At 40.1% G+C, this 125,854-nt stretch overlaps 5 protein-coding genes across 9 annotated transcripts; 3 read left to right on the top strand and 2 right to left on the bottom strand.

The window, feature by feature from the left end:
- The first annotated feature begins 19,266 nt into the window (after window positions 1-19,266).
- LOC117484945 (NXPE family member 3-like) lies at window positions 19,267-27,239 on the top strand. 3 transcript variants are annotated; one of them, XM_034133447.1, is made up of 8 exons: window positions 19,267-19,373; window positions 20,281-20,405; window positions 21,008-21,028; window positions 23,283-23,735; window positions 23,851-24,146; window positions 25,536-25,606; window positions 25,931-26,137; window positions 26,221-27,239. In XM_034133447.1, exons 2-8 carry the CDS (start codon window positions 20,319-20,321, stop codon window positions 26,772-26,774), a joined length of 1,689 nt encoding a protein of 562 aa, XP_033989338.1. In that variant the 5' UTR covers window positions 19,267-19,373; window positions 20,281-20,318; the 3' UTR covers window positions 26,775-27,239. The 3 variants fall into 3 exon arrangements, with proteins under 3 accessions (XP_033989338.1, XP_033989337.1, XP_033989336.1); XM_034133446.1 differs by lacking the exon at window positions 19,267-19,373 and adding an exon at window positions 19,679-19,900; XM_034133445.1 differs by lacking the exon at window positions 19,267-19,373 and adding an exon at window positions 19,854-19,994.
- A 12,380-nt stretch (window positions 27,240-39,619) lies between these two features.
- LOC117484941 (zinc finger protein 431-like) lies at window positions 39,620-47,276 on the top strand. Of its 2 annotated transcripts, XM_034133441.1 has the most exons (9): window positions 39,620-39,892; window positions 40,672-40,874; window positions 41,028-41,120; window positions 41,768-41,863; window positions 41,981-42,091; window positions 43,209-43,332; window positions 43,425-44,520; window positions 44,655-44,707; window positions 45,541-47,276. In XM_034133441.1, exons 1-9 carry the CDS (start codon window positions 39,859-39,861, stop codon window positions 46,806-46,808), a joined length of 3,078 nt encoding a protein of 1,025 aa, XP_033989332.1. In that variant the 5' UTR covers window positions 39,620-39,858; the 3' UTR covers window positions 46,809-47,276. The 2 variants fall into 2 exon arrangements, with proteins under 2 accessions (XP_033989332.1, XP_033989333.1); XM_034133442.1 differs by lacking the exons at window positions 39,620-39,892; window positions 40,672-40,874; window positions 41,028-41,120; window positions 41,768-41,863; window positions 41,981-42,091 and adding an exon at window positions 42,873-43,030.
- Window positions 47,256-50,499, bottom strand: apex1 (APEX nuclease (multifunctional DNA repair enzyme) 1). The gene is made up of 5 exons (XM_034133443.1): window positions 50,402-50,499; window positions 49,211-49,342; window positions 48,955-49,118; window positions 48,668-48,860; window positions 47,256-48,408 (listed from the first exon to the last, which is right to left on the bottom strand). The coding sequence occupies exons 2-5, from the start codon at window positions 49,269-49,271 to the stop codon at window positions 47,894-47,896; spliced, it is 933 nt and encodes a 310-aa protein (XP_033989334.1). The 5' UTR covers window positions 49,272-49,342; window positions 50,402-50,499; the 3' UTR covers window positions 47,256-47,893.
- A 184-nt stretch (window positions 50,500-50,683) lies between these two features.
- On the top strand, window positions 50,684-58,385 carry osgep (O-sialoglycoprotein endopeptidase). 2 transcript variants are annotated; one of them, XM_034133381.1, is made up of 13 exons: window positions 50,684-50,819; window positions 51,486-51,605; window positions 51,694-51,813; window positions 52,555-52,730; window positions 52,814-52,909; window positions 53,522-53,571; window positions 53,669-53,747; window positions 54,843-54,908; window positions 56,285-56,375; window positions 56,997-57,072; window positions 57,586-57,684; window positions 57,940-58,014; window positions 58,198-58,385. In XM_034133381.1, exons 2-12 carry the CDS (start codon window positions 51,491-51,493, stop codon window positions 57,977-57,979), a joined length of 1,008 nt encoding a protein of 335 aa, XP_033989272.1. In that variant the 5' UTR covers window positions 50,684-50,819; window positions 51,486-51,490; the 3' UTR covers window positions 57,980-58,014; window positions 58,198-58,385. The 2 variants fall into 2 exon arrangements, with proteins under 2 accessions (XP_033989272.1, XP_033989274.1); XM_034133383.1 differs by lacking the exon at window positions 58,198-58,385 and having other exon boundaries at window positions 57,940-58,061.
- A 1,224-nt stretch (window positions 58,386-59,609) lies between these two features.
- Window positions 59,610-103,702, bottom strand: usp6nl (USP6 N-terminal like). Its single transcript, XM_034133380.1, is given in 15 exon segments — window positions 59,610-61,247; window positions 61,249-62,087; window positions 66,404-66,556; window positions 66,639-66,738; window positions 67,733-67,798; window positions 68,455-68,549; window positions 69,143-69,263; window positions 70,230-70,278; window positions 71,406-71,515; window positions 72,470-72,577; window positions 78,427-78,507; window positions 78,864-78,903; window positions 80,215-80,294; window positions 84,254-84,321; window positions 103,266-103,702. Coding segments are annotated over 15 exon segments (2,670 nt in total). The 5' UTR covers window positions 103,336-103,702; the 3' UTR covers window positions 59,610-60,557.
- Window positions 103,703-125,854: the final 22,152 nt, after the last annotated feature.

Genomic DNA, 125,854 nt, shown 5'->3' with positions numbered 1-125,854 from the left:
ACTTTGCCGCTTGCTTTTAACCCAATTCAGTGCTGATCACATGGGCGTAGGAAGCGTCCTGAATGTGGGGGGGTCATTTTTAACGGGGGGTGTGGGGGCGAAAAAATATATAGATTTCCTGTATTCTGGTGCATTTTAACAGGTGGTTTGATGCTTTTATGTGGCTATACTAGCATGAGGATGATGGGTACATTTTGTAATTTCATCCAGTAGTAAAGAAAGGAAACATATTTGATTATTAATTCAGAGCTGTCTTTGAATTAATAAAAAGCAGTTTAAATGCCCATTTTTTGTACATTTATATACAACAATAAATATTTGTGAGTGCATTGAGAGATATTGTTGTGGAGAGTCATTTATATATAAATCGCAAAATACATTTGTGAATCCTTCTGTGAGCATTTATTAATATTGAGACTGATCTGACTCCATACGGATGTTAAGTTCACCTAGGAATGGTATCATTGACTTAAATGTTCAAATAAATGTTGCTCTTCTGTCTATATTGGTCATATGATGCCCCTTGACTGAAATGTTTCCTGTTCAATATCCCCACCGATTTCCTTAAAATCCTGGGATGAGAGTCCACATCACAATTTACTCTCAACTGTCATTTCCCTTTCATCACTCACCTCAGCAATGGACCTCTCTCCACTGTCCCTGTATTCTGCCTCTGACTCACTCTCAAGTGCCTAGATGTCAAGAGAGGTGGTGAAGTGATAATTATTTATTGAGCAGTATACTCTTTCACATTGAATCATAACAAGTCATACTGAATGTAAATACAACTGACTCTAAAGTAAGTCCCAGTCTGTGACATTGGACATTTTGAAGACTCAAAGTCCCAAGCAGTAGGTAGAATATTAGCTAGTCTATGTAATGTGCACAGAAAATAAATAGTTAACTGAATACTGGGATGGAAATAGCCTATAAGCACTCAGTAAAACATAAACACACACAAAAAGCTTCTGAATGATAAGAAGTATAAAACATAATGCACATTACCATTTTGAGAGAGAGTACCTAAGTTAAAGAACTCAGAAAAGAATCTCTTATCGAACTGAGGCTCCAGTAAAACACACTGACTGCGTCTCTACATGGACATCAGTAAGCCGTTTATGAGTATTATCCCGGTTATGATCATATTGGGGATATGGTGTTTACATGAGCACAGAGAGATCGGGTTATTCATGTTCCCTGTTTACATGATAAATACTAGTAACCTGGCATTTCGATGCCTTTTCTCATCTAAACTATTCAGTATTTGTATCTCTCTATCATGACATAAAGGTCGAAACTCCTCTCCAGAAGTGAGACGCCGCCATCACTGTTAACTGATTAACTGCTACCAGCTGATGACTTACTTTCCTCTTCTTTGAAAAAAATGTTCTTATGTCCATGTTGTCTGGGGGAGAAAACATATCAAACCAAGAGATCGTCAGCTTTGATTTTCGCTGTATTAACCATTTCCTGAACATTTGGTGTGTGTGCCTTACCTCCGCTACCGGCATCGCTTCATACAACAGATCTGGGGCCTCATTTATAACGCCTTGCGTAGGATTGACGTGGGAAGGTTGCTTACGTAGTACAAAGCAAAAAAATAGGTACAGAAACTTTCCGACATTTTCCGATTCACAAAACATTGCGTACCGGCGAGGGAAGTGCGTACCGGCACTTCCTACGCCTGTTTCCCTTTATAAATCACAATCGACTCGAAATGCGGCGCAGCTTTTGCAGGCTTCACGTAACGCCCATATTTGCCTATAAATAGTCAAAGAAACGCCCATTCATTCATTCATTCATTTTGACTGACTGCATGAAGAAGATCGCAGGAAATGACGATAGAACAGCTAAAAAAGATATCTCACACCGTGTCAGATTTTGGTTATTTTGGGGAGGTCGAGATAAATCATATTGTTTGGTGGATGCAGTTTGAACCAGAGTAGCAGCATGAAGGTCGGATCGTCACCAAAATAAATAAATAAGTGGTCCGAAAAAAGTTAATGACAAAAAAAATACACATAACCTTCCTCAGGCAGTGTGTTTGTCCCGGGGACAGGAGACACCCCCTTGATGAGAAACTAAGAAATGATCGGGGAATCCCTCCGGAGTGGAGTCATGACGACTGGATCAGAATTATTTTGTTGTATTTGGTGGTTTGTGTTCCAGCTTTCGATCAGCAACTATATATCCATAATCCACCAGTTAAAGGAAATACAACTAATGTGTTGTGTTATATTAGCTGTACAATTTACCACATATGGTGTTCTTAGTTTCCATACCTCCTGTGTTTTACAAACGGCATAAAACACGATTAAACGTGATAGTATATAAAACCATGCTCGTATCTACAACCTATAGAAATGCAAAACGGCGTCAGTTTAGACGTAATTCTGTCCTCCTGCTTACCGCATCATTTAAGAGAAAACATTTCATAACATTAACACAACATATTCGAGGTGGTTTTAAATAACATATCCGTATTTATTTATTTCTCCAAGTTATGTTTTTGTGTGCACTCAGGAGTCTCAAACAGGCGTTTGTTTAATCATTTTAAGATTGGCTTTAATCAATGTTTGAAAATGAATTCTTGATAAATGAGAGGTAACATTTTATTTATTTCCACATATTTATCTCCATTCTTCCTTCTGCCAGCGGTGTCGCAGTTTCTCGTCTCTCCCGTTGTTGTGCTTAGTGCGTACGCATGGGTTAGAGTTTGCGTGGAGGACCGCACATTTTCCCGTCAAGTTAGTATTTTATAAATCGCAAACATTGCGTAGAAACTGGCGTACGCCATTTTTTGAGCGTATATCCCTTTATAAATGAGGCCCCTGAGCTGTCCAACTATGACAACACTCCTTGAACATGCGCGCGCTATGTGAGAATCTGCCTTGGTACAAGTACATAGCAGTGAAAACATGGTACGGAGTTTCATTGATTTGGGCATTCTCTCAATAAGCAAGTGGAATGGATTTCATTTGATAGTGAAGCACTGACACAGCGCTCTACAAAGTGCGGCGAGTGGATAGACCGATTCACGGACTTTCCGCATAGTAAAAGTGGGGGGGTCTAAACTAATCATTTGAAAAAGTGGGGGGGACTTGTCCCACCCTCATATAATGGCTGCGACACCCATCATAATTATCAAATGTTCATTCATTTTTATTTTTGTCGCTTGGGATCTGAAAGTCACTATTTTGATTACACATACACTTATTAAGAAAATGTTTCCAAAAAACTCACATCTTTACCAAATGTCGTGCCATATTCTTAACACAATCAGAATGCTCACAAAATTAAACAGTGACATGGACAATACATTTCCTTAGGGAGGCATAAGGGTTAATGTACTTATTTAATTAAATACTACAGCCATCACAGTAGGATGTTAACATCATTTACTGTAATTGACCCAAGGATGGCAGATTGCTTAAAGTTGCATTGTAGTCTTAAGATAAGAGATACAGTAATTAAATGAGATTTTTTACTTTTGTAATGTTTGTATTTAGGAAAATATGTCAGTGAAAGAGGGAGAGATGGACAGCACAGTATCAAGAAACAGTCTTACAGCGCACCTACAGGTGAGGAAGACGAGGACAGAAGTCAGGATGACAGGGAAATAACTAAGTAACGCACAGTCTGAGATAGACACAGAAGAGTCAGACCAACAAAGTACAGAGACAGCCACCGAAATGACAACAAAAATGAATGGAAAGGGACAAACAGGCAAGGACAAGAAAGGGCCAGAAAAGGATAAAAAACGGGAAAAAAAAAAGAAGAAAAACAGGGACAGAGCCTGTGGGGAAAGATGAAGATAAGAATGATGAAGAAAAACAGTCTTACAGCGCACCTACAGGTGAGGAAGACAAGGACACAAGTCAGGATGACAGGGAAATAAGTAACGCACAGCCACAGTCTGAGATAGACACAGAAGAGTCAGACCAACAAAGTACAGAGACAGCCACCGAAATGACAACAAAAATAAACAGAAAGTGCAAAGCAGGGCCAAAAAAGTTCAAAATTGCCATGACAAGAAAACAATGGAACAAAATTAAACCTAAACATGGCAAAAAAAAACTCCGTCCCCCCTGGACTGATACATTTTATCAGGAATTTTTGAAAAATAATCCATGCTGCACACTTACTTTCAAACACCAGCATGTTAAGACAAATGATAGCCGTAAAAGAATTCGCCATTTTTCTGTGCCTCTACAAAATGCACATTTAATGGATGCACCGCTGTCTACAGTTTCTCAAAAAATAACAGGCCAAAATCAACGGATAAAAAAATATTTTTAAAAGTCATGCACATTGGTGAAGTTATACACCATAAAAATCAAAGGCGATTTAGATCAGCAAAATAGACAAGAAGAGGAACAATTTCCAAAGCCTTAACCAGTGGTGTCAGCAATTATTATTACACTATGTTAAGACAGACACCAGTAGAGGAAATAATGGCTGGTAACATAAGCAGAAGCCTCACCAAAGATGTGTTAAAGAAAATATCCTCTGAAGTGAAGAAAAGTGCAAGGCTCCACGATGACATGATGCTTGAACTCATGTTGACTCAAAAAATAATCAAAGAGAGCAGCAGTCATGCATCATCAAAAGGCTATCTTCAGCACCTACAAATAGATCCGTTTGCTGTACATTTATACACAGATGCTGGAATAAAGATTTTGACTAAGCACTTAAAAAAGCCAACACCTACGACTCTCTACCTTGATGCCACAGGCAGCGTGATACAGAAAATTCCTGATCAAAATAAGTGGGTCTTGTATTATGCTTTGGTTTTGCCCGGAATGGGTAAGGATAAGCCTCCCTTGCCTGTCACAGAACTGATCACCAACAGCCATTCCATTCCATCTATTTCCCATTGGCTCATGGAATTTAAAAGAAAGTTGTCTTACACAACAAAAAGAAAGATAGCACAGGTTGAGACAGATTATAGTTGGGCTCTGATAAACAGTGTGCTTCTGTCTTTTAACAGGGAAAATATGTCAGTGTACCTTGACAGAGCATTTGAGATAGTGTCTGGACAAACTGAACTGATTCCTAACTTCACTGTGCTGCATCTGTGCTCTGCTCATATCATGAAGGCTGTGTCACAAGCATTTGGGAGAAAAACTGTAGACAGAGGCACACAGGAATATGCAACATTCTGTTTTGCGTACATCCTGAACTGCACAAGTATGCAGGAAGCCCTTGATGTTTTTTTATCATATGTGTGTGCTTTTTGATGCAGAGGAATACACTCATTTGGTGAAACAGAGCAAAATGTACCTCGACAAGTGCATTTTGCAAACTCGGGACGTGAAACTGGAGGAAGGTGGACATGTAATGGGAGAGGAGGAAAGCAAAATGGAAAAAAATGCTCATAGTATTATTGGAAAGTCCCCTTTTACACAAGCTTTTCAAGTCAGGCGGGACCAAGCAGAGTGTGACATTCTCTCTGACGATGCTGTTCATGTAAAAAACCACTACCTCTGTCCTGGTGTCATTGATGCACTGTTAAAAAACTACATTGGGATCTTCCCATTGTGGAGTGGTTTGTTGCTTGGGGATCTGTCGCGACATAGAAAAGGTACCTCTAAAAAAGATGGAAGTCATAAAACCAGGGATACCAACTGCCATGTTGAGCTCTGGTTTGGGTTGGTCAAACACTCCATCCTTTTAAAAAAAAAAGTACCTGAGACCAGCAGAGTTCATCTCCAAAATGTATGCCTCAATACAAGGAAGATATGTAAAGCACATTGAGCAACACAATCTGCCAATGCATATTCTGGACAAAAACTTTGGACATCCTAGCAGGCCAGATGATGACCACGAGGAACAGTGGAACAAGCGGGAAAGTTCTGCTGGTCACACCAAGTCCAAGTCCAAGTACTTCAATCCACCAAAAACACTACCCAACCCCAAGAGCCCATCTGCCACAAAGGTGAAGAAAAGAAAAGTGGACCAACAGGAAAAAGATGCACAGGGAAATGTGAGTTTCTCTAAGACTTACTATGTTCAAAGTGTGTAAATTGTTCTCCAGCATTTTAATTGTAACAATGGAATAAGTAAATATTGTCAGAAAGTTAAGCATGGACTAAATTGGTCAAGAGTGAGGTGAAGGACAAAGGACATGAAGTATTATAACCCAAGATGATTAGGTGCATGTTGTAGGGGGAGAATATGAAGATGAAAAATGTAAATGTAAATACAGCATACAAACTTATAACAGAAACTAGATTTCTAAATCAGACTTGAAACTGTAATTACAGTTTCTGTTCCTGAGCAGCCTGTTTAATGTCATTTAATGAAAACTCTAAAAGGGAAAAAGGTTAAATGCATAAACATGGACAGTTTAATTATATTCTGTGTATGTAGCTTTGATGGTGCATATACAAAAACAAGGCCTTCACCCAAGAATTCAAGATTGTTAACCCTCTGGTATCATTCAAATGCACTACCCTAATTAGTCATTCGGGACAAAAATGTCCAGAGTGATACCGGAGGGTTAAAAGATTCCTCAAGTGTCCATATTAAACAGAATGCATCTATTTCCCCTCAATCCTGACATGCAGTTGACCTGGCTGTGGAAAAAAAAAAAGGACACAGAGGTGGTCGTGGCAGTGCTCCCCTCACAAATGAAAGGACGCATCTTACTTATCCTCTACTGTGAGCTATGCTCACTTCGACCCCACCAGTGGTTGACAGGGGAGGTACGTGACTACATGTTTCAAGTGTCTGAAGTTTCACTCTACACTGTGTCATTTTCTTTATCTAGCATTTAACGATTTCTGCCCAAAAAATATCTGAAAAAAATTTCTAGATACTTTTGTCAGTCACAAGATTCTCAAAGTTGCAGGAAATGAAAGTTCAGTAAAACTGGGAATATGCATTAATTGGCTAATTGTTATGATCTTTTTTGCCAGGTAATTGAAGGCGTGTTTCATTTCATTTCATTTTCATTTAATCGTTTATTTGAAGAGGGACAATGCATATTGATGAACATTTAAAACAAATAATGCTTTAAAAACGTAAACATGCCGGATTTTAGCTTTGAGCTAGTTTCCATCCGTAGTCCCTCACATACAACATTTAAGAACATGACACATTTTATATACATAGCAAAATAAATACATGATATGCAGAAAGAGCATGAGCAGCATACAAGCATTTACCACATGGCAGTACAATGTAGCAGCTACGAAATATAAAGTGCAGGAGAAGATAAAAGGGCTAGATCAAGTGCAAGAGGAGATGCCCCTGTATTGAAGTGCATCTAGCGGTGATTGCACGTTTGTTTGTTTCTCAACCATTCTTTTAGTTGACCTTTAAAACTGTTCAAAGTGGGACAATCCCGTAACTCAGTTGGGAGGCTATTCCACAAAGAGCTGCCCTTAATTGATAGAACATTTTGACAGAAAGTGGTCCGTCTACAGCAGGGGTGGGCAAACTTTTTGGCTCGGGGGCCACTATGAGTTTTAAATTTGACAGACGGGCCGGGCCAGTAGCAGATCGATAAAAAAATATTTAGCTGTCCACTCCTCATTATACACTCGGCACTCAATGTTGACTTTTCTTTTCTTTGGTCCACTCATTGTTACAGATGCGGGTTCAAAGGTGAATTATTGCGTCATTGCGTCATCGTTTGCGTCATGACGTAAACATTTACGTGCCTTCTTATGACCCACACAGCGTTTTACGTCGCTGATTTTCTCCGCAACACCGCTCACAACAACATCAATAGAGGACTGCGTCGGGTAGTTTTTAATCATACGAAGCCAGATTAAATTAAAGAACTACTTCTCCAACCTTGTACCATTCTCCAGAGTGCCGTGGAGCATTGTTTATTAATGTGGTTCAGCTGCATTACTGCCTGCTGCAGTGCTGCTCGTCTACCGGAGTTTATTCTCCCGTTAACTCGCGGCAGCGGCCGCTGTAAAGTTTTCATTGTCTGACTGTCACACAAGCAGCTGATAAATATCCCCCATCCCCATAAGTGAATGTGTTTCAGTCTGAATGCTGTTTGTCATCACAACGCTGTTATGAAAGTTTCTCTGGCATTCTACAGGTGATGTTAGCATAGCAACCAAAGCTAATCAGACTATCTTGACTACTTGTTGCTATCATATTGTGGCACAAGCCGTTTTCTACACGCATATTTTACCGGCTTAGTTTTCGTTATGATTTTACTTGTGATGGCCACATGTAGCCCATGTATTGATTCCATCCGATAGCTGCAATAATATAAAACAAAAGGAAAACGTCTGCCTCTTCACAATGGTCAATAACAGTGAACGGTCATTAAAGTAAGGTAAAATACAGAATCACACTAAGCCTGGTTAGTGTTGCCTGACTTTATATAAGTGTTTTTTATAAGTGTGTGGTCGCGTTCTAGTCACTTTGCTCACGCTACTGCTTGTTACAATTTGTATTCGCTGTACTCGCCATGAACTGTTGTTGCTCAGGTTAATCTCGACCCCCTCCAATGTAAGCGTGACGTATTTGGTTCTTGGATCTTGCGGGTTGCCGAGTGGGGCCAGCTGATTGAATAGACCAGACTCCAGCAAAGTCTAAAGGCTAAATGAATGCGGTCTTTACTATAATTTGGACAATTTTGTACCAATATTCGGCGGGCCGGATTCAAAAGCCCAACGGGCCGTATATGGCCCGCGGGCCTTAGTTTGCCCATGCCTGGTCTACAGCGTCCAGTGTGTTTTTTGTGGATGAATTCCCCTAAGGGAGGGGGGGCCAGTCCATGTAAACATTTATAAATAAAACACATACTTTTATGGTGTTTCATGTTGCTGCCGACAAATTCGGCGTTGTGAACAAAATGCACTTGCTAAATCACTACACAGCAGGTGTCATTTTGTTCGGGGACAGAACTCAGCTAACATCTCACAGTTTACCTAAGGTAATGTGTGTGGTCTGTGTATGTTTATGTGTGTGGTGTGTTGTGTTTGTGCATGGTGATGCTGTAGGGGGAAGTAGGTGTGGATTTGATTTGTGGGCTCACACTCACACATTAGGTACATTAGGAGTGAAGCATTGGCTGAGAATCCACAGGTCTTAAATAGGAAATTAGCTGAGATTATTTTACTTTATCCTCTCTGAAACTATACTCATTAGTTAAATCACCTGATAAATCTACTTACTATTGAATTTCCATACCAACACTTGTTTTAAGCACAACAAATGAATGGCACAAGAACATAATTGTCAGACTAATGTTGTTGTTATTTTTACCTTAGCCTTCAAGTTTGTTTTAATCCTTTATTTGATGCCATTATAGGTACACTTTGACAACTATGAAGCTGTCCTGTCCTTTGTACTTGTCAACAACAACCACTGGAAGTTGCTGGTTTGTAATTATTTTGTTATTGTATTATTTCTGTTAAAGCACAAGACTTACATAGTGAAACCAAAAATCTTTTTTGATGAAAAGTGCTTTTACTTTTTTTGTTCTCTCACCGTACATTCATGCCAAAACCAGCACCGTATTCCTGGTGGATCCAGCTCAAAGCATCAAAGAGCTTGATGACTCCGAACATGCTGCCAAAAGAATACAGTAAGTCAAAATTCAATAGATATTTGAAAATTCAAGTAAAAACTATATTTAAACGTAAAAAATGTGTCACATTTAGTTACATTCATACTCACAAACAGCATTGAAAGCATTACCCTCCTGTTATATTCGTTTTTTGTAACAGCAATAATATTCGTGGGTCAATTTGACCCACTGCATGTTTAATTATCCAAAAATTGTCAGAAGCCCCAAAATCCATATTTTCTTTTGTACATAGTTTGTACTTTTTATTACTATCAATGAAATCAATATTTAGTGCAATTGTGTTATTCACCTCTCACAGATCATGGTTCCATTAGAATAAGTCACTCGTTTTTCACAAAACATATACATTCAAACACATTTTTCTATTTTCTTTTTTACATTGGAAAAACCTTGATATAAAATACATTAGTTTTGCATAACATAACATTTTTTAAATTACTTTTAAAATGTTCCAACTTTTTTCCAATTGGTTGATGTTGATAAATAGAGACGAGACACCTCTTCTGTCGGGCCGAACCACGCCCCTTAGCTGTGATATAATGAGCATATACCACGGCCTGTCGTGAGCTATTGCTTAAATATATGTATATGTATTAGGGCTGTCAGTCGATTCAAATATTTAATCGCCATTAATCGCATGATTGTCCATAGTTAATCGCGATTAATCGCAAATTAATCGCACATTTTTTATCTGTTCTAAATGTACCTTAGAGGGATATTTTTCAAGTTTTTAATACTCTTAACATATGAGTGGACAAATATGCTTTATATGTTTGTTTATTATCATTTGAACAATGACAAATATTCTCATGAATATTAAACACAACAACCGCTGAACATTACAAATATTCGCCTCAATTCAACCTGGAACCTCTCCCATACATTAATACAATACAAAGTGTGTGTGTGTGTGTGTGTGTGTGTGTGTGTGTGTGTGTGTGTGTGTGTGTGTGTGTGTGTGTGTGTGTGTGTGTGTGTGTGTGTGTGTGTGTGTGTGTGTGTGTGTGTGTGTGTGTGTGAGAATGTGGAGACACTGTGATGGATCGTTGGAGCTACAGTATGTGCAGCTCAAGGCATATATGCTCGAACGGGAGCTGCCTGGACGCTGCAATCATGTTGCGCGCACTATCCGTGCGGAGTGTGCTGACTTTTCGTACAATGTCCCACTGTCTGGCTACCTGCATAAAGTAAAGTGCTCTGCGCAGTTGTCGGCGAAATGTCGCTCCTCTGTTTTCATTGAAACAGCTCCTTATATCCGTTAGCGCAGCTAGCTAGCACCAGATGCTAACAACAACAACACGTAAGGTGTGCCTCGCTCGCTCCACACATACACACACCCTCCCGGTCCTCCCGATGGCCAGTCCGGGCCTGCCGGTGAGCGTGGAAGTGTGGTCTGCCACAAGCGGGCGGCAGGAGCGGGGCTGTCAGCATCAGCTTGTAGATGGTATTTTAAACTCGATGCGCTCTGAAACTACGGGGCGGGGCGGCCGAGGACAAAAAATACACATGCGTTAATCGCGTTAAAATAATTAGTGGCGTTAATCTTTTTTTGCGTTAACGCGTTATTAACGCGTTATTAACGCGTTAACTTGACAGCCCTAATATGTATATATGTGTGTCTGTATCGTAGACTATATAAATGGACGTAGGGTCCGTGACGTCACCCATAGGATTCTGCAGAGTTGCCGAGAAGCCCTTAGTAGGCGGAGTCGGCCACTAAGGGCTCGACAGTGGCGTCAGAGTTCCACTCCCTCACCTGCTGCCACCGGGCTGGAAGTTCCAGAGCTAGCTGAAGCTACCAAGCTAAGCTAACATGCTCCCCATCTGCACACTGCCGTCGCATTTTACGTTTCTAAGGTAAGCGGACATGAGACTATTCAGCAAAACTATAAATAATAATCTAAGTTGAGTTTTTAGCATAATACTTCAGAATCTTAAAATCCCTTAACGTTTGTATGCAATTGTGCTAAATTAAACACTGGAATCAAGCAAATATTAATATGTTTGCATGACATTAGTTATTTATATTTTGCCATCACTTAATTATACGTTTAATACATTTAAGTTAAGCTAAGGTACATGTGATGATAGCTAGTTAGTGCTCTTACCTGTGAGGCCTCCTCCAAACAGCATTATAACCAGACTATCATTAAAACTACAAGTACCAGTTCTAGATCCTTGACTTTAGACAAACAATTCAAAAGACAAAATGTATTTAAAGACCAATCTTTATTTGAAGGTGCCTCTTAACCTGAGATATTAGTTATACAGTAATAGTATTGACAATCTAAAAAAACTGAGCAACTCAACAGTCAACTTTATATTTCTTATTGTCTAAAGCATTTCTTATTTTCATTTTTCCCCTCTCATATTCAGTGTGGATGGATTGAGACAGCGTGGTGTCCAGAGAGCTGCAGAGACTTCAGGGAGAAACCTCCGTGTGATGGACGTCCTGTCTGTTGGTTTGGAGAGGACTGAGGGCCTTTCCTCTGTGAGGAGGACCAGACCTGATGGAGGAGCCCATGGATAGCTGATACCACCTGATCAGGCCTAGTCTGTCACTTTATTTGACTAAATGTGTTTACTTATACATTTAATAGGTTTACACCTTCTGTCCATATGTGCTTTTTATTTAAAACATGTTTGATTAACTTTTGGTTCACATTTCAATAAATTGAATTTGTATTTGCACTCCTTTTGTCCATTATTCGTACTGAAAATGTTAGATTACACATTCACATCCGACTGAAGATTGGCCCCATTTATTTGCGTTGCAAACTCTGCGGTACAAGGTACATGTTGTGAAGCTCATGAAGTGAGGCAAATAGAAATAATCAGCTGATGGAGTGTAGATGTGGAAATAGGTGCATTCGATCAGCTGACTGTGTTTTCACAATAAAAATAGTTTCTTAGTGAATGTCCTGTACTGGTCTTAACATCTCATAACATCAGCTTTTAATTTTCCTATTGGATGTTTTTCTTGACCCTCGGAGAAAGAGGAGATGCTGAGTCGTGTCTTTCAGGCATGTCCTTTCCTAACAAAAATTACAGGAAACATAAAACATATTATTGCAGAACAAGTGTGTTACTTATGAAAGAGGTGTGTTTGTGTTTAGGGGCTGTAGATATAATTATTTTGTAATTGTAATGTTTTTTTTTATTTCAACAGTGAGCTACAAAGACAATCAGATTATGAATGAACCGTATGAAATTCATCAACATTGAAATGTATTTTATTATCAAAATAATATTTAACTGTTATTAAAACAAGCTTGCTCTGTTGTCTCACTGAAAGAATAACTTTTACCACGTTTTTACAGACAATATTGAGAGATAAATAGCAGTTGTCACTATGCGTTAAATATCTTTGCCTTCAATACATTAAATTAGAAAGCTGACATATGACATTAATAATTGTAATATACACACATCTTATTGTGAGGTTGATTTCACATACACTACTTTGACGTTAGCTTGTCTACATACTTGAGCATAGCCAATTTAAATTAAGCTTAGCGATGCATACAGTTCCTACCTACATAATAAAATATCTCTCTAAGTTACAAGGATGACCTTATTTTATCAACCTCAAACAGAAGCCTTTTGTTCTACAGTATTATCCCACTTAACGCTTATCTATTTCGTTTTAACCTTTATATATACAGTCTATGGTTTTAAGTTAACTTGGAGGCTAAGATTAGCATCGTTAGCACCGATGTAGCTACCACTCGCTTACACGCTAATCCAAGCCTTAACATTCATTACGTAGCTGATTGAAATCATAAACACATAAATAAAGTACTCGAATTTCACTTACCGCAAAACGGCATTCATGCACCGTCTGTTTTAACCGCAGAGCGAGTCACAATAGTCCGATATATAAGCATGAAGAACAAACAAACACGGCCGGGGTCAAATTGTGTTCCCTGGATGAACTGAGCAGGCAGAGTCCCTGTAGCTTCACGGAGACGGAGCAGCTAGCAGAGGGACAAGAAGCTAACAGCAGCAGTCACTTGACAGAGCTGTCACTCAATGTGACCACGCCCTAATTTATGCAAAAACTTTAAGACCTAATATAAATAAAAGGGTCATGTTAGAAAACAATTCACTCACAGATTCATAATCATGAAGGTGGAATCTAACTATATACATAATAATATTTATTGCAGCCAGGGCTAGAAACGTTTTTTTTTCTGCTGTGAAATTGGGCATTTTAACATGGGGGTCTATGGAAATTGCTCCTTTCTGCAGTCATCGCCTATCGGCCAATATATGAACTGCAGTTTGTGGCACTTCCGTATTGGCGTCCCGGCTCTTCCCCAGAGTTTGCCGCTTGGTCTGTATGTATATATATATATGTATGTATATGTATGTATATAGAAGCTGACATACATGTATTGTTATCTTGTTTCAGTCCTTGATGAGCACACTTATTGTGCTATGTGTGCTGCCTTAACCTGTTTCACGCCTTCCCCCCGGTACCGGGCGGATAAACGCGTCATTTGCAGGAAACAACGTCTAAGGAATCTTAATATTGAATAAAACTATGAATGTGTTATATCCATGTAACGGGAAGAAACTCAGCTAACTGATCTTTTTAATTTTTTTTTTCAAAAAAAACCCACAATGCTAGCACTCAGCCTCTGAATTAGCCTCGATCGAAAAAACGGGACCGACAAAGGCACATAAACTCACTCAGAACTCCCTTATTACTTATCCTAGATGCACAACCAAACACTATTCTTTGGTGTCCTGGAGACACTGAATCTAACGGTGCCCACCTCAACACTCAGTGATAAACATTCGCGACGCTATCAACGAAAGCGTACATCATCACATGTGGAGCCAAGAAGCTAAACATGTAAATATGGCTCACCTTGGTCAAAAGTGGTCTTCAATGGCATTAAAACGATAAAAAAACGATGCTGCAGTTAATCCATAGGTTCATCCTATGTGTCTGTGCCTTCTTTGAAATTATTTCTGATAATCCATAAGCAATACAACTGCGTTTTAGTTTCCAAACTCCAGAAGGAGACATTCCTCCAGTTTAGTTTCGCTTTCCACACGCGAAGCGGCAACATTTTTTCTTTATAATGTGTGTCTATGTGAGTCTCCTCCTTCGATTCTATTGGCTCTAACGGTCACAAGGGTATGTCAACCAACCAGATCGAGCAAGGGGGGCCAGAGATAGGTCAAATCCACCCAAATGACCCCAGATGGCCCAGTTTTTGGCTAAATCTCTCTAAAAAGGTCAAATTTCACTTGTTTTGCATCAATCTTGATACAGGGTACTTATTATATGTTGTACTTTGGATTCCTAAAGCTTTTAGTCTACTAACCCATCATCCAAGGGTAGTTTTCACTATCTGTAAAAAATAATTTTTGGACGGACACTATAATTTACAGTTTTTTACTATGTAAAATCTGAATTTTCTTTAAAATAAAAAACATTTATATTGATTCTGACACTTCTACATCCAACTCACAGGTTTATCATTACTTTGAGAAAAGATTATTAATTTAACCCTTTTAGAAGGGAAGATATGGTCATTTGTTCTGGGAATGTCATTTTCGAGCCTGAGACCTGAAAAACAGGCTCAGAGTGGAACAGGTTAAGGCCTCCAGGATCTGGATCTCCCATCACAGACTGGGTGAGCTGTTGTGAAGAAAATGTGGAATTGTGATGTCTACATTTATTTTTTTATTTATTCATTTATTTAACAGGGACAGTGCACATTAATTAATATCTCTGTAAATGTGCCAGAGTTAACCAAGAGGCTATTTTTCATCTGTAGTCCCTGGACAGATTTTAAAAGTCAACCTAAAACACATTTAATTTTAAACAAGTAAATACAATACATTTAAAACATGCAACACACATTACTGGAATACTTAAATAAAACAATTTAAAAGACAGAACAATAAAACAAAAAAAATAAAACAAAACAAAAGAGCATGTTAAAACACAGGCAGTGGGTTTTAAGGAGCAGATGATTGTGTCAGCTGATTCCTCACTAACACTTGAGTATTAAGGCAACTGAATGGTAATCTAAGGTACAAATATATAAATACATTATTTCTTTCACTTCAACAGGTTCAGTGTGATGACTGTGAACGATGGTACCATGCCCAGTGTCTGGCAATGGACAGCAGAGACTTTAAAAAGGCAGAGACAGGATATTGGAAATGTCCTTTGTGCAAGTAATACTTGAAATGTGCTCAATGATGACGATTAGTAAAACATGTGTCCTGTGTAGCCTTGTTTGTATTACTTTCTGATAATTAATCACTGGGTCACATGACAGGGAAGCTATAGAAAAAACCCTGAATTTTCCATAGAAATATTAATATTAAATAGAGGATGTAATATTATCCGATATAAAGAGCTGTTTCTATTGTGTACAGACTAGTATTCAATTCAGAAAGTGATTTTGAGTCATTAGTTATTGAAGAAATAAGCTAATTTTCACATACAAATATTAATATAAAATATTTAGAGTATTAAAATGCAATAAAAAGAGGTGTGTCCTATGCAGCCAGTGTAGTTATTTGACCCAGCATTGATTTTGAGTGATTAGGTCACATGACCTGGAAGGTATTGAAGCAATATGCTCATTTTCGCATACAAATATTAATATAAAAATATTTAGAGTATTAAAATTGAATAAAATGAGTTGTGTCCTATGCAGCAAGAGTAGTTCTTTGATCCAGCATTGATTTTGAGTGATTAGGTCACATGACCTGGAAGGTATTGAAGCAATATGCTAATTTTCCAATACAAATATTAATATAAACATATTTAGAGTATTAAAATGCAATAAAAAGAGGTGTGTCCTATGCAGCAAGTGTAGTTCTTTGACCGAGCACTGCTTTTGAGTGATTAGGTCACATGACCTGGAAGGTATTGAAGCAATATGCTCATTTTCGCATTCAAATATTAATATAAAAATATTTAGAGTATTAAAATGCAATAAAAAGAGGTGTGTCCTATGCAGCAAGTGTAGTTATTTGACCCAGCACTGATTTTGAGTGAATCGGTCACATGACCTGGAAGTTATTGAAGAAATAAGCTAATTTTTCCATACAAATATTAATATAAATATATTTAGAGTATTAAAATGCAATAAAAAGAGGTGTGTCCTATGAAGCCAGTGTAGTTCTTTGACCCAGCATTGATTTCGAGTGATTAGGTCACATGACCTGGAAGGTATTGAAGCAATATGCTAATTTTCCAATACAAATATTAATATAAAAATATTTAGAGTATTACAATTGAATAAAAAGAGGTGTGTCCTATGCAGCAAGTGTAGTTATTTGATCCAGCACTGATTTTGAGTCATTATGTCACACGACCTAGCAGTTATTGAAGAAATACGCAAATGTTTCCATCAAAATATTAATAAAACGTATTTAAAGTATTAAAATGCAATAAAAAGAGGTGTGTTCAATAAATGTATGCTGAAGAGTGAATTTGCTTCACATTCACACGATCGAGAAGCTGTCGATTTATTAAAAAGAACATTTTTCTCGTGTAATTGTAAAAGTCATTTGTTGATGGTCCCCAAGTGAAAGCCTCGTTTCGCGGAGAAGATCTCCCCGTTAAACTGACGCTGCTGGCGGGTCCGGGAAACTGACGCTGCTGGCGGGTCCGCGAATGTCTGTCGTTGTCGAATATCCAACCTAAAACTAAATTCACCGCGGTCCTTTACCGCCCTGGACGTCAGCTGCGCTAAGACGAGAAATAAGTGTCAGCATTGTGTAGCTTGTGCTCATGAATGAATGACAGACTGCTCAGTGCTTTACCTGTCCGGTAGAGCAGTGGTTCCCAAACTTTTTGGGCCCAAGGCACACCAAAGGACAAAAAAAAATCTCAAGGCACACCTATTTTGCAAAATAGCCCATATAACACGTGTTATCACTCATATCATGTAAAATATCTGTAAATGTGCATAATTATTTACTAATGCCAAATAAAATGTGACAAAGACAACTATATTACTCATGAAATATTTATTAACGAAATATTTCAATTAATTTGAAACTTTATGAAATTAGGCTTCATCAAAGCAGCAACACACTCATTTAAACCAGACAGGTCACACAATAAAAAATGAGGCGAAGGAAACTCAGCAGAAATTCAGCACAGAGAACTGTCAATGCAAGGAAGCTGCACTGTCCATGGTCCTGCACTACAAATTATAAATGTAACATTTCAGCAATCAGCATAGAAACATGTGCTATTGTAAATATTTTTGCCGATTTACAAATTAGTGAGATACATGTGCCTGTCGGGGCGCGCAGATTTTTTTAATCCTTGGTGGCACTGAGGAGAGGGCCACTCGCAAGTCCTGTTCAACAGAGAGCTGTGACCTCCTGTTGTTCTTCATGCCGCTCGCCTGCAGTTTCTCTGTCAATTGTTGCTCAATGTCTTCTGACATGTCGTCGATTCTTCTTTTGATGGTATTATCAGACGACGGCACTTTGGATAGCTCATTTGCGGCATCTGGACCCAGCATGATACCTACAATTTTTTTGCAAGCGGGGGGATGAGTGTCTCCGCTATTGTGTGAGGTTTCTTCTGCTTTGCAATGAGCTCCGCTAGCATGTAACTAGCCTCCATTGCCTTTTCAGACACTTTCACACAATCCAACAAACGGTCTTGCTGCCTCTGGTTCAGATCCCACGCTCTTATGAAGTAGGCCAAGTTTCTCTGAACATGGAAGGGATGTTTGGTTTCCAAGTGCCTCTTCAGCTTGCTTGGAACCATGTTCGCATTAGCTAACTTCTCCCAACAGACGACGCACTCGGGTTGAGGATTGTTGCCATCCCCGGTCCAACTGAAGCCATATGACAGGTAACTGTCATGATACTGTCTGCTGACAGTTTTTTTCCTCTTTTCTTTCGGTGGTGGGTTTTCTCCGCACAAGAAAGCGCTCCATTTTCCCTCTTGCGTGTTTCTTTGTTTAATGTTGTCCTTCAGCCTTCGGTGTGTCACGGTCATATAATTCCCACCTGCAACTGCGTTACCTGCGAAATATGGGGTTCCGTGAGGATTTTTATTAAAAGAATTGTTTTTAGGTATAGAGTTTGCCTCTGTATTATGAAATGAGTGCATACAAAGTACTGATATAGTAAATTAAAAAATAATTATTTTTCTGTAGTTGTATATTGCAATAATCATGTATGGTTGTCACAAAATCCCACGGCACACCCGGACTTGCCTCACGGCACACCAGTGTGCCGCGGCACACAGTTTGGGAACCACTGCGGTAGAGAGTAGGACATGAATGCTGCCACGCCAAACAATTTGCGTCACCACGCCAGGCTGCAGCCACCACAGGAGAAGCGGAAATGGGAGGAACCCAGTTTGGCAGCTCAGCTTAAATAGCCGGTGCCTAGCAGGGACCTCCGGTCACATCCAGCATGAACTTTTTTGTTATTTTCATGTCAATGGACACTGAATATTATGTTTGAATAGAGGATTCCTAATATTGTTTGCAGAGACCAACATTAATGACCCATCAGCATTTTTAAAGTCTAAATATCCCTCCACATGCAGCAATGACATTATTTGCAAAACGAGTTAACAGTCACATCTTATCTGGATGAGTGCTCCAGAATACTGTTTTTATAAGGGATAAATGTGTGTGTAGTCTTTCATATTAAACATGATCGCTGGTAGATAGCCACAGAAGTCGTAACACAGTTTAACCTGGGTGGATCCCATTTTTCCCTGAGCGGATCGCAGTTTACCTGAGCGGATCACAGTTTACCACAGCTGAAGACTTCTCCACGCTGCTTTCAAACTGTGAGTAAACAACGTACGCTTCACTTGGAGGCTGTCTGAAGGTGTACACAGGTCTCAGATGGACTTTGTATCACATTAAGAACGATATTCAGTAATAAGTCTGGCAACAATAGCTGGTTTAAATTATTTATTCCAGCTCGTAATGTTTTGAACAGACATCCCCAGTCAACTCGTTTTTCTTTTTGTAGTCCTCGCTGTTCGCGATATCGCCATCGTAACCACAACCTCACACACTGGTATACCAGTGTGTGTAGGGTGTAGGGTAGGAAGACTTTGATGAATGTGCATCAAAGTCTTCCTACCGAGCCAAATATACCAAAAGATGTATGTAAACGACAGAAGAAGCGATCGAAATGTGTATTTCAGTCGAAGGCCACGCCCCCCACCTCTGTAAACCAGTTGATCGGAAAACCAGTTAATCCGGAACACCGGCTCGCCTTCCCCTCCGTCTTGCTCTCCAGCCAGGTTCTGGACTGGGGCAGCAACAGGTTGTTGACCAGATTACCTCTGGTACTTGGGGACGCAGGGTAAGGTGATAACTGCACTTTGCCGATCGATCCGATAGTGATCGTGTCACCGAAACACTGCCTTTAACCTAATGTCAACGTGTATTCTTTTTAGGTACTTGCATTTACTTTGACTATTTCAATTGTTATGCTACTTTAAATTTCTAGAGAAGATACATAATCAATTTTTTATAATAAAATATACATTAAGTACCAAAAGTATTTATTATGTAGAAATGTGAGTTTATATCCAAATTATTCTTGTAAAAACAAAAGACATGTTTCTAATGCCGCAGGTAAGAGTGGCTCTAATAAAATGACTTTTTCTAATTATAATTTATTCTATGATTACATTTTGTATTCCTGGCATAATTTTTTTATTATTTAATCCTGTACCAAAGGAAGTGGTCACAGTGTCAGGCTGGAGCTGGACAATATCATGAAGATCTTCTCTTTTAAAGGAATCTTCTTTCTCCTTCTGCTCGTGGCTTTCTTACTTTATGCACTTCATAGAACGGACCTCCAGGTGAGAACTGTTATCTAGGATCACTAATAAGGTTGACTTCATGTGAAATGTTTAACATTAGTCCGGTTTCAGGAGATTGTTTTAAATGTGTCTCAGGATAACGCTTATGTTCTTCATTGCAGTAAAAAACTAGTAAGATATTAAAAGGTTTGCTTCTGGCAGCCACTCCTCTAGTTTAAGGCGAAGAGTGGTATTTCCTTTAAGTGCGAGCTATCAGATAGTTTTACTTGCAGTCAGACTGGTTTTTCTCTTTCTCTTCTTTTAAGATGTTAATAAGTTACAGTATGTATGAGACACATGAGGGCACACAGTTAGTGTAAAAGAAACGGAACACATATAACAAATTATGTCTAAATTATGCTACACCTACTTTAACAACAACAGCGCATACATATGAGAGGATTACTTTTTCCAAAATATAGGTCCAAATTCTTTGCAAAATATATTTCAGGTATTTATTCTTTACATATGTTTTTATTCGATTGGGGAAAAAAGCATATCGTTTAATAAATAGAAACAAGGGTATCCATCAAATTCAATTTCTGAACTGCAGGAATGAATTTAATTCCAGAAATGTTTAAAACAAATGTTTTCTTTTTCAGCTTCACATATGGGACACATTGGTGAGTTATTTTTGGATTTGTGTTGTGCATGAGCCATCCACAGTGTATGTTCTATGTTTGAGTGTAATGTGTTAGCACAGGTGTTGCTGATTAGAAAAAAGTATCAGATTGTGTGCTCAAACCAACATTAAAGTGCAGACATACGGAGAACATCAGATCATTTATCTATAATCACACTCAAGTTGATGGCAATTACAGGGGATAGAAGAGATGCAAATCCAAAGGATTATTCTTTGTTCAGATTTAAGTTCAGCAATAATGCCACTTCATTACATCCCATCGTAGGCAGGATATTGTGAATGATATTTATGAAACACCATAAAGATTAAGGAGCAGAAGTATCGAGATAACATTTATGTGGATAACATCATACAGAGGAATGAAGGGAAATGAAAATGTGACACATTAGCCAAGCAGTCTCTTAAACATGAGTAAATAATCGACACTGCACTCAGTAAATCTAAGGCAAATAACATAGTGAAATAGAACATCATTAAGGAGTGGCAACACAATTGGGACAAAAGAAACACAAGAAGACACCTATATGCACTGCAGCCAAAAATCGGTCAGGACAGTTAAAATAACCATCAATTTGGATAATGTGTTAACAAGGCTTAGATTAGGACCGGGGTAGCCAACACGGTGCCCGCACTTAGTCGCCCGCAGGGGCAACGTGAGTCGCCCGCCGGGCATGTTCTACAAATAGCTAGCCAAGCAAATCCAAAATGTATAAAATACACAAAACAAAAAAGGAAATGTAATTAAAATAATCTACCCTATGCATAAACGAAACCTAAATCATAGCGAACTCTATCTACTTACTATAACTCTATATCTATCTAACACCCCTCCTCCCCCCACCCCCACAATGAATATCGACCAATCACGTTCTTGTTTGATTTGCGGGACCAGCGTTGCAGTCAGGAAGAAAAGCAATGTGGAGAGGCACCTCACCGCTTCATAAGGAGTTTGACCGTGATTTTCCTTCTGGCAGAATCTACACAACACATCAGCCCCATTGAACACAGCCTAGTCGTGCCAGCCTATACAACACATGAGGGGCAGAGTTTTACTCTGTGTGTGTTGCAACTTGCATATATATTTATTGCACTTGACGCACACACACACACGGCGTAATTTCCACTGGGGACAGGGGGGACATGTCCCCCCCACTTTTCGAAATCCTGTTTGTGTCCCCCCACTTTACAAATATGTTTATTATTATTTTTTAACACAAGCCGTCATCGCCATGGAGGAGCACACAGCCTCTGATAGATAGATAGAGAGAGAGAGAGAGAGAGAGAGAGAGAGAGAGAGAGAGAGAGAGAGAGAGAGAGAGAGAGAGAGAGAGAGAGAGAGAGAGAGAGAGAGAGAGAGAGTAGAGATAGAGATAGAATAGAGACGCGAGATCTCTCTCAATAACTCTGAGCTCCTCGCCTCGCTCTCTCTCCTGATCTCGCGCTCTCGCTGTCCTCCCTCTATCGCTCTCTCGCCTCTCTCTTCTCTCTCTCTCTCGCTCTCTCTCTCCTCTCTCTCTCTCTCTCTCTCTCTCTCCTCTCTCTCTCTCTCTCTCTCTCTCTCTCTCTCTTCTCTCTTCTCTCCTCTTCTGCTCTCTCTCTCCTCTTCCTCTCTCTCTCTCTCTCTCTCTCTCTCGCTCTTTCCGCTCTCTTCTACTCGCCCCCTGGATTAGACTGAACAAAACATTGCATTATTCATAAGGAAACATCTATCTGATTATATGAACACTGCCAGGTGGAGGAATCAGTAGAACATGTAATTCTGTAGTTTGCCAAATACAGTCAAGAAAGAGAAACTTTAAAGACAGAAATCAGGAAGCCTGGAATGGAACAACCGAACCTCAAAGAAATATTAGACGTTCAATGTTAGGAGCTGAGTTATGGACATAGTGAAAGGCAAACATTACACAACAACAGTTGTTATCGACCCCCTTAACAAATATTCATTCATTTGCTTCCAGTGCATTTGTTTGACGTATCTACGTAAGCTTCTCTGTCTCTCTCTATCGATTTACAAAAGCAGGAAAAACAAAGCAAACAGTACAGCTGGTCAGCAACTCACAAACATGTTTATTTTTTTAAAGCAAGAGTGAGTAGATTTTAGATTTCACTGTCTGATGAAAAATATGGAAGAGTTTTTAAATCGGTGGTGTTTCACTACAGCTGTGTGCTCTGTGGTGGGGGGAGAGCTCGGTTTTAAAAGAAATGTCTCTCTCTCTCTCTCTCTCTCTCTCAAGCCCTTCAAGTTTCAGCCTAAACTGAGCTCCACCATCATCTACCTGAAAGATACAACTGAACTTCCCAAAGTCCGCAGCATCTGCAACTTCCCACCATTGTCCCCTAAGGATGCTCTGGAGGAACGCCTGCTACTAGAATATGTTGCTTGGCCTGAAACTTCTGAATTACCATCTCCTCTTTCCCTGGAGCTGACCAGTCATCCAGCTCACAGCTCTTTCACCATTCTCCCAGCGAGGAGAGGAGGACAGTGGCACGTAGGGGATCAGCTGAAAGTCAGCATCGTCATCTCTGACTTCAAGGGACAACCCAAGAAGTTTGGGGGGGACCTTTTATTAGCCCGGCTGCACAACCTAACACTTGGTGCAGGTGTAGCTGGGCAAGTGGTGGACCATCTCAATGGGAGCTACTCTGCTGTCTTTCCTTTACTCTGGGAAGGAGCAGCTCAGGTTGAGGTGATGCTTAACTATCTTTTTCTATGTGATTTTGCTGTAGGTGTGTCCTTTGTCTACCATTTCTAGCCACCAATTGTACATTTTCAACAAAAACTCTTGTTTTCTACCCAATCAGGTGACGCTAGTTCATCCCAGTGAAGCTATCACAGTGCTGAACAGGTTAAATCGTGAACAACCTGATAGGATATTCTTCAGTAGCCTCTTTCGCTCAGGCTCACGCTCTCAAACCACCATCTGTAACATCTGCCTGCGTCAAACCAACCAGCCAATCTGCGACTTCACCGACCCTCGAACCGGCGATCCTTGGTTCTGCTACAAGCCAAAGAACATGAGCTGTGATGCAAGGATCACCCACAGCAGGGGAGGATACAAACAAAACCTCAAGGCCAAGGAGGATAAGCTCTTTCAAGGGTAAGGAAGCAAAGAGACTGGTCATTTGTGTGACTTCTTATAAATACATACATCATGTGTTACCTATTTATCTCCTTGGCTGGAAGTTTCAGAAGTATGTCAGGTCATGCAGTTTAGATTAAAAGATAATATAAATGTAACCACTCAGTATGAATCATAGTTGACCATGTGGATTTTTTGTTTTAATTTTATTATCTTGTTTATCACATAACATCTACGAATGTCTTTATCTCCTTGGAGAAGTAACCTTTCTCTCATTCTCCCTGAGGTTCTTCTATTTATTCCCTTAATTGTGGGGTTTCTTTTAGGGAATTTGTCATTGTGTGCTGCGAGTGTGTGAGGACAGAGAGCGTTGTGTGCTCCAGAATACACTCTGTAAAGCAAATGAGACAAATGTGTGATATTTCGCTTTAAAAATGTAATTTGATTATTTTATCCAGCTTTGGTCAAATACACTTTTATTGTCTTTTGCAAAATGTTACGCCGTAAGGCTTAGTTCTAAGGTGTGAACCTTCCAAGTACACACAAGGAAAGTTTAGGGTGGCAAAAGCTGCAGCAAAAGACCCCTAATAGGGAACAGAACAGAGAAGGCATCAATGACAACATAAATGATATGTGATTCGTCAGATACAGCATGAAAAGTAGACCTTCTAAACTGTTTACCCCAGGTAAACCTCCATGCCATTCAAGGTTCAAGGCTTTTATTAGACATACATACATAGCTGTTAGGGAATAATTTGCTTAGGTATTCAACCTTCGACACAGTTAATCTTTTTCTCTTCTCACTGTCTCTTTTCCCATGGCATAGTTCTACGGCCTTGGGTATTGTTGTTGCCAGTCTATGACAGAGCACAAGCTGCCATGAGGTAGTTTACTGTAAAGGGACGAAGGTTCCCTGGTGCACATTCTTTCCTATGGACGAGAGCTCTAGTTAGATTCAGGGTCTATATTTGTTTAGTCTCGCTGATGAAGAATGTTGATTATTACACTCCGAACTAGTTAAAACCTCGAGCTGCAGAAGAGTCCTTCAGAATTGGTTTGGCAACCGCTGTGTCAACTCGTGACACACCACCTGTCTTGTCAATTCTCCGGCCGTAACTCCAAATAAACCATCAGTGTTTACCATCAAAGCTCCAGCTCTCCTCGTGTCTCTCTGAGTCCTGTTTCCAATTACTTCAGAAGTTTCCCCCACAATAGCTACAGTGTAGTTATGACGATGAAAATCTTAGGTCACAGGCTCCTCCAACAGTGCAACACAATAAAACTGAAAAATATAAAAAATAAATACAAGTAAATACAAAAAGAAAAATAGTGAAATAGTGCAAGAGTAGTAAAAGCTGCATTTGGGATATTAATGTTTATTGTAGTATTGTGTGTGTTTTTCTTCAGTCGTGTCAACTTGAAAGTCTGCATTCCGGCTTCAGGACCTGCCGGTGTCACTGTTTTACCAAAAAAGGAAGGTAATGAATGCATTTATCACTGAATTCAAGATCTAATGTGCGACAAGTACAGATGACGAAAGTATAGTGGCAGAACAAAACAACAACTCTTTCTTCTGGGTATCATTCTCCTGTTGAGAGATGTATTTAGCAGGCCAATTTGACAGGAGCAAAGGGAGCATGGAGCTCTCAGCTCAAACTTTGTCAACACGGCCCAGTTGTTGCAGTGTCTTTCAGGAGTGAGGCCATAACATGTTCATACATTCACTTTATACTTTGATTTGGTTAAGGCGGAGAGTAACAAACGTAAAACAACCCCCCTATTATCCTTTAACTTTCTCTCAGGTCAACCAGAGGTGAAGAGCAGCATTGTGAACTTTCAAGCCTCTGGCTATTACTACCAGGGTTTATGGCGAGCACTAGATGGCACCAAAGTTCACCAATTCACCGGCGCATCTGCCATCACTCAGTGTCTAAAAGGCAAAGTGGTCCACCTGTATGGAGACTCTACCATCAGGCAGTGGTTTGAGTTCCTCAACGCATCACTACCAGGTAACTAATCCACAGGGATTTCCGGCAACAGTTTCATTATGTTCACACTGCATCTTAATCTGTTTCCTCTCTAATACTTTTAGATCTTAAGGAGTTTAACCTGGGCAGCTCGAGGCAAAATGGACCTTTCATGGCCTTAGACTATGAAAACAAAATCATGGTGACTTTCCGCTGCCATGGTCCTCCTCTCCGTTTTGGCGACGTGCCAATTGGGGAATTTCGTTACATTGCCAATGAACTAGATGACTTAATCGGGGGTCCAAACACTGTTGTCGTTTTTGGCATCTGGTCTCACTTGAGCACTTTCCCCCTCGAGGTCTACATCCGGCGGCTACAAAGGATCCGCAGTGCGGTGGTGCGGCTGTTGGACAGGGCTCCACAAACGGTGATCATCATCAGGACTGCAAACCCCAAAGCTTTGTGGCTTTATGAGACGATAACCAACAGCGACTGGTTCTCGGTGCGGCGTGATAAGGTGCTAAGAGCCATATTTAAAGGACTGAATGTTCATCTGATTGATGCCTGGGAGATGGTCCTTGCTCACCACCTGCCAAACAGCCTCCACCCACAACCTCCTATTATTAAGAATATGATGGATGTTCTCTTCTCCTACACATGTCCTCAAAAGGGCGGCTAGATAATAATAATAATACATTTTATTTATCAAGCGCTTTATCAAGTGCTCAAAGACACAGAGGTAAGAAAAAAGATAATATATAAAGTATATTTAAAATCGAGCAATAAAACCACATTTGTCACAAGGACTTGTCATCAATCACACATTAAAAGCTGGTCTAAAAAGATGTGTGTTCATTGTGGGGGAGGAGTGGAGATTTAAGTCCATGCTGAGATTAAATGTTTCCATGTGTTTCTATCAAGTGCAGCATCTTTCGAACAGTCTATAATAGATTGATGTTTTCAAATGTTTTTTTAATAACTCAAGTTGAGAGATATAACAAATTATAATACCCGCCTTAATATTAAATGACATCCAACATAACTTCAAAAGTGATACTGTATATTCATAAAAATATACCTCAGAAGATTTGAACGTTTTTTTTTAAGGAACAGAAACCGGTTATTTTGAAAATCTGCCACTTCCTTATAGAGCCCCTCCTCCAACACACACGAACGCGCACATGACCAATGAGGGCACGAGATAAGTTTGTGCACAGATGGAAGGCTGACAGGCAGGTAGGCCATCCAGTTATTTTAGCCGGGCCGGCTAAAATGATTGGTCGTGCTTTTTACAGTATTACACAGATTCCACAGATGACATTTTTTGTCAAAGCACTTAAGATATTCATTGCTATCGGGATGTTAAGAGCATTCCATGGAATATAACAAAAAGTGTATCTCGAGCCGGTTTCTCGAATGTACCTACCCCACCTTTAAGAAGAAAAACTCATCAAAATTGAACAAATAAAATAAGGAACTGCCTCATAATAAACTTAATTTAGTAAATATGATGGGATCTGGGAGTTCTGAATGAATTGTATTGCCGAGCGACCTACATCTAAGAAATAAAAAATACTTGTGGGCCAAACTGCTTTTTTACATGATAAACTGTGTTATTATTTCAAAGATTACCCATTTGAATAGAGGTGCCACATCATTTGTGATCCACCGCAACCAGCCTTACTGGAATTTACATTACACCGCATTAACATCTTTGAAATAATTGAAGCTGAATAACTTTGAAATATTTTGACATCCTCAGTCCATGATTCAGTTCACATATAGAAAGAGTTTCAAACATTTCATGCAGCAAGTGCTGTTAGGTCTGTGTATATTCTGGGTTCGATAGCCTGGTATTTCAGTTTTCTGTTTTTGGTTTAACCCTGGTGTGGTGTTCATATTTTTGTTAGTCAGCCAGTGTTCGTGGGTCTGGTGGACCCGCTGCCTTTTTGGGCTTCAATTCATGTTAAAATACTCAACAGATGTTTACTTCCCAATTACAAGCAATATAAACAGCATATATGGTTAATATTTGCCCTTTTACATTTGTTAGATCACATTAATTAATTAAAGTGCTACTTGTTTTATCGCCCGCTGACCGGCTGGTCCTGTGGCTCGTCTTTTTTTAGTAACTAGCTGATGCTCAATCTCATCCTCTTCTTCAAAGTCACTATCGGACTCAGAATTCTCAGAAATGTGATCCTCACATTCTGAAACCTCTTCCTCTTCCTCTACATCATCATCAAATGGTTCTCTCTCTTCCAAAATCATTTGCAAGGCCCTCTGAGCAGAGAATCTTTTGGCCATCTTGATCAGTTGTGATAAGGACCCAAACTGGCGAAGCTTTATTTAGTGGGAATGCTGACACAGCATTACATCTATCTGTTATGATACGCACGAAAACATTTATTATTCCCGCCGTGTTATTTTGCGCTGCTTCTTCTCCCACATTGAATATCGCAGAAACTGTTCAAACATCAAAACGTTCAGCTCGGTCGGGAATCGATCGATTGGCTATTACTTTTATCATTCATAACTTTCATAATTCCAGAGATACATCCCATAATTCATCACATTTTTAACATGGAAGTCAATGGAGAAACTCTTCAGACTTCAACAATCTTCATGCAACTTCAACTGCCAACTGCTCCTTCTTCAACTGCTAACTGCTCCTTCATACTTTCACTCAGAAACCTCATTCCAACTTTAAAATGTCACACATCTTTCTGACATTATTCGTGTAACACAACTTTTAAATCTGATTCTTACTTTTACAGATATTAAACATTGTTCAGACCTTGGTAAAGAGGCCTTCTTCAGATTTTAGAGTGCGTGATGTCACAGCTAGAGTGGAGGACAGATTTAATTTTGCCTTCATATTTTCTTTTAAACCTGCTATAATTCCCAAACCTCATAGCTTGATAGATAAAAAGAAATTAAGCAAAATAATTAAACAAAATGCTTCTTGAGGGCATGAAGTGACAAAAACTTCACCTTTCTTCGCCTCACCTTTCCCCACCACAGCAGCCGCACACCTTTAGTTAATCTGCCAAAAAGGCCACATTATTAACCCGAAAGTACACAAAAAGTACACTTCAGATGCTCAAGTTCCTTGACATGCTTCACGCTTTGAAATTTCACCGATATCTGTTACGGTTCTTCAACAAAACGTTCACATGTAACAGGTTTATTTCTCATTCAGAACAATGAAAATGCTTTCCTCTCACTAATCACCATGGAAACCTTCGATCTCTGGACACGTCGTTAGCTCAAATATAAACACCTGTGTCATGGAACACGATGATGTCATAACTCCAATTGACATAATTAGAGCAGCAGACTAATGACGTGGTCACTGGAGTTTAATAGACTGTCTCAGCCTATTCTTTTCCGTCTGATGGAGACTTCATACTGACTTCAACATGTTCCACATATTTTAGATATTATTGGTGACGTATGCTTTTAGTTCTAAAGTTTTCAGTTCAAATATTCTGCTGCTTTTTCATGCATTTAGACTTTTATTTTCTTGTTCTTATTTCACATTCAAGTCCTCTCTATTCATGAACCCTTAGTTTAAGGTACTCAGCAACACCACTTATATACCAGGTGCGACTGTTGCTATGTCAGATCTTTCAAATACAAGGTTGCTTGTTTGATTCAAGCTCTTGTAGTCAATATGTCAAGGTATTTATCCGTAACATTTTATCAGCTAACTAATGACACACACTCAGAGGATCTTTATAAACGTTTTAAGTATTGCACATCTTTAAACATGACTCTTATAAATCACTTTTAAAACCAGCGATGCACTACAGTGTCAGCTTTTCTAAAATAGAAACTTCAATGTTCACATCTTTCTAAATGATTCTACTTTTTAATGACCTACAAATAATCCTAATAATAATCCCATTTTCAATCTTCCAACTGTTGATATTTTTTGGTCAATTAACAAACCTGTTACAAATGTGTTGTTCAACAAATTTGAGCCTTTGCCACATTTATTTGATCACCATGGAAACCTTTGATCTCTGGACGCGTCGTTAGCTTAAATATAAACACCTGTGTCATAGAACACGATGATGTCATAACTCCAACTGACATGCTCAGAGCAGCAGACTTCAGATACTAGGGGTGTTTCTCAATCGCGAGTACGCTTGCTTGGTAGCACATGTCTGCCGAGCATCTTGCTTCAGAAGCGAGTCAAGAATACTTCCTGACATTTGGAAAACAAAGAGTAGAACAGGCTAGCAAGTGTGCAGGTGTGCGTCATATGATAGGCCCCGCCTTACATTTTCCGCCACAGATTTTGGAAATTGGTCCGTGCGCAAAGCATTGTGGGGATTTTAAGACCGCGGAGTCTACTCATGTGCAGCCTCGATATTTCTCCAAACGGAGTACGCCGGGCTCGGTAGATTTCCAAGTATGCTGGAGATTGGAACAGTACTTCGGCGGCACTCGATGACGTAGTATGCTTGAAATAGTGGCTCTGGAGCAGCTTTACTCGCGATTGAGAAACACCCTCGGCTTGTTCGAGACGAGCTGCGGCTCGCCTCGAAAGTAGACGAGAATAGCCGATTGCAGCCGAGGGAGGTCTCAAAAAGCTCGCCTGAAGTCGGACAGCTCGGAGTCGGCTTCTTCTTCTTCTTCTTCTTCTTCTTCTTCTCTCGGGTTTTGGCGGATTGCAAACAACTTTAAGGTGCATACCGCCACCTACTGTACAAGAGTGTGGATCACCATATCATCCTATCACCACTTGTGGAATTATACCACTGTATTTACGTTGTTTTAAATTCTTCCAATCAATCCTGTTTCACTCAAATACTTAAGAATGGCCTTTCTGGTAGCTCTTACCCCCTCACCTTCTGTTCCCAGTATCCCCATCAGGCTCCACTCCCTTCCTGCCTCTCTGACCCTGTCTCTTAGTTTTTCCCTCTCTGTTTTGTACATGTTGCAGTGTAATACAATGTGTTCCACATTTTCTTTCACTCCACACCCCCTGCATTCTTCAACTTCGCTTTTTCCCATTATAAACATTGTGCCGTTTAATCCTGTATGATCCAGTCTGAGTCTAGTGATGGTGATCTCCTCCCGTCTGTTCCTTTCTGTATAGATCTTTGTTATGACTGATTTCTGTAACTTGTGGTATCTCCTCCCTTTCTGATCTTCCTCCCACCTTTTCTGCTATATTTCCATACCCTTCTTCTTAATTATTGCTTTTCCTTCTCCTTTTCCAAGTGAAACTGGTATTGCTATTTCTTTCTGTCACGCATATTTTGCTAACTTATCAGCATGCTCATTCCCTTGAACCCCCTCATGTGCAGGCACCCAGCATAACAGCACATCTATTCCCCTTCTCTGAAGTCTCAATAAGCAATGGTTAAGTTCAATAATGAAATCTTCTCTAACAGTTATTGTCGACTGTATGCTTTTCAAAGCAGATAGTGAGTCTGTGCATATCACCACCCTATCTGACTTCTTCAACCTATTGTAGCCCAATAATTGCTGCTAGTATTTCTGCTGTATAAACTGATAAGTTATGTGACACTCGTTTTGAGATTGATATTTTGAATTCTGGTATACACGCCTATCCCCACGCATTCTTGCTTCTTAGATCCATCTGTATACATTTTGAGGTAATTGTAATACTTTTCGTTCAGGTACATACTCGTTTTAATTCCCACTTCATTTATTTGCCACTCTTTTTTCCTTTCTATGATACTCATATCTATGTTAGCTTCTGGGGAAAGCCATGGGGGAACACTGCTAAATGGGCTTGCTTTGGCAAACTTTATGGTCTCCACTCCATATGCCCTCGTTCTCTCCTTACTTGTCCAGCCAAACCCACGCCCCTGGAACTTTGTATATTCCCAGCAATCCTGTAGTATTCTGTTTGTGATATTTTCCTCTCCACTTCCTTGTAGCCTGACCCAGTAGGCCTCTGACAGAGCAAGTTTCTCTCTTCTAAAGAATGCACAAATGTGTTTAACCATTATTGTCAGATATGTACTAAGTAAATACATTTGTTCCTGCTCAAGATTAGATTCAACTTTATTGTTATTGCACAGATTACAGGTACTGAGACAACGAAATGCAGTTTAGCTTCTAACCAGGAGTGCAAAAAGCAGTAAAGTGAAAAGTAATGTACACAATCTACAGAATAAAATATAGAATGAATTGAATGAGGGGTATGAATACACTAGATATACACAGTAGCCTATGAGCAGAACAGTATTAACAGTGTGTATGAATATGCTAAAATATATAAAGTATGACAACGGTAAGCAGTGCAAGTATTGTATAAAATATATAGATATTAATTTCATGATGATAAACATTGTGGAACAATGATGAAAAATGTGAATGGAAGTGGCGACGTAAAACTGACACAAAACAACAACACACTTTTGCCGAGCCAATAGAGTGGCGAAGTCCCTCCCCTTCCGGTGGACCTCATGGGACCTTATTTCGGAAAAATTATGTATTGAAGTCAATGGAGAGAGAAAACTTATCTTTCGATCCCGTTTGAATTGTGCCACGAATTACACATATGATGTTTGTCAATTTAAAAGATAATTTTGCAAGTAAAAAAAAAAAGATGTGTCGTAAAACTGTGAAGTAACACATTTGTTTGTGTGAAACGTTCAATGAACTACATCTCTGGTCAACAACACACGTCACCAAGATGGCCGTCACTACTGTCTTGTTAACAAAACGATTGACTACCCTCACTATCACCACAATGAAACACGTCCTGAAGAATGTCATGCAAAGCTGCCTGCCTGCCTTCCTTTGATTCTCTCTGAACTGCCTGGTCGTTTTAATGTTTAATGTCAACCATTTGTGCAGATAGCATGAAGTAGAGAAGATCGCCGATGCTAACGTTAGCGTTAGCATTTCTCCCCCGGGCTTAAATGGTGTATTATAGAATGATCACACCGGTGACAGTACTATTCAAAGGGTTCACGAAATATGACTACCACTCTTACTGTTTAACATTTTGGGTTACTTAATGTTACTTCATGTTAAGGCTAATAAAAATGACAAGGCTGTAATGCTAACTAACGTGCTAGCTACTAGCTAGGTAGCTAACTTGATCAAGCCACTCCTGGTCCTTTCATCAGACGGGAAGCAAAAGAACGAGCAAGACCCATTGCTGGTATAATAACAACCTGGTACTAAGCACACAGGCATCTTGTTAAAGTTATCTTATCTTAGCCAGCGCCATGTAGATAGATTATATCTATATTGCGCTGATCTTCTATCTGAATGGTGGAGGAAAACAATTGTGACATCACTTACGCGACTCTGGGATTTGTAGTCTTTCTAGTTACGTATTTTTCATAGTCTTATATTTCAACAGTTTTACGACAAACTGTGACTTTTTTGACATGGAAATTATTTTTTAAGATTGACAAACATCATATGTGTAATTCATGGCACAATTCAAACGGGATTGAAAGATACGTTTTCTCTCTCCATTGACTTCAATACATTATTTTTCCGAAATAAGGTCCCATGGGGCAGAAGTAGATGGGCGTGACTTCGCCACTCTATTGAGAGTTTCATCACCAGCACGGGGTAAAAACCACCAATGAGCGCTCAGCTCGATATACCAGTGAGTCGTTTCCCATCAAGCATTTCGCTTCCGCAGCTCGTGGAGAGAAACTGCGCCGCCTCGCCGCGCCTCGCTCTCAAGTCTGCGGGCGTCTTTGTCCCGCGAGATTTCAACGTCTCATGTAGGCGAGCCTCCAGAGCAAGTCGGACAAAATGACTAACCATCATGCAACGCACTAGCAAGACGTTGATCGCAATTGCGCAGGTCTGCGTCGGTCTCGCTCGTCTCAAACAAGCCATGGTTAATGGTCCTGCCCTCAACAGCTCTACGTCAATTATGGGGTGCTCAAAGTGCTCAAACTTCACATGTGTGCTAACAGTCCAGCCGTGAAGACATCTACGGGACAATTTTGAGATTTCTTCAAATGCCGTTGCCATGGCAACACAATGCTCGCCATGAAACACGGTTTTCTCATAAAAATGCTCCAAATGGCCCAAAACTTCACAGGTTTGGTAACGATGCAGCCATCAATGCATCTAAGCGTATTATGGGATGTCATCAAATGCCGTTGGCATGGCGACAGATCATTCAACATCAATTTAGTTAAAAAGTTTGCAGTTCAAATATTCTGCTGCTTTCCCAAGCCTTTTTACTTTCTTTTCTTCTCTCATCACACATTCAAGCCCCCAGTGTTCATGTATCATTTCAATCTAAATTAAAGCTGCAAGCAGCATTGAGCGGGTCTTCGACGCTCCGCAGGCTGTTGTCCGCACGTCGAGGTGTGTGTGTAGGTGTCTCGAGGACTCGGCCGTTGGCAAACGTGGGAAGTTTCAGGCCGATCGGACAACGTACATACATACGTACGAGTTACAGCAGTATCATAAACATTGTGTTTGATGGCGAGTGATCTGTCGCCATGGCAACGGAATTTGATGACACCCCATAATATGCCTAGATGTGTTGAGGGCTGCATCGTTATCAAACCTGTGAAGTTCTGGGCCGTTTGGAGCATGTTAACTGGAGTTATGAGAAAACCGTGTTTCACAGCGACCATTTTGTTACCATAGCAACGACATTTGACGAAATCTCAAAACTGACACATATATGTCTCGAGGGCTTGACGGTTGGCACACATGTGAAATTTGAACAGTTTTTTACCATTTACACAGGAGTTATAGCAATATCGTGCTTAACGGCGAGGGATGCGTTGCCATGGCAACAGCTTTTGAGGAAAACTCACTATTGTCATATTGAGGTGTTGAGGGCCGGACCATTAACTGTCATCTGAAGTGTGGTGCCGTTTTGACGATTTTCCATTGAATTAAGACAACATCGTGTTTTATGGCGAGTGATTCATTGCCATGGAAACGGCATACAATGAGATCTCAGATTTCACGTAGAGCTGTTGAGGGCCGGACCATTAACTGTCATCTGAAGTCTGGTGCAGTTTGGGCCATTTTCCATGGAGTTATGACAACATTGTGTTTTACGGCGAGGGATGCGTTGCCATGGAAACGGCATACGGTGAGATCTCAGATTTTGAGGAAAACTCACTATTGTCATATTGAGGTGTTGAGGGCCGGACCATTAACTGTCATCTGAAGTGTGGTGCCGTTTTGACGATTTTCCATTGATTTAAGACAACATTGTGTTTTATGGCGAAGGATGCGTTGCCATGGAAACGGCATATGATGACATCCCATAATTGACATAGTGCTGTTGAGGGCCGGACTAGTAGCCATCATATGAAGTCTGGTGCAGTTTGGACCATTTTCCATTGAGTTAAGACAACACCGTGTTTCATGGTGAGGGATCTGTCGCCATGGCAACAGCATATGATGACATCCCATAATTGGCGTAGAGCTGTTGAGGGCCGGACCATTAGCCATCATCTGAAGTGTGGTGCCGTTTGGACGATTTTCCATTGAATTAAGACAACATTGTGTTTTATGGCGAGTGATTCGTTGCCATGGAAATGGCATACGATGAGATCTCAGATTTCACGTAGAGCTGTTGAGGGCCAGACCATTAGCCATCATCTGAAGTCTGGTGCCGTTTGGACCATTTTCATAGGAGTAACGGCAACTTCGTGTTTTTTGGCGCGGGATTCATTGCCATGGTAACGCCATATTAAGTAACATCAAATTTGACGTAGAGCTGTTCAGGGCCGCAGTGTTAACCATCACGTGAAGTTTGGTGGCGTTCTGAGTATGTCAGTTGGCGTTATGACATCATCGTGCTCCATGGCGAGGGATGGGCCTAGCATCGAGCGAACGCAAACTTTGGTGCTAAATAACGGCTGCGCCGTGCGAAAGAAAAAAACTTCCGTGATAACTTTGAATTGCCCATGTCTCGAGATGCTACCCGACGAATTTCGAGTCGTACGGATAAAGTCCCTGGGAGAAGATAGATTTTGCGCGGAGGACGAAAAACGCGATAAATCGCATTTTTTGACGCCTTTTTCGACGCCAAATTCAAAATGGCCGACTTCCTGTACGTTATTTTTTACCCCTCCAAGAGGCTTTTTTGTTCGTCTCCGCACCCTAGATATGCGTAGCCAGTTTCGTTCGTTTACGTGAAAGTTAAAGTAGGGGGAGTTAACGTTAAAAACGGAAGTGGGCGTGGCCTACGCAATTTTTTACGTAAAGTTCCGGGACCAATTATACATCGCAATTTTGCGCACTTCTGACGTGTGTGCAAAATTTGGTGAGTTTTCACATATGTTGCGGGGGTCAAAAGTGTATTGGTCGCTGCGCGACCGATTTCAATAGGGTCTTCGCCGACCTAGGTCTCAGACCCTAATTAAAGCTGCAAGCAGCGTTGAGTGGGTCTTCGACGCTCCGCAGGCTGTTGTCCGCACGTCGAGGTGTGTGTCTAGGTGTCTCGAGGACTCGGCCGTTGGCAAACGTGGGAAGTTTCAGGCCGATCGGACAACGTACATGGGATTTACAGCAGTATCATAAACATTGTGTTTGATGGTGAGTGATCTGTCGCCATGGCAACGGCATTTATTGACACCCCATAATACGCCTAGATGTGTTGAGGGCTGCATCGTTATCAAACCTGTGAAGATCTGGGCCGTTTGGAGCATGTTAACTGGAGTTATGAGAAAACCGTGTTTCACGGCGACCATTTTGTTACCATGGCAATGGCATTTGACGAAATCTCAAAACTGACACATATATGTCTTTAGGGCTGTACCGTTAGCACACATGTAAAGTTTGAACACTTTTTTACCATTTACACAGGAGTTATAGCAATATCGTGCTTAACGGCGAGGGGTGCGTTGCCATGGCAACAGCTTTAGAGGAAAACTCACTATTGTCATATTGAGGTGTTGAGGGCCGGACTAGTAGCCATCATCTGAAGTCTGGTGCAGTTTGGATCATTTTCTATTGACTTAAGACAACATTGTGTTTTTTGGCGAGGGATGCGTTGCCATGGAAACGGCATATGATGACATCCCATAATTGGCGTAGAGCTGTTGAGGGCCGGACCATTAGCCATCATCTGATGTCTGGTGCCGTTTGGACGTTTTTCCAGTGAGTTAGGACAACACAGTGTTTCATGGCGAGGGATCTGTCGCCATGGCTACGGCATATGATGACATCCCATAATTGGCGTAGAGCTGTTGAGGGCCGGACCATTAGCCATCATATGAAGTCTGGTGCAGTTTGGATCATTTTCCATTGACTTAAGATAACATTGTGTTTTATGGCGAGGGATGCGTTGCCATGGAAACGGCATACGGTGAGATCTCAGATTTCACGTAGAGCTGTTGAGGGGCAGACCATTAGCCATCATCTGAAGTCTGGTGCAGTTTGGAACCTTTTCCATTGAGTTAAGACAACATTGTGTTTTATGGCGAGGGATGCGTTGCCATGGAAACGGCATATGGTGAGATCTCAGATTTCACGTAGAGCTGTTGAGGGCCAGACCATTAGCCATCATCTGAAGTCTGGTGCAGTTTGGAACCTTTTCCATTGAGTTAAGACAACATTGTGTTTTATGGCGAGGGATGCGTTGCCATGGAAACGGCATATGATGACATCCCATAATTGGCGTAGAGCTGTTGAGGGCCGGACCTTTAGCCATCATCTGAAGTGTGGTGCAGTTTGGACCATTTTCCATTGACTTAAGACAACATTGTGTTTTATGGCGAGGGATACGCATCCATGGAAACGGCATACGGTGAGATCTCAGATTTCACGTAGAGCTGTTGAGGCATGGACCGGTGATATAAAAGTGAAGATTGGGGGACGATGGGACCGTGTCCATTGGAGTTACAGCGACACCGTGTTTTATGGCGAGGGATGCGTTGCCATGGTAACGCCATGTGAAGTTTGGTGGCGTTCTGAGTATGTCAGTTGGTGTTATGACATCATCGTGTTCCATGGCAAGGGATCGCCTAGCATCAAGCGAATGCGAACTTTGGCGCCAAATCACGGCTACGCCGTGCGAAAGAAAAAAACTTCCGTGATAACTTTGAATTGCCCATGTCTCGAGACGCTACCCGACGAATTTCGAGTCGTACGGATAAAGTCCCTGGGAGAAGATAGATTTCGTGCGGAGGACGAAAAATTCAAAATGTCCGACTTCCTGTACGTTATTTTATACCCCTCCAAGAGGCTTTTTTGTTTGTCTCCGCACCCTAGATATGCGTAGCGAGTTTCGTTCGTTTACGTGAAAGTTAAAGTGGGGGGAGTTTACGTTAAAAATGGAAGTGGGCGTGGCCTACGCAATTTTTTACGCAAAGTTCCGGAACCGATTACATATCGCAAGTTGCACCACTTCTGACGCGCGTGCAACATTTGGTGAGTTTTCACATAAGTTGCGGGGGTCAAAGGTTTATCGGTCGCTGCGCGACCGATTTCAATAGGGTCTTCGCCGACCTAGGTCTCAGACCTTAATTATTCACTTTCTTCTTACACATTACATTTCAACACAGCAGTTTAGCGTCAGCTTTTCAGCTTAAAGCATTCCCACTAGCAATTTCTTCAGGAATTGCATTCTCTAGTTTATTGTGTCCCGCAATGAGCATCTCTCTTTCACAGGCAATGAGAAATGGGAAGAGCTTGCATAATTTCTGGTCACGTGATTACAACTATAAGGCGTTGCCTGGTTACAGGGGGTGGTTCAACTTACCCACTGGCTCAACTTACCCCCTTCTCCCTACACACACACACACACACACACACACACACACACACACACACACACACACACACACACACACACACACACACACACACACACACACACACACACACACACACACACTGGGTTGGTTCATCATAACCTCCCGTGATAATATTACAGAAATGAAGTCAGTTGTTAATGCAGTGCTGCTTGAGGATTTTAAGGCTACGGGCATTCAATGTTGGCTTTTTGGCCTTGAACACCTTGAATGGTGTATTTAATTTGCCTTACAATTTCATTATTTACTGTATTGAACGGTTAGCTTAAAACCATAAACCATTTTTTATTTAAAGCAATTTTCAATTCTTCTTGGAAACACAATTATCTAACGAAAATAAATAGATCTATAAAAACATAGGTAATGGGATCAAGAATAGTGAGGATAGCCTCTCCGATGCTTAGGCTTCTGTATTCTTGTGTTTGAGTCTGTGTTCATCAACCAACTTTGGTTGCATGGTAAGATGTAGGCTACTAAGCTCTTACTGTCTGTATTAATTTTAACTGGGTTATTATTTTGGCTGTTGGTTGATTGGAAGTGGCGAAATATAAGTATTATTCTTTTTGGTCTTCAAAGATGTTAATGAAGAGTAAAGTCATTCCTAGTGTGGCTACATTGTTGTGGTTTGTTGGATCACAAAGAACGTGGCACCTCTATTCCAGAAATCCAAAATCTCTCTACATTTTCAGATTCAGGTCGCTCAGCAATGCAAAATAAAACTATTGGTGATGACCAACAGGTGGCAGTAACACAGAGCAAATGTTACCTGGCCTACCATTAAAACCATATAGGAAGAAGGGGTTCCTGACATATGAATTCTACCATAATACTTTTGAGTACTTATACGTTTCCATGTAGTGCCCCTCTCATTCAGAGAGGAGTTTTGTAGTATCCTTGGCATAGCTGTGTCGTCTTGTTACTCTTGGTACTAGCTTACTGTGGATGGGTAGCTAGTTAGCTCAAAGCAGCTAACACCAGCTAACAGTTACTCCTACTGTCAACACCGACAAGATGGACTCAAGTGTCTTCATGGCTGTTACAAAAGGTTTGTTTGCTAAGAAACCGAGAAAGATTTAGAGAACAACTTTTTTGTGGGAAAAGTCGTTGATATTTCAGATAACGTTGACTGTTATCACAGCTTTTACTCTAGCCAGGTTAGCTTCGTAAACTAGCATACTGATTATCGGTTAGTAACTTTACCTTTACTTGTTAGATATAGCATCGCATATAATACTGCATGCACAATGTCCATAGACTGTATGTTTGTTTGTATATAAAGATATTTCCATATGAATATGATTGGTATAATTTAATGGCGAGTAAGTGTAAGTTATGTACAGGCTATACACAACTTGGCATTACTCTAGTTTACTTTATTAGAGCAACGTTGTCTTTATTGAACATGCACTCAGTGTTTCTGTTAAGGTTGAATTAAAAACACATCGCTATTCCTGCAACAGTAAGGGAATAAACAAAAGCATGGTCCTGGTGCTTGAACGAAACTTGGGGATGGACAACATAGCATCTTAAAAAGTACTCTTGTTATTTCCGTGGGGGTTTGTATGTTATGACTCATCATACATCATTTTATTGTGCAAATCAATTTCACCAAATTAATACTAGACTGACTTCAGTATTAACTGTAAATTACAGCCTCAGTCTGACATCATTGAACAATCCAATATGTATGACCATTAACTATAACACTAGATTTTTGTTTTGTAGACCAATTGCATATTAGTTCAGTTGAATTAGGATAAATAGGACATATAGGTCAGCTACATTCACTGTCAGTCTGAGGGCTTTTCTGTTTTTCTGTTTTAGGTGAGCCTTTACCTCTTGCGTCACTGCGCCTCCTGGTCCCACCTTTCCAACTTATGTCTGCCTCTATGTGGCATATTTTGAAGAAACAAGATGTCATGAACTACTGGAAACTGGCAGAGTTTGTCTCTTTTGTGATGGACATGGTCCCAGAGCTACTAATGTGCAAGCACAGGATACAACTTAACCTGGGATTAAGAGCAAGGGTGAGTCACAGTGGAGAGGACACAAGGCATTCATAGCGTATTTTATATGTCTTTAAGATGGAACAAGACTTAAAAAGGCAACTAATGATGTATGAACTGTATTGTGATCACATGCGTATTCTATCACAACGTTTGTCTATTTCTCCTCATCAGTATATTCTAGAGCTGTGTCGGAGTGAACAGTTTATGGATCCTGACTTCATCTTGTCTCATCTGGACCAGATTAAATCCCCACACCCCACTCTGGTAAATGATAGAGTCTACAGTTTAGATCAGTCAGTTTCAAATAATTTTTACCTCTTAGATCAGGGGTGTCCAAAGTTTTTTCACCAAGGGCCACATACAGAAAAATATACGAAGGGCTGGGCCACTCACTAGAGGTATATTGCCTCATAAGTTCAGTTATAAGTTAGCAAAATCAATTAAATGTAGGTAAATTATGCTTGTGAGTGTTGGCAGCTCATCCTTTAAAACAGAAGCCTCAGATTGATTATAATAAGGAGAAATAGGAAGGGTGTATTTCAAGCTTGTTATGTAAATAAGTCATTGGGCTTTTTTCTTATCAACTAAGATATGTTAGAAAATGTTTCCAACTGAATTTATTAGAAAAGTGGTCTTATTAACAGATGAACACTACTGTGTAATATATTTTTACATTTATAGTTAAGAAGTACAATATAAGACAAGCACAAGTTTCATGTGTGGGCCATATTCCATTCTAATTTTTGAATTTGCTGAGGGCCGCATTTTGCCCCCGGGCCGTAGTTTGGACACCCCTGTCTTAGATCAAGTATTGTAAGGAGAAGTTGTGGCAACAAGTTAATCAGCAACACATAGGAAAATTATCCAGTACCAGACTTGTATTATCTGTAACTGTCATGCCAATGTTTTAGGTGAAAGAATCCCAAGAGGAGGAAGTGGTGATTAACTTTCTCGAGTTGATCCAGACTCTGCTCAAAGATCCCAAAGAGAGACAAGACTTTTTCTCGGTAAGATGGTATCACTTACTCTTCTGTGGAACAATATCCACCTGTACATGTTGTTTGCCGTTACTCGTGAAATTAAGCTAAATTCAGTCAAAGGTTCTTTTTTTTTTTCTTCTAAAGGAGGTCTTCCCTGCTGAGTATGGACCTCAGTATGACAGTGATTTGAAGATGCTGTTTTCAGAGTTCCTTTGTCGGCTGGCTCAGCTGTTGCCAGTTCCTGACCTCGAGCAGGTGAGGAAGATCATTTTAATAACAAGTAAACAGTATGTCACCATCAAAGAATACGTGCATAAGCGATAGTCAGTGTATAACCTATATTTGATAAAAGTTTGGGAAAGCAGATAGTAGTACCAGTGGTCAGTTAAACAATCTGCTGCTGTGATTGCGGCAGCAGTAAAACGTTTTTTTTAGGCCCCTAAATAAATCAATATAAGTTTAAGTTTATGCAAATTGACAGTGTTTGCAAGAGGGTGCCATGCTAATTGGCGGCCTGTTCTAGCTTGCTCACTTTGAATAACCAGATACTGAAAAACATTGAAAATTGAGATTAGCTATACTAATAACTAAATAAAGTAGTAATTTTCCCAACTTATTTTTTCCAATATCTGGTGGCTTCAAGGTGAGCATACATTAAGGCTTCAGATCCTCGTAGGAAACGTATATTGAGCTGCCTCGTGGCATGCTAAAGCATCCATAGTCCCGTCACATACAACATATAAGAACATGACATGTATATACATAGCAAAAATAAATACATATGTAATGTAAATCAATATCAGTTAGGTATACGCTATATTAAGAATATTTTCCGAAATGTATATTGAGCTGCCTCGTGGCATGCTAAAGTAGTGGAAAATATTCTTAATATAGCATATACCTAACTGATATTGATTTACATTACATATGTATTTATTTTTGCTATGTATATACATGTAATGTTCTTATATGTTGTATATGACAGGACTATGGATGGAAATTAGCTCAAAGCTAAAATCCGGCTCATTTACACTTGTAAGCATTATTTTGTTTTAAAGTGTTCATCAATGTGCACTGTCCCGATTCAAACGATTAAATGAAAATGAAATGACATTTTTTTAAGTCGGTCCTTTGGTAGGTGTTGCTGTCACCCCCTAACAAAGCAGCACATTGTTGCCAATGCATCCACTTAAGGTAATACACTCATTATGTATTATTTTTAGTGTATTATACCTTATACAACTCCGCTTTCAAACATCCAAGCTGTCCCCTTTATCTACAAATGGGATGTCTTGGTTTCCTACTTTTTAAGTTACATTCTTTTAATTATATTGGATATAGTGTGATGTGCGTCTTCATGCATTATCCACAGACTATTTCCTGGCTTGGAGCCGAATGCTATTTCTTGGACGATTGGGTGCATTTGGTAGCTGAGCCTACATACCTGAACAAATTGCTCCAGCACCACAAACACCTTGGGCATTTAGAGCAACATGGTAAGTCCCTTTGCACAACAGCATCTTTTATCTTTCACTTAGAGAGCTCTATGATGATACCTTTTGTGTTATTTTTGTATTTTTCTGTGCAGTTCCACCTTCTAGCATGGACAACGGCATCCTGTCCTCCCTCTCTGCAATTCCCCCCAGTAGAGTGGCAAAACCTAAAGAACATCCCGACCAATCAGATCTACTGCAAGGCCTCAGTGATGACAGGCACACTGCATCGTTCGTGAATGACGTAGCAGTTGAAATAATCACAGTGACGGATTACGCAGAGGTCGAATTAGACACAAGCGATGACATCAAGGTGGTGATGGGCGAAAACAGCTTTGAAGGAACGGACACTAGCATGGTGCCTGAAGATTCGCTGGTAGTGCTTCCTGCAGAGACAACAATGGAAGAAGAAGTGGCTGAAGCAAGGGAAGAAGCAATACAACCAAAATATTTAAGCAGTTTGGAAAACTCAATCCATTCAGAGGATAACGACAACGTTCTGGCACCTTCCCAACAAGAAATCTCGGTTGGACTTAATGACTGCCCAGACTGCGAGAAGAAATTTAAGTTTGCCTCTTCGCTAATCGCCCACAGGGTCATCCACACTGGTGAACGCCCCCATCGGTGCAATGACTGCGGTCGCTGCTTCTCTTTCAGGCAGTCTCTTGACAGACACAGACACACGCACAAAACTGGACAAAAGTACAGCTGCCGGATCTGCAGAGAGACCTTCCACTCTCTGTCAGCCCGCACAGAGCACAAGCAGACACACATGGAAGACGGCGTTTACATGTGTGATCAATGCAACAAGACATTTAACTGGGAGCTGGCCCTCGCAAGGCACGTGAAAACTCACACTGATGATCACAATGCAAATAATCTGCCTGAGAGCCATAATGATGGGCTTGAGGTGGTTTTAGATAACGGCAATGTGAGTGTTGATAACGCAGATCCTGATCCAGAGAACGCAGAGGTTCAGAGCAGTGAGCCTCCCACCTCTGAGCCTGAAGGCACGGCCCCTGAACTTGACAATGAAGTCGTTTCCCTAGTGAAGGTCCGCACAAGTGGCCGCAAACGCAAACCCACCATGAAGATCCGGGTGATAAATTTACAAAAGCACATGGCCACTAAAAGAAGGATGGATATCACCAAGGCCAACCCCCCAGACCTGAAGCCTTCGCCTTTCACTTGGTAAAAACCCGTTCTATTGTCTCACAAATGTTTTTTCTTGAGATCCTGTTTTTAGGACAGGATTAGTAAATTGAATGTAATATATAATATCCTGATCAAACGTTTCATCTCATTTTCTCCTGTCTCTTTAACAGTGCTGAGCACTCTTATGGGTCATCCATGGTCTCATCGAAGGACGGTGATGAGAGTGAGTTCACTTTTATAAATATATTCTATTGATCTTTCACAATCACAGTTATTACAAGGACTTAAACGCCACATAACATATACAATAATGTATTCGCTATACTAAAGTGAAATTGCTTGAATGAGTACAATTTGCATGAGATAAAAGATGGATTTATTTCTTGAAATATTGGTAAACTAATGTAAATAAAAGAAGTCAGACAAAAAGAGAAAATAAACTACAAAGTCATGCATGCTGAAATAACCTGTAATGACAGTAACCTGCCTAATATGTAAATGGTATTGTCAGCATCACCATAGTTAAAGGTCTTTTACGTTGAATGTCCTTAAGTGCTTTGAAAGGCTGCTTTATTATATATTGGATACATTACAGGTCAATATTGCACAGCTTTTAAAACTTATTTTTACAAGAACATTTCCAACTGATTCTTTGCAATCCTTTTTTAGTTCTCGACACAAACACGCATTTTAAAAGGTTTTTCGCCTGCCGTCTTGTCTGCAGACTTGTCAAAGCATTTATTCATGGTTTTTAATTATGGTTGTATTTTGAAACGTGTATTACAATTAAATCACGGTAAAATATGTTCTTTTTGTTGTAGTTGCCAGCAATTCTCTCACTAGTTTAGCATACTCAGCCCGGTTGTTGGCCCGGAAAGAACCTCGATTTTGGAGAGCCAGAAAAACTGTGAAAAAGTACCCGCTAGCCGGAACTACGCCTAGTGGAAACGCAACCAAAAACAACCACGCTCCGCGCTGTAGTGGAAATGCGCCATTAAATCCCTTTTGATGGCTCTAAGAAAAACTCCTAACACTGTTATTCTATTTTTCAAACAGGTTTTGTGGCAGATGGCTCATCGACTGGGATCCACTGTCCTAAGTGCTCCTTTCAGCACACAGAAGAAGCAAAGGTCCAGCAGCACATTGAAAAAATCCACTCTGTTGAGGCTGAGGATGACGAGATGTCCTTTCAGCCCCTTACAGATGAAGAGGGACGTTTTAGTTGTGCTGACTGTGAGAAGAGCTTTAAGTTCCAGTCCTTACTGAAAGCCCATCAGCGCATCCACACAGGCGAGCAGCCCTTCTTGTGTTCTCAATGCGGACGGCGGTTCTCCTTCAAACAGTCGCTGGAGAGGCACAGGCAGACGCACAAGTCGGGGCGCAGGTATGAGTGCCTGATCTGCGGGGAGGTCTTTAAGTCGCTGGTGGCTCAGAGGGAGCACAAGAGCACCCACATGGAGAACGGCGAGTATCTGTGTTCAGAGTGTGGCCGGGCGTTTGCCTGGAAGTCTGCACTTGTAAGACACCTAAAAACGCACGGCGAGGATGCTGACAAGGTGGAGCTCTCTTACAAATGCCCTCGCTGTGACCTGGGCTTCAGATGTGCCAGCTACCTCAACAGGCACCTCCAAACTCACCAGGAAGAAAGAGTGCACACCTGCAACTGCGGGAAGAGCTTCGCCTACCGGGCAGCTCTCACCGCACATCAGCGCATCCATCAAAAGGAGCGGCCGCACATATGCACACAGTGTGGCAAAGGATTTCTCTACAATGGTGGTTTGCTGAGCCACATGAAGATCCACTCAGAGGAAATGCCCTTCATGTGTTCTTTCTGTGGCAAAAGCTTCAAGAGGGAACGGAACATGAAGAAGCACGAGCGGTGCCACACCAGGGAAAACGTTTTCAGCTGCTCGCAGTGTGACAAGAGTTTTGTCTATAAGGCGACGTTGATAAGACACGAGCTGACTCATTCAGGCGAGCGGCCATTCCTCTGCTCTGACTGCGGGAAGGGCTTCTTTTCCCACGCCGAGCTTCTGAAGCACGAACGTTTCCACACGGGCCACAAGCCCTTTCAGTGCCCCCACTGTGGCAAGAGATTCACTCAGTCGTGCTACCTGACCATACATCTGCGCTACCACACCGGAGTCCGGCCGTACTCGTGCACCGATTGTGACAAGAGCTTCCTCAGTGCCAACCGCCTGAAGAGGCACCAGCGAACACATTCAGGGGAAAAACCATACCTCTGTGTCGAGTGTGGGAAGGGGTTCAGACAGTCGTACAATCTCAAAATGCATCAACGGACACATAGCATGAAGTTAACATAGTCAAGGTTTTTAATTTGAGATTGAATATTTAATATTTTGAAGGGTATAGTTTGACGCTATAGATTAGAATAGGACAAAAAGTAACTGTACTTAGATTATGACTTTATATTGTTTAGAAAATGTGTTCTAGCTACAGCTCTGGAAACAATTAAGCATTGCTTACACTGCAGCATTATCAGTTTCTCTGGTTTTACTATTTATAGTAAAATGAACATTTCAATTTTATTTTATGAACTACTGACAACATTTCTGTGTTGGAATTCAACAGACACTGGAATGGAATGGTTACCATATATGTAGAGATTGAGATTTAAGAAAAATGTTTCAATCTTTCCCTGAGCTGTAGATTTAAGCACACTGAGCAGAGGAATGTGTTATTTTCAGTTGCATTGTGGTGTAGCTAATCTGTCCAATCATCTTGAGTCAGTCATCAAATAACGAACAGAATAAAGTTTTACATAAATCCAATCTTTATTGTGAGCATGTTTTACAAAAAAATAAATTGAACACTGCTTTGGAAAAGAAGCTTCAAACATAATGGGCTTTAACACATCACAACCATCGCAAAAGTGGTTTAGTTTCAGACAGCAACACACAAACATACTGCAGTAAAGCATGGAGGCTTGTTTGTAGCCAGTTACGGGTCACTGTTGAAAAACTGTTTTGTCTTTTACTCTCTTTATGCTCGCCTCAAAGGTTTTTGTTTTCCACTATTCGCATTTAGCTTCTTGGTAAAGCAACGCCGAACAAACTCAACAAACTGGAGAGCCTCTAAACCTTTTATCAGTAACCAAACCGGAACGCGCTTTGTCAATGATTAGGTGTTTTGTTTTAATGACAGACTTTAATTGCATTAACAGGATAAATGGGCGTTGTGCTTTGGAGTCATTATTTGAAGGTTTCATGTGAAAACTTTGATTTAAAAGTACTACACATCTAAGCTCCTGCCTAGCCTACTGAAATAGTGAGTTTTGACAGCACATGTAAGAACACCTCACTCTATCAAACACTGGTATACGTGATAGTTTCACCCGATTCTGAATGGCAGTAGTAAGAAAACGGTAAAGGTCATGTAAAACTTTGAGCTACACAGCTATGTGCAGGCTGATGGGGCAGTGGTCGCTTCCCAAGGCCTTGTTGCGGATCTTGCAGTCGCACAGGCCCGGCAGCAGGCTGGACGACAGCACGAAGTAATCGAGCCTCCAGCCCACGTTCTTGGAGCGGGAGTTCATCATGTAGGTCCAGAAGGTGTAGGCGTTGGTCTGCTCCGGGTAGAGCTCGCGGAAGCTGTCGGTGAAACCGGACTCTAGCAGTTGGGTGAAGCCTTCGCGCTCGTCAGGGGTGAAGCCTGCGTTTTTCTTGTTCCCCTTGGGGTTCTTCAGGTCGATCTCCTGGTGTGCGACATTAAGGTCACCACACAGCACTAGGGGCTTCTGTATGTCCAGCTCGCTCAGGTACGCCCGGAAGTCCACGTCCCAGGTTTTGCGGTAATCTAGGCGCACAAGGCCTCTGCCGGAGTTTGGCACATAGGTGGTCACCAGGTAAAAGGTGGGGAACTCGGCAGTGATGACACGGCCCTCCTTGTCATGCTCTTCTTTACCTGGAGAAAGGTAGAGAAGGTTCAGTTTAAGTTGTATTCAGTTCCAGTAATACAAAAGTGCAAAGGCAACAAGTTTGAATTTGACAGGGATTATGTGCAGCATGTTGGAGCAGTTGCATCACAACCAGTGGAGACTTTAAGAAATGACTGCCCCCAGTTTGTAGCTGTACTTGGCAAACTCAGTTAAAATGATGCCCTGCATTTGAAAGATTATTAAAAGCCCATGGTTTAAATGAAAACAGTTAAAGACACCACTCACCAATGCCATAGGTGACCTTGATGGGTTCAGTCTTGCAGAGCATGGCCACACCACTGTAACCCTCCTTTTCATCGGACGATGCCCAATATTTGTAAGGATACTCGGGCATGGATGTGATGGCAGCAGGGAGGGACTTTTCTGCACACTTTGTCTCCTGCAGACACAAAACATCTGGAGACTCCTCACGCACCCACTGGAAGGGAGAACACAAGCATTTTCCATTAAAACCAATCTGAATACTTAACTCAGGAAATCCTTTATGTTGCTTATATTCATTGTTAACTCACATCCAGGCCATTCTTTTTCACCCATGCCCTCAGACCGTCGACGTTCCAGGAAGTGATCTTCATGTTGGCTTCACGTCCATCTTTGCAGGTCATTTTGTCCGGAGGATCCTCGTACAGTATCGGGGCCTCTGGCTCTTTCGCCTTCTTTGTTTTCTTTGCTGAAGCTATCAGGTGAAATAAAGACATAGGGTCAGGCCACATATTTAAGTCAGGACAATGTGTGTAAGGGTTTTAATGTAGAGAACAGCTGTAGTACCAGAGCCTGTGTCATTTTCCTCATCTGCAGCTGCATCCTCTGTCTTCTTTCCTCTCTTCATACTTAAATTGGCCCTGGCTCCAAACACACTTTGCAGACACACAACACGCACACACAACAGCACACGAGCCGCTGGAAAAACAAAACAGATTGTTATAGAAGTGGCAAATGCTATAACAACACACAAGTCAGAAACTCAACTGTCATCAAGGCCAACAAATCTGCAGGTTTAACTGTAGAGAAAGAAATTGCTTTTTTTGTTCTGTATCATTGTGCTTCTGGTTGGGCAAAACAAGCAATTTGAGGATATCACCTTGGATTCAGGGAATTTCGTGAATTTTGTTTTATAACATTTTTGGGCATTACTGTTTAAGGAAAAACATATTTTTGGGGGAATTGAAAATAGTTAATATTTGCCTTTATTCCAATACAACAAACTGGGGCTTTTCAGTCATCACAAAAACTGCTCCATTTAAGGTTGAGAAGTGATGTTTCTTAGTAGAGCCAGGAAACGTAAGTTTATAGTTGGAAATGTAAAGTTTTTTAAATGAGAGATGTGCTTCACTGAGAACACGTTTTTTTAAATGTATCAGCCATTAAATACAATAACGCTTATATTGGTCAATATATCGGTCTGTTATTTTTTTATAGTGACTCAAAGGAAATGGTAAAACGTTTTCCAGTTATCAAATTACTTTAAGGAATATCAGCTTGAGTATCTTCAAATAATGCATGTCATATTGTATAAGTGTTCTTTTCAGTGTCCTTGTATTACATTACGTTTCTGTTTACAAGTATGCATGTATTTACAAATATTGCGTCTCAGCCGCTTTCTACGGTCTGCAGTAAACTCTGACAAAGGGTTTGAGCATACAGCCAAACGCACTAAATAGAAAATATGAACTTATTTGCTAACTGCAAAATTAATAGTATGCATGTAAAAGACATGCATGCAACCAAAAACAGCAGAAGCGTTTGCGTGTTAAATGCAAGCTATGCTAACGCTAGCTGCTCTGTGACAAAGAGCAGCAGACGGCCTGCTGAATGAATGGAGAATACCCAGGTAGCTACTTATTTGCTCATTCACAGCTTATTTGATTTATCTCCAAATGCAAATGCGGTTAAATTACGCAAACGTTTTCATGTCAAGCAGCTACACGTTCCAGGAAAATGAAATGCAAATAATCTTACTTGCACTTTCTCAACAGGATGCAAAAGACAAAGTGCTTCTTCTTCTTCTCCTCCAAAACACACACACTCACAAAGCACACCGATGATTTCCGACCACGCGCTGTCTTTGCTCATTGTGCCTGATTATAAATGACAAAACACATTTTTTTCCACTGTATTTTATTTTTGAATTGACAAAACTACACAATTATGACTGCTTTATTACATATAACATAATTCTAAGATGCTGCTGAGGTAAAACATTATTCGGACACAGTTTTTTGGTCAGGCCATCTCTACAGCTTCCAATGTTTGGGACCCTCCAGATGAGTACTGAACAGAAGTTCTTATAATACATCCAGGAGGTAGAAGAGTTATTATTACAAAAGTAGGAACAAGTTGAATAAATGTGAACCACCGAAGAAGAGCAATAAGATAGGTATGTCTAATTTAATATTCAATGTAGAATTGAAGTACCGTGAAGCTAGCACAACTAGCTTCACGGTACTTCAATTATACACTACTAGCACTACTAGCTTCATGTGCTGCACACAGGTAGCCTTATTGTGGTTTAGGGTTAGCTTCATGTGGAAAGTATTTATGTATGTTACGTATAATGAGGCATTTTGTAGGTGAAGCATCTGCCATGAGGCTGATGTTGTTAGATATTTAAGTGTTTCACTCTTTAAAGTACCCCAGTTTAATCACATGCAAACCTTGCTAAATTAAGGTAAATGCCCTGAGAACACTCCACTGGGCATGGAGCATATTGGACAATGCCTGGGTTCCAAACTGTCATGAAAAACAAAGCATTATTTGTTTTCATTGATTTCATGCTCTCTTGCAGCCTGTCCTTTTACTTCCCTGCTGTTTCCCTTTTTGAAATTAGAAATGAGGGTCGAACGTTTTATTTACAACCATCAAGCTTGCAGGCTGAGTATCTGTTATTTCTCCATCACCTAATTTTCATGATTCTATTTTCTTGGAAAGAATGGGGTTTTAAGAGAGATTAAGTAATGCAATCTATTACTCACTTCCATATAAAGACACACTGCATTAGTCACCTCTACTCATTGCTATTCTATTTCCTGTAAATGTCTTTCAGCCGCCATGACTATAGTAATTGGATTTGAGGGAAGTGCCAATAAGATTGGCATTGGAATCATCAGGGATGGTGAAGTGCTGTCCAACCCGAGACGGACCTACATTACCCCCCCTGGTCAAGGCAAGTTGTCCCCTTCACTTTACCGGTGATATGTAAAAGTCTAACAATCTTGCATGTGAAGTTAAAAACCTGGTTTTTTACCCATCAGGTTTCTTGCCGAGTGACACCGCCAGGCACCACCGTGCTGTCATTCTGACGGTCCTGAAGGAGGCGCTGGAGCAAGCAGGGCTGAAGCCTGCAGACATCGACTGTGTGGCGTTCACCAAAGGTAACATAACATGCTGGGTGTTCACCTTGTGGGAGAATCAGATATGAACGTGTCACATGTTTGTCAGAACAATGATAACATGATTTCATTAGTCTCAAAGTTTTGATTCATCAGGCTCCATACTGGTTTTGATTAAAAAAAATCCATGCCAGTGACATTACAAGAGAACGCACAATAGCTTGATGTATATTATTTTTCAGATATTGAATGATATCACAATAGAAAACCCATTGCTATGCTATGTGCTACTCTCACCCACAAATATTGTCTGGGAAAAAAAGCAAGTGGAAATGTTACTCAGACTGGTGCAACATAGTATTTATTTTATTATCTATAAAAAAGTATTATTATATTCCCACAAGGCGACACCAAACTGACAGACGATAAGATGTTTTCTCTCAAACCAGAATGTAAAATCAACACTCCAACGTCACAAACACCTCTTTTTTTCCTCCAACAATGCAACATAGTTATATAATATAAAAAATAGTGCAAGAACACGTAAATAGAATATGATATATACAAGAACAGAATGTAAATGTAGTTATTATCATATTCTATTTACGTGTATATAGACTTCTTGCACTATTTTCTATTCGTATTTTATTATATAACTATGTTGCATTGTTGGAGGAGCTCGGCTCATAAGATTTTCATTGCCATTTCTACACTGAAGCTGATGTGCATGTGACATTAAATTCAATTGAATCTTGAATTTTCTGTCGTTTCTCGCTTCATCAGGTCCTGGTATGGGCTCTCCCTTGGTGACGGTGGCTCTGGTGGCTCGTACAGTTGCCCAGCTGTGGGGGAAGCCGCTGCTCGGTGTGAACCACTGCATTGGACACATTGAGATGGGCCGACTCATCACACAAGCCGACAACCCTACCGTGCTTTACGTCAGTGGAGGAAACACACAGGTCGGTTTCTGTGTATAAAGAGTGAGTTATAACATACGCAGTTTTAAGTTCATTAGGTATAAATATCATTTGTTCCTGTGCAGGTTATTGCATACTCTGAGCGGCGATACAGAATCTTTGGGGAGACCATCGACATCGCAGTTGGCAACTGCCTGGACAGGTTTGCTAGAGTTATAAAGGTGTGTACCATTATGACTTTCAATAGAATAATAAATGGCCTATTGCTGCCTGTGATAAGTGTGTGTTAAAGGTCCCCTATTATACTGTTTTTCATCAATATATTATAGGTCATATATACATATACAAAACATGTCTCTGAAGTGTTTGGCTCGAAATACCAAACATCATGCATTGTAGCATCCCATAAACCCCTCTGTTTCAGCCCTGTTTCAAAAGTGCTGATTCTCTGTCTGTTACTTTAGATGAAAATAAGGAGCCACTCCCCACGCCCCTCTGAGAGATATTTGGTTAAAAAGAACACAATGGTGATCTAGGAGGAGATTCAGGTGATATGGGGGAGGGGGGTTACCTTGGTTGGTTATTGGCTCATGGTTACACAAGCCAAAACATCGTTATGACATCATAAAGTGGCCAAAATCTGATCAGCTCATTTTCAGACAGGTTTTTATATAAATAGATCAGGACAAAAAGAGAGAGAATCTTTTTTCCTGAAACTTTCAGAATCTCTTTCCACAGAGGGGACACATGGTGATGTATAAAATACATGAAAAAGTGGATTTTGCATAATAGGTCCCCTTTAATACTGAATCTGGAACTGTTTCTCCACTCAGATTTCCAATGACCCCAGTCCAGGATACAACATCGAGCAGATGGCTAAAAAGTAAGAGAGCCACTAAGCAGCTCCAGTGTTGTGTGCTTAATGTTTGTTTGTATACTAATAATAAATACTTACCTCTGCTTTTTGTCCATGCTGTCAGAGGGAGTCAGTATGTGGAGCTACCATATACGGTAAAAGGAATGGACGTCTCATTTTCTGGGATTACCTCTTACATTGAGGTGAGTGGCTTGCTCTTCCTTGGAAGTGTTCGTCTACAATAAATGCTTGTATCTTAATAATTGTTTATTCTTCTCTGCTGTCTTTTGACTATAGGCGCGTTCACACCGTACACACCGTACTTTTACCCCGTACTTTTCCCGTTTAGTTCCGTTAGTACCCCTGATGTCGCGTTCACACCAAAAAGAGTACTTAGTGCCGGGAACTTTTACCCCCATTTTCAGTGCCTGCTAGAGAGGTGGTACCAAAAAAGTACCAAAAAAGTACCAAAAAAGTACCAATTTCTATTGGCTGGGCGAATTGCAAACCACGCCCCGTAAAACGCCGCCATTGTATTTGCTGGCATTAGCATTATTAGCATTAGCATTAGCCCCGCGCACCAATGGAGAGAGAATAACTTATGGCAACACAAAAAAAAACATGGGAGCGGTGGAGTGATGAGGAGGTTTCGGCGTTCTGGCGATTTACTCGGAAGGCTTCAGTAGAAGCTGCTGGGAGTCCCAGCAGCTTCTACTGAAGCCAGTCCCCAACACCGGGGACTTCCGGCAGGGGACTTTGGGTGGCAGTATACGCCGTGAAGTTGTTTTCGGCCTGCCAGTAAACCCAAAGAAGAAGAAGACGAAGTGACGTCAGCGGCTCATTTGCGTAATCTTCCCTCAGGGAAAAGTACTCCGGTGTGAACGCGATTGGTACTTAGTGCCCTGGGGTAATAAGTGCCGGGGCACTAAGTACGGCAAAGTACTTGGTGTGAAAGCTTGTGTAACATTTGTGACAAACGTTCAAACTGGTGCCTCTATCGGATTTCTTCCATTTTCCTCACAGCTTTGCACAACACAGGACGCATGACATTTATTTCCAAACAAATGGAGATAACATATTAGCTGCCAGTTAAATTTAATGTGAACAAAAAAATTGTGTTCATGAATTGTTAGCAACATGGCTAACTTCAAAGTTACTGTCCAAAGCAAGGAAAGGCATTTTTTTATATGTCCTTCCCTTTTTCAACTTTGGCTTTCAACAGTCAACATTGCTCCAGTTGTTCCACTGTCAATTTATTTTCTGGTTCATAATCCTAACAGTTATTTTTTCTGTCTTAGGAAGCTGCTCACAAGATGATCAGCTCGGGTCAGTGTTCAGCAGAGGACCTGTGCTTCTCCCTGCAGGTATCTCTATCAGTTCATCAAATAATATAGCCCTAACTGAATCTGTGTAGCAAAGTGAGTGAGCTCTATACCGGGGGTGTCCAAACCTTTTTCCCTGAGGGCGACATACAGAAAAGCATACAATGGGCCTGGCCACTCACTAGAGGTATATTGCCTCATAAGCTAAGTTATAAGTTAGCAAAATCAATCAAATGTAGGTAAATTATGCTTGATACTTGAATATGCTTTAAAGGGCCCATGTCATGCTTTTCCGGTTATTACCCGTCCCCTTGTGTGTTATGTAGCTTTTTATGCATGTAAATGGTCTGCAAAGTCACACACCCTCAAAGTACACCCTGTAGCGAGTAAAACTCTAACACAGAAAAGACCTGTCTATGCTGCCCCAGAACGCCTCGTTGGAGATTTCTCTTTTTCCCTTTTTTTCTTCCTGAGTATAGTGATGTAACCGCGGAGTTTCGCCGGCACACACACTCACTCAGCCTTATATTTTCTTAGCCGCGGCTCCGTGGATCTCCACTCACAGTTCGCCACACACTCACAGCCTGGCTGTGAGCGGTGTCTCGCTGTCTCGCAGACCCCACGCAGCAACCAGGAAACGACACCAGTAATACAGCTCACACTGTCCACTCCTCGAGCCTCAAAGGGAGCGGAGCAGCGAGCTGCGCAACGTCCCGCCAACACGGCACGCCATTGTAACACATAAACACTGATGTTCCGATGTAACGGTGGTGGACTCATCAGAACAGAGTGGGCGAGCTGACCAATCAGAGCACAGTGGGCTCATAGGGAGGGGGGGCAGGAGCTCCAACAAGGCGTGTAGGACAGAGAGTGAATACACCTACTATACAGAGATGCTGTATGAGAAACCAATGTGGTTTGTATTTATTGAGGGCCTACGAGCTACCGGTAGCTCGCGAGCCCCCTGTTGGAGACCCCTGCTTTAAGAAAATAACAGCCTATATCACATCTCTCCATAGGGTTTCATTGCTTATAATAAGGGGAAATAGGAAGGGTATATCTCAAGCTTGTTATGCAATTCAATTATTGGGCTTTTTTTGTATTAACTAAGATTTGTTTGAACATATTTTCAACTTTATTTGATGGAATTTATTTGAAAAGTGTGCTTATAAACACATGAATACTGAGTAATATATGTTTACATGTACAAGAAGTACAATATAAGACAAGCACAAGTTTCAGGTGTGGGCCGTATTCCATTATACTTTTAGAATTTGCTGCGGGCCGATTCAAAATGGAACAGGGGCCACGTTTGCCCCCCAGGCCGTAGTTTGGACGCCCTTGCTCTATACATATGAGTAGAAGCCAATTTGATAGTGTCGCCCAGCACTAAAGTCTCCCCCCCCCCCCCCCCACAGGAGACGGTGTTCTCCATGCTGGTGGAGATCACAGAGAGGGCCATGGCTCACTGCGGCTCCGGAGAGGTCCTGATAGTGGGGGGCGTTGGCTGTAAGTGCACCAGACCTGTTCACAGGACATACAGTACTATGATTTACTTCACTGATTTATGACTTTGATCACTTTTTTTATGATATTTTTCAACACTGTTGATCAGAAACTATACTATGAAGCATTTATTAAATGAAATATGTTTTTATTAAATTATTTTTCACATGCCATACTATACATTTTTAGGACTTTACCACCCTTTGACTTTTTCACTTTTTTACGACATACTATGAGGTTTTTATGAAATGTTTCTACATTTAATACAATGCCGAGGACTTTACTTATGAAATATTATTTTATTACTTTTTATGACTTACTAAGCTAAGACATTTTTATGACATACTTAATTATGACATTTTTATTCAATTTATATGACCTACATTACTATGAGTTTGTAGGACTTTTATTATATACTATGATCTCATTCATTTGCTTTTAATTACCTACTACACTATGACTTTTTTATGACATTATTTTCATGACATACTAACTATACTATGATATTGTTGACATTTGTTATGACATACTATAACACTTTTTTTTACGACACTTTTTTTGTATGACTTCTATGACATTCTATATTATGACATTTGATCATGTGACCCCCTGGTTCCTCTGTAGGTAACCTGCGTCTGCAGGAGATGATGGGGGTGATGTGTAAGGAGAGAAATGCCAAGCTTTTTGCCACAGATGAACGGTAAACATATACATTCAAATGACAATAGATTCACTTTAGATTCCCACGAATGAGCAATAGGAAGGTCCCTGGACCAAAACTTAAATTGCTCTAATCTTTGTAAACATACACTATTACTGGGTCAAAACAATTGTACAGAACACAAACTCAGGACGCTTTAACTGACCCCATCCTGCGGTGTTTGTGTCCCATATCGGTGTAAATGATGTATACATCAAATTGAACCATTGCTTTTGCATTTTAAATATTATTTACAACAAACCACACACACTGCTTGTTTCCCCTCAGGTGCTGTTATTTGCACACAAATAATTAACTTAAATTGAGAAATCCATTAAACACATTGTCTAAAATAAAGTCTTGTTTGATGTCAGGTAGTTTCAGACACCGTGAAAAACATTTAGCAGTAATGTAACATAGCCCTATAGTTCCTAAAATAGCCTGTGATTTCGGTCCGTCGCACCATCATATTACAGGTTCGGTCCAGATAACAGTGTTCACTTTGTACCACAGGTTCTGCATTGACAACGGAGCGATGATTGCTCAAGCTGGCTGGGAGATGTTTAGGTCCGGTCAGGTGACGGAGCTAGAAGACTCGTGGATTACACAAAGGTAGAATTCACCCTGGTCTTTTTTTTGTCTGTTTTGTGCGAAATAATGAAAATCAACACTCTCCCAGCTAAAACACCAGCAGTATAGATGTAACTATTACCTTCAGTCCTCCAGGGTGAATCATATTTCAAGTCAAATGAATTGAAGTGTCTCTTGTAATGTAGAAAAGTTGTTGATCTTTGATCTGATTGACTGAATGCCGCCAACTGACTGTCATTCTTTTGTATCCGTCCATTAACATTTCTCCTTTCATAGGTACAGAACAGATGAAGTGGAGGTGACATGGAGAGACTGAGCGACATCTTGGTGCTACACACGCTGCTGCAGCAGGTCTGTCGTAGGACTCCCCCGAAATATTAAAGCATTTTGTTAAAAAAAGCCACAGATTTATTTTTTCATTTTCTACGCTACAGTTTACTTGTTTAAAACATCATCATATTGCTGAGGCAACGAGTGTAACAGTGGCAGATGCAGTTTGAAAACGTTGCCAACCACACCTTTTTTTCTTTTTAGGAAAACACACAGCTAAGCAGTTTGATTAAAAGGCAGGTCCACTTGCCATGAAGAACACCCCAGTTTCTTTTTATGTTCAGTTATGTTCCACTTGTAATTGTCAAAGAGGAACATATGTTGTTTTTTACTTTGCCATTATGTACAGCAATAAATCTGACCTTTTAAATAAATACAAAAAGAGTAGAAAATGTCTTCATTGTTGTTTTTACTCGTATTCCTCCTCTTTCTCCAGTGTATTTTTGTAAAATCAATATATACCTTATAAATTTGAGTAACTTTTACCCAATCTGGAAAGGAAAAAAACACAGCATTACGATCGGACAGTTAAAGGTTGGACTCTACTGTGCCTATGACTACACCCCTCTAAATAACCATGTTTCATATGAAATACTATGATATTTTATGGCATACTACACTGACATCTTTGTTACATACAATACTTTGAAGTTCTTTTGACCATTTCATCACCCCCGTCCTTCAATACCGGCACTGGCTCCCTGTCCGTCAACGAATACACTTAAAAAATAAATAAATAACGGAAATCTGAAAAAAAGGACATAGTATGTGGAAAAATCTGAAAAAAACGACATAGTTTAGTATGTCGAAATGATGAGAAAAAGGACATTGTATAGTGTGTCAACAATTCTGAACATAGTATGTCGAAATGATGAGAAAAAGGACATTGTATAGTGTGTCAACAATTCTGAACATAGTATGTCGAAATGATGAGAAAAAGGACATTGTATAGTGTGTCAACAATTCTGAACATAGTATGTCGAAATTATGAGAAAAAAAGACGAATCTAAAAAAGTAATTGTCCAGCTCTTTATGTCGTAAAAAAGTCAGAAAAGTCATTTATAATTAAAAGTCATTTAAAAAAAAAAAAAAGATTTGTCCTGCGCTTGTTGCAACACATTTTTACATTGATTGGAAATACTGGGTCACATGACAAAGAAGCTATTGAAAAATATTGAGACTTCACACAGGCCTTAATTCCTTTGACACCCTTTACAGTATTACTTTGTAATAGTATACTAACCTATTTGCCTCTATCCTTATGTCCACTAGGAGGCAGAGTTTTGCTGTAAGATGAAAAAGGCATCATGAGAAAAAAAAGGAGCCAAAGATTAATTTTAACCCACCTCATTTTATTAAGCAAAGTATCAGAATGGTTTGCAATTAGTTGTTTAACAAATACAAAGATAACTTAGGGAATGTAATGAACAGTGAGGGCAATACTGTTTGAGAATAAATGAACCAGAGATGAATAATCATAATAATGTGACTTATTACATGTCGAAATGTGTGCCTCTCACCTTTGTGATGTGTGTGTGTGTGTGTGTGTGTGTGTGTGTGTGTGTGTGTGTGTGTGTGTGTGTGTGTGTGTGTGTGTGTGTGTGTGTGTGTGTGTGTGTGTGTGTGTGTGTGTGTGTGTGTGTGTGTGTGTGTGTGTGTGTGTGTGTGTGTGTGTGTGTGTGTCAGTCAGATGACTCCATTTGACAGCAGCTAAACAGTAGTGATATGACAGTGTTGAGAAAAACAAGACAAATAAAACTGAAACGCCTTCACATCTATCTCTGGCTGCATGTGCTCAAGATGTGGTAACTATAGAACATTAATGAAAAAAACAAACATGTGACCTATAGTTGCATAGCCAATCAGAGGGCTTAAAGCCAGCAAACCAAAATATATAAAACTAAATATATATATTATTAGCCCTCACAAATGAGCTCTGTATTTGCGGTCGGAATTTAACCCAAAAGTACACTGAAATACCCAACAAACTGTACTTCACGCTTGAAAAAGAAACGAATTGCACATCTGTTAATGGGGAAGGAAAGACTACAAAATTAACATCACTTTCTACATTAGAGCCACTGCACATTTGAAATCAAATTGCACAGTGGTCTTTAATTATATCTTGGGACACGGTATTATTACTTCTTTTTGAAAAATAACATTCACGAGCATATAGAGTAGATCCATCTCTATTGTACATATCTGGAAGTAACTATAAAAAAATAAAGATGGAAAATAAATCAGTTTTGCCTTTTCAGGAGAGTTCCTCCCTGCTACTGATAACAACTCAGCATATTAACAAAAACATCCACTGTACATATCAGACTCTAAAAGATATATACTGTCACCTCTTGTTAATGATTTACATCCAAAAATAAAATAAAATCTTCAGTCAGTTTTTAAAGTGATCAGTAGAAACTTCAGAGGCTGGTGCGTGCTGCAACATTACAACGCAGCGCGACAGTCAGAAGGTCACGCGTCGAGAGCAAAGCTTGTCTTTCCACAGTGTCTGACTACACTTCAGTTCTTTATTTTTTATACAGTGTCTTGCCATTTGTCTATCACAGCAGCATGGACTCCTGCAGGGCGAACGCCTCCTGTGCGTGCCTGTAGTGCGGCCCTCCGAACAGCTGTTGGCGAAGGACGGGCTCCTGGAGTGGAGTCCTGTAGTGGAGCAGGGGCTCTGGGTTGGGGGGGAAAGTGAACTCCTGAACGGGCGACATTTGGGCTCGCTCGAAGCTGGGTGAGCGGGGCACACCACCTGGGGTATGAGGGGGCCGCTCATCATCTGGAGCCCATGGGAGGGCCCCGTCTACAGGCCGCCGATGGCCCCCGCCTTCATGAAGGAAGTGTTGCTCACCCCTCTGATGCCCCTCAAACCTGTAGTCCACCGGGGTGTACACCTGTGAGGTGGAGGTGAGTTGCTGCAGGTAGATCGGGGTGGACCTCTCCTGGGTTTCCAGCTGCAGGGAGTGCTCTGGTGGGGGCCTCACGGTTCGGGGGTTCCCCGGCGGCCCCCTGCGGTAGGTTGTGTAGCAGTTGTTCATGAGAGTTTTCTCCGGGGAGGGGTTCTGGCGCTGGGTGGTGGCGTACGCTCGATCCCCGTACACCACGCTGGAGAGCGGGGTGAATCGGGAGGGAGGGGCGTAGAGTCGGTCCTCTCCCCGGGGCTCCAGGCTCACGCTGTAAGCAGGGTGGAGGATGGGAACTTCTGTCGTAGTTCTGCCCGGGGAGTGCTGCTGGGGGGGGGGGGCTGTACTGGCTGCCGGGGTACACCCTCCCGGGACTGTTGTTGGTGAACGCAGGAGGGTGATTGGCCATTCTCGACCCGGAGGCGACGGACACCGTGCTCCCGGCTAGGCTCGGGCTGCCCTGATGGAGGGACGACACACTGAAGTGGGTGTCACTGCGAGGGGTCCTCATTCTGGACGGGGGTCTGTCAAGCTCCAGGATCTCGAAATCCTGCTCCGGCAGCCCCGGCACGTTGTCATACTGCGAGGCATTGGAGCCGCGGTTGGTGTCGGGGATGAAGCCCTTGGAGTTCGGGCGGCGGGGGGCCAGGGCGCTGTCCTCTGGGCTGGAGGGGGCCGGTGAAGCCCCACTGCTCTGGTGGACGTCCCGCGCGGCTGCCGCTTTCACCGCCTCCAGCTTTGTGTCTGAGGGTTTGAACCAGCGGGGGGTGATCTCTTTGCGGGAGCTGGAGGCCGCGTTGGAGTTGTGGTTGGCGGTGGCGTGGCTCTGAGGCTTCCCTCGATCCACCGGGGGTGTCGGGGTGGGGGCTGAGGGCGGTGGGGCCCCCCTTTCAGGTGTAGTGGAATGCTTCCGCTGATCATTGGGAATCTCCCCCGACCCTCTTGAGCGAGCGTCTCTTCTTTCAGCCTTGTGGTGGCGGATGGATTTCTCCAGCGAGTTCCGGCGTAAGCGGCTGGGGGGCCGACTGTCCTGCTGACGGACCGGTAGCGGACTCGGGTCCTGGGGGGGCTCCGCAGGGTCGGTGTGGCTTTGCCCGTTGGCCACGGGGTTCACCACCACTGGGGCCACCTCAGGAGGAAGCTGCCCTAAAGGCTTCTTGGGATACTCATCTTCTTTACCTGCAAGATTTATAAAAAAAAGGAAACAAATTAGAGCGCCATCGAGAAACAAAACAAATGATGGTTTGACACACGGTGTGGCGAGTCACAACAGGGACATGGATTCATGCAACACCACTGCCATAGAGAGGTAAAACATAAAGGAGAAACACAATCAAATTTCCACAGGCAGAGCGAAGGACAAAAAACAAAATTAATTATTTCCCATCGTGCTGAAAGGGCTCATTAAGGAAGTGACGATTGAGTGGTCGTTAAATGATGACTTTCACTTCATTTCATTAAACTGTACTTAGCTGCAGTACTAGCCCCAGACTTAAAAGGTCACGCAGACATAATTCTTGATTTATGAACCAAGTTACGGAGACTAATGAGCATTAAAGCCACAGAAATATTTCTTCACTTAGACTTGTCCAAAGTTACTATTGCAAATCCAGTGCATGTTACAAGAAATGACATTGATACGAATGCTTTGAGTAAAATACAGTTAACAGGAACATAGACACAGTGATGGTGTTGTTGGGACTGTGAGGCAAAGTGTGAAGTCAGGAAACAGCAGCTGAGAGAGGAGGGATCCAGGAAGTCAACTTCTTTCAGGAATCCTTCATCCTGTCCACTCTTAATCATTTCTCTAAATCTTGCAGATGTAATTCTGAAAACCTTTTATGAGTCAAGTTCACAAGTCCAACTGAGACATGCTGCACATTTTTGTGAAAAAGGCAGACTAACAAGAACATGTAATTCCGAATAATGTTTGAAACCTATAGCTGCATTCTTAATATAAACACATGTCCTGAACTGAGTCCGTACGCTGCCACTCTACATCAAAGATTCATCCACACAGAGTCAATTATACTGCTGTGGTGATGTGGTTAGGAAAAGAGGAGACCATAAAACCACTGGCATTTCTCACAGTTCAGCCCATTCAGATACAAAAATGTAAAAAAAATCATCCCCCCTGCACACCAGCAAATGTGGTAGCACTGTTTAAACAGAAGTTAAACAAAAGCCTCCAGTGTTTGGAAAGTGGCTCATTATCTTGTCAGCGTGCAGTGGAAGGAACAGAAAGCTTCTGTTGAAGCTGTGTGGGCTATAAAAGAAAGTTCCTCTTTCAGCTGCAGTACTAAAACATCTTACAAAATGTGAAGTCTCTGCTGCTGTTATACAAGGACTAACAGACCTGCGACTAATAACAGGAAAACGTCACATAACGACCCGAAAAATATATTTTGAGAGGTGATCATTTCAGTAAATTCATCATTTGGAAAAGCAATCTTGTCTATTTAAAATGATTAACCTCACCACTCCTCTCAGGGCAGTGAACAAAAAAGGTGCCATTAGATGATTATATAAATAGCTTAACAGTTATAAATTATATATTTCAAAAACATACTTAAACCATAATTGAAATATATCTCAAAAAGCTCAACGTAATAAATGGCACTAACAATCAATTAGTCAGCCACCAGCAGAGGGCACATGATGTCTCCTGAAAGTCCTTTATTGACATAAAAAAAAGGCAGTAAAAGGTAAAAAAAAATAAAAAAAGAAACGAGGAGAGCCAGACACTGCAGGACAGAAGCAACTTATTTATAAATATTATAATGTGGGGGGATAAAAAAACAAAACAGTATTTTGTGAGGGAAAACCCTGAGTGCTGCTGGACAGACAGAAGACAGACAGGACTGACTGAGGGACAGATGGACAGAGACATGGAGAGGGGAACACCAGTCAGGATAGCCCACCGGTTACTGTTGTAGGAGGGGATGTGGCCCCCACTCACGGCCACACTTTTGCTGTTGTTGGCTAACATCGTTTGAAAGGAGAGGGAGAGAAGCAGATTATTGAGAAGAGCAAGATTAGAAAAACACACACCGCTAATAATGCTAATGCTACGAGCTAAAGGACAGCAGGAAGACACAAGTACAAGCCATGATACCAAAAAGGGGCATTTGTTTCATTGTAGTGTTCGACTGGTGCATTGTTTTCAGTATGGACTGTAGAGCTGCAGTCGACTTATAGATCAACATGAATATAAGGCAAATGCTATTTGCACCTGGGTAACTATAGTGAACAATGCTATTTGCACCCGGGTAACTATAGTGAACAATGCTATTTGCACCCGGGTGACTAGTGAACAATGCTATTTGTACCCAGGTAACTATAGTGAACAATGCTATTTGCACCCGGGTGACTATAGTGAACAATGCTATTTGTACCCAGGTAACTATAGTGAACAATGCTATTTGTACCCAGGTAACTATAGTGAACAATGCTATTTGCACCCGGGTAACTATAGTGAACAATGCTATTTGCACCCGGGTAACTATAGTGAACAATGCTATTTGCACCCGGGTAACTATAGTGAACAATGCTATTTGCACCCGGGTCTCTATAGTGAACAATGCTATTTGCACCCGGGTAACTATAGTGAACAATGCTATTTGTACCCAGGTAACTATAGTGAACAATGCTATTTGCACCCGGGTAACTATAGTGAACAATGCTATTTGCACCCGGGTGACTATAGTGAACAATGCTATTTGCACCCGGGTGACTATAGTGAACAATGCTATTTGCACCCGGGTGTCTATAGTGAACAATGCTATTTGTACCCAGGTAACTATAGTGAACAATGCTATTTGTACCCAGGTAACTATAGTGAACAATGCTATTTGCACCCGGGTAACTATAGTGAACAATGCTATTTGCACCCGGGTGACTAGTGAACAATGCTATTTGTACCCAGGTAACTATAGTGAACAATGCTATTTGCACCCGGGTAACTATAGTGAACAATGCTATTTGCACCCGGGTAACTATAGTGAACAATGCTATTTGTACCCGGGTAACTATAGTGAACAATGCTATTTGTACCCAGGTAACTATAGTGAACAATGCTATTTGCACCCGGGTGACTATAGTGAACAATGCTATTTGTACCCAGGTAACTATAGTGAACAATGCTATTTGCACCCAGGTAACTATAGTGAACAATGCTATTTGTACCCAGGTAACTATAGTGAACAATGCTATTTGCACCCAGGTAACTATAGTGAACAATGCTATTTGCACCCAGGTAACTATAGTGAACAATGCTATTTGCACCCGGGTAACTATAGTGAACAATGCTATTTGTACCCAGGTAACTATAGTGAACAATGCTATTTGCACCCAGGTGTACCCAAAGTAATTTTCTTATGCAAAAATTGAAGGAAATTGTGTTTTTCAGACTTTCAAATATGGAGAATTCCCTTTTTTCTCAGTTTAATATCATATTAAAGTGAATATATTTTGGTGTTGGACAAACAAGATATTTAAAGATATTAACTTGCACTGATTTTTTTTTTTTTTACTATTTTCATTTTATAAACCACTCGATTAATCAAAAAAGGATCAGCTGATTAGTCCAATCGTAATTGCAGCTTTTGAATGCTGATTTTGTGAAGCTATTTTTAAATTTGATTATTTATTTGTGTACTACAATGTTTTGCCTATGGTTTTAATATTATTTGTTATTTTATAAATGATTTTAACTAATTGCTGATTTAGGAAAATTCTAGAACGTGGTTTCAAAAAGCCCAAGGTGATGACTTTAAATAGTTTTCAAATCACAAAAAGATTCAATATACATTTCAATAATACAGGTAAATTGATCAAATGTTTACTTTTTGCGTAATCGTGAATTGAAAGAAGAGGTTGTTCTTTATCAGTATTACGGATACTAAAAAGACAATTTGCAAGTGTGTATATTGTATGAGTTCAGATTATATCCTATAGTCCAAAACTAGCAAGCCACATGAATGTCTGGGAGCAAATTCATTTGATATGCTGAACAAATATGGCCAGGATCCGTTGAAACTTTTGGAATAATGGGTTGCAGATTAACATTTTCCAAAGGGGGGTTCGTTTAGCATGAAACACTTGAAATAACTAAAGGATAAGTTAAAAAAGAAAGTAGAAAGAAAGTGAGGTCAAAGAAAACTTAACCTTTTATAACCTTTTGTTATTCATGTTTTATTATCTGTGTTTTTAAATGCCATTTTATAATATGTTTCTTAATGTCTTTCATTTTTGCAAAGCACTTTGAATGGCCTTGTGTTGAAAGGTGCTATATAAATAAACTTGCCTTGCCTATAGTGACGCATGAAATAAAATAAAAATGGCATACTACTTTAGATCAGACTTGTAGTAAAATACTGAAAGAGCAAAGTATTAGTTTGAAGTTGCCTCTCTGGTTTCAGACTCAGAGTCGACTTGATAAATGTCCCTTCTGGTATTACAGCTGTTTGCCTCTGGCCCTCGTGCTGCAGCAGTACCTGGGGCAGGCAGCTCCATCTTTGTCTTCCTCAGCTCCGTCATGGACGCCTGCAGCTGATCCACCACAAAGTCGTCCTCGAAGAAGAAATTTTTGGACAAAGTCACCTGCAGAAACTCCACCAGCTCCTCCATGGACAGCTTCAACAGGTGCTCTGTAGAAAACATACACACAGTTAGACATTTATAGTGTTTGAGTGGTGGACAGCAGATGCTAGCACTGTGCCGCCAGCTCACTCTTATGCAGTTTGAGGATGGTGTAGGACATGGTGGGCAGCACCCTCTCTCCCTCCAAAATGTAGATGTCCCAGATCCTGAGGGTGAGGGTGAAGGGAGTCTGCACAGAAAAAACACAACAAGAGGTGAGGTTATAATCGAAAACCAAAATTAACAATGTTTCACTAGTTTCTTTCCTTCCCTATCTCATTAGTTCCTATGATATACATCTTCAAAAATTGATAAATCAATGTAAACATTTTTAAACGCCTCAGTACTTTTTTTGAAAGCTAGGAACCAGGGGCGGCTCTAGGGGGGGCCAACTGACTTTGGACCCCCCTGAAAATGAAATGTTTATGATTAAACAATTTCCTGGCTGACGGAATAGGCGGAGCTAACGTTATTTGTCATTCTAGTCAGACCCATTAGAGCGTGAAAACTGTAACTATAAGTATCTGAAGTGTGTACTGAAACAATACCAATAACTGTATTGCATTGTTTTCTTATGCGCAATTACTTCATACTGTCTTTGTGTTTTTCGTCCTGCATTTATTGTGCCCCTCTCAGAAAAGAACTGGCCCCAGCCTGGCCCCCCCAGTCAAATTGGTCTAGAACCGCCACTGCTAGGAACTGTAGTTTTTAGCAATCATTATTTTTATAGTTAAAACAGGCTGTTGACAAGATAGTACAAAATGTAAACCGTACTTAAATGTTTTCCTCTGTAATTAAGTTTTCATTCAACTTACTTATTTTTAGCACTCATTTTTTAACCAGGAGAAAATGCATTTGTTGGGGACTTGTTATTAGTATCAATTCATTGGTGTTTCAGGGGTTTTGATAACAAGAGAAATACGGAACATCACCAGGCTTATCGATCAAAAGTGTCATGTTGATGTATCATTCAGAGTGATTTTGAAGTCATTTTCTTCCCCTGATTGCGGAATCTGCTATCAATTTCATTTCAAATAGTGGACCTGCTTCCAGTAAGGTCCAGGGAATCGCTTCACACTCAAACATTACATATGTCTTTGGGTGGAAAGTTTTCACAATGAAATGTTCCTATCTGTCTGCAGTTGTATTTCATTTGATATGCCATATGTTGGTAATGTACTCACTCTGTCCAGGAAGCACTGGAAGAACCACTTCATGGTGTAGAGACTGGTTAAAACCTCCTGGGTGTCCTGCAGCCGCACAAACAAACAAACAGGAAGTACTTTTAGTGCATTTAGCAGGTTTATAAAGGTCTTTGTCCTACGATAATATAATATATTTCTGTGCACATTATCAGAAATATTTTCAGCCAAACTAAAACAACAAAAATACATTTAATTTTCTTACACATACAAAATCTGTCTTTTGAAAAAAATAAAAACTGTTGACAAATTTACAAAACACTTGAGTATGTATGTTGTTTTAATTTTTTTTTAATGATTCTTTACTACTAATATTTGTATATTTACTTGGTTTTCAATCATAATGTCTGCATCGTTCTGATTATTTGTTTAATTATTGTACTTTTTCTTTCTTTGGGAAATAAACATTTGTATATGTGTTTTGTTGGAAAAAACTAATGCCAATAAATACATTTGTCAAAAATAAAATGGAATTATGGCTTGTACATATCTAGAAAAATAGATATACCCAGTACATATTATTTGTCAAAGTATTACCCCTGAAGGCAGGTGTATCAAGTAATTCTACTGTAAATACAGGAAGAGATTTCTCATATAATAACTTAATCCAACAGCTGTATTTGATCCCTGAGTTATTTGGATAGCCTCCCTGTACTGTGACCAGTTGTTGGATAATTCAGCACTTATTATTCATCTGCTCTCACCAGGTGCTTCTTCAGTTTGGGCATCATCTTCTTCAGGATGCGGTCGTGGTGCTCCTGGAAACGCATCAGCTTCGGGAAGCCCGGGATAAAAAACCCTGAAGTTGAGGACAAAATGGATGACATCACATTTTGTCATTTTTAAACTATTTTGCATTGTAAAGCCTAACAAAATGGGTTACATTGTGTATGTATGTATGTGAAATGTGCACATTTCTACTTTTTATGTAACATTTTTATTAAATTTGATTATAGCTTTTTTTAATTTGGACTTTTTATGTTAATATAAATACATATTTTTTCTTTTTTTATTATGAATCTGTATTGCACATTCACATTTTCATTAACTTCTTTTGTTTAAAGGATATATTCTTATTTTTGTCTCAATGAAGCAAGTGTGCCAAAACCAGATTTCCCCAGTAAATAAAGTATTCTGATTACATTATCGGCCGTATTGGCAGATATCTTAAGTCAGGTATCAGAAGTTTATAGAAACAGAAAAAAAAGTGAAACAGTGCATCCCTAACAATATTATGTCATCACAATTATAGCAAATCGTTTTCAGTTACGAATGTATTTAGTCTTTCACATGCAGGAAACACTTGTGGGGTATGACTTTATTTGAGCAAGTCTTGTATTTACAATATCTCCCCCCCCCCCCCCCCCCCTTTAAAGAGTTCCTCTGTGTTACCGTGCATGGAGTGCTTCGGCCCAGACAGCAGTTTGACCAGAGCCCAGAAGGCGTCCTCTTCGTTCATGTAGATGAGCAGCAGAGCTGTGATCTGACTCATGCCCTGGCAGTAGCCCACCTCCTACACACACACACACACACACACACACACACACACACACACACACACACACACACACACACACACACACACACACACACACACACACACACACACACACACACACACACACACACACACACACACACACACACACACACACACACACACACACACACACACACACACACACACACACACACACACACACACACACACACACACACACACACACACACACACACACACACACCACACCACACCAGAATCAGAGACAGGTTTATTACCAGGTAGGTTTACACGTACGAGGAATTTGACTTGGTGTCGTGGTGCATACATAAAAGTAAAACAAGAATTAAAAAACAGGTAGAGAACTAGTGAAATATGAAAAATAATACAAAATATAGTAAAATAAAACAGTATTTACATTGCAATGGAATGGAATAAGAAGGAATAACATATGGAATAAATATCGGCAGTAAGTAATACTAATATTTTGCTTACTGACACAGAATGTATACATCCATAACTAAGTAGTATGCACATAACACATGAGACCATTCTGTCTTTAAGGTTTTTCATTGTCCTGATTTCATTTAATGTTTCACCCCGTTTTCTTCTTTGTTTTGCAAATACACTGAATTCAATTCTTAAATAAACGGGCTGTTGGCATAAGGCAATAATTCTCAATAATTTGAACTTTTTGACAGTCTTATGGTTTTACCTGTTTATGTTGGCAAATCTTTTTTGTGTGTGGCACCCTCTGTACATCACTATTAATTAAGGTGTGCATTTTCTGGGAGGCATTAAGACTAATGGAAATTATATTTGTCCTTGTTGAATAATCTGAAACTCTGGAAAATGCGTACAAAAGCTAAAATGTTAACAAGACTAAGAAGACGACTTGTATATCCTACATCCAGTACACATGCGAATAGTAAAAGCATAGTAACCTCCAGTATTGAGAAGACAGTGTGAATGACTCACCGTATTGTACATTGAATAAGCTGTGAGGACGTGGAAGAGAGCCTGCTGCCTGAAAAACACAAAGAAACCACAAAGAACACAGCGTTTAGTTCCAGGAATGTAAGTCAAAGTTTGGGTTCCTTCTTCTGACAGTTTTATCACACATTCACACAGAGAAGCTGCACGTCAGGGGTAGAATCTATAAATGTGGTGAAAATTAAGTGTGAGCTGAAGGCAGCATTTGTTATTTCAACATCAGCAGAGTGAAAAGGGCACATTACAAAAGGTGTTAAAACAGGTGTAGTTTCCATATATAGAGTGAAGCTGGTTTACTGATACTCATTGGTTTGAAATTAATCAGAGCCTGCTTTAGTTTCATGGTAACAAAGCAGAAGTCCAAATGGAAAAGAGTCACTTATTAATGGGAAAGCTTTAGGGCTCAGATATTAAGAATCAATTAGTGCAGATTTAAAATTCAAACACCCAGCACACACCTATTATACTTCTATTCTGACTGTATATCTGTTGCGTGACATTCATTTAAAGCAGTTATTTCTGACGCTAAGTGCCAACCCATGTGATATATCTCTATCTAGATCGCAGTGCAGATATGCGAAAAACTGAACAGACAAAAGTTGCACAACTTCCGGTGTCCACTCTGTGGCGCTAGAGAACACACGCTTAACAAACAGGAAGTTGATCACATCATGTGAAGAACACATAATATCCTTTTTATATTGGATGGTGATTTTTACGTAAGGCAATAGGTGTTAAATTGCTTTTGAACCTCAAGGTCTTAAAAAACGTACTGACCGAATTTGGTTAAAATACGAAGCCTGAAATGGCCAAAATACAACAAAGAAATGACATTGAAATACAATACTTTTTTAAGTCTACCTATGCTGCAAATATCTACCATTAGGATTTACGTACAGTGAGGGTTTAATGCAGAGTTAATGTTTGTAACACTGCAACAAAACAACCGATTAAGTAAAAAATACTTAGAACAATGTCAGTATTTTTCTTTCTGTGTTTTTCTCAGCAACGTGGTCCTTGGACACTTTGTATTAGTTATTCATTTTAAAAGTGAAATGCCTTAGAAACTGTGTAACCGTAACTTAATCTCGAATACAGTGTTATAGCCGTAGGAGAGTAAAGGCAGGGTGTTAATGCAGCAGTGTTCCTGCAGATACCCACTTGACATCGTAGCGGTGCATGAACATGATGTGGTCTCTGTAGGTGCGGTTCACGTCCAGGTCGATCTGCCGGATGTCGGGGGACACTCCCCTGGCTCTGGCCTTCAATTTCTACAGAAAACACAGAAACAAAAAGGTCAGTGACGAGGAGAGTGACGAGGAGAGTGACTCCAAGGAGACAAACATCCTGCTGGAGTACATCTAAGAGGCACAATATTTACTCAAAAACTGAAATAAGAGCCTGCGAAGTTTGAAAGAGAGAGTGAAATATAACTTATCAGATACAAAGCATAGTTCATTTACCTAATCTCAACCCAAATTGACCCAAATTCTGCCGTTTGTATCTCTATTTACAACATAATTCAGCTTCTTAACAGCATGTTTTATACTTTGAGAAAGTATTTCAGTGAATAATTCAGATGAAATGTATCACGTGTCAGAACATAAACATTTTCCAGTTTGAAGAAAGTTCAATGAAGATTTATGTTAATTTGGTCAAAGAAGATGTGTTTTTTTTTTGTAGCAGCCGACATGTTCATGACTTTAACACGTTTCCTTCGAATGTTTTGGGGTAAAAGGTTTAAAAAGTGGCGTTTATTACAAGTCTCCATCTTATATTTGATATTTAATCTGTCTTGGCGTCAAACAGATTTAATCAAATATCATACAAAAGGATAAAATGTTTTTTTATGGACAGAAAAGTCCTCATTCACAGTTTAAGTTTCTCACTATATTTGCTTTGTTTACAGCTGTGGCCTCAGCCTCAAATTACAATCCTTTCCACACAGCAAAAATATTATTGATCCTGCGTGCCAAACTTTTTAATGAGATCCAAAGTTTGTCTCTGTTCTTTACAGTGTGCAGGAACACGCTCTGCAGAATTACACAAACACACAATTACGCTTCCAAACCCACACCCTGCAGCTCGGTGAAATCAAATAAAAGGAGCACGCTTCTGAATCTTTATGAGGCCTGTGCTGTAATTAATGTTATAAACTGTGTGTGGGGGGGAGCCGGGCTGTAAAGTGGATGGTGTGTTTAGGTGGTGAGATCTGGGCTCAGTACCTCGTAGAAGTCCTTCTTCTCCTCCTTTATTTTGGGGACATCGAGCAGCAGACCCCAGACCTGCCCTCGCAGCTGCAAGGGGATTCCCTTATAGACCCTCCTCCCCAGCTGAAACACACAGCAGGAGTTTGTTAGGAACACTTTCAGAGAGGAGTGCCTCGGGAACACACTCCACATTCATGTAGACCTGAGCTCAGAACAGGTCAAATACTGATAGAAATATCACACAGGAATGTCAACAAACACGGAATGATGATGAGTTTCATGCTGCATACCCGACATAAAAATACACCTCAATTGATTACAATCTTTATTGTCAATTAAAAACAACTTATTTACTTATTAAAGGGGCCCTATTATGCTCATTTCAGGTTCATATCTGTATTTTCTGCCTCTACTCTACTGTGACATGTCTCCATGCTTTAATGTTCAAAAAGCTCTTTATTTTTCTCACTGCCTGTGCTGCAGCGCCTCTTTTCACCCTCTGTCTGAAACCAGAGCCCAGTCTGCTCTGATTGGTTAGCTGGCCGGCTCTGATGTGATTGGTCAACTGTTTATAGATGTCCCGCCCTTTAGCCTATCACGTACAATGTGTTGAAGCACTAGCCAATTGAAGTGTGAGTGTTACATAGTGATGTCAACCTATATAAACACACTACAGGTCTTTATAATGAATAGTTTCAAATAATCCGTAATACATCATATTTCTATCAATATCATTCCTCAATTTGTTGGTTTTCTGCAAAGTCATGTTTGTATCCTGAATCATGTTTGGTTTCTTAATGTTTAATGCAGCTTTTTTGTTCAGTATCCAATTATAAGTGTTGCTACCATGTGGGATTTTGAAAGAAATGTAAAAATAAAACATTCAGTGTTCCTTTAACTCACAAAGTTAGTCAATTTAACTTTTATACTCACCTGGATTTTTGGGAATTTTGGCCATTATTCCATATAAGGTGTTACCTTTTATTCTTGTTTACAAATGATTTAAAATATCTCCACTCATTCTATTTGTAAAATATCTCTTTTTACTTCATTATTAACCTTTATAGAACATTCAAAAACAAATGTTTGCTTACAGTATGCTTACAATGTACCCTTTTTATCTGCTAGGTAAGGGTTGTTGCTGCACACCACAGAGATGCAACAGAGCCTCGGGCAAATTCAAAAATATAATCCAGAATCGAGGAACAAATAACTGTTGTGCTGCGAGTGTTTCAGAGATGGAAACAGTGCGTTCATCAGTGTACTGGGAGAGGAAGCAGAGGGCTCTGCAAGGTGAGCCTCCACCATCTGGCTCCAGCAGAGATGGTGGGAGTTACTGCATGCCGAACGGCACAAAGTCATTCACAAAGAGATGGGAAATCATTGCGGACTCTGGGGCGAGGAAGATTAAGTCTTAAAATCCAAAGTGATGGAACAGCAAAGCTAATCGCGGCAGTGAATTTCTCCGAGTGCAGATATTTAAAGCCAAGCAGGCGGAGCAGTGATACAGCAGATATGGAGGTGTTGGAGTGTCAGTGTGCCGCACAGCTGACTGACAGGAGGACAGACTGAAGAGGACAGGCCCTCTATTAGAGGACCGTATCCACTAAACATCCTCAGGCTAAAAGTGGCTCTTGAGTTAACAGCGCTAATTTTAGGATTCCTGTTCTTGGAGTAGCATTTATCCACAAGACAATAAAAGTGAAAGAGATGTTAGATCTACTCCTACGTCACTAAGGCCACATTTACACTTTGCATTTAAAGGTCCCCTATTATACTGTTTTTCATCAATATATAATAGGTCTCAGATATATACTAACATGTCTCTGAAGTGTTGGACTCGAAATACCAAACCGTGCATTGCAGCATCCCATAATCCCCTCTGTTTCAGCCCTGTTTCAAAAGTGCTGATTCTCTGTCTGTTACATTAGATGGAAATAAGGAGCCCCTCCCCACGCCCCTCTGAGAGATATTTGGTTAAAAAGAACACAATGGTGCTCTAGGAGAAGATTCAGGTGATATGGGGGGGGGGGGGGGGGGGGTTACCTTGTTGGTGATTGGCTAATGGTTACACAAGCCAAAAAATCGTTATGACATCATAAAGTGGCCAAAATCTGATCAGCTCATTTTCAGACAGGATTTTATAGAAATGGATCAGGACAAAAAGAGAGAGAATCTTTTTTCCTGAAACGTTCAGAATCTCTTTACACCGAGGGGACACATGTTTATGTAGAAAAGACATGAAAAAGTGGATTTTGCATAATAGGTTACCTTTAAAGCGTCTCACATCCTGATCAAATTCACCTTTACTTAAAGGGGACCTATCATGCAAAATGCACTTTTGTACGTCTTTTATACATGAATATGTGTCCCCGGTGTTCCAGGGAACTCACCAAGTGTCAGAAAACACAACCCTCTCTATTTTCCTCCATACCCAAATCTCTAAAAAAGGGGCTGCAACGGATCTGATAAAAACTGATCCAGATTTGAACACTGTTAAACTAAATGCAATATGTACTTGTTTCACGAGACCACAGGTGTTTGAAGACTGCCAAAGACCCCAGGAGAAGAGTCTTCTGCACTTTGGCGGTTGAGTTACAACAATAACAGTTTAGCCTGCTCAGTTTAGTTAGCTAACATCCATCAATTACCTTAAGCAAACACATCACTGAGTCATATTCTTAAACTAGGGCTAAACCATTAAACTAATGGAGGGGGCGCTGTTCTAGTCCAAATATGCTTTAAAATACCATTCATAAATCAGAAAAAGGTCCACCAGCTGTGGCTCCGGACAAACGTTTTCACCACCGTCCAAGGAGAAAACCACATTTTTAACCGTCCTAGATTACATTTAAACTGTTTTGATAGAAAAAACTATAAATTAAATCATAGAGAAAACAATCAGCGGATTAATTGATAATCAAAATACCCGAGTATCGTTGGAGTCCTACTTCACTGAAATGAAATATAGAAATAAAATATTCTAGATTCAACATGCAGATACAATCTACATGAAGAATCATCATGTACCTTTCATTTAAACGCCTGAATTCTGACACGGTTTATAGAAAAACCTAAATATTTCTTAATGAAATCAGCCAAATCAAATTCAATGTGTTCTTCTATTGCTGTGTTTTATATTCACTGACACAGGCCGGTCACCTGTCAATCATCGTGGACATAGTGATTATTTTCATTCATAAAACATGATGTATCCATGGCAACAAACCCATTTTAGCTTAGGAGGTTATCTCATCTCAAGAAGCCAAGATCTTTTAGCGTCATTGAGGAGGACTTTTGGTGATTAAAAAAGACCAATGATTGTATTTTATTATATATTTTATCTTTAGCAAGAAATGTTATGTTGTTTTCAATCGCCACGTGTTAAACCAGAGGAAACAAATTCACAAAGATGTGTGTGGAAGAGATGAAAGATAATGAAGAACCATAACTCAGCTGTTGTCTGTTAACTCTCCATATTAAAAAGAAACCACAGACAAAATGAATGGATATATATATATATATATATATATATATATATATATATATATATATATATATATATATATATATATATATATATGTGTGTGTGTGTGTGTGTGTGTGTGTGTGTGTGTGTGTGTGTGTGTGTGTGTGTGTGTGTACTTTATCACCATCCTATCACCACTGGGGACTCACTAGCTCTGATGGGCAAGTCAATGAGAGCATCTGCTTCACTAATCATCCTGTGTGTGTGTGTGTGTGTGTGTGTGTGTGTGTGTGTGTGTGTGTGTGTGTGTGTGTGTGTGTTTATTTGAACATGTGTGTAAACATTTGAATGTCTGTTAATGTTTGCAGTTCCAGGCTTCCCTTGCTTGTATTGCCTACAAATAACGCATCATTATAACAAGTTTTAATAAATAAATGACAACATGTTTACCTTGAGGTACTCTTCACAAATCCATATACTGTAAGGTGATTTATATACAAGTCCATTCAAGCAAAACCTCTTTTTAAGTTGTAAAGATTTCAGATAAAGCAACATGGTAAAGTATGTCATTACCAACTGGTTTCCTACATTGTTCTTTAACACTTGAGGTCTGTAAGAATATCTTCTGAAAACGAGCAGTTTAGCAACGGTTTGCATTACCTTACATTACATAACATGTCACTTGCTAGACGCTTTTATCCAAAGCGACTTACATATATTCAATACTGGGGACAATCCCAGCCATTTGGGGTAGAGTGTCTTGCCCAGGAACACAAAAGAATGCTGACTGCAGCGGGACTCAAACTTGCTCTCCTCTGATCTGAATATCAGCGCACGATCCCACTGAGCCACAGGTAGCCTCCCTAGGTAGGTTTAGCTAGATACGTTTAAATAGCCAACATCTATCCAAAACCTTAAACAAACGCAAATCGTGGGAAGAGCTATCTTTTTTTAAAGGCAGGGTGCACTCAGTAGATTGATCATCACCAGGTGTGACACCAAAAAAACTATTTTAACAAACACGATATTTTTTAAACAAAATAAATGATTTATTACTACGAAAAAATGTCAGTGGTCTTTGCATTCACCGTGTTGCAATCACTTTGTCTATGATGTGTTTTTTTCTGACTTGGCTGATACTTCCAATCATTACCCTTTCTCAATGTTTGCCTAGAAATGTGGTCAAATGTACATCCCATTTACATGAAACCGGCTTAGTGTTACCACAGACGAACCAGCCACTGAACAGCAGTCTCTACATCCCCAAGACTTCAGCTCCAAATCAACACATGTAATGTTTCTGAGCCACTTCTAATGAAGGATGGCACAGGGACACAGCTTCAGTCTTTCTCACTGGGTCATTGATGCCACAATATTATTACTGTTTTACTAAACACTACAACCTCCAACCAAACCCATGGAGTGTGGCTGCTTTACATGTGCTACAGCTCTCCTTCCTACTGCGGGCAAAATGTTTTCTCAGCAGCTGGCGAGCGAGGAAACAAAATAAGAGACGTATCAAGCGTGACCCGTTTCGTGACAAAGAGGAGAATAAATATCCCCGAAGCTTCAGAGAAGTGACGAAGTGATGAAAGGAGTGCTCTGTGTCCTTGGCTGTTAACATGTCTTTGAAAACAAAGGGGATGCGCTGCTGTAGAGTGAGCCTCGCTGAGCTCAAAGTGGCAGCCAGGAGAGTATTTCACATCTCAAAGCCCACATAACCACACAGTAAATCCCTGCTGAAGGATTACACACGAATGAAGGACATGTGGAAGCGCTGCAGGCACCACAACACAACGTGCGGCTGAAGAAACCTCTGATAACTCAGAACAGGGATATGAGAGGAAGGCTGGATGATTTGGAAAAACAAGTAATTGCGATTATTTTCACTCGTATTGCAATTGATATATTAATCACGATAAAAGGGAGTGTTATTTTTAAGAAGCCAAGATCTTTTAGCATCATTTAGCAGGATTTTGGTGATTAAAAAAGACCAATGATTGTATTTTATTATATATTTCTGTAGCATCACAACAGTGCAGTGGTGCAGGAATGAGTCAATATTGTATCACTTCATGTTCCCCTAACTCAAATCTAACCTTTTTTACTGAATGTGAAGCCTGAAATAAATGAGTGAATCGATTTTGTTCTAGAATATGTCAGTAAATACCACACTGGGGAATGTCTGTAGCTTTTACGTGTCGTAAAAATGTCGGTTTCTAAAAACTGTCTTAACGATATCAGGGAATTATCACTCTTGAAACATTTTACAAATCATGTTAAAAAAGTTTGAAGTGATCATGATGTGATTTTCTTTAAAAGAGGATCTGTACCAAACAAGGATTCTTCATTAAGTCAGTATAAGGAACATTTTTAGACAAGGAATGGAAGAAGGTTTTATTAAATGACATAAGTACTTCCTTTTCCATCACTGATAGTAAATGTGGGCGAGTGTGAGAGGGTAAAAAGAGGATGAGATACAAACAGAAACCCAGAAGCTCACCTTCTCGCTGTTCTTGTATTTGTCCCAGCTCTTCAACATTTTTAGCCACTTTGAGGTCCTCTCCACCTCCATGTGTTTTTGCTGAAAGAAAATAGAGATACGTTAAATATGGATAACTTCTGCTCACGTCAGAACACACTTAATTCAACATTTGTGGCTGTTTAAAATGCAGATGACGTTCATCTCTTCCATGTTTCTCATTCCCAAAAATCGATGATATCATAATATAGTATCATTATAGATAACTGGGTCAATAGAGCCTCGAAGGAATTATTCTGTGGATTTATTTATTTTATTTCCAGATGTAGGAGAAGTGCAACAAGGACGTTCATTTTACTGATTGGCATATATCAAAAGTAACATTCCTTAGCCCTTTTATATACACACATTCATATTTGTTTGAAGTACAGTTAAAAATAAGAAATGAACTAACTCACCTTCTCCTCCACTGAGTCATAGGATGGAAGTTCATTCTCACTGAGAGGAGAAGAAGAAAGAAGGAGAGAATAAGATAAATGGGTTAGGACTCATCCCCTAACCCACAGTTCACGGCTAGTTTCGTCCCTGCTGTTACTTGTCTTGTGGAACAATCATAAAACACTTCTGATGAAACACAGAGTGATATCCGGGTCAGTGCTCGTCTCACTGTGCCTGACAGGAACATCAATCATGTCAGCAGTCACAGGAACAGGAAATAACAAATCAGACGTTCCCCAGTCCTTATCTGGCATCAAAGTCTCTGCAGGAGCTAATCTGTGGAGATCTTTCTTTCATCTCTCTTCTATTATTCTTGAAAACATTATATATGTTTTCTCTTCAGGAAACGATTTGGAATTTTAAGGAATAGTAAAACAAGTCAGTGAAAGTCGTCCGTACCACACAAGTAAACTCACTGCCGAGGTCAATCCAGAATAGAGTTGAAAAAGATGAGACTGATGAGAACATTTTCCTCACATTTTCTTACCAAATGATTAATTGGTATAAGAAAACAATACAAAATTCTCTGATTAAAGCTTCTTAAATGTGGATATTTCTGGTTAATACATCTATGAAAATAAACTCAATATATTTCAGGGCATTTGAAGATGTTATCTTTGACTTTTGGGAAAAATTGTTCAATATTTTCCCCAATTTTCTGGCCTTTTATTGACCAAAAAAACTCATTATTAGAGAAAATGTACAATAAAATACATACACGTCCTGATTTTTAAAAAATTTGTTATCATGAATTCCACAATTATGCATATTCATTGCATATAGACGAATGAGGTATTACATTTTTATACAAATCAATTAAAAGAGATATGAAGTTCTGCATTTAAGGACTCAATAGTTCCGAATCAGAGTTCTTTCAAAGCAAAGAAAGTGTGAAAATATCAACCTGAATGAGAAGAAGCCCTTAAAACATGTATTCTTCCTTGAAAGCAGCAGGAGATCATGGCTCATCTGGACAGTGACCTCAGGCTACTTCTGTCTTAAACAATCATTTAACCATAACGTCCTCCAGCCTCTCTCCATCTTCCTCTAGATGTTGTGGACCGCTCCACTGTCTCCTCACACTGATGCCCTGTGATTGTGGCTCTCCAGGCTGCTTCCTGCCAGCCCATATATAAATATATGTCTTTATATAAATAACAGTCCAGCAGTGTGCCGTTTAAAAAGCCTCAGACACTCAGCAACACTGGCCTTCACAGCCTCTCATTTCCTCTCAATGCGCTGCTACTGTTCAAAGAGCTTTTTCATTCAGTTATAAGGACTAATGACGGGTTGTGTTTGTGTGAGTCTTACTGAACAAAGCCGAAGCGGTCGATGACTTTGTACAAGCGGAAGTTGGTGTCCTCCCAGGGCTCAACGGTGGCCTCCTTCCCCTAAGACCAAGGAGAGAGGGGGGGTGAACAAAATATGTATGCACTATGAATGTAACTTAAAGATTTACAGAAAGGAAACAGGCAATAATTTCTATTAATAACCCATTTCAGATCTGTGTGTCAGTACGAATATACCCAAGGGGATCCAAGCAGGCTTACTATAATCACGTGATACCTCTTGAAGAAAAACATGTTTTGTAATGGATACTGTACTCATTTCATATCATGATACCATTTGACTATGCTATTACTTTTACTACTACTAATGTACTTACTACTTTACTTAATAGTATATTTTTTTTGTCATATGATCTGCCTTCTACTCTCCATTTTATCATTTTAAAAGCTAATTTAAAACTTTAAATAAGAAAAAATAAGTTAAGATGTACTTCTAGATGTATAAAAAACACTGTAAACACCAAAGTTTCACTTATAAAATAGTGAGTAAATAACCTGGATGTGAGAGTACAAATATATAAAACTGAATATGGTTGCCTATGCAAAAAAAATAAATCAATTTTGATAAAAGATAGTCAAATAATAATAATACAGGAACTGAGTTCGGGGGCTTTCAATGCAAATCAGCTCTTTCAAGACGTCCTGATGAAGATATGATGGACAATTTTGAGAATTGTATATAAATTGATGAGTTAACTCATCCAAAAATTAATCAAAAATGTTTTTAAATCATGTGTTACAGCCCTGTGGTTTCTCTGACCCTGGTTGTGCGCTGAAAAAAACAGAAAATGGACTTCTTATTGAGCTCCAAATGACATGCCACCCACGTTCTTCAGGGACAGAGACTCATGTTTTTATTGGCTGATACTTCAGGAGGGAAGCCACGACTACCGCGCCCTTGTGAGAGTGTGTCAGCTCAACAGTGTGTTTATGAGACACAGAGAAACCGTGTGTGTGCGTGCGTGTGTGTGTGCGTGTGTGTGTGTGTGTGTGTGTGTGTGTGTGTGTGTGTGTGTGTGTGTGTGTGTATGTGAGCAGATATTAACAGGTGTGAAATGAAGTGCCAGACGCCCACCTGCGTCACCGTCTGACTGCAGGCCACAGAAAGAGCAGCTCTAGTTAATTCACCATCATGGACCAATGACAGAAAAAAAACCCAATAAGAGTGTGTGAGTGTGTGAAGACGGATTATGTATAGGGAAGAGCAGGGGGAAAGAATAATGAGAGAATCAAGGTCAAGAAATGTAAGAGAATCACTGACAAGCCCACACAATTCTAGCCTTGTTGTCAGTTGTGGTTCCTATAATGCTTTTAGGAATGTAAACAGGAAGTATAATGTGTTTTTTTAAACCTTTAGGGCTTTTTATATACACATATTATTCTATTATGTAAAGAACAATTGTGTTGCAATCTTATTTTTCATCAATTGATACAGGAAAGAAACCCCTCAAACTTAGGATTCACTTTCATATACTTAGATTTGCGTTTATGGGAGCACAATTTGCTAATGTTAAATCAATGTATTGTAGATCCTAAATGTGTGACTTGAGATGGATTTGAGCCTTTAGACTTTACACTTTACGAATCACAAAGATTACATTTATTTAAAAAGTGTGCCATGGATCAATTTCCTAAAGCGACAAACTATTACATGATTAATTCCCAGCAAGTTGACAGTGAATTCCCAAGATCTATCCCAGTCTCTAAAAGTCAAAGGGGAAGTTTTGTTTGGTATAAACAGGCTTGAAAAAGCAATAAATCTCCATATTTAAGAGGCGGAAACAGCCTTTTCTTACAGCCGTTAGTCGATTAATGGCTGAGGCAGTACTTCACAAACTACTACTGAAACTTTAAACATGTCTGCCACTGACTTTCCTACAAACATATAACGTACACAGCAACAGAGACAGAAGTGCGGTTTCACAAGTCAGTCTGACTAGATGTCGAGGTGAGACATTTCTAAATTCATCTCCTCCATCAGCAGAAACACACCAGCTAAATAACTCGAACACATCCATGAAGGATAAAAAGGCGTCAGTGCTTTATTCCTCCTCCTCACACTCTCAAATAAAGAACCTGACATAATTCAGCTGACATTTATCTGTTCTCTCTCTGCTTTAGAATCAATGTGAGGGTAAAGTAGAGCTGCAATGTGAGGGCTCAGCGTTCCTGTGTGTCAGAGATCTGATCGACTGCTCCTTTTACTCACTGTTCAGGATTTCTGCAGTTTATTAACAGATTCATAACAATAAATCAATTACTTTTTTCTCCTCCTGACTCCATATCATAAAGCAGTTCTCCTTCTAACAGCCTCTCAGAGCCACATTTTAGAGGCCTAAAATATTTTTTAGAAGTTAAACTGTTCAACACAAAAATAAGCAAAGACTTTCTTCTCTGGTACTTAACTCTTAACTTGACCCTTTTGGATGAATTGATGAATATTAAATGTATTGCTCTTGCAATTTTATTATTTCAAATGTATTTATCATAAGTTTGATCATTTCATGATCTCTATTGTTTGTATTTTATTGTATTTTTTGTATACATCTAATACCTTTAGTATACCTTTTAGAGCTATTTGATATGCAGACACACTTTATATAACTACAAATATTGTCTTAGAATGTTTTGATATTGTTAATGTCTCCTTTATATTATTATTTTATATAATTTGTAAGGGATAAGAGGGCCAGGGAAATATGTAGTTAATTGCACTTGAATGTAAAAGTGTTCGTTTATTGTAAATGTCAATAAACTTGAACTTAGACCAAAGATGTATAAGGAAGCATGTAGGAATATTTATTAGATTGCTCTTGCCTTCATTTTCACACCAATGTTTTTTTGGATCCTATAATGTTTGTGATTAATCTATTGATTCAATGTATGGGAGAAGAAACACACAACAGTCAGTAAACAAGGAACAACACGCTTCATTCCTGCTCTTTCTGCAGAGAGGATAAATCATTTTTAATATCTACATAAACGCGGGGTGTTTGGTCGCCTTGATAACCGACTTCATTAAACTCCTCCTAACACACAGCGAAAACGACACTGATTTAGCTCTGATTGTGCGTCATTGTGACACACACACACACACACACACACACACACACACACACACACACACACACACACACAACACACACACACACACAACACACACCACACAAACACACACACACACACACACACACACACACACACACACACACACACACACACACACACACACACACACACACACAACACACACACACACACACACACACCACACACACACACACACACACACACACACACACACACACCACACACCACACACACACACACACCACACACACACACACACACACACACACAACACACACACACACACACACACACACAACACACACACACACACACACACACACACACACACACACATCTCCGCTCTCCATGGTCTCTTCACTCCTAATGAGGCACCGTGATTATGCAGCCTGCTGGACTAAATTAAAAAGACTAATTTACAAACCGAACGGGGTGGGCTGCTTCCACTGATACCACCGGCCGTAAAATAGAGGTGTCATTCAGGAAACACGGCCTGGATGGCCTACCTGCCTGTCAGCCTTCCATCTGTGCACAAACTTATCTCATGCCCTCATTGGTCATGTGCGCGTTCGTGTGTGTTGGAGGAGGGGCTCTGTAAGGAAGTGGCAGATTTTCTCCGGTTGTGTATTTTCAAATTCTAGCGCACTCGAGCTGGTTTCTCCGAAATTACCTACCCCACCTTTAAGTATATCAAAACAGTAGGTAAGCACAATACTTTAGTACTTGAATAGTACTGATATATATTCCACCACTGTGAGTAAGAAAAATGAAGAAAATAGAAAGCGAAAAAAAAGAAAATAAATGGGGAAAAAATTATAAAAAGAAACAGGAAAAAAAGGGGGAAAAAAACAAAATGTCACCCAACGTTTTTTTGGATAACGTATGCTTACTGCTGGGAGTGTTTAACATACCTTGTCATATTTGGCGACTATCTCGGCGCGCTCCTGGGCGAGTTTCACCGCCGCATCCTGATCAGACGCTGCAGAGCAAACAGAGGAGGCAAGGAAAGATGAATGCGTGTCAACAAGTTCAAATAAAAACAGCTGTGTTCAACAGCGATCACACTAGTGTTGATGTTTATATTAGCATGTAATGTGAGCATAACAATGTGATATGTAACATTTGGCATGTTAGTTATTCACTGCTTCAAAATATTTTCTTGAACAAGTTTTTTTTAAGAGTTCTGTTTTTCTAAATTTCTATACGTGAATGCAGAATTTTCAAAAGTGTCGTCAAATAGAAAGTAAAATCTCTACTGTGTACAGTTTAGGTTTTACCTACAGTATACACATTTCGGGCAATTGTACATTTTTTTCAATAGTTAGTGACCAAAATATTAGGTTTCAAACCGTAAGTGTCTTCAAATTCACAGATGCGTCTTTCACAGTAAACGACTGACAAGAAAAAGCTAGTACACTATATTAGCATTCATCTCAAAGTAGATATATATGAGTGTCCTTTGATGATTTGAAGTGTTTGTCAAGAGAAAAGTGATTGGATCGCCAAAATGAATGATTGACCGACATTTAAACAGACATTTCCACCACTGAACCCACATAGCTAATGTCAGCATGACCAAAAAACTATTAAAACCTCAACAACTAGGGTGCATGGATGTAGACAAGTAGCCTCACTAAAACAGCAGTAAAATGAAGTATTTATTGTTGAAGTTTGGTTAAACAAAACTGCCCCCTTCTTGTAAGATTTCAGAGGTGTTAAAACTGTTGTTGCTTCTCTCTCCACACACACATTATTCTATCATCTCAGTCACGCTTTGTGTTACTTCCTCTCAGAGCTGACGTGGACAACACACACTTCAAAACCCAGCCAGAGAAAGGCCAGCGTGTCAGCTGACCTCAACTGAGGAGAATAATGTGTGTGTGTGTCTGTGTGTGTGTGACGAGGAGCTCCTTTAAATGGACAGCTGTTGTGACCGAGAGACGTCACACACACGGGCACAGAAAGCTTTTCTGTGTTTGTCGAGGCACATTGTGCGAGTGTTAATGTGTTTATTGTCTGATAACACACTCACCTCTAAATAAGCATTTCCCACGCACATTCACACACACTTCCTGATACAGCCAACCGTGAGAGGCTCGAAACATCGGATGTGTGTGAATAAAGCTGGCACACATTTTATTAAGTGGGGTCATGTTGTGTTGATGTTAAGTTTAGAGTGCGGCACCTAGTAATGGAGGCGGATAATGAATCATATAAACACTGTATCAGAAACAAGCCGTCACAATAGACACCCTGCAGAGGAGAGAATATAACATATCATATAAAAAGTTATAGCTTTTGGTTTTTGCCAGACAAAAGAAACAGTGCTACTCAAAAATAACAAGTAGTCTCTTTATTTGTATTTCAAGTGTTGTCACCTGCTTTTTTGCACAAGAGGTGCAATTTCAAATCCAATGGCAGTATTTGCACAAGTAACGCAAAAATCCATTTTATATTTTAGTCGGAAACATCTTAACTTTGAATCGCTTTGAAAGTGAAGCGTTACAGGTCTGACCTAGTAAGTATGCCTTTGTTTTCAAATACAGTACAAATTAATAAGCATTGCTTCTTTGCTCCAAAAGGGAGTAACACAAACAAAACTGGAGCAATGGAAAGATGCAGAATTTAGGCTTAACTGTTCAAAAACTGTTCAAAAAAGAAGGAATTTCTGTCAAATTACCAATCTTTACTCCCTTCATCATGCACATAAATCGTTTTTATATTCTACTCGACTTAAGACACTGATATCAGTACAAACTATCACTTATAAACATAATAATCTCAAACTCCTGGCTTTTCCAAAACTTCCTCTCAGGGTCCGACGGGAGGAATTCCAAACCGCTCTGAACAAACATACTCCTTATTGAGCCGGCTGGCATTTTAATGACAGGATGGTGTGTGTGTGTGCGTGTGCGTGTGCGTGTGCGTGTGCGTGTGTGTGTGTGTGTGTGTGTGTGTGTGTGTGTGTGTGTGTCGCTGTGGGCTGCAAGAGTACACCCATTGGTATAAAACACTGGGGGTGGGGGGTGGTCAAATAAACAAATACAGTAAAGCCCTTTTCTGCTGGGAATTCCTTCCCAAGAGGCCCCTGGGTTCCCATAGAGAGAGGAAAGGAATTGTGGAGGAAATGGGATGCAGTTTCAAGCCTCAACTTTGAACCCCTCTCAGCCCTATTAGTATTCCACAGGAGCCCCACTCGAGCTAAATGCAATTAGACCCCTTTTCATGCTTCAAGGATCACATTGGCATCCGTGGCGGAGATTATGGGGTGTGTTTGTTTTCATATGTGGCCGAAGACTTCTCGTAGTGGTCCACAGAGCTATAGCCATTTGTAGGAGACCCCCAGTGAGTTAAAGTTAACAGGGGGTTTTATTTGAGTGGCTCAGAAGGTGTTTAAATAATGTGCCCGTAAAGAGGACACTGGAGACGAGAGGTTAAAATTGATGGGAAGATTATAAGAAGATAATTAGACATTTTCTCAGTAAATTGGGTACTTTTTTTTTCATTTCAGGGAGAGTAAGCTTTACCTGTCGACAGTTAATCCTAGTTTAAGAAGCATTCATTTTCCCAATAAACATTAAATGCAAATGACAAGAAAACATAAATATTCTTTACTTACATGGAAATATGTCAATTATTGTATGGGCTTCCATTACATTTTGTGTAAACATACAAGGTACACAGGGGATTGATCATATTGACTTTGGATATTGAAATTGGTTTGACCAAATTAAATGTTTGATCAAATACGTCTTATGAACCAACAGATGAATCGAGTAAATATTCCCCAGAATGATCTTTTCTTAAAGTCCTTAACTTGAAGGTCAATCAAAGCGCAACATTTTTCCATTGGTAAAAACACTTCTTTCTGCCCAGTGATCCCCTGAATTGTAATGGGTTCTACATTGGCCCTTATGCTGCACACTTCCACCAAGTTTCATGAAAATCAATACATACATTTTTCCATAATCCTGCTGTCTGACCTACACATTGAAAACATAATGGCAAAGGCTGTGGATTGTATGGAAACTATTTGAAACCTCACAGAGAAACTAAAACCTCTTCATTTCTTTTTGTATTACTTTCACAACATCAATCTCAAACAACTCAGTTCTACACACTGCAGATACAAAGAGTAATCAAACACAATCAATGCAACACTATTATATTCTTGTCTTCGCATTTGACCAAATCTTCAGTTGCAAGTAAACGAAGAAAAAAGAGGATAATATGTGTCGGATGAGACATATCACAGTCCAATCTGATTCTGCTGGCGACCACTACAGTGCAGGCTGTGTGACAGGAAGTGTTGTGGGGTATATTTGAGTGTTTGTTATTCATCTTTATTGCAACAAACAACACGACGAGAATAATCACAGCCCTCATCATTTCCTCTGCTCTCCTGAAGCCTCTTTGGGCTGCAGTAATGAGGACTCTTTGTTCTTTATGTTAAGGAGTCATTACAGCTCTTTGCTCCCCTGCAACCGTCATTTCCTCGCCCTCTCATAGACGCTAAAAAAGTGGAATAATTATAACGGTAATAATAGTGGAGAGGCTGGTAGGAGATCTTACCTAGGTCAGCTTATTATGAGCTCACTTAACATGCAGGAAAAATCCAAGTGAACACGAAGAAATCATCATTGAAGCGGTATGTGAGGATTTCTTAATGCTGCAATCAATAGCATGTCCCTTGTGACGTTAAAAAAAGCAGATGTCAAGCGTAGTCAATATAGATCTTTGTTTTAAACTGAATTACACAGATTTTTATTCCTCAGATTTAAAGAGAGTGATGTGTTTCTCCGACCAGGCTCACATTATGCACTTTTGCACACTTTCCTATGCTTAAACTGAGACTTGTGTGCACGTTTAATGCAAGGACTATCCACTTTTGCATAGATTTGTATCAGTTTTCTATCAAATCTGTGTGTATTAGAAATAGTAGAAAAAACTGTTGATTCTTGCTGTTTGGAAGTGCAGTGATGCCATAGTCTACAAAATATAGTTATATTATTGTTTAATGAGTTTCCCCTTGACAGTCATACATTCTACTTTACTGTAGTTTTTAAGAATGTAAGTGTAATTGAGATTCATTCTATTAAAATACAGAATCTGAGGTGGACAACATCAATTGAAACCGTTTTAAATATGCTATTTAATTTCTCAACAATGCAGAAGCAATGATGCTAATTTAGGCAAACCTGAAACATGTAGCACCATTATATGAAATAAACCTCAGCACACAAACACCAACACACACACTGAGACCAAATGAAGTCACCACTAATGACACAACACTTCACAGTTCACTGTTATGTGTCATTACTGTGCTGCCACAACAGTCATCTGTCTCACCCGGTCTGTATTTCCAACCTGAACCCGACCACATGTTAGCATGCTAACACGTAGCACACCTCGCAAGAGTCACCCTTTAACCAACTGATGAGGCAACTGCAGACTAAATCTGCGTGTTTGTGTTAGCTAATGATATATATTTAGCATCCTAATATTGGTACATTACATTTGGTGGCTGAGTGTTAGCACATAATAGCTTACTGTCTGCACTCAGCACTGGTCTGCTGATGAACGGGTGACATCATTTTGTGTTGGTGTGCAACATCACAGTCACGTCTTACTTGTTGCGTGTTATTAGCATGTTATTTTAGTTTTATAGTATTACATTTTAGTCGTTTTTATTTTTGTACAATTTTTCTCACTAGCTACATTGCAATAAAAGGGCACAGGAAATGCTAAACAAACCATCATAAACATTAACATACACTGAAAAAAGAAACCTCAACTTTAATTAAATGTATTATGTCGACAGGTTCAACATAATTGTATTATGTTAATAGAAAGCAAAAGTATTAACTTGAACCTATTCTTTTTTTATTTGAACTTAACATTATTGGTTTCAATCAATTATGTGTAATTTGTTTACATAATACATTTATTTAAGTCAAAGTATCCCAGTTTTTCAGTGTAGCATTAAGTTTGAGATGGCTCAATTAATTCTGGAAAATGTTCTAATTGTAAAAATAGGCCTGAATTACCTATATTTTAACTACAGTTTATTGCTTAGATTATTGATTTCAAACAATTAATAAACAGCATTTTCAAAGTCTGATAAATCGTTAAAGTCAGTATCATGCCAAACTGTCTATTTATTTGACAGTTTTATGTGTTTTGTATTGTAAAGCAATGGAAATCAAGTTATACAAACTATTAAAATGAAAATAAAAACACTGTGTGTAACTGCAATTGAACATTGTTTCCATGAATCCATCACATACCAGAGTGTTAAGTAAATATGTGAACAAACAAACTTCATAGTGAAACTAAAGCAACAGAAATGCCAAATCTTTTCATCTTTTACCTCTTTTTAAGCCACCGAGGGGATCCTCAGAGCGAGTCAGAACCTTAGTCCGCATCAGTTCACACGGGTCCAACACACACAGAGACAACCTGAACTACCATGCCATCACTGTCCCTATCCACACACTCACACACACAGAAACACACACACAGAAAATATGAGATCGAGGCGAGGAGAAGTGAGATCAGAGAGTTCACAATGCTGCTGTTTGTTACTGCAGAGAGACGGACAGAAAGAAATGTGACTTCAAGAGCAAGTCAGTCCCACTCGCAGCATTCCCCACCCAAACACAACGACACAACAACAAGCTCCATTCAACACACATCACAGACAGGGGGGGGGGGGGCGCTGTAGGGTTACAGGGAGTCACTGTCTGTTTCACTGCTGAGGGTTTTAGGGAGGAAAATGTGTGCGATCAGAAATTCATCCAAATGCAAAAACAAACCTAGCTTTCACAAACCTAGCTTTCACAAACCTAGCTTTCACAAACCTAGCTTTCACAAACCTAGCTTTCAAAAACCTAGCTTTCAAAGTCTTTTAAAGGTCCCATGTCATGGCCATTTCCACTGATCATAATTCCATTGTTGAGGTCTACTAGAATAGATTTATATTGTGCAATTTTCCAAACTCACATTGGTTTCTCATACAGCATCTCTGTAAACTACGTGTATTCACTGAATTTCACTCTCTGCCTTTAATGGCTCGTTGTAGCTCCAATAGCTCCAGCCCCCACCCTCCCTGTGAGCACAGTGTGCTCTGATTGGTCGGGACGTTGTGAATCGCGCTGAGCTCCGTGGAGGTGTGGTTTCCTTGTTTAGCGATACACAGCGAAACACAGCCAAACTCATCCTGAGCACACACAAACTCACAGCCGAAGTAAAAACAATAAGTGTGGCTTGATATTGAGTAAGAAAAAGGTTGATAAACGCTGTGAGAATGGGTCTGCAGAGAGAATTTCGCCGCGATCCCAACTGTCTGTTATCAGCCTGCAGCCAGGGAGGAGAAATCAGCAGAGCTGCCTGCACTGAGGCGCCGTTTACACGAGGAGAAAACTGCTTGTATCTGCATAGTTTCGCGTGCGTATAGCCCTATTATTTACACGAGGCCGATAGAAACTGACCCCACAAACCATAACGGGTCCCAAGGTGGATAGATTTGCAAACGAAACGCTCTGGGGGGTCAACCGAGTCCGTGTAATCACCTCTATACGAATATTTCCTGAAAAAATAGCGATAGCCCCACCTCTCTGCTGTAGCAACTATCAAAAATAGCTGTGTTAATTAAACGCACAAGGGGTTCTTGAATGAAATAATATTATAAAAGGCAAACCAGAATTGTTAACGCCCAATATACTCCTTAAACAAAATAAACAGAGTCAGATTTCATGCATTGATCCATTATATTGACAAAGGAGGATCTCACCCGGTGTTTGTAGAGAATATATCTCTCTTTCTGAGCCGTCCTCTCCACGGAGACGTGCTTCTTGGTCGGGATGCAATATCCACAGATTCGGTTTCTTTCAGTTTCTTTCAGTTTCAGTTTCAGTTTCGGGGCTTAAACAGAAGGGTAGCCATGGCAACATTGCAGCGGGGCTGCTCGGGTTGCTCTTCTTCGCGGCTTTTGGTGTATTTTGGCGGAAGTTACAGCGCCACTTACAGTCCCAGCATATGTACTACAGCGTTTCCAGCGGCCTCGTTTGAACAGACACGTTAAATGAAACAAATGCATGTGAACGGAAGACTTTTTTGAATACGCATACTGTGCATAAACGCAAACGGTCCCGTGTGAGCGGGGCCTGAGTGTGTGTGTGTGTGTGAGGAAGTCCGTGGATTGGTCAATTTGGACCAATCAGCGGGGGCTTAACGTAACGGCTCTGCGGACGTAACGTAACGGCTCCACGGATTGGTCCATTTGGTTCCGGGTACCGCATGACCGTATCGCGTCATAGCTCTGGGCGTGGCTACTGGGTATCCAGACGTCACGATGCCCAGGAAGAACATGAGAAATCTCCAACGAGGTGTTTTGGGGAGGTATTTTCTGTGTTAGAGTTTTACTCCCTACAGGGTGTACTTTGAGGGTTTGTGACTCTGCAGACCGTTTACATGCAGAAAAACCTTCATAACACACAAGGGGACGGGTAATAACCGGAAAAGCATGACATGGGACCTTTAAGACTATTTTGTTTGTATTAATATTTGTATTCAATTTGATCCTTTTCGATCACACTCTTACTTAACTTATTATGCTTGTATACATATGTTGTTATGTATTTCTATCTTTTCTTTTATTACAAATTGTTAATTTTCATATTTTTATTGCACAGTGTTACAGATTGTTACGTAGAGGGGACGGTTCATTAAAATGATCAAGTCACCGCAATGTGATTATTTATGTAACCAAGACATTTCCCAATTGTCCATAAGAATGTTGTCTTTAAAAATGTATTTTATGTAAAGCACAGGAAGATGGGAAAGAGAGGGAAGATGAAAGTTGGATGATAAACAGTTTCCATTAAAACTTCATTATGAGATGGACGTGATGTACCATGAAGGGACTTGTGATGTGGCGTATCAGACACCAGAGGGAGGGTGCGGTCGCGCAATAGACAAAAAGAAGTTCTCTATCTGCAAGCTTTATCGGGACAGGAAATATCTGTTTGTGAGGAGGGGAGGGGGGCGGGTGGGACTTAAGTGCTTTTATCACTTCTGGAGACAGGGGAGGAGGGGGGGTAGCTTTCATACTTCACTATTTGTGCTACACTTCCTTTGAAAGTGACCCCGATTTATCAGAGTCAGAATACTTTGTTATTCCGGGAAAATTGGGTTTCTCAAGTGAGAATGAAATAGAAACGATAAATAAAAGAAAATAGAAGAAAAATATGAATTAAAGAAGTTAAAAATATGTGCAAAATGAATGTACAAAGAGCAAGGTACAGTGACTTCCTGTAACAACAACTGCTTGTTAATCCTGCACTGAGTAACTGAGTTCTTCATTGGTTTAAATGACAAATGAACTGTAGCTAATAAATGAGTAACTTAACAAAAGGCCAAAACGTAACTCTTGTTCTACAGTATTGAAGTACACATCTATATAAATGTGTTGTTTAAATGCCATCATTATTTGTCTCAGGGTGTTTATACTAAATGTATCAGTAACACTTTCACTAACTATTTCCCGCTAAATTATAGAATATTAACTCGTAGCAATAACAGCATTATCACAATTTTGCATATAACTTAGTAACTTACAACATTATTAAATTAACTCTACTAAAATGTTGTCTGTGAACATAATCCAGCCTTTATTAATGTGTCTGATCAAAACATAGTAGGGAAAATAAATGAATACTACATGAAAGGAATTTGGGTTGTGGGCGGCTAATATTTTGTAAAGTAAAAAGAGTGCAGCTGTGATAAACATGATTAAACCGTTTTTGACCAACCGAGTAGTGAGTCTCGTAGGGAAACATTTATAAATATCACATCAATAATTCATAGGTACCAACTTAGAGAATTTATATATCAAGGCCTTCAGTATTTGTATGTGTGCCAAAGTTAAAAAGCCCTCCAGTGATTTTCAAAATGTATTTAACACTTTATCAACTCTGCGGCTCATGTTATTTTCAAGTCGTAGCTATGGGTTGTAATCGTTTGGATTATTTTAAATAACTTTTGTAACTATAAAAGGACACAAATCTTACAAAATAAACATCTACCGGATACATTTACTATATCTTGACATTAGAAATGACCACCAGGATATTCTGTCTCTAAAGCCTGGAAGACTATGAAACGTGAAATACTTCAGTAGTAAAAACGAAATGTTCTAACAATATCACTCTTTGAATTCAGCCTGCTTGTCTTTCAAATGTCTCATTCTCTGTTTCAAATGTTTTGGCACTGATGCAACCTGACTCCATCTATCTGTTTCCTGTCTTCAGCTGTGAGATAGTGAGTGGGGAGGTATCCTGAAACCTTCAGGCACAAACAAAAGCTACCAACCGACAGCAACAAAAAACAAACAACCTCTGACCTGAATGTTTCTGTGAATAAATTAAGAAATGCAAAAAATATGAGGCATAAGCTCAGATGATTTAGATGCCTAAAAAACAAATCCAACTTTAGTCATGTCCTCATAACATCCATGTGTATTTTAAATGCAAATATGATGTAAGATCTAATATTGTTATGACATGAAGAGGACAGTGATGGAAGCAGATTCTTTATGTACTATTACCACAGTACATTTCTTGAGTTAAAATTACAGAAGTAATATCAGTAAAATGTTCTAAAAGTAAGTGAATTTCCCTTTCAAAAGTATTAAGAGTTTTTCTGTTGTAATTTGTCAATGTGGAGCAAATGTTGTATACTTTGTGTACTAAATATATATAAAAAGTAACAAGTAACTACAAGTGTCAAGATGAATGTAGTTGAGTAGAAGTGGCAGTGGCAAAATGAAAATAGGTAGAGTAAAAAACCCTTAAAATGATACAATAATGTTGAATTATGGAGTTTCTATTATATTTGAGGACTAAACATTTACATATCTTGTCTTAAACGGATTAATTTGCATTATCAGTTGTTTGTAGCCTATCTTTATATCTGTTTACAGTCAGTCAATCAACCCTAAAGGTAAATCATGAGTGGAAAGTGTCTTCCGTTGTCTTTACTGTCATACCAAACCAGAGACACAAATGTAATATTACAGAAAAGATGAGCACCAACACACGTTCCCACACGGCAGACATTAATCAAAATCAAAGTGTGTCAGCAGCCTGGAAGAGAATTAGATGTGGTGGTTTTGTTCAAAGAGGCTAAATGCAGGTACAGATCAGAAGCACATGGAGCTAAAAACAGGTACAACGAGTCCCATCATCATAACTTGTTCCGCATTTCTTTAATAAGAGTTTCATTATCTTTGGTGGATAGTTCAGTGAAGCTCGGCAGCATGGACGAAAAAAGTCACTGTTCCTCAATTTAACTTCCTCCCTGGGTAAGGTCACAGTCTGAGGTCATTTCCTTTTTTTCACTTTCACTGCCATTAAAGCCAGATTCACTTCCCTACTGTCTGAAGCTGGAACATTATAACCCAGTCTGCTCGACAAACCCAGCATATTCAAACCCTGGCTAACTTAAAGACTGATGCTAATTTAAAGTCTACACCCCACCAAGGAGACTTCATTTATTGTCGTACACTGAGCAGATGACGAACGTTGAACAAATGCCTTTATGGTTGAAACGGTTCACGCTTCCTCTTGGACATCAGAGCTGAATGTTTTCCTGATTGATGACATCAAACAGGAAGTAAACGCTTGTTTTTTAAAGCGGATCCATTTAATGACATACTAAGGGAGCCCTTTTAAATATCTTAGCTATGTTTTTGTTCCCTGGGTTTAATGTTATATGCATGTTTTCAAACCATTCAAAGGCTTTATTTGACGTACCCACAATAGGTACTCAAAGTTGTTGACAATGAAAATCTTACACTGTGGAAATAACCCCTTTCTGGGATGAGAAAAACAAATATTTAAACTACTCAAGACAACAGCTAGTGTAAATGAATAACTGCATCCAGGAACAATGGGTAACATATTTCCATTTTGAGAAGACAACCGAAAGCTGCTTCAACACACAGACACACACTGATCTGACAGTGAATCCCCTCCACAGAGAACCAGTCTGATCAAACGCAGCTGATAGTCACAGCCTGTGAAGCTGCACAGAAACCGGTGCCAACAACATGCCGACTGTCACCAGTTTGTCATTAACCAGACAGGACAAGTTGGGACTGGTGCACCTAGAAAACAACCGACACATGAGTAGCTTTCACTGATCAGAGCAGCTTAAGTAATACTCCCCTCTTGTATGTTATTGTGAGAAAGAAATTGCTAGTCGTTTGTTTTTCTTCCAAAGATTTGTTGTGGTCTATTTTCGTCGCATAAAAAGCACTTTTCTTACAGGTGTGATGTTTAGAATTTATGTTTTTGTCAGGAATCAGGATTGTTATTGGTACTGGATGTGTATCTTGTAAATTATGTAATTCATGTTTTTCTATCTTTGTTATTTTTATGCATGCTTCTTGAGAGATATTAAGCTATCTTAGTTTTTTGCTGTTACAATTGTAAATGTCCCTTCTGTGGGAATAATAAAGGTATTCTGATTTTGATGTGTTTCTTCTCAAATTGTATTTTTAGCAATCAAAACAACAACAACAACGTCCTTATCGAAAACCCTGTGAGAGAAGTCTGGTCAGTAATCAAAATATATAATTGATCAGTTTCAGTAAAGCTTGGCATTACGTTTAGATTGTTGTCGGAGACTTTAGGAATCTCACAATTTAAGTCCAAATGGTTTATACCTTGAGAAATACAGCTTCCAGGTATCAGACTGGTAGCTGTATTTCACTGCTGCCCCTTTAACCCACAATGTCGATGACTTCTATATTATTATAACAGATTCAATTGCTCTTCTTTGCAGGCTGTGTTACATTTCCACAGCTGTTAAAGAACCTCCATCATATCAGCACACGTTTAATAAACCAGCCTAAACCCAGTAATGGTGTTTGAGTGGCTCCAGAGAGTCGTTTGATACATAATTTAATAAGGAGTAGGTGTGGAGCAGCAAGCAGGGATCAATACTTTCTCCTTAATATGACACAAGCAATGAACAATATAAAAACCGGGCCACATATTGAAATAAAGCTGAAAACCAGCAATTTGAGATGAAACTGGAGGCCATGAAAGACGACATCAGCAGGGTGAAGTGCCGCAGATTTGCCCTTTGGGGAGGACAGCTAGGCAATTAGCCCCAGTGCTACAGAGTGGATATCAGCAGGAGGCTTCTAACACCCGCTGACACTCAAATATTACATCTTCTAATATTACCTACAGGTGGTTTACAAATCGGCATGCAAAACACAAGAAAGGTATCCTGTTCGAAGCTTTCAGCGCAGTATTTGTGGATGCTACAGGAAGAAGAGAGAAGGGTAGAAGTAAGTAAAAGGGCTTCTGAATCATGCAGTGATACTGAGCTCAGCTGCTGACCAGGAGAAGCCTGCAGCAGAGACTCTCTTTATACATGTTGTAAACGGCTCAGCGTTAAAGACTGTATTCATTGTGATGATAAAAGATTATGAATGAAACATTTTCATCACAGTTTCTCAAAGTCCAAGGTGATTTCTTGGTCTTTAAATGTCTTGTTTTGTCTATCCAAAATCCAAAAGCAGGAAATCTCCATATTTGAATACTTCTCCAGGGTTGAGATGAGGCTGCAGCTGGAATTATTAAGGAGCGCTTTGACAGTATTTGTGGTTGAAAAGCAGCAGTTGTGTGATATTATCCCTAAAATAGGGACTATCACACAGCGTTTGTGTGTCCTCTATAGAGAAGTCACTGGAAACCTGGACACATGGGACAGATTTCTAAATTATAATGAGGTCTCAGGGTAGTTTTTTCTCCTCTATGAGCAGTTTGAAATGAGGGTAGAGGTTTTGGCCGCAGGGCTCCTGCAGACTTCGCCACAAGTCCAAATACTGTCATATTTTCTCTAATTACAAAAATAGGATTCATGTTTTCCAACAAGTCCCCGCTTCACATTCAGTGAATTGTTTTCTCTGGTGACTGCAGTGCTCATAGGCATAACACTGGAGTTACCTCATGAGACAATTAACGCCATACAAAATAAATAAATAAACAGATATATGCCACAAAATCTGTTTTTCAGACACTCCTCTAAACTTAGCATTTCATGTCTTTCTGAAGATTTTGACCTCTCCTTAAAAGAAAATCGGTTATCACTTTTTGGTTGTCTTTTTTTTAGAGCTGAAACAATTTGTTTATTAGTAAATTGTTTTACTTATTTGGTAGGAGACTCGACATCTTTTGGAGTTCTAGTCGAATGGAACAAGACATTTATTTAATGCCTTTCCCTTGGTCTTGAGAAACTGTAGTGGCCATTTTCCTTTTCCTTCTGACATTTTATACTGAAAAAAAATTAAGAAAACAATCTTATTCCTCCATTTAAAGGCATCACAGCAATGGTTTGACCCAAAAGTCACGAGACAATTAGGCGAAGTAAGAAAGTAGTGAAAAAACATAAATGTAATAAAAATATAATTAGAATTTTTCAGCCATTCCTTTAAATACTGCAGTTTCTATAAGCCTTTCGACATATGGTTACCTCTTCAGAAACTTTAACAAACCATTTAAGGGTTTAAGAAGCTGTCAGAACATTATGTTTTACCCTCTGACCTTTAATGTGTGTGCATATGACTTATCAATTCATTCAGAAAATCATCTAATTGCTCTATTTTAAGGTTTGACTAAAGCAAAACTAACCCTGGAAACCCTATCTTAGAGCTTTTCTGTCATCGATAAAAGATATTCTGTACAATGAACATGACTGAGATTTAAGACATGGCTCAGTGTGCTCCTTTCTCATCATTTATTTGATGTATTCATTTATTTAACAGGGACAGTGCACATTAATTAGCATTGCTGTAAATGTGCCAGAGTTAGTCAAGAGGCTATTTTTCATCTGTAGTCCCTGGACAGATTTTAAAAGTCAACCTAAAACCCATTTCATTTAAACAAGTAAATAAAATCAATTTAAAACATGCAACATACATTACTGGAATACTTAAATAAAAATGTTTTAAAAGACAGAACAATAAAACAATACAAATAAAACAAAACAATCATACGGCTCACACCAACATCATATGCTCGCCTCCTGCACCTTCTCATCACACCTCAGCACAGCAATGTGTGTGTGTGTGTGTGTGAGCTGTATCTGTTGGAGGCCATCTCTAAATCTGCCTGCATTGATCCTCGCCGAGAGAAAGAGCCAAGGTGAATTCCTGATGGACGGAGATAAAGACGAGAGCCAAATGGAAAGTGCGAATTCTTCCCAGGCAGTCGATAAAGCTGCCCAAATCTCTGAAACACTCTCTCTGTTTAAGTGTGTGTGCTTTTAGAGCTGATTACAAACTCTTACCTGCCTCACAATGACTTGCACACACTCACCATTGAGCCTTACACACATTTGCCATTGAGCCACACACACACACACACACACAGTTTGGAGGCTAAGTACAGGTCGGTTCATGTTAAAAAATAATCAATAAATACATCATGAATTTAGTGGCAGAGTTACTGTAAACAAACAGGACCAGTGCCAACAAGCCTTTGCACTGTAGTTTGTTTTGGGTAGCATGTTTCTTACATTTATTATTCCTCCATTCACTTTCTGAGGATCATTTCTTCTTTATTTTACACTTGCTATGGCTCTTGAAATCATACAGATGTTTAAATATAAATATAAAATATAAATAAATCCAAACTCAGTCATGTATACTTATCACAACCATGTGTTTTCATTGCAAATTATCTGGCGTATGATCTACTCATATTCTATGTTATAATGAGGGGAATAAATGATAACATCTTACAATTTGTAACCATAAGATTCGATGAAACAGGGAAACAAAACTCACTCAGAGTGTTGGCCATGCTTCCAAATATCCTACAGTAGCCCACATTTTTGCAACCTAAGATTTAGTCAAAAACAATTGTAATAACAGCAAAATGAACGGCATGTTCACGTGCAGGGTTTCGATTTACATCCTGTAGTAGTCTCTGAGCAAGAACACAAAGACAACTGAATGCGTTTATGTGATTCAAATGGATCAATAGCGTAACAGTGTGTCATAGCCAATGGAGGGAGCCCAATTTATGCCAACCCTATAGCGCTGATTTAATTTTCACAATTGTATAAAACACGGCGTATCAGCCCTGAGAGACTGTGGGTGTTTCTCAATGTCGAGGAAGGCTCCTCCAGAGCCACTATTTCAAGGATGCTACGTCATCGAGTCCCGCCGAAGGACTGTTCCAATGTCCAGGATCCTTGGAATTCTACCGAGGCCGGCGTCCTTCGTTGCGGGAATTTTTGAGGCTGCACGTGTATCCTCCGCGGTCTTAAAATCCCCACAATGCTTTGCGCACGGACCAATTTCCAAAATCTTTGGCGGAAATCACGCTCCATTTAAGGCGGGGCCTCGCATATGACGCACACCTGCACACCTGTTAGCCTGTTCCACCATTCTTTGTTTTCAGAGGCTAGGAAGGATTCTTGCCTCGCTTCTGAAGGACCTGACTCGGAAGACATGTCCTACCAAGGAAGCGTCCTCGACATTGAGAAACACCCTGTGACTCTGCTGGAGCTGAATCCATTAACCACTGAATAGTTTCTGCTTATCAGTTCAGAGGTTGTTCTTTAGCTGAAGCATTAAGCTAAGTGACTACTGGCCCCTGGTGTAAGACATATCTGACCTTTTTCAAAAAAAGTTCACAAGGAAAAAAACGTCTGCAGCTGCCCAAATCTATGATTCAAAAGCAACGATTCAGGACAAAAATAATTTCTACCCTGAAAATTGACTTCCCAAAGGAATGCAAGCCTGTGATGTTTAATTGGTCCTCCATGAGTGCAGTGTTGGGGTTCGTGATAAATTAAAGCTGTTATCAAAGCCAGCTGGCAGTAGACAACAGGCACTTTTCTACCTGAATAAACACTTTGAAAAAGGTGTTTGTCAGGTGGAAAAATGTGTGTTGGAGGTCTATTCAGCTTTTGACACTGGTGTCTATATCATCACATACATGCTTTGACTTCAGAAGGTAATGGATTGCTTAATTACACCGGAATAATTGCTTTATAAAACTAACATACTTTGACTGTGACTAATGGAATATATTACTTTTTTCAGGTTGTTAGGCCAATAGAGGGGTGCAGGAATGAGTCCTAAAACCGTTTTGAACGTGTCTCTGGTTAAATGCTTGATATAAGGTCTGTGGTTAACACAAGCTGTAGAAGTTTTCAAGATTTGTTTTAAGACATAAAATATGCTAGCCCCACTGGTGAATGTCCGAAGCTTTTAAGTGTCTTAAAACGCTGATGCTAAAAAGTGAATAAATTAGACTACTGAACGTCATTATGCTATACAAGTCCCCATTTAGCTTAGTTACGCGGTCATGTTATGTAGTTATTTTATTGCCGAACATAACATTTTTACTTCTGGATATTACATATAAGCTTCAAAAAGCATAGAAGTGGTGGTAATATGTTGAAATTATCCCACTGAATTCAACATTTAAGTATCATAAATGTGTTTGCCACCAATCTTATTTTAAGCAATATTCCTAAGAAATATCCAATTGCTTTTTTTGTCAGATGAGCCCTTGAGATGCTTAGTTCCAGGTCAGCCTACAAAAATATGTCCACACTGCTCAGGAGAAATCAAGAAAATTAAAATGTATTTGTATCCAATATGCACAGCCATTCACATAATGTCATAATAAGTATGTAACTACGTACTGGCAATAGGACTAAAGATTGAAAGTGCTTGGGAAAACTATGACAAATGATCATCAGTGTCCTAATTACAACACATTTTAGAGGAAACCTGCAGGAAGCACCAATATACCTGCCCATCAAACCCTCATTAAATATATGCAAATCACCCGTCTGGAAATACAGTGGCTACTTTTTTATTTGAAGAGCACTGAGGCAAGAAGTCAACAAGCTGTGGCTTTTTCTCTCCTGTAGGGGAAAAAAGCTCAGAAAAAAACTTGGGATAGAACAATAAAATAATACAATAAAAAAAGCACTTCAGTTGTGGAGTATCAGACACAGATTTCGGCGATTTGTACAGAAGCTGATCGAATCAGGAGACAGGACGACGGGTCAGGGGTCACACAGTGTTCCATTACCCCGGGCATCATGCTTCATTATTCATTGCACACCAGAGAGATGCAACTACAGGACACACACACACACACACACACATATAAAGAACACTCGTGTCCCACAGCACCAGAGCTATTACAGTGGTGACTTCCATTCAGTCAAACTCCACACAGGCACAGAGAGAAGTTTAACCTCATCCACATCAAGTTCAAATGTATTACTAAAGAAGACCATTTCGATGCCAAGAAATCAAGAATCACACGTGTCTCCTGCAACATTGGCCGTGAGTGCCTGACTTTAACAGCCAACTGTGCTCGTGTGAAACAGGAGATGTGCCGTTACATATTTCAGTGAAAACAAGCATGTTTTGAAAATACTGCGCATAATGTCACTGAACGTATGAAACATACAAAAAGCTCTCAGCTGGTTTCTATGAACGAGCGTTTGCGTTTAGTTACATTGATGCTTTCGTCACAACACCAAAAAAAGTTAGCAAATAACCAAATTATAATGTTGTGTTCAGATGATACCGATTGAAATCTGTGGACTTGATACTTAAATCAGAGACAAAGCTTAAGGTACATTCAGTCCAAATGTTTAGCAAATTTGACCGCAAAAGTGTTTTTGCAGTTGTTTATTTGCGACAAAAACTAATGTGGATGGTTTCCTAACAGGTCAGTCTAGTTTGGCTGCTAGATCTCTGTCAAAACAGACTTTTCCCTCAGGCTCTCTTTTTTTAACTCATCACACTTCTGTCACAGACTGTAATTCTATCAATGCTTTTGAGAAGAGACTGTATTCCAGTGTGTGCTGTTATACCCATGAGGATTGGGTGGAAACTTGCCTTTAAACGTTAAGAGTTTGTAAGCAAATGGGGATTGGGAATAATGGATGAAATCGTATATTGAGATTTTTTGATACACAATTACGTCAGTTAAATTGATAATAACCAGCAGGACAGGGTATTGTCTTTTATAGTGTAGACTAATGTGCAAAGGGTCCACTTCGAACCAAATTGTGGATAAAATAAATTGTGAGTATTTTTTTCCAACAGCACTTTCCTGGGTTAGTTTCATTCAGCTTTAATGGTCAACTCTTGCGTGCCAACACCCTATAATTATTTTCACCTCCACTATTACAACTATAGTCTTAAAATTATCACTCAGTATCTGACAAAAAGGGATGTATTTAGTGATGATGATTTCTCTATAACCTACTAAAGTTCCTCATTGGTAAATGAAAATAGGTTTTAGAATCTGTGTGGTTAATTCAACATGTATTTATTGAATTACCAGAAAATATGGTATGGGGATATATACTGTATCGCTATATGAAATGACATATGTTGGGATAGAAGATTGTGCATATAAAAACAGCCCTATTTTTGAGTTTTCTGAAACCTTTAGGAGCCTTGGATTCAGAGTTTTGACTGTTTTGTGACAGCAACGCTCTAATGAAGACGTTACAGGACAATTAACAGCTCCTGACAGCAAGGCGAGGCAGCTTTCATTTTTTATTTAACAGAACGCCACTCATGGACAGTACAACAGCATACATTCATTGTCACGCGCAAAGACTGAATAGCTGGCCAATAACCAGTTTTAATGAAAGGCTCAATTGGTGTAACCCTACTGCAAACATTCACAAGACTCATGAATCCTATGAACCTGTTCCTCACATTGAGCTTTTCCCAAAAGATTTAGTTTGATTTTGCAGATGACTGTGTGAGGTTTAGTCATACAATCAGTGACTATGAAAGCAGCGTAATGGGTCGTTACATGGACAAATGGCTTGTACTGTAAATACACACACCTCCAAATCTTGCCGCTGCCCTGCGTCTGGACGGCGACACCAGCTCCTTGACGATCTGAAGGACCTGCATGCTCACCGGGAGACAGCAGCAGGGAGGAGGGAGGCAGCCAGATGTGGCAAAGGGCAGGGGTGTCCCATTGTTGCCCTCTCACCCTCCACAACCTCATCCCTCCCTGGCTCCTCTTCCGGACTCATCCCCTAATCCACAGCATGACTCCCGGGTTCTGGGGATCTCGATTTCTCCGAGATACGGTACTCGTTTCTGGGTGGTGTTGTACGATGACTTTCCTTTCAATCTTCTTCTTTTTGATTTCCCGATTTCAACACAAGCTTACAAACTCTCAAATATCCTCGGGTACTCTTTGATGGCGCTTCTTTAAACCGCCTGTCTCTAAGCACAGATGTACAGCAACAGCAAACCCACTACCTGAGTGATTCACCTGCTTTCAAATGCTGCCTCTGGCTGACATAAACACTGTTGATAAATCTCAACTCAACAACTGGCATCTGCTGAAAGTAGCGGAGGTTGTTCCCTGGCAGCGGCGACTCTCTTGCACACTGAATGTGCTCATCTTGCGTGTGATGTGAGTGTTATGCTGCTCAGCTGGAGTGCTCTCACACACACACTCTTCATTTGCCGGTCGGCGGTAAAGAAGCAGAACAGAGCAATCTTCGTTTTTCTCTTCTTCCTCTCTTTCTTCTTTTTCTGTGGCTCCAGGAGACGAACCACCTGGCTTTCGTGGATCAATATCAGCACAGTTTAACCGGAGATGATGCCTCTCAACTGTCCAACTCTCACCTCCTTTTCTTACTCTCTTCCCCTCTCCCATCCATGTCTTTCCTTCACATCAGCTTCTCCCTCCCTCAGCCCTGCGGATGCTGGCTGTTTTGCTTTCTGTCCGCTCTTCACATCCTTTAAATTCTTATTAATGAGCACTTCCACTCACTCCTCTCTTTTCCTCCCTTCCTCTCTTGTTTCCCTGCACCCCTCCCTTCTTCTTGTCATTGTGTCGCTTTCTTTCTCACTCACCCAGCCCCTTTTCCTAGTGTACATGTACTGTGAAGCTGAGAACATGAGCAGCATATAAAAGGGGTAAAAGCAAACACGAGATGTGGGTATATGTTTGTGTGTCCCAGTGATGAATTGTACCCAGCAGCATCAATAAAGCTGTCATCCTCAGGTTACGTCCTTTCACATTATCAAACTGTCTTTATCACAACCTTCACCACCTCTGTCATCATGATGAAGAGGCTTTTAGTTGCTTTTTAAAGACAGAAAAAGATCATTAAAAAAAGAAGAAACATTTATGTTGGTCTGTTGCGAGTCTTTCATTATGTAATCATGACACTGGAAGCAGGCACTATGTTGCTTCTTCTGGACCTTGTTTCCTTAAGAACTGTATATCTAACCCCTAGATTCCACCGGGTCCGTCTGCGCCGCGTTACGGCCGCGTTACGGCCGCGTTACGGCCGCGTTACGGCCGCGTTACGGCTGCGCTGCGGCGTTCGCAAAGATCGCGGCCACTCTAGTCAATGGGTGCTATTCCACCAGACGTGCCGCGTTACGGCTCAGAAGCGTCCCAGAAGCATCTCGGCGCTGGGCTCCGCTCAAAATAGGATGCATGTCTATTTTTCGACGCGACGCGAGGCGTTGCAGAGGCGCCGGGCAGGAAGTGGACCGGTCAGAGCATTCTGTCAATCCCCAAAATAAACTAATTTTGCAGACCCTATCCCTCCGTAGTCTTTCAAGTAGGAGGAGAAATGCCAGCGTTCTCCTCTGGTTTACAGGCACTGTGTAAATTATATATATATAGAATAATTATGATGATGAATGCATTTTTTTATCACTAAAATACAGCTACACATCTTTGATTCATGTCGTTTATAACTGGAATATTACAATTATTATTAACTTTGTCTGTACAAAGTAGCCTGTCCAGGAAATATGCCCAAATCAACAAAAACTGCGAGCCGCCACGCAAGACGCTCCGCTTCTGAAATGCTCCTCAAACGCGCCCGGTAGGGTATGACGCCGGAGGAGGCCGGACCAAAACCGCGGCGCAGCTGTGACGCGACGCAGACGGACCCGGTGGAATCGAGGGGTAACCCTCATTTATTTTTCGTCGACTTCATCTGGTATCTTATGTGGGGTTCCTCAGGGATCCATCCAAGGCCCTGTTCTATTTTCCTTAAACACAACATAAGTCCACACCTTACTTGTTCATGTTTCCCCACAAAAGCTGGTTGTATTTGAGACCTTTTCAACAAAACACAATTATCTTTCCTTGTTGAAAAAGAAAATATGTATATTTCCAGTGTTTAATAAACTAGTCGGCTAGTTTTAGGTTTAGTTGATGAATACTAAAATCCAGTGGTTGTGAATGCTTTATCATAAACATTTTGTCACCTCTTGCTGTCATTAATGGTCCCTTTACACAAATAAAAACATCTCACCATATTCTCCTCAACATTTTTTCGCAAATGTCTATAATATCAAAGTAAACAACATTATTTTTATAGGACACAAGTTGCAATGATCTTCCTTCACTGGCAGATTTCTATTAGCTTGCATTTGGAAAACAAGGCCTTAAGGGCTCATTTACAAAAAAGAATAATTGATATATGGAGATTTCTCAGTGCACTTCAGTCTCCCCTCCTTTCATTAGAGGAGATTAAATTACATCCAATCCGTCTTTGTTCAGTACACACATCATAATAATGTTTGGTATCTCTTTACTTATCCCCCTAACTGTAAGTTCGTCTTTCCTTCTTTCATCTCTCCATTTATTGTCTCATGCACTCTGTAGCCCCGTCCATTATGCCATCTCAAATCAGTCCACACCCAGGACCTCCTTGCTGTTTCTCTCTCTAACTGCATCATCTTGCTATAATCAGTCCATTTATACTTCCAATTGGTGATGTATCCCCTATGCTGTACTTCTTCATCTCCATCAGGGTGAGGTCAATGTTCTTTCTCTAAATGTATCACCTCGATGTTAACCTTTCACTTTAAAGTACATCCGACTAGACTGGTTGTCAATGAATTCTGATATGATGGTGCTTAACACACTCTGTTTAAATAAACCACATTATTTTTCTTTCTTACAAACATGCACACTTTGTAAAGCACAGGCAGGGCTGTGTGCTACATGAGTCCTTGGGATGAAGTGTCCGTATTTGTTAGCGTGTCGATCCTCCGGCACTGAGTCAAAAGGTCCAATTATACTGCATAGCTGGACCGACTCTGCAGCTGCTGTTGCTATGCCTCTGATCCACTGTTGCTAGGTTGTGACCCCACTACATGAGGTGAAAGTGTGGCCTTTTTCAAACATAATGGTGTAACAATTAAATGGAGAAAAGTGGCACATTAAATCCATCAAAAACACCACGCTTCATGTTTCCTAAAGTCATACACAGGTTGTAGCTAGGTCCACATTCTGCAGGTAGATGTACCTGTTGTATTTTCCATTCTTGACAATTGTTTAATATTAAATGAATGCCAGATGGTTTTGTTATAGTGTAGGCACTTTCGAAATACATGGCAGGTGAATAAACGTACCGACAGTTACTCGAAGGGGAAGATTGGTAAAAAATAATCAATCGAGAAATGCCTTCAGGGCCTTTTCTTTGCTCTTCTTTACATAAATAAATATTCGACATTTACGATATATTTAATGATTTTGGACCTTAGAGCTTCTTGGGGCCGACATCTCGGGGACCAATAGACTATGGGATCTGCTGTGTTTAACGTTTCAAATGTGTTAAATTATAAAGACTTTAATTCTGGTTTATTATCACTTGGGTCTTTTTCGTAATGTGCACAATAAGCATCAAATGACATAGGCCGTTATACATGTTGGGGCATTGTGTGGCCATTGTGGGAAATAGCTTCTTCAAGCATTCACAAGAAAGAAGCTTTCCAAGTATCAATATGTAATCTTTGGTGGTTTTGAATTTGCATTTCAAATGAGATTATCTAAGCAGTCCCACATGTGAGGATTAGGAGTAACTAAGGTGAGAGACAGAACGTGTAAAGGAGTAGAAAGAGAGGCGGGGATGAGAGAGAAAGGTATTGATGGAGCCCTTAGTCTCCTCTCGACAGCATCCATAGGTCCAGTCATACAGAGGCCTCTCCCAAACAACAGATCAATAGGTCCACCCCGAGTTTGGCCTTAACACCCCTTTGATAGAGAACCGACAGATACTGTAAGTCTGGTGTAGTCGCTGATACATCGTTTCTTTAATCTACAGGCCAGATAAAAGCTCGGCTCGCCTCACTTCAATCGAGAGGCTGTCAATGTTGAGATCGTGGGTTCGATCTCAGATGTCGGAGAGAAGAGATTTTGAAAAAACCCAGCAACAACTGTAGAGAGCGGCGATGATTGGAAACGGGCTGTTGCAGGTTGATAGAAGTATTTTTCTAGCACTGGTAAATAAAGCTACAATTGTTTGTATCTGCAGATTGTTTTTTGTGCAAATTGCTTAGACTATAGCTTGAAAAAACAACTGAAAATAAATGGGATTCACTATTTCTCAGAGCCCACCAAGCTGTCTTCAATATGCTTGTTTTGTCTAACCAACAGTCCACAGATACATTGTTTTGATATGCTTTCACATATGAGAAAATAAATCTGTAAATTGTCACATTTTCTGAAACCAGAACGTTTGTTTACTTTGTGCTTGAAAAAGTACTATAAAGAAAGATAAGTATAATATCAAAATAGTCCCATACAGCCGTTAAGATTGCAGCTGATGAAAGCCAACTTTTGCGTTTATCTCTCACATATTTAAATGTGTCTGTTCAACAAGGATTCAGTCTTTTGTCCAGAATTGTACTCTTGGAAGAGCGATAAATCTGTTCCTCATACAGGATATTTGGGATTCTTGTGATTCCTGATGTGAGTTCGTGATCTTTAGTGGTTGAAGCACACCCGTGATGATCCCTATTGATTTGTGAGAATCTTTTACCGGAATGCTAATAGCTAAAGGGATTTACAAAGGCAGAAAATGTAAGAGAAAGTTTTGGCAGATGAGATGGAAGAAAATGTGAAATATCACATTATGAGAAAAGAGGAGAGGGCATTGAGAAGGATAGAAAAGACATTTCAATAGGAAACAGTGGATTTAAAGTCCCCATTGTCGCCATTGCTCAGAATTAGTCAAGAACTGTCTCCAATTATCACAACATGAATTGATGAACATCTTTTTCTGCCTGCCAGAAAAAAACTGTGAAAATCTTTTTAAACTCGATGCCACTCTTTTGTTTCCCCTACAACTCCCTCCATAGAAAAGGACAATTACCAATCAGTCACATTTCTGGCAGCACTTCGGCACTTCTGACTATCTTGGGCACTTGAAGAAAGTGGCAACCCCAATTTTACTCTCTCAATTATGCTTCCTCTTCCCACTCTGTCTCTCTGAAGGGGATCGTTTCGGGCGTCGGAGAGGACTAGCACACAGACAAATCAAACAGACATAACAGCGGTGTAAACACACACTCTTCTGTTGTCCTAATGGCAGCATTCTGTTGGAGGGGTGATTGAATTAGGCTGGGTGCTGATTGTTCGGCACATTGATTAATGCTGCCTGCTGCGCTTCAGTGCGTCACGGAGTCCTGCAGCTGAATGCCAATGAGACACCATGCACAAGAACAATATGAACATGAACACATTTTAGCAGATGCATGTCCGCTCCTAGTTGAGCTCACGTTAAAACTTAGCCCTGAGCATGTAGTGGCCCAATGTGAAGCTAATACAGATGTTTTAGCCAGTTGTGATGCCCAAAGGATGAATCCTGATGGCTGAAATGCGCTCTTGATTTACAAGCTACCTACAAACATACAAACTAAATGTAGAATGCATTCAAACCCATACATGTTTATATGGGAAATATGATATTAAACAATGACATATATATTTCATTTGCATGGCACTTAAAGTTTGTTAAAGCACCTAGAGATGCAAATTAAAAGAGAAAAGTCTCTGAAATAAAATGTTAAGCTATGGTAATGATGTTTGGTCACTCTGGACCAGTTTGTGTTGAAGACAGTCTAACAGTATTGATATATTATCACAATTGTTTTTCCTACTTACATTTCCAAAAGACATGTAGAAACATCATCCCATTGGAAGAAGTCCAATTGCAGAGAGCCGGAGTGTCACATATTATTTAAAATCCAATGTTTTTCCTAACTGACAATAAAACTCTTAACAAACGTCAAACACTGGCAGCCTTAAAAACACAAGTGTCTGAATGCAAACACTTCTGCACATCACTACAGTCCAACCGTTCTTGGAGAAAATAAAGCAAATAGGTTTGAGTCAGCATTTTGAAAGGTGGAGAGCAGTTCAGGACAGTTTCATGCGTGTGGATGGAGCCACGGGTGGAGGGGGAGGAGGTTCGGAGGGGTATTCCCCCAGAATGCCCTCCTCTCTCTGACTTTCTCACTCCCTTTCCTCTCTCCTTCCTCTCTTTGGCCACAGCGAGCGAGGGAATGGGAACGGACGGGAAAGAAAACACACTAGAACAACATTACCAATCTGCCTCACACTTCCTGTTTGCCCTCCCGTGTCATTTCCTGTTTGAAGTGTGCAGCCTTTCGACCAATCAGACTTCAGACTGAGTTCCACTGTCCTTCGTGGCTACTTACATGTCCTGCTATGAAAGTTTCCACTTTACAAAATGCTCCTTTCAAAACATTATGGCCCAAAAATACATTCTCATTTGAAGCAAGGGCATGTCTTTATGAGAACATTTATTAAATCATGGCTTTTTGAAGGCGTTATATCACTCAATATAACGCTAGAATTCTTCTTTTTAATAGTCCTTCCAAAAATATGAAGAAATCATTTAAAGTCAAGGTGACATTTAGTGTCAGAATGCATGCTTAATAAGGTTGTCCATGTGGATACATTACACATTCAGAGTAGAAAGCTGCCCTCATCTTTTTTTAACAGCTAAAGATCCAGAACCCAGTCCTCAAGGTCTTCTTGTTAGTAAAGCGTTTTGTCTTATTTTCACGAGGGTGTCATTTATAGTAGAAATCCATTGAGTGCATCGTAGCAGATCTCAGAAATTGCTTTCTACGAAAGTTCACTGAGAGTTTGGCTGACACTTGTGTCTGTTTTGAACCACAATGGTTGAGTTCAATTTGTTGCATTTTTGCCTGTGGTTTGTTTGGTTTTGCTGCATCGCCTCATAAAAATGCAAACCAGCATTTGTAAACATGACTCATAAGTGGTACTCTCATAAGGTCCAACTCCATTTCTGCAAACCATAATGGGATCATAACTCCTAACGAAGCATGCCATACTCCTCCTAAGGACGACAGATATTTTCTTCTTAGAACCTTGACTGTAAAAAAAACAAGAAAAAAAGGAAACGGACATGCAATGGAAAGACGGCAAAAGCAGTAGAATTAAAGTAGCTTATTCTTTCATTTAATTACTTTGAGACACAATTAATTCTTTAAGCAAACATTTTTCAAAATGGGAAAATGTGCCTTTTCTCAGTTATGGTAGTAAAATATATATATATTTTTTTTCTTCTTGAAAATCAGGAAAAGACACAAAATCTAAGACCAAATATAGTCTTATGCCATGATATCGTTAAAATATCAATATAATTGAGCCCTAGTTTGAGCCATTTCCTGCCTTCCCGTCTTTGAAAGGCAAGATAAACATGGAATAAATTAAAACAGGAGTAAATGTTCTGGAGTTCACACAAAACCCTCCAAACATGGCCTGCACCAGAGGCCAATAAATCAGAGTGATCCGCTAACCTCTCCCAGGCCTGCATGACCCAGCCACCCAGCAAACAGCCACCGTGTTTTACCACAAAGGTGGGAGATTCAGGAGCTTCTATTGAGACCTCAGACAACAGATGTGTGTGACTGCACGAATGTGTGAGTGTTTACAAGGCAACAGTAAATACAAACAGCTGGTAAGGCAGCAGAGGGCAAGAAGAGGAAGAAGCGGGGGTTTGACGTCAGCAGCGGTGACAGCCCGAAGATCTACGACGATATGGGATCACCAGCATGGGAGTCAACGAATATTACCCACAATGCTCCATGCTCGCGCGCGCGCACACACACACACACACACACACACACACACACACACACACACACACACACACACACACACACACACACACACACACACACACACACACACACACACACACACACACACACACACACACACACACACACACACACACACACACACACACACACACACACACACACACACACACACACACACACACACACACACACACACACACACACACACACACACACACACACACACACACACACACACACACACACACACACACACACACACACACACACACACACACACACACACACACACACACACACACACAATCAGGTGTATCCCGCTTGACATTGGTCGATAGCGGTCTGTGTCGTTCATCACATGGTGACAGGCAGTGAGATGTTTGTCACCGGCTTGTGTGTGTGTGTGTGTGTGTGTGTGTGTGTGTGTGTGTGTGTTTCACTGGTCACTGGTTATGTAAGGGGACTTCTCATGCGGAGTATGGAAACGTGGTAGAGGATGATAAGATATTCTGTTTTTTCACCATTTTTTGTCAGAGCCCCTAAGAGTTGAACACTATACACTGTCTCTCCTTTGACCCAAATTACCTCTGATAATGTTTTTTATCTCAAATGCAAAAAATGTATTGGTTCCACTTTCAAAAATGAAGGCCTCCAAATCTTTTAATGAAAGGAAATCACATATTTATTTATTTAAGACGTATAGGGCTGCAACTGGTGATTATATTCTAAACATATCAATATATTGCTTGGTGTATAACAGTTTACTACTTCTCTTATTTGAATATTTAATTTTATATGGGTTTGTCTGACTATTGGTTTCAGCCCAAGTGTTGCTTAATACTGTAGATATTATACCATTTATTTTCCTTGCTTACCTTTACACACTGACCCTACATTTTGAAGAACCCTATGCTTCTAGTGCAGGCTTACAATAGTAACTTGAATTATTTTGTAATAACAAGAACAAATAACCTAATATCAAAATGATCCGGATAGCGTTCAATGCCATGGGAGCCACACAATCAAACGCAGCAAAGCTTCCTTGCACCAGATCCCATCGTCTGAAGTCCAGACATTATATATTGATGAACTAAACTTTCTAAAGGGCTGCCGCTGCCAAAAACAGCAGTTCACCATGGCAACCAAACACAGAGAGGCCATGAAAAGCTTGTGACGAGGAAATGTCATTACTTCTGTTTTGAGAGAGACAATTGTGTGGGTTGTACTCAAATGTTCCCCGATGCAGTTATCTTCCGTTAAATGTCATTGTAGGTATATTATACAGTTTTATCCAAAAATGTCTTCATTCTTCTTTATATGTTTGCAGAATCGATAATGTAGTGTGCACATAGCACCCTCTGTTCAGTACTCAGTTGGTTTAAAACGGGTGGAACCATTTTAAATCAGTGCAACAGACTGAATATTTTAGATATAGCTGCAGCTAGAGCGATTGAAACTAAATTTCACCAAAGCTGCAGGGAGTCGCAGCTCTCCGTTTCCTCTAAACCTGATATGAAAGTCAAATATTTGTATTTTATGGCTTGATAATGTAATTTACTCTGTGTGATGCGCTCTCCTTCCACACAGTCACACAACCTGCTTTTCCAAAAAAAACTACCAATATGTAGGTCTGCTGGGATTTAGCCAAGAACATCACAAGTAAAGAGCAGATATATAAAACACCAAGCCTCTATAAAACCCCAAGGTCCACTTTGAGCTGTATAACACAGCTGAAAACCTTAATACAAAGTGCAGCCATAAGGGAAGCTAGCACAGCAGCAGTGAAATAACCAGGCACAGTGCTTACCTTTTTCATCTGCAGCCGGGGAAGAAGGGCTGTTGATGAATCTGCCCACTTCGGGCTTGGATTTGTCATTGGGACTTAACCTGGGGACTTTTTCAGAAGTTATATAATCCAAGTTCCTGGTACTTTCCAGAGGTTTTCAGCACTGCTATGGTTCTTAATTGAGTCGAGCGGATGTGTCGTCACATCACAACAACTGTTACTACAACAAACAAAGAAGCAGCCCCTTTTACCTGTATATCAACCAGGACAACCAAGTCTTTGAGAAAAAAAGAGCACTGAAGAACTGTTTTTGAACAGGATGTAGAGGTGCTCATAAGTATTTGGGGTGTAAGAGTAATCTGGATTCAGCAGATTTGTTCTTGTATTATTTTGTTCCTCGTGTTCACATGAGTATCAGACAAAAATCAATGACCACCTTGCCTTATGCGTTTCATCTACAGCGCAGCCACTCGTCTGTAAAGCACATAAAATGACATGGTTGTACCCACTGGATTGTAAAACACAGTGAAGTTGAACTAAACTTTCGTGAATTTCTAACCCTTTTCTGACATCTCATGGACAAAAGAATCAATTAATTATGAAAACATATCAAAAGAATAATCAATCATGAAAGAGAATATTTGAGGACCTTTGAAGCTTTTTGTTGATATAAAAAGCTCCAAGTCCACACCTGAGGCCTGTACTACGAAGCTGGATTTTCGCTTAGCCGGCTAACTTCAGGGAAATCTCGGGCTTTCCGGTCCTACGACGCTGGTTCTCTTTTTAGCGGGCTAGATCTCCATGGTAACTTATGCTGAGCGGCAAACCTCCTCGGGAGCAGGTTAGGTTGCAGGCTAAGAGATCAACTCAGTGAAAGCACCGCCTGCTGACCAATCAGAGCTCCGTGTGCGGAGTTTAAAGCGATCAATTCATATTACAGGATAGAGGAAATACAGAAAAACTGCCGTTGCAGGAAAGACAGCCGGCCAAAATCAACTGACTGTGTGAACGTGAAAATTAATAGAATATCCCCTCCCATCTTCAGAGCAATCTGACTATTATAATATTAGCGTTAAGAAAGCTTACTTAAATATCTGCCACGACATAAGTAACCGGATCAGAGTAACATTAAGTACAGTCCGCGGCACTGTGAGTGCAGACGTCGATGTGTCCCATTATCATTCATATCACATCATAACAGAGGTGGGACCAAGTCATTGTTTTGCAAGTCCGAGTCAAGTCTCAAGTCTTTGCGCTCAAGTCCGAGTCAAGTCTCAAGTCTTTGCGCTCAAGTCCGAGTCAAGTCTCAAGTCAGGATGGGAAAGTTCAAGTCAAGTCCAAGTCCTAAACTTTGACAAAACGAGTCTTAAACAAGTCCTTATGTGCTTTTCAACAAATGTAATGACATCGATCAACAGAATAATACTTAATAATCAAACTGCTCTTTATTAGTCACATTCATAATGTAATAATCCATTCTCTCTCTGCTGGTAAAGTAACGTGTTTTCTTCTATTGTAAGAGGGATCAGTAAGGTAAGGCTACCGTGACGGTTTGATTCAGGAGTTTAATGTATAAGATCCCTGATGTTAGGGTGACCAGAATGTTTATTTCCACTGTGTACAGCATGTTATAAGGGACCCACAATCTATCTTTATGCAAGGGATAATGTGCAGCGAGGCGTCTCTATGGGGAAAAGAACACCTGAATCTAGATCCCTCTGCAGGTGGTACTTTAACTATATTTTGATGTTAATACTTTTGTACTTTTACTTGTAACATTTTGAATGCAGGATCTTTTATTGTAACCGAGTATTCCTACACTCTGGTACTTTTACTCAAGTACAAGATCTGAACTTCTCCCACCTCTGGCAATAAATCCTGAGTGGTTACCAAAAAAAAAACCCTGCTCTGAAGGTTATTTTCATTTTACAAATCCTGCACTCAGCTTTGCTTTCTCCAATATCATTGAAATGCAGCCAGATGCTGCTCCTTTTTTTGGTTTTCGCAAATTTCTTGACTTTTTCCGACGCGCTTGCATTTAAATCCGGCTCCCCGTCTCTCTGACGCTCTGTAGCTGGCCTGTACCACTACACCTGCTGTCTTTGGAGCGTCTGCCCCCCACCCTTCTTTCACATAATGGTATGATCCTAGTGTGTCCTCGCATATGATTGGCCGCATGTTGGCTCAGCAAAATAAAGTCCCGCCCCTGCCTGCATGGATTCACAGCAAGAGTTGCAGCGGCTGAAGATTCTGCTCTCCCCGACGGGAGTCTGCTCTTCAAGCGGCATCTTGCGATCGGCGTGTTGGAGACCCTGAATTAAATTATCAAGTCAGAGGGCTCAAGTCCAAGTCAAGTCCTGAGTCATTGGTGTTCAAGTCCAAGTCGAGTCGCAAGTGTTTTGTGATTTTGTCAAGTCGAAAAAAAGTCATCAAATTGGTGACTCGAGTCTGACTCGAGTCCAAGTCATGTGACTCGAGTCCACACCTCTGCATCATAATGTATCATATATTTCCTTATCTGACTCAGCTTCTTGAGCCGTATCTGGCCGTGCAACACTCACAGTGTCACATACTGTATGCAGAAGTATTATTTTAAGCAACACATTAAGTTGACGAAACACTTGAGTCAAATGTAATTTAAGTCAGATCCACTCGTGTCTTGGACGGGGCAGTGATTTCATAAACCTGTTAATGTACGCATTCAAACACTTTTTCTTTTACCAGCTGTATTCACCTTGCAGGTGCAGCTATGTGGCTTTTATCCTGGATAAAGTGTTTAAGTCATGGATGTTTAAAGTTTAACTTCTTCATATTTGACTAATATTAAAGTTCACTTTTCATTCAGTAAGTCTGACGCTGCGCTGTCAGTACGCTTGTCCGTGTTTGAGATTGGTCGAATGCTCCAAATACCACCCCTTTCATGTGAACGCGCACCTAACTAGATAGGACACGGCTGGCTTGAGCGATCCACTTGATAACCAGCGTCGTAGTACAGTTTAGCCAGAGCGCGTATGTTTTGGATTGGGCCAACCGGCTAACTCAAACATATCCAGGTTAGGTTGCACCAGCTTCGTAGTACAGGCCTCAGGACTCGTGCAGCATGAGGTCATCATTAAAGATTCAAGGTTTTCCAGGAAGTGACAGTTTTACAAGAACCTAAAATGTGCTCATTGTATTGCACCTTTAACAAATGATACATGAGGTCATGTTCTTTTGTAACATGCCACACCTTTATCATTTGTTGTTGTTTCAATATTTTAGTTTTTGAGCCAAAGGTTATTCATCACACCAATCAGACAAAACTCATACACACTTACACACACACAAATCAATAAATGTGCCTTTAGAAAATAGATAGGATCATATTAAAGATCAGGATTGTGATTGACAATATCAGCATAAAAAAAAAATGAAATACAGAAAATAAAGTAACATTGACAAATATAAAATAAACATGTACAAAATGAAAGAGACATGCATTGAATACTACAAGAGATTGAGGGGGGGAAAGAGTTAAGTTCCTATTCTGTTTCCTTACATCTTAAATATAATGTATCACTAAACATCCCATTAGAAGCCATTAGGTTAAAAGTTTTACCACAGACCACCACCACAGGACTGATCACCTCTACGGTTAATATATTAATCAATCTAATCTATGAAACCATAGGATACATCTAGTTTAAATGGAGGTCCGATCTATGGACAAACCTGACAAATAAGCACATTTGAACATCATATTACTTGGCTTCAGTGTGTGCAGGCTGATGCCCTGAGGATCTCTGGATCCATTTCCTACTGCAGCCCTGTTTACATGGAGATGTAATCATATTCCAGCAAGCCTTCCTTCCTGTAAGCCCCACCCCCACCCCCCACCACTACCACTGCCCTTCTCCTCCTGTAACTCAACACAAACATGACATCCGAGCATCATTCACCGCTGCAGGAAAGGACAGAATATGCTGAGAGGGCCGGTGGCTGGAATAAATTGCATTCCACCACACAGCTGGCATCACATCACACACACGTCATGCAGATACCAACCTTCAGTCCTCATTCAAACCCACTGGCATGAATTGAAGTGAAACAGGGATGTGGAACATTGTGTCAAAACATAGAGAAAGGAGGACAGCAGACTGAAAGACATGAAGGACTTCTATCGGCCTAGAAAAAAAAGCATTTTGCTTTTAAGTGAAATACTCAAGAGTTCAGTTCTATTCCCAGTACACGTCCCTTTTGAATGTGGCAGTGTTTGATAGAAGCAGCAAAAATGTGTTGATCAAAGCTGCACAAGGACAAGTTATCTTTCTGGAAAAAGACTCTGATGGATGTAGAAGTGAACAGCATTGAAAACAGAGGAAGGCAGATGGTTAGGAGTTCATTCAATTCTGGCATTGGTTTTCTTTTAGCTAGAAGTGATGAATCAAAACCTGAAAGTGTCCTATTTCAGAGGCCTGGTTTTAAAATACAGCCAAACTGATAACCAAAGACAGACAAGGGATCCACAATACATTTTGGGATACTGAAGAACGCAAAGGATGGATCATAAGTATTGTTTCAAGGCCAAATGCAACAGGACAGGTCTGTTGACCCATTAGGTATTTCATCTTCAAAACCTAAATACACGAGAATCCTTTTAAACAGTGACCCAATGATCCATTCAGAGAAAGCTTGCCTTACCAAATCATTACATCTTTTGCCTCTTATGTTCATATGATCACTTGCAGTTTAAAGCATTTTAAGGCCGTTAAGAGTCTGTGTTTTAAAGTGCACTGAAAAAAAGTTGGAACATCTCAAATTGAAACGTGGCAATCTGTATCTAATGAGAAAGATGATTAGATACAGTTTTAAAAAAGCTATACTTAATGGACCCTGAGGTGGAATTCTTAGGTCAATATGCTATAAGGTCAATATGCTATAACTGAGCAGTGTTTTGAAATGTGCATCCTTTAAAACTACAACAAAATGGTCATAGCTTTACAAATGGTTATATAGCTTCCATCAAATCTCATTGTATATGTTTGTATAATGACAATAAAGGGTTTCCATTCTATTATATTCTATATATTAGTTCCCAATTGCATTTGCAGATGCCATCAACAATGCTGTGAACAGAACTAAGGAATCTTCTTTGATTGTTTCTATAGTGAAAGCTATCCTTCTGCATTGGTGACGTAGTCAATCTCTGTGTGATGCCGATAGAGCAGCCAGTGAATCAAATGGAATTGTTGTGAAGAAAGAGGGAGTAAAAACATCATTAAGGAACATTCTGTGAGTAAAAAGCTCAGATTTGATGACCATTTTGAGACTGCAGTGAAAACACAGGGTTTTTAAAGTCTCCTAATGTCACACTAGAGGCACTTCCTCTCTGCGGGAGTCCTTAGATGTGGATTTGAGACAGTGGCATTAATGAAAACAGCATATCATGTAATCTAATCTAGAGTAATCCTAAACATCCATTCAAGTTCAAATTCACCACATGCTCCAGTTAGTAAGTCCTTAGAGTTGAGGAAATGCAGCAGGCTAATAAACCAGCCCAACCCGTGTTACAAGAACATACTCAAACCGTTTCCTCAGGTGCTTTCCGAACAAAACAAATACCAATCTCTGTAGTTATTATCCTTGAGTCATCCTGTGGGCAGAGAGGCTCTAACTACCTGGAGCCAGTAAGAAGGAGAGGTGTCATCATCACTTCAGGGCTTTTGAGTTTAACAGGGGAAAAACACAAGAACAAATGCTGCCTTCAAGTGCTGTCAGAAATGCGGCTTATCAACTGAGCAAACGCAACAGTAGCAATTAACAGGAATGAGCCAATCTGAAAATTCCCCACACAACATCTGTGCTGCTTCAGTTCCATTTGAACAATACTGAAAATGAAATTACTTTTCCAGTTTTGTTACTATTTTCAGATACTTCAGGGAAAAATGTTCAATTGCTTCCCAACTTAAATGCAACAAGACCACCTAGAAAAGTGTTTCAGACTGAATTTAATAAAAGTAGTTTTAACATGGCTCGGTCCAATAGTAACCAAATCTGCCTACAAGCACCTTTAAAATCAGCTTATTGAAAAGATATGAATAATTTATTAAATTCATTTCTGTTTGTTTACAGTGCTATGCTAAGCTAGCCATCTGCTGACCGTTAATTTCAATTTGACAGAGTATTTAATTTTTTTTTACCTTAATAGAAACAATTGTGGGGTTCGACAAAAATGTTGGACGTGGCCCAACTCTTGCTGCAACAGTGCAACGTCAACGGCTAATACATAGATCCTTGAATAAATGCATGTGGGTAGATGTGGGTTTTATTTGGGTTGGATTCACACCTCAACCCCCTCACCAACTGGGTGGTCCTCCAAAAAGGTCCCTCCACCGGGGAGTTGCTTTAACACGGTGCCATTTCCAATATGAACACGCGTTTAGAGCTATTTTGAACGGCAATGTCTTGGGCTGAGCATGACAAACACTGCGGGAAGACATTAACACCATCAGCAGTCGTCAAGTAGAGGGAGTCTGTAGTTTAGTGGCTTGGAACATGTGTTTGGGATACTCCGCCTTACCCCAAGAACTGTAGCTCAGGTGTGTGTGTTTGGACAAACTTCTCCAACAGAACTTCTCTGTTGCTAGCAATAGAGAGTCTGTTGCTTGGAATGAATGTAAATCCGACTGTGGCTGGAAAATAACCTGCATGCCAAGAAGACTTTTAGTACATATTGCAAGTCTAGCAGGGTAGTTAGACCTCTCTGTTCTCTGTGGCTGTGCTAACGATGCTAAAGGCCAGCAGATGGAGGCCAGATGAGGCTTTGAAGAAGAGATAATTATCCCGCACCACACCCAGACAGCGTGTGCGTAGCGTGCCACCCAATGACATCAATCATCCTCTGACAGGGAGATGGAGGGGAGGTGTTTGTGAGTGTGTGTGTGTGTGTGTGTGTGTGTGTGTGTGTGTGTGTGTGTGTGTGGTGTGTGTGTGTGTGTGTGTGTGTGTGTGTGTGTGTGTGTGTGTGTAATAGGGGAAGGTCAGGTGTAAAGAATGGAGCCATTCGTTAAGTGCTACTCAAAACCTCAAAAAACATTGTGAGTGCCATTGAGTTTCAAAACAGGTGGGTTTTCAGTTTTGAAAGAATAATTCCAACATGGATCGTGAAAAATATATATTATAGGGTGGCATTTATTGCAATGAAAAGAGAAAATAGACTCAGAACTTGCATTTATAGGGGACCTATCATGCAAAATGCACTTTTGTACGTCTTTTATACATGAATATGTGTCCCCGGTGTGTCAGGGAACTCACCAAGTGTCAGAAAACACAACCCTCTCTCTTTTCCTCCATACCCAAATCTCTAAAAACGGGGCTGCAACGAAGCTGATACAGATTTGAAATTGTTCTGACGTCAGAAACGGGGAGCTCCGCCTATATGGGCAACTCTCCACCTATCAGGGGAATGGGGGGTTGGGCCACGGCCAATGCCGCTCGAAAGCGCTGGAGACGCTGTAGTACATATGCCAGGCCTGTAAGTGGCGCTGTAGTCTGCCACAAAAGCAGCGAAGAAGACTTCTCACAGAATCAGCCCTTGCAAAAACAGGGCTGGAAAAGAGCAAATAGAGTGAAATGAGGCATGGCTAAAATGCATGATCTGTTTGGTATTTTGAAAAAAAAACTTCACAGACATGTTTTATATAGGTATGGCCCTACAATATATTATTCAAATATAGCATGATAGGTCCACTTTAAGTTAATTTCTAAGATTTCAATTTTCACACAATGGGTCATGTACTTGTCATTTTAAACTTTTAAAGCTAAAATATGATGTTTAAATGTCACATCTCAGCAATTTGGATATATGGAAATGTGACCTTTCTGAACTACAGTTCCCACTTTGTTGAGCACGTCCTCTGTGTCAAATTCACGTTGCAACAGAAAGGAAATGGATGACTGATGATTGAGACGTAATGCCTTGAGAATATTTAACAGAGGACAGGACATTCTGTGAACAGGTTCGGCAAAGAAGTAAGCGAGTTTGATATTCTTGAGGAACATTAAAGGAGGCATCACAGTGACAAAAAGATCTAGCAAGTATCAACACGTTCCTTTGCTTATGTTCATATGCTAACTTGTGCAAAAGTTCTTCAAACAATTGAAAAGCACTTGGTAGCAGTAGTCAAACTGCCTGAAATTAAATAGATTTTGAGTGAATCTTTATTAACTCAATTACTATCTATTATTGTCTTAATGATTGATGCCTGTTTGCCTCACTATCACTGCATGCTTTATCACAGTTTTAACGTTATAAATGATTACAAAAATAGAAACGTATTAACTACATTTAAGTTACTTCCTTGTTATTTCTCTCCATGCATTTCTATGTATGACCTTTCACGATTGTCCTTTTAACTAATGTAGCTGTTTATACAAACTGTACATGTGTCTCTTCCTCATTTGTCATGGATCTGCTCTCCTTCCTCTGTTATCACTCTGCTGAGAATCCATTTCCTACTACACTGGGAGTCATTTTGCTGCAGACAGACAGAGAGGCAGTGTATCATTAACAGATCAAATGCCTGATGCTTCTTCAATGCATTCTATTATTTGTCACATCACATAGGTGTGAGCAGGTTTTGATTGAACAGCATAAGTTCACAAAATCGAATAAAATGTCGTCCCTGAGAAAGAAAGTATTCATTCATAAGGCCTCGTATAACAATGAAAAAACATTGTGATGATTATTTCATTATGGTAATATATGACCACTTATTCTCCTAATGTCTGGGAAATGTATCCAAAAAAAGTGCATTGAAAAATGTTCTCCAACTGTTTTATCAAGTCATTATTAACACATTGGACTTCGACGAACATTTTCTGCTATTTTGTGACAGAGAAATCATTATTTATCGTATTTTATTTTCTATTATCATACCTTTTACCTCCTTGTGTCTCTTAACCTGTTAAAATGTTATATTTTGCTGCATGTACCTGTAAAGTTTTTAACATCTAATCTGAGGGGAATTTCTTGTTGTTGATTTTTAACTTGTGATGTGTCATTCTGTAAAGCACTTTGAGCTGCATGTGTTGTATGAAAAGCACTATATAAATAAAGCTTTATAATTATTATTTTACAGACTAAATTATGAATCGATACATGTAGAAAATGAATCGCTAATGAATACATTTGTTTGTTGCAGCCAAAGTGTAAATGTGTTTGGCATTGTTGCTCTGGATCAAATTAGATGATAAGATTTCATCCAACTTCCTTCCTTCTTAATCGGCCATTGTTGTTATTTTACCATACTTTATCACCCTCTAAATATAACTCCCAATATAGGTCTTTCTCTTTGTGCAGGCTTTATATCGTTTTTTTTTACATCTGTACTTAGGTTAACTCAAGGAAGGAAAAAGCCATTCAATTCCTTTTAAGTGGTTTCTTAGATTCCATTTCCAGATCTACATTGGACCCAGTCCGGTTGTTTGTTCCGAGTTTGAATAAAAGCTTTCATATCAGCTTAAAAAAGTCCAAACTATCACTGCTACTAATACATATTCTACTTTGTCTGCGCACCTGGAAGCCAGGGTCTCTGAAGGACCCCAGACCCCACTTTAAGAGCCCCCCCCCATCATAGCACAGCACCCCCAGAGTTAACTCCATTAACAGCCACACTGACTCTTTCCTTTGTCCGTCCTTTTTCCACAAAAAATTCCGACCATCCGGAGTGAGTCATCCATCCTGGTTCAGAGATCCGCCACCCAACCCTGCCCTGCCCCCGGCCGGCGGGCATGTGTGTGTGTGTTGTGTGTGTAATTAAGGTAATTAGCTCAGGATATCACCATCTCCAGGCAAGAGAGAGTCTATCAAAGGTTGGGATAAATAATGAAACACATAAAAGCCTTCCTCCAACAGCGCCGGCTGCTTACAAAGCACATTCAGGTCACATCACTTTTCTCTCCTCTTATCTCTCTTTGTGCATTTTTTCTCCATTTAAGATTGTTTATTGAATGATTAGGCTGGCATAGACGATAATATGAAGATTTGATCTGAACATCTTATGTTGTTTTTACTTCTTTTCGATATGGCTTTACTTGTAAAAATTCATTCTATGCAGATGATGTTGGATTTAAATTGACTTTTGGCTTTTAGATAAGGTAAGAAAAGTAGATTTTTTCTGCATTTTCAAAAAAAATGTCACCCCAACAATGTATTGATCTTATGCTTCCAATGCACAGGGCCTTTAAGTGACACACACACACACACTTAGAGAGAGAGCAGCAGCCAGCACATACACCACAAAGCTGCTGGCGGCCTTTTCCTCACTGTTACATGACTCCGCTCATCAATCACACTTTCGTCCATTTTCATCACTTCCAATCAATCAGATCAACCTCCCTTGACACACACACACTAACACACACACACACCTGTTTGTGTACCAGTGTGCAGAGGAGAAACGGCAGTAATCGGGTTAAACCCTTCAGCAGCGTCTTGTTTAATCCAATCGCCTTCAAGTAAACGCCTCACATGCGCTGGGTTGCCCTGGTAACCCAGTTCCACCTCCCCTGTATACAGATATGCAGCCTCACAGCTCTGCACGGTGAAATGGCACAGGGTGACACCATGGATGTATAATAAGAACTGGATACAGCGTGGGAGGCGGGGCCTCATTCATTCCTATGAGAGTTGCTCATTCGCGCATGATGATAAAATGGCCCAACTTTTGAGAGAGCGAAACGTCACAGATTACCCGGCATGCCTGAGAAGTACCCGTATGTGCGCTCATAGCGCATGCGCAACTTTAACCATGCCCCCCAAAATGCTCGTTCACATCAAGCACGTCAATTTGCGTACACGTAACAGCACCGCACGTTCATGACAGCATGGTAATGTTTGTTATGATAGATTTGATATTAACGAGGCGGCAGTTAGCAGCTAGCGGTTAGCTAGTAATTATGCTAATTTACACATCAATCGTTATGTACTTTTATATTACGCTGTAACAGGATCTAGTGATATCCAAGCAACAGAGCTTCATTTAGCATGAAAGAATTATTGCACTGTATATATATATATATATATATATATATATATATACACACAGTGCAATAAGCTTCTTAGTGCAATAAGAAGCTACAGGGACGTTAATCTACGTCGGTAATATTAACTTTATTTAATACAACATTTACGGTACAAGATTTAATCATACAGCCCATGTAGTATAATATGTTATAAATGATGAATTACAGCAAACATGTGCAATATATCCATTATTACAGCTCCGTGGGCTGGCAGTAAGGCGATATGGGTCCGTTCTTATTGTGCATCCATGGGTAAAGATAAACGCATGTAGTGCTGAACACGTAACATGAACGTGCCGGGCGGCGCGGTCCCGTGGGTTAGATGCGCGTTCATAATGCAGAGGGAAATAACTCTCAGAATAACGTTATTAGCACATTTTACAACTTGAGGAACGAATGTTTTTAATAAGGGCTATACAAGTGTTCATACTGGGTAGTTTATTTAGTTTAAAAAAAATTATCCAACGATTTACAGACCACTCTTTCCCCATGTAAGTCAATGGGAAAAAGTGTTTCCGGGCCTGGCAACCAAAAGGAAGTGTAGTACCGCCGTTTGGCCAGCACGAATATTTTCATCAGAGTCCGGCGCACTTCCTGGGGGCTTGGGTGACACGAGCAGGAGGAAACGCTGGCTCCTGTTCAAGCCTCACTGTGAAGGGAGCTAAACGGTGAAGAAAGCAGGAAGGTCTGAGAGGGCAGAGCTGGGGATGTGGAGCCAAAAATGCTACATCAAGCATTTTGACACATGTTTAGCTTAGCAGGGCAATCAATAGATATATGACTCAATAGTGTTTGGGATTTGTTACTATTGAGATTCATCTTTACATTTTCGGTAACACTTCATATATATAGGTATACATATTCCCCATCAACTAGTTGTTTATTAACATGCACATTGGCAGTATATTGGCTCTTTATTAGTCATCATAAAACGCTTATTAATGCCCTATAGGAAGTTGTTTTTTGGTCTTAATATGCTTGTGGTACTGCTGCCTTATTAGGCCCATATTGAGCAGAGCATATTAAGACCAAAACTCATGTGCAACAACTTCCTTACTTGCAATAAATAAGCACTAATTAGAGGGTTATTGAGGAAAAACTAATGGCCTAGTATTTGTAGAATATGGTCATGTAGAATAGGGCATTAATAAGCGTTTTATATACTGTCAATATGTATGTTAATAAACAACTAGTTGATGGCGAATATGTGTACCTTAATATAAAGTGTTACCACATTTTCTTTTTTCCCCCAGGCCTTTAAGGCAATTTCAATCAGGGGAATGAATGTTCTGGAATGATTTGATTGTTATAGCTGAATTACAAAAACACATTCTACTGTTTATCAGAAAGGGCTTTTAGAGATCACATGATCTGCTCCAAAACTGAAGGGGTTCCTTCTTGGCCTTTGCTACACTCTTCCGACAAGTTTCATGGAAATCGGGGCCAGGAGTTTTTTTGTAATCCTGCAGACAAACAACCCAACCAAACAAATAACCTCCTTGACGAAGGTAGTTTCTGTTCAAGGGTTTCCTACTGCACCAATAGTGACCCCTACATTATATCCAGGGGTGCACATAACTTTCTTAGTGAGTTCCACAGATGAGTACCAGGAGACAGTGTTTGGTACTCCAACTTGTGGCCCCACGCAAAGTT

Source organism: Trematomus bernacchii, unplaced genomic scaffold (genome assembly GCF_902827165.1).
Source record: "Trematomus bernacchii unplaced genomic scaffold, fTreBer1.1, whole genome shotgun sequence".
Taxonomy (NCBI): domain Eukaryota; kingdom Metazoa; phylum Chordata; class Actinopteri; order Perciformes; family Nototheniidae; genus Trematomus; species Trematomus bernacchii.
Note: the sequence above shows the minus strand (reverse complement) of the source record. Positions and strands in the feature narration are given on the sequence as shown.

Coding starts and splice junctions, on each gene's coding strand:
- LOC117484945 (XM_034133447.1), top strand. CDS start 20,319: ATGAAGATCTTCTCTTTTAAAGGAATCTTCTTTCTCCTTCTGCTCGTG. Junction 24,147..25,535: donor GAGGATAAGCTCTTTCAAGG/GTAAGGAAGCAA, acceptor GTTTTTCTTCAG/TCGTGTCAACTTGAAAGTCT. Junction 25,607..25,930: donor TGTTTTACCAAAAAAGGAAG/GTAATGAATGCA, acceptor ACTTTCTCTCAG/GTCAACCAGAGGTGAAGAGC.
- LOC117484941 (XM_034133441.1), top strand. CDS start 39,859: ATGGACTCAAGTGTCTTCATGGCTGTTACAAAAG. Junction 40,875..41,027: donor ACCTGGGATTAAGAGCAAGG/GTGAGTCACAGT, acceptor TCTCCTCATCAG/TATATTCTAGAGCTGTGTCG. Junction 43,333..43,424: donor TGGGCATTTAGAGCAACATG/GTAAGTCCCTTT, acceptor TTTTCTGTGCAG/TTCCACCTTCTAGCATGGAC.
- apex1 (XM_034133443.1), bottom strand. CDS start 49,271: ATGAAGAGAGGAAAGAAGACAGAGGATGCAGCTGCAGATGAGGAAAAT. Junction 48,861..48,954: donor TGAAAAAGAATGGCCTGGAT/GTGAGTTAACAA, acceptor TCTCCCTTCCAG/TGGGTGCGTGAGGAGTCTCC. Junction 48,409..48,667: donor CAAGGTCACCTATGGCATTG/GTGAGTGGTGTC, acceptor ACCTTTCTCCAG/GTAAAGAAGAGCATGACAAG.
- osgep (XM_034133381.1), top strand. CDS start 51,491: ATGACTATAGTAATTGGATTTGAGGGAAGTGCCAATAAGATTGGCATT. Junction 51,606..51,693: donor CATTACCCCCCCTGGTCAAG/GCAAGTTGTCCC, acceptor TTTACCCATCAG/GTTTCTTGCCGAGTGACACC. Junction 52,910..53,521: donor GGTTTGCTAGAGTTATAAAG/GTGTGTACCATT, acceptor TTCTCCACTCAG/ATTTCCAATGACCCCAGTCC.